This window comes from Eptatretus burgeri, chromosome 14 (assembly GCF_056783735.1).
Source record: "Eptatretus burgeri isolate ZD-2024b chromosome 14, Ebu_testis_v1, whole genome shotgun sequence".
Classification (NCBI taxonomy): Eukaryota; Metazoa; Chordata; class Myxini; order Myxiniformes; family Myxinidae; genus Eptatretus; species Eptatretus burgeri.
The window spans coordinates 62,521,800-62,645,179 of NC_140974.1; the positions used below are offsets into that span (position 1 = coordinate 62,521,800).

The window sequence follows — 123,380 nt, forward strand, 5'->3', positions numbered from 1 at the left end:
TGACGCAGCATCATATACATCACCCCATCCAACACTTTACATGAGTTATTCGTGCCTGTTGTATCATTGTTTGTGTCCTTTATGACGTCCTTAAATACAGTAAATTTTCTGTTTGGAATGATTTTCAATTTTGTTTCACCGCCAGACAGACAGAGGAAAAATATTATCTCACTCCTCTCTGAGCATGTACGATTGGGCGAATTCAGAATCAAAGTACTGTTAAACTATAGGTTTGATTTCCGATTCATGTTCAAAATAAAACATTAAATTTAAATTCAGTTGTTCCTCGATCATAAACTGATGTTTGTTGACAGACAGATACACGGATGGTCATGAACCAATTGCTTAACCCCACTTTTTGCTTTGCATGCGTGGGGTAAATATCAATTACAAATTGGTTTTAAAGCCTACCTTAAAACGAGAAGACATAAACTCCTCGAGCTATGTGTGCAGGAGCAGATCCTGATGCTCACTATAGTCCCCTACGTGAGATGTACTGGTGTGTTACATATATATATATATATATATATATATATATATATATATATATATATATATATAGAGAGAGAGAGAGAGAGAGAGGAGAGAGAGAGAGAGAGAGAGAGAGAGAGAGAGAGAGAGAGAGAGAGAGAGAGAGAGAGAGAGAGAGAGAGAGAGAGAGAGAGAGAGAGAGAGAGAGAGAGAGAGAGAGAGAGAGAGAGAGAGAGCTCTTTCTAACCACTGACTGATATTAAAGATCGGTCCCTTCCGGGTGACGAAGAAAGCTGAAATTTTGCATTCCAATGGACATCGAAGCCAATACACCAGAAAAAAAACGTACAGAATCATCGGAAGACATGCACAAATGAAAATATCAACAAATGAAAAAAAAATGAAAATAAATAAATGAAAAAAATCAAATGCTGGTGAGTGACCCGGGACAATGAGGAAGCACAGTTCATATACTTACACACACACACACACACACACACACACACACACACACACACACACACACACACACACACACACACATATATATATATAAATATATATATATATATATATATATATATATATATATATATATATATATATATATTTCCCTGTGTCGTAAGAGGCGACCAGGGTTGCGTCAGGAAGGGCATCCGGCGTAAAACATGTGCCAAATCACTATGCAGATCATGCGGATGATTCGCTGTGGCGACCCCTAAAGGAGGGAGCAGCCGAAAGAAGAAGAAGAAGATATGTATGTCGACATACATATGTGTGTGTGTGTATATATATATATATATATACACACACACATTTGTATATATACATATGTATATACACACATATACATAAATATTGTTACGAATTTCAGTCCACCCGGCATACGATCAGCCACGTAACTTGAATCGCGACCGCGTCGCCCACCGGAACGGACAATTCAGTCGTGACCCTCCTTGGAACTACCGCCAGGAACTAGTCACGGGTGGGTCTTTCGACCACACCACAATCGTGCCAATCGGCCACCCGCGCAGGATAGGGATGTTCGCCAAACTCGACCTACCTAAGTACCTGCGCGGGTAGTTAACCGGGCGATCGTACCTCACCACTGGCCGGCCTAGGACACGAACCGCTTAAGCGGTCCGTTCCGTGCTTCAGTGATAACCGAGCGGTGTTATCGCCGGCACCGACGGACGTGATTATTTACCGGGTGCTTACACCCCACCTCCCAATTCCTTCCGTGATGCAAGATGGAACTTTCAAACAAGGGAAAGGACGCAACGAAACGGGGAACAGTTCAACAAGCACATTTATTGCACACTCAGACAAGGTAAGCGTGTATTCACAGCCATACAGTAAGAATGCAATTTACAAGCAAGAGTGACAACCGAATAAAGCAATGTTTATTTACATGCACTTAAACAGTTTCTAATTTACAAGACATGGCACCACAACACGAATTCAAAGAAAAAGCAAGAAAAGACCCCCTCATAGACAAGGGAGTCAGACTGGGCCCGTGGGCCTAATGCGCGTGGAACCTGTATGAGCGGCCAGGTCCACGGGACCGAAGGGTCTTACCCGCACCCTCGTGGCGCGATGGCGGGCAAGCCGCGATGTCAGCGTAGCTGCGCCTGGCTTTGTGCCCTTGGCGTGGTCGGCGAGCTCTCTCCAGCGCTCCCCGTCTGCCTTTCCCGTCGGCTTCAAGCTCCGTCTCCCGACTCGACTGCCCCGCCGACACTGCTGCTGCCACTCCACTGCTCCCACTTTTCCGCGCTCTCCAGACCCTCCAGACTGCCACCTTCTGCGCTCTCCAGACCCTCCAGACTTGACTTTTCTGCCGCGAGCTGCACCGAGCTCACGCTTATATAGCCCGGGGGAGGGGCGTCTATGCAAATTTCTGGATCACAGCGGGTTCGGAGGCGGGGCCACACCACCCGATGCTCAGCCATTGGGCGGATGAAAAGGGGGCGTGAAGCATTCCTGATCAGCTTTTTGAGGCGAAAGGAATGCATTCACAGCCCATGGCACAATGTGTGGTAGAAAGGCGGAGGTGGTGGGAGTTTGGTTGTTGGCGGGCGTCGTTTGAGAATGGCGGTGAAGCGATGTTTGCGGGATGGAGTTGTGGAGGTAAAGAGGCAAAGGTGGTGGTGTTTGAGTTGTAGTTGTTTGGGAATAATGTTGGTGGTGGCGACTTGATTGTTGGGATATGATTGGTCCAAAATAATGACAGAGAAAATAAAAACGGCTATCTCAAAGGATCGCAGCCCTGTGAACACGGAAATTCCCTTTAAACAACGGTGGGGAAATCTAACTCCACAATTACTTATCGTCATAACTGATCTAAGGCCCCTTAATGGTGATCTGCGAATTTCCACAGCCGTAACAATATATACATATATACTGTGTGTGTGTGTGTGTGTGCATATATATATATATATATATATATATATATATATATATATATATATATATATATATATATATATATATATATATATATATATATATATATATATATATATATATATATATATATATATATATATATATATATATATATATATATATATATATATATATATATATATATATATATATATATATATATATATATATATATATATATATATATATATATATATATATATATATATATATATATATATATATATATATACATATATATATATACATATACCAGGGGACACACAAGTTATCTTTTGCCATGTGTGTGTCACACTCTTTTATTTTTTTTTTGTTATCCAATTCCATACCCCTGGGCCACTTGGCCCATTTTTTCCAGGGTGCACAACCGGGATAATTTTTACCCCGCGCACGCGAAGGAAGAAGCGGAGTTAAATAGGTTCATGTCCATCCATCTGCCGACAAACGTCAATTTATGATGAAGGAAAAACTTATTTTGACTAAATCTTATATTTTGGATTTGAATTGGAGCATGAGTAGGAAGACAAGTTTGCCGTTTTACCTTGCTTTGTTTTTTAATTTGTCCTGTCCACACATACGCAGAGAGGAATGTGATAATATTTTTCCTCTGTCTATCTGGGAGTGAAATAAAATTTAAAAAACATCCTAACAGGAAACTTACTGTTTTTAAGAACGTCATAAGGGACACAACAACAGGCACGACTAACTCCCGTACCATGTTCAGGTGGTGTTATCAACTGCATAAATGGAGGTAAGTTCCAGAATTTATTTCTACAACTTTTAAAATCTTTCTTTTATTCAAAATGAATTAAACACTTGAACACTGTGGAAGACAAATTGCCTCCTTATCACTTCCAAGAACCTCCAGTTTAACAGCACTTGGCCATATTAAATGGGATGGTGTAATAGGGTAATGTATAGGGCAGAACGGTAGTGCCAAACTTACAGAATTTTTTTAATGATCGTTAAAATCATATTTAAACACTGCATGAAGTTATCATGTTCTTCGAACTCTGTAGTTTAATACAGAGCTGGGAACCACCTTTCCTAGTCAGAGGGCTAAAACAAACTTGATGGGGGCTGGATATATGCTCGTTGATATATTGGCAATTCAACCAGAACTTTTGCGGACAAGTAATGCAACTATTGCACATATATAATTATTATAACGCAGCCTTCTCGATAGGCTAATGCTGTCAATGGCTTGTTTTATTCTCCCAAAACAGTAAAGTTTACCACTTCACTGATACATTCATTCACAAAAAAAATCACCATCTGAAAATTCCTTTCATTTGTTTGCAATCTTAAAATCTACTGCACAGCCAGCACAGGCAATGTTATTTTCCTCGATGCTATTTTTTTTTGAGAAAAAAAAGTGTTCATTGTACAAAAAAAAGAGAAAATTTTTCAACTTTATTACCTTCACATTCTGCGAAAGGTTATGTTTTGGTCGGCGTGTATTTATTTATTTATTTATTTATTTGTAATCTTGTGATTCGTATAACTCAAAAAGTATTAAACCGAATTGCATGAAATTTGGTGGGATGATTGGTTATTAGCCAGGAAGCATTCGATTAGATTTTGGGATCGTTCGGGTCAAAGGTCAAGGTCACGAAAAGGTCAAAATCGTCTTTTTACGACAACACGGTCAATTTTTATTCAATTTGCATGCAACTAACGCCAAAATGTTCAGAATTCAACGCCTCATCTTGTGATATGCAATATGACACAATGACGCCCATACTCTTGTTACCGGTTCGGGGTCAAAGGTCAGGGGGGTCACGACCTTGAAAAATATGCGGTTTTTGTCATAACGCGGTCAATTCTTGTCCGCTTTACATGAACCCAGCACCAAAATGTTCAGAATTTAATGCCCAATCTTGTGACACAATTACGTCATAACACATGTCACCGGTTGGGGTAAAATGTCGGGGGAGGGGGTCACTCCCTTGAAAAAATATGCGGTTTTCGGCATAACTCAGTCAATTCTTATTCAATTTGCATGAAACCAGCATCAAACGAGATTTCCTTCTCTTGTTGAAACGTTGTATTCACCGAGCTTGCGAGTGAAGACTCGCCAAAACGACGTGAGTTGATTGTTGTTTAGTCCATAACCCCCGATAGTCGGGGGGGGGTCATGACATTATAGATATGTGGTTTGTGTCATAAGACCATTCATATGAAACCAGTTCCCCACACTCATACCAAGAACAAAAAAAGTAGTGGCGGCGAAGGTATGCGCTCTATGAGTGCCCGTTCTAGTTCCTTCTTGTTTTGATCTCTTGCAACATTCACAGTTTGCTTGCTTTGAGGATTAATGTCTCTTCAGGATGTATTATTGAATCATTTGAACCCTGAGCTCCTTGGATCATCAGCCTCCCCCCCCCCCACCCTGGGCTCCCTGGAGAAAAATAACTGAAAAGTTGAAATTTGTTTTATTTTTGTTTTCTGCCTGTAAAAAATGTTGTTCTCGCGCTGTAATTACAATGAACAAGGAAATCCAACAGAGGTGGAGGCCATTCATCCCATCATGCCTGCGCGAACACCACACCAACCCATCTACACAGGATCCAAGGAAGAAAATGCAAAATAAAGTTTTTAATTAATGAAATAAAAATATATTTTTAAAATGTAGGTTTTTTTGGTAGTTTTTTGTTTGTTTATTTATTTATTCCTTTTCTTCCCCTTGGGGAGGGGGCATGGGCTTGGTTAAAAACCACAACATCAACCACACAACCCCCTTTACAAGACCCCCACCAACAGCACTCTGCACACAATCACCAATTAATACTCAAACTACATAAAAGTTTTATCAACATCCACATACCCCTCTATCTCAATAACTTCCAGGTACCTATCTAATTGGAATTTAAACATATCTACTTTTTCTGCTGCCACTACCTTTCCAGGGAGACCATTCCATACATTAACCACTCTGAGTGAAAGTCCCCTACCCTACTACTGTCTTAACTCTCCTCTTCTTTACTTTCAAGCTATGGCCCCTGGTTCTATCACTGTCTACTCTGCTGAATAATTCATCTGCACTTATTTTATTTCTACCTTTCATTATCTGAAACATCTCCATCATATCTCCTCGTAACCTCCTCCTTTCTAGTGTATAAAACCCTGTCTCCTTCAGCCGCTCCTCATAGCTGATTCGAGCTCGGCCCGGAATCAATCTAGTAACCCTGTGCTGAACCCTCTCTATGGCATGTATGTCCTTCCTGAGTTGTGATGACCAAAGCTGGACACAATATTCTAGATGTGGCCCTCACTAAATTCCTGTACAATGTTAACACCACCTCTTTTGATTTCTAATTGATTGATCCCCCTCCGAATACAACCTAAACCCAATTTGCTTTACCGATAGCTGACTGGTACTGTGCTGCCTGCTTACCTCCCGTATGTATTACCACCCCCAGATCCTTCTCCTGTGTGACACACTCCAAAATTACCCCTTACATCCTGTAATCTCTATTTTCATTGTTCTTTCCCATCCCCAACACTTTACACTTGCTCAGGTTAAAATCAATCTGCCAGTCTTTTGCCCAATCTATGCAAATATCAATACTTTCCTGTATCTGATCACCACCCCCTCTGCTATCCACTTCACCCCCAAGCTTTTGTCATCTGCAAATTTTAAAAGCCAACTCTTCACCGCACTATCCAAATCATTGATGTAAATAATGAATAGTATGGTCCGAGTACTGATCCCTCAGGTACCCCACTACTTACATCCTCCCAGCAAGACATCCTCCCACTCACAACCACTCTTTGCTTCCTACCACGAAGCCAGTTTGAAATCCAGTTAGCTACCTGACCAGCCACTCCACAAGCCCTCACTTTGGCTAACAACCTCCGATGTGGTCCCTTATCAAATGCCTTCTTAAAGTCTAGATATACTATGTCCACTACCTTTCCCTCATCCACCCAATCAGACACTGCTTCATGGAATTCTCAAATATTTGTTAAACAGGAACTACCTTTGGTAAACCCATGCTGACTACCTTTAATTAGCTTGCATTTATTTAAATGGTTCCTCATCTGGTCCCTAATTAACATCTCCAACACCTTCCCCACAACTGAAGTCAAACTCACAGGTCTATAGTTTCCCAATTCTTCTCTGGATCCTTTATCAAATAATGGTGTTACATTTACTACTCTCCAATCCTCTGGTACTTGTCCTGGCTCCAGTGAACCATTGAAAATATCCGTTAACATCTCACTTACCTGCTCAGCCACCTCCATCAATACTCTCGTGTGCATGTTATCTGGACGCGGAACCTTATCTTCTCTTAGATTTCCCAGCTGTTCCTTCACTTCCTCCACTCCAACCTGGATCTTCTGTAAAAGCCCTTCCTCACCTCCTCAGTAGATATTCTCAGTTATTGGAAATTCTCCTGACTATTCTTGTGTAAAAGTTGAAGAAAAATATCTGCTTAATAAGCCTGCCATCTTACTTTCATCACTAACCACTCTCCCGGTGCTATTCCTCAATGGGAACACACTGGTCCTAACCTGTTATTTTCCCCTGATATACTTAAAGAAATTCTTGCTATTATGTTTAATATTCTTCACCATATCCTTCTCATACTCTCTTTTGGCTTGCCGAGTTATTTTCTTAACTTGCCTCTGTTTACTCCGATAGTGATAGATATCTAACTCCAGTCCTGTTATTTTAAACCTAATAAATGCCTTCTGCTTCTCCTTTATAACATTCATCATCTCACGACTCAACCACCCTGGTCTCTTTCTGCTTCTACTTTTACACCTCATTGGAATGTACTTGCTCTACACTCGACACATTTGGTCCTTGAAGGTTTCCCATTTCTCTGATGCTGATTCTCCTGTTGTTGGAGTCTCCCAATCCACATCACCCAACTCTATCCTCATACCCTCAAGGTTTCCCTTTCTGAAATCTAATAGCCTTACCCTACTATCCTGAACTCTAACCCTCAACAGAATCTTTGCACACACAATGTTATGGTCACTTGCTCCTAAATGCTCCCTACCTCCACCTCGTCCACCATATTGGGATCATTACTTAAAAGGAGGTCGAACACTGCACTTCCCCTCGTTGGCTTATGTACAAACTGGGTTAAAAAGCAATCTTGGACTAAAACTAGGAAATCCTCATCTGCTCTGCCCTTTCCCTGTTCCTGGACCCAATTTATCCCTATCAAGTTAAAATTCCCCATAATCAATACTCTTCCCTTACCACATTCCTTTTTGAATTCTGGATGTACTCTTCCTTCCTCCTCTTCATTCCCACCCAGAGCCCTATAAAAGCATCCTACCAGTATCTTACTGTTTTTACAATCTCTAATCTCTACCCACACAGATTCCTCAACATTTATTCCTTTCTTAATGTCACCTCTTTCTCTTGATACAATGTTGTCCTTTACCCAGATTGCTACTCCTCCTCCTGGTCTCTCCTTCCTATCACACCGATACACCTTGTAGCCTTCTAATCCTGTCCTCCAGTTTATCTCCTCCTCAAACAATGTCTCTCACTGCAACTATATCTTACTCATCGCTATCAATTTTGGCTTCAAGCTCGTCCATCTTATTATTTAAACTTCTGCCATTGGTATAGAATATATTTAAGTTTTCCCTTCCTGTAATTCTATTTTCCTGCCTTGCCTTACTCATCCCAATTACATCATCCGTTCCTTTCTAAATACCTTCCCCACTCTCCACTGACCGAAAAAAGCCTGAATTCCTTCCTCAATTCCCACTGCAAACCTTGCTGCCCCCTTTTCCATTTAATATACGGCCATCATTTTGGAAACACTCCCTTTGTCCCTGAAATGATTCCCACTGCTTTATAAATGTAAAACCTTCCTCCCTACACCATTCTTCCAGCCAGTGGTTGATGTCTATTGCTCTGCTCATAATTTCCATATCGTTTCCTAATCGTGGGAGGATCCCAGAAAACATGACATCACAACCCTTTGCTTTCAGCTGCTTACCCAACATCCTGTATCGATTTTTTAAAACCTTCCCTACATTATTCGCACCTCTGTGTACCACAACCAACTTCTTCCTGCCGTGACCCGATACAATATCGTTTCCCGTTCCTTCAACGTCCCTAACTCAGGCCCCCCTAACAAACGGACGTCAACGTTGTCAGACGGAATGAAAACCCGTCATTCTTGTTACAAAAACAGCTAAAATTGATGGAAAAGCGGCCGAAATTGAAACCAACACAGTAATTATGGTCGCAATAGCAGATATAATGGAAACCAACACGTTTATTCTACACGCAAGAACGGTCGTGACGGACACAAGAACGGTCAATCCCAAAAAAGATTGGTGGGGAAGGGAAGCAACATCGGTTATTTCGGTCACGAAACGGCGGAGACCGAAGCGAAAGCGATTCATTCCGGTTACCAGAATGTGGAAAACATGGCGGCTTGAAAAGTTGTTGAAGTTATGGTAAGTTAACTTTGACGAAGTCTGCCTTGAATATATCATGTCTGTTAATGAAAACCCGTTTGTGGTCCGGGATATTATACAAGCAGCGATAAATGCGCCTCGACTTAATGTGTGGCTGACATTTGGTGAAATTCGTGCCCCCGTGCTGCAGCGATCAGTGACGATTGATCGTTTATATTTGCAAGAGGTAAAATTTGATAGTAATAATAAATTGTAAATTCCAATAAAATAACAAAGTTAATATGAAGTAAAAACTGTAAAAAGATCCCATACACGATCCCCTCTGTTGAACTGGGCCTACACAACTAGCGATCCTACACTCGGGGGCTCGAAATACAGGCAAACCAAACATTATCATCACAACAAAATTCCGTTTAATAAATTGTTAAAACTACATCAGATACTACCCACTATATATTATCTATATTACATTTATGTTCGAGGCACAAGCACTAAAAATTTACATCCCGTAACAGGTCGTTCTACTGCATCCGCCATCTTGTTCGCACTCCAGTAACCGGAATGAACCGCTTTTGTTTCGCTCTCGAACGTTTCACGACGGAAATAACCAACCTTGCTTCCTTTCCCCATCAATCTATTTCGGGATTGTCCGTTCTTGTGTCCGTCACGACCGTTCTTGTGTTTAGAATAAACATGTTGGTTTCCATTATATCTGCTATTGTGACCGTAATTACTGTGTTGGTTTCAATTTCGGCCGCTTTTTCGTCAATTTTAGCTGTTTTTGTAACAAGAATGACGGGTTTTCATTCCGTCTGACAACGTTGGCGTCCGTTTGTTAGGGGGGCTTGTAACTCTCGCTCCTTCAAAACTACACAGAATTCTGTGTCCACAATCCTTCCTGCAGATTGAAGAATCAACATATTTAATAATCTCATCACCCACAAAAAATTGTCTCCCTCACCTCATGTCTACCAATTTCCATTGCTGCACCTCCACCACTGCCTGCACCAGATGCACCTCTGCCAATGCCTACCCCCGCTGCACCATCACCACTACCTGCCCCCGCTGCACCGTCACCACTACCCGCCCCCGTTGCACCGTTAAATTACAAATAAATTGAATTTTGAATCAAAGACTCTCTTGCTTTCTTCTTTTTTGAGTTTATCGCCAGTACTCTACTTTGTGGAGCGAAAGCAGCAGTTATTTCCCAGCTTTCCGACACATGAGAATCATTCACAGTCCGTGCACCAGTGTGTTGTCTTGCAACGTTTTGGCAAAACCTTGTCCTTTGCTCTGGGGTTCCTTTGCTAAGCCACAAGGTACTTCTCTTTGCACATAACACAACGGTTATTGGTAGTCGCTTGTGGATCCTTTTCGACATCACGGGGTGAGCGTCCTGTTTCAGTAGTCACTCGTCCTGAATCTCTGCTGAGCGTCGACTACCAAATGCTGCTCCAGTAGGTTGAACATCTCCCCCAAGTTCCTGACAGTTTCTCGATAAACAAATGGAGAGTGACCACTGTCTTGTTCGGTGGAGCATGGGGCTTCATGAAAGCCATCAGTACGTGTGTATTGCACGCAGCCCACATGAAGAATTTCATCACCAAGCGTCTTGGCCATTTATAGTGGTGGCGGCTCTTCTGCAATTGAGTAATTTGGTCATTTTTGTCTGTCACTCCATATCAGCATTATAGGCTTTCACTGCTTTTGGCCAAGTAACATGAATCTTTCTCTTTTTTTCAATGCCATCAAAATCGCTGAACATGTTCAAGAGGGGAAGAGACATAGATTGACGTGACAAAATATATGGACCACTTTGTCCTGCCAAACTTTCAGAGCAACATTTCCATTGAAGAGAATTTCCCATTCTCCTTTTTGCATTTCATTGTTTCTCCTTATAAGAGTCTTGGGAAACTCTCTTCTGTCGGTCATAGTAGTTCCACACATCCTTATCCCTTGTTTTATGATCAAATACTCAACCAGCTGAACTGAGGTGTACAATCTGTCGGTGTAGAGGGAAAAATTCTGTCCTGAGAATTCGTCAGTCATTCGGACAACCAAGTTCCCTGTAACCTCCAAGGTTATCGATATCTTCGGCATCATTTCTCCTTCCAGTATAAACTTCAGCATTGCAAATATACCCATTTTCATGATCACGTAATGGAAAAGTCTTGATTCCCCAAAGGAATCGGCTTGTCCTTTCTGCACTGTTTTAACGACAGTTTGTTTTTATTGGGGATCATATGAGTGGGAACATTCTATCGTATTGTTGCGGTTGAGGAAATTCGCAAACCACCATTCAGGTCCCGTAGGTGAGATATCTCTGTAAGTACATGTGTAGTTAGCCCCAAACCCGTTGTTTAGAGGGAATAAATGTGATTCATTCGGGCTGCGACCCTTTAAGATAGCCGTTTTTCTGTTCTATCTTTATTTTGAACCAACCACGTCTCAACCGCCATCACACAACAACCACCAACCGCAACGCCGCTTCACAACAACAACAACAACGCCAACAGCCACGACCTTTACCTTCACAACTCGCTCCCGCAAACATCGCATCACCGCCATTCCAAACGTCGCCATGGCCATGGACCACCACTTTAAACCCTCCACCACCTTCACCTCTCCTTCTGCGGCCATTCCCGCACCGCTTTTGGGCACCGAGCGTCAGGCTGTCCTGGCCTCGTGCAGGACGTGCGCCGAGCCGCGGGTGCAAATAGCGGCCTTTCCGAGGAGAATTCGGATCAGGAATGATACACGCCCACTTCTGATCTGTCCAATCAGCAAGCGCAGGGCGGTTTGGCCCCGCCTCCAGGCGCGTCGGAGTAGAATCGATATATGCAAATTCGAGGATCAGGGGAGACTAACGCCCCTTTTTCTCCATCCAATAGGCGAGCGTGGCTCCACCCCCGAGCTCGTTCTGATCCAGAAATTTGCATATGGGTCCTCCTGCCGGACGCCGGATAAAGTGCCGAGCGCTGGGCGAATTTAGTCAGTTGGAGAAAAGGTCGAGGCAGTCAAGTCGGGTCTGGAGAGGAGCAGTCTGTGGAGCCGTGAGTCAAGTCGGGTCTGGAGAGTGGCAGTCTGTCGGGGTTCGGAGTCTGTCGGGGAGCTGCAGAGAGGGGAAGCCTGAAGCCTGGAGCACGGTCGAGGTGGTTTGCTGCAGTCGGCTGAGGAGAATTGGGGAGGAGATCGAATAGCTCGGGTCCGAGGAAAGGAAGACGGCGGTCGGTGATGAGCTTGCAGTGGAGTCGCTCGTCGCGGGACCCAAGCAAGCCAGCTATCCTCTTTCCCCAGAGCATCAACAATTCCCCCCTTTTTCCCCCCCCGCGCTGAGATAGTGCAAAAAGGGGGGCCCCGTTCCCACCCCACTCCAAGCAGTGCCAACGAAACCCGCGAAGGAGCGCGGAGTCGGGGCGCCGCGACATTTGCGGCTCATCACAAGACACGGGTAGGATCCACCCGGTCTCGCGGCCCACAGGCCCCGTCTGCCCCCTTGTCTTTGAGGGTGGCCCTTTTCTTTTGCTTTTGAGTAAATGTGTTGTCGGCACCGTCTGTAAAGTAAAACTGTGTAAGTGTTGCCGTGTGCTCGCGTAGTCGGTAGTAGATCTGCATTGTTGTGTTTCTTTTGTAACATCTGCTTTTGGTGCATAATTGTTGTAATTGTATATGTGTGCTCTCCGTGTGCCGCGGAATAAATGTGAATTATGTTGAACTGTTTTTCCCGTTTCGCTTCGTCTTTTCTTTAATTGAATCTCCATCTTGCTTCACGTAAAGGGTTGGTAGTGGGCTTAATACGCCCGACAATTAATAGGAACCGTCGAGGCCGACGATAACACCGCTCGGTTATCCCGCTAGTATGGAACGGGTCGCTTAAGTGGCCCGTGTCCGGAGTCGACCTGCGGCGAGGTGCGATTGCCCGGTCTACCCTCCGCGTGGGTACTTAGGTAGGTCGAATTTGGCGAACAACCCTATCCCACGCGGGGGGGCGATTGGCACGATCGTGGTGAGACCGAAAGGTCCACCCGTGACTAGCTCCCGGTGTTAGTCCGAGAGGGTCACGACAGAATTGTCCGTCCGGTGGGCGACGTGCCACGATTCGAGTTACGTGGCCGTTCGCACGCCGGTGGGCGCGAATTCGCAACAGTATGACAGTGAGTGCCATTTGTGGCAACACAGTGAATTTTGGTGACAAGAGACTTGGCTACGAGAGACTCATTTTCACGGCAGATGTTTGAAATTTGTTTCTTTTACATCTTTTATGGGGAACCTTCACCTATGAATGCTATAATAGGCAATTTTGGAATACGACAGGGGTCTCGTATAACTGTACTTCTGTAGTAAGTGGGAAAATAATTGTTTTTGAACATTTTAACGTCCGCATGATCCGTTGAGTGAAAAGTTTTCAACCGTAGGAACTAATATGCCTTATTGAGCAATTTTCTCAAACTCAAAAGGAGTTCACTTCGTTAATTTTGTCTCGTTTGTTTTACCAACACAAGATTCTTCATCTCATTTCATTCATTTTACATGATTCATAAAGCATGTTGGATTATAAAATTCAATTTTGCCTCTGACATTTTCCGAACTTGAATCCTTATGTTTTACATGTCGACAGACGCAAGCGAAATGTGAGTTCTTGCATTTAAGTGGACGTAAGTGAGGGCATTTTGACACATTTAAACTACAAGTAATACATATTCTGAAAATGTCTGCTTTATCAATTTAAGCAATTTATATAAACTCGCAGAGTACCCTCCCTCTGGGTGATCTTGTTCCAAGCGTGCAACACGTCCTTCTGACGCATACCTTCATTTGGGCGATGTATATGATGGTACTTGACAGATCTGTATAGGAAAAATCAATAACACTGGTTACGTGCATCAAGTAAGAAACATACCTACTGCTTATAATTCAAAACACCTCCCAACACTGGAAAACCTTGGGACAGGAATACTGTACTGGAAATGGTGGAGACTAATACCCTCCCTGACCTGGAGGTGGCGCCACACGATACACATTTACATGGAGAATTTGTTACGTGCTCTTCTCCCCATCAACAGCTGTGTAGAGGACAAGTGTAGTCCTTCGAGGGGAGTGGTGCAGTAGTCTAACAAAGCCAGATGTTTGTCCTCCGCTTTCTTCCACAATCTTTAGATCCTCGTGGAGGATCTCTCAGTCTTACTCACGTTGTTGTTCTTGTGGACTTTTTTGTTTCACAGCCTACAGTTTTCATCGAAACTTCCTGAAACTTGGCATATATATGTAAAAATACCCTGCGTAGACAGTAACCATCTCCGATTTTGAAAATTCCTTCGAGAAAAACAGTTATGACGTCAAAATATCTCCGCTAATGGAAATCGCCCAAAAAATTATCTCCGAAACTCGGCAAACTTTTTGAATTCTGTTTGCGGGAATTGAACGGGGCATTAGCAGAGATGAACTACCGCACGTATGATACATCACTATGACGTAATATCAATTTTTATGACGTCATTCCTATTTTTTGACATTTTTTGTTTCACAACCCAGAGTTTTCATCGGATCTTTGTGAAACTTGCCATGTATATGCAGAAAGCCCACGCACAGGCAGTAACGGTTCTGGAGGAAGCTTATGTTTGGTAATCTGCACATGCAGTGGGGTTTTTCATTTCCTCTTCGATCTGTTGGTTCATCGTTGGCCAATAGAGCACTTCCTGAGCATGCTGTTTGCATTTTACAATACCAAGGTGAGAGCTGTGTATGATCGAGAGCATGTGCTGACGGAGACTAGGTGGCACTACTATACGCATACCTTTCTAGATAATTCCATCAGAGACACCGAACTCACTCTTTGAATCCCAGTATAGTCTCAATGGAATGGGCACTTTGTTTCGATAGCTGAGCCATCCAACTGTGGATCACGTCCAACAGAAGTTATAACTCTTGTCGAGTCTGTTCCTGCAGCTGGACATACCTCTCCTTGATGACGGAGATGAAGTCTAACATGGAAACCTGCTCCAGATTGACTTCTTGTCCCAACAACTGGTGAGTCTGACGAGCACGAGATAGTGTATCTGATAGTTGCACGTCTTTTCCACTTTTAGACACCACCTCGAGATCGTACCACTGCAGACGTAACAGCATCCTCCGCAGACACATGGGAGCAGACAGAAGAGGTTTTTTTTAAATCTCTTGAATTGGCTTGTGATCTGTAAATACAGTCACTGTCTTGCCAAATATGTAGTAGTGGAATTTCATACAGGCATGGAGGATTGCAAGCATTTCTTTTTCAATCTGAGCATACCGTTGTTCCACCTCCGAGAGGGATTGCAAAGTGCATGCAACCGGCTTCCCCTCCTGCATTAAGACACCACCGAGCCCGCTTTGACTTGCATCCGCATGGATCTCTACTGGTGCCTTCACATCATAGTATCTCAGTACACGCTGCTGACAGCAGAGATCCAATAGTTGATGGAAAGTTTGGTCCTGCGCAGGTTGTCAGACAAAAATACTATGAGCTCTCAGTAAAGCTCAAAGTGGTGCATTGACTTTCCTCAGTTGAGGAATAAATTTAGCCAGGTAAGCAACGAATCCAAGGAAACTCCACACATCCTCTTTATTCCATGGAATAGGCATATTACGTAGGACTTCAATTCTTGAGGGGTCAGGCTTGAGTCTGTCTCCTTTTGGCGAACTTTGCATTTTTTCATGTTCAATTTGAGGTTGTGGGATGTAACCCTCTCCATGACTTGCTTTAAAATGTGTCGTGATGATTTCGATCTCGTCCTGCAATCAAAATATCGTCCATGATCGCTGTGGCTCCAATAATGCTATCCAACATTTGATCCATGATACATTGAAATATTTCTGGGGCACATTTCAATCCAAATGGTAACCTCAGCCAACGAAAACGACCCATCGGTGGATTGAAGGTCATCAGTTTTGATGACTCCACCTCCAGGAGAATCTGTAGAAACCCACTCATTGCATCCAATACTAAGAATAAGTTGGCTTTTGGTATATTGGAGACCACCACTTCAACTGTCTTCATGGGATAATGTTCACTTTTAATGATCTTGTTGAGATCTCAAGGATCCAAACATATTCTTAACTTGCCATTGCGAACTGCAGCTACCATTGAAATGACCCATTCGGTTGGCTCCTCCACCAGAGTTATGAAGCCGTTATGTACCATCCTGTTCAATTCCTCGATGATCCTAGGCATTAGCGCAGCGGGTTGCCGACATGCAGCATGTACAACCCCATTGGATGATGGGTGTATTTTGATTCGGTCGACCCCTGATAGGGTACCTGAAATACTGAAGATATCGGGAAAATCTCGTAGCTCTGGGGGGAACCGATTCATCATCCGCTGACTGAACCCCCGCCAGGGAACTCAGTCGAGAAATGAGGTAAAGGTTCTCATCGGTCTACCCGGATATCACGTTCTCCTGATCCAGATTGACCAGCTCGCATGAAGCTATTAAGGACCTCCCCTCAAATTCTAGGGAAAGATCCATGGAAGCAACTGGCCAAATGATGTGGTTGGAGTTAGTTCTCAGGGTTCTCTTGGACTTGGGAAGTTCAGTGTTAACTGGGAGTCTTTGAAAATCTCAGAGTGTAAGTATATTGCACCTTGGCCCCGTATCAATATGGAGAGTAATGTTCGCAATGCCACTGACTCTGACAGTCTGGGACCATTTGTCATCTACCAGAGTGCCGATGTTGTCAACCTTGTATATTGGAAGAACCTCCTAATTGTCCTCAGGTAGTTGTTCCTTGTTTTCTCCAGCATCTACGAGGAGTGTTTTGCCCAGCTGCTGTTGCCTATGGCAGACTAACCTCCAATGGTTCAGGCATTTGCAATAGGAACAGGCAGAGCCGACTGCAGGACATTTCTGTTGGTTCCACATCTACCACATGCTTTAAATGCTTGCAGCTGCGATGATGAGGCAGAAGGCTTGGGATGTGATTTGCTCTGAGCTATGATAGCTGACACTCCAAGTTTGTAGTCATCTTCATTCCGCACGATGCGGATTTCCTTGCAAGACAACTCAAACGGTTGTCCAATCTCCAGAGCCTTTGCTAGTGACTGTGCTTCACCTTGATTCAGTAACCTTTCCTGCACCCTGGATTCAAAAATGCCATCAATCCATCCATTGGGACCATACTCTGTGCAGAGCGTTGGTGCTACCTAAGCAGTCTCCTTGGCTATTGGGCACAATCTTGGATGGGTCACCACTCGGACATAGGATACCAGCAAGCTGGCACTCATGGATAAAATGAATGACAAAGGATGACAGGCAGCTTCAACCCCACCTGGTACTAATTCAACAGCCAAGGGGGATTTGAACTCAGGATCCTAGGATCCCAAGCCCACCACCCAAACCATTAATCCAACACCAGGCATGTCAATGATCGCATCTATTAGAATGTCCTTGGGATCGGTATACTCGCAGTCCATGAGAATAATCCTCAAGTCCTTTACAAAGTGATCAAAGGTCTCCTCACTCTTTTGTTTTTGCTGCTTGAGCCGGTGCCGGGCGATCCGCTTGTTCTTTCTCGGTCACACATACGTCTCAAAACGATTGAGTACCTTGTAGGGATCACCTTTCTCAGTCTCCTCCCATGTGAACGTTTACTAAACCTCATGACTATGAGCACCAATCCACGTGCCCAGCCATCCTGATTTTTGCTTTGGGTTTAGCTCCGATAGCGGGCCCGCGAACATGAACTAAACATGGTCTCAAAACTGAATGAATTCTCCAAATAAATCGGCTACATCCCAATCGATAGTCAGGTATTCCGAATTTGGAAGTACCATACCATACTTATGGGTGGTCGTTTGTTAAAAAGCAGCAGTTCCAGTTAACTTCTGACACCATGTAAGATAACTGGTTATATTCCAAAACCGAAGCAGCATTGCGGGTCTCACGAGATCAACGCGATCCGGATCGAGCCGCAGGAACTGCTTCTACATTACATTCTGTCTGTCTGTGTCGCCATTTTTCTCAGAGATAGCCAAACGGATCATTGTGAAACTTTCAGAAATTCATCAGTGCCGGGGGGGGGGGCTTGGGGAATGAAAGCTGAAGTTTTTAAATTTTCTTTATTAATTACTCTTTAATGCTGAAGCCTTTGGAGCGATGTGAAAGGTTATATTAAATTATCCCTGACCCCTTTCCTTTGTGGGTGTAGGGAAGTGTTTTTGGCCTCCACAAATTTTTTTAGAAAAGAAACAAAATTTGATTTCTTCAAAATGCCAATAGGAAGAGAACAGCAACAGCACCGGTGAATGCTGGGTAGCCCTACTAGGTTATAATAAGAATGAAAGAATAAAAAATGGCACTTGTCGTGTGTTCAGTTACCAAGTTTCTTGGAGAGCGCTTCAATGAGCGCGTAATTATTTTCACCGTTTCATGAATGTCTGTGACTCGACGAGAGAGATTGAAAATCGCATACCTTGTCTACCCCTCAATTTTCAGGGTCCAATGTCGAATCGCACAATTATGTAATTGTCAGGCAAACATTTGATTGTCACCCTAACCCTGTGATTAGATTAATATATTTACTTTAACCCCCCCCCTCCCCCCCGTTATGGGACACGGGTTGATAACATATAAAACGTAAAAACAAATTGATGTGAAAGAAAGAGTAATAGAACACCTTACTCCCCTGCAGTTTTGAGAAAGAAGGACATGGGTGGGGTCAACAAATTTGATTGGTCGCGATGACGAAAATACCGTAATATTTTGTCGATGTACTGCTAAACGGAAGGGTTTTGAAAGTGCTAAAAAGGTGATTTGTGTTCTGCAGTGTTCAAGTGTTTAATTCAATAGAAATAAAGTCAAGATTTTAAAGGCTGTAGAAAAAACAAAATTCCAGAAGTTTACCGCCATTGATGCAGCGTCTTAAACACCACCTTCTCTAACACATTACATTAGTCATTTGTGTCCTTTTATGACGTCCTTGAATAAAGTACGGTTCCTGTTTGGAATTATTTCCAATTTCGTTTGACTGCCAGACAGAGTAAATAAATTATCTCACGCCTCTCTGCGCATGTGCGATTAGGACGAATTCAGAGGCAAAGTAGTATGAAACTATGTGTCACTTGCCATCTCTGCAATTGATTCAGTATAAGTTGAAACAGAGATTTTTAACTTTCATGAGGAAAGTCAGGTGTCTGAATCTTGATATAAAAGTCAGATGTCTGAATCTTGATGTAAAAGTGTCAGGTGTCTGAATCTTGATATAAAAGTCAGGTGTCTGAATCTTGATGTAAAAGTGTCAGGTGTCTAAATCTTGATATAAAAGCCAGGTGTCTGAATCTTGATATAAAAGTCAGGTGTCTGAATCTTGATGTAAAAGTGTCAGGTGTCTGAATCTTGATATAAAAGTCAGGTGTCTGAATCTTGATGTAAAAGTCAGGTGTCTGAATCTTGATATAAAAGTCAGGTGTCTGAATCTTGATGTAAAAGTCAGGCGTCTGAACCTTGATGTAAAAGTCAGGTGTCTAAATCTTGATATAAAAGCCAGGTGTATGAATCTTGATATAAAAGTCAGGTGTCTGAATCTTGAGATAAAAGTCAGGTGTCTGAATCTTGAGATAAAAGTCAGGTGTCTGAATCTTGAGATAAAAGTCAGGTGTCTGAATCTTGATATAAGTCAGGTGTCTGAATCTTGATATAAAAGTCAGGTGTCTGAATCTTGATATAAAAGTCAGATGTCTGAATCTTGATGTAAAAGTGTCAGGTGTCTGAATCTTGATATAAAAGTCAGGTGTCTGAATCTTGATGTAAAAGTGTCAGGTGTCTAAATCTTGATATAAAAGCCAGGTGTCTGAATCTTGATATAAAAGTCAGGTGTCTGAATCTTGATGTAAAAGTCAGGTGTCTGAATCTTGATGTAAAAGTCAGGTGTCTGAACCTTGATGTAAAAGTCAGGTGTCTAAATCTTGACATAAAAGCCAGGTGTCTGAATCTTGATATAAAAGTCAGGTGTCTGAATCTTGAGATAAAAGTCAGGTGTCTGAATCTTGATATAAAAGTCAGGTGTCTGAATCTTGATATAAAAGTCAGGTGTCTGAACCTTGATGTAAAAGTCAGGTGTCTGAATCTTGAGATAAAAGTCAGGTGTCTGAATCTTGAGATAAAAGTCAGGTGTCTGAATCTTGATATAAAAGTCAGGTGTCTGAATCTTGATATAAAAGTCAGGTGTCTGAATCTTGATGTAAAAGTCAGGTGTCTGAATCTTGATATAAAAGTCAGGTGTCTGAATCTTGATGTAAAAGTCAGGTGTCTGAACCTTGATGTAAAAGTCAGGTGTCTAAATCTTGATATAAAAGCCAGGTGTCTGAATCTTGATATAAAAGTCAGGTGTCTGAATCTTGATATAAAAGTCAGGTGTCTGAATCTTGAGATAAAAGTCAGGTGTCTGAATCTTGAGATAAAAGTCAGGTGTCTGAATCTTGAGATAAAAGTCAGGTGTCTGAATCTTGATATAAGTCAGGTGTCTGAATCTTGATATAAAAGTCAGGTGTCTGAATCTTGATATAAAAGTGTCAGGTGTCTGAATCTTGATATAAAAGTGTCAGGTGTCTGAATCTTGATATAAAAGTGTCAGGTGTCTAAATCTTGATATAAAAGTCAGGTGTATGAATCTTGATATAATAGTCAGGTGTCTGAATCTTGATATAAAAGTCTGGTGTCTGAATCTTGATATAAAAGTCAGGTGTCTGAATCTTGATATAAAAGTCAGGTGTCTGAATCTTGATGTAAAAGTCAGGTGTCTGAATCTTGATGTAAAAGTCAGGTGTCTGAACCTTGATGTAAAAGTCAGGTGTCTAAATCTTGATATAAAAGCCAGGTGTCTGAATCTTGATATAAAAGTCAGGTGTCTGAATCTTGAGATAAAAGTCAGGTGTCTGAATCTTGAGATAAAAGTCAGGTGTCTGAATCTTGAGATAAAAGTCAGGTGTCTGAATCTTGATATAAAAGTCAGGTGTCTGAATCTTGATATAAAAGTGTCAGGTGTCTGAATCTTGATATAAGTCAGGTGTCTGAACCTTGATGTAAAAGTCAGGTGTCTAAATCTTGATATAAAAGCCAGGTGTCTGAATCTTAATATAAAAGTCAGGTGTCTGAATCTTGAGATAAAAGTCAGGTGTCTGAATCTTGAGATAAAAGTCAGGTGTCTGAATCTTGAGATAAAAGTCAGGTGTCTGAATCTTGAGATAAAAGTCAGGTGTCTGAATCTTGATATAAGTCAGCTGTCTGAATCTTGATATAAAAGTGTCAGGTGTCTGAATCTTGATATAAAAGTGTCAGGTGTCTAAATCTTGATATAAAAGTCAGGTGTCTGAATCTTGATATAAAAGTCAGGTGTCTGAATCTTGATATAAAAGTCAGGTGTCTGAATCTTGATGTAAAAGTCAGGTGTCTGAATCTTGATGTAAAAGTCAGGTGTCTGAACCTTGATGTAAAAGTCAGGTGTCTAAATCTTGATATAAAAGCCAGGTGTCTGAATCTTGAGATAAAAGTCAGGTGTCTGAATCTTGAGATAAAAGTCAGGTGTCTGAATCTTGAGATAAAAGTCAGGTGTCTGAATCGTGAGATAAAAGTCAGGTGTCTGAATCTTGAGATAAAAGTCAGGTGTCTGAATCTTGATATAAGTCAGGTGTCTGAACCTTGATGTAAAAGTCAGGTGTCTAAATCTTGATATAAAAGCCAGGTGTCTGAATCTTGATAAAAAAAAAGTCAGGTGTCTGAATCTTGAGATAAAAGTCAGGTGTCTGAATCTTGAGATAAAAGTCAGGTGTCTGAATCTTGAGATAAAAGTCAGGTGTGTGAATCTTGAGATAAAAGTCAGGTGTCTGAATCTTGATATAAGTCAGGTGTCTGAATCTTGATATAAAAGTCAGGTGTCTGAATCTTGATATAAAAGTCAGGTGTCTGAATCTTGATATAAAAGTCAGGTGTCTGAATCTTGATATAAAAGTCAGGTGTCTGAATCTTGATATTAGAGTCAGGTGTCTGAATCTTGATATAAAAGTCAGGTGTCTGAATCTTGATATAAAAGTCAGGTGTCTGAATCTTGATATAAAAGTCAGCTGTCTGAATCTTGATATAAAAGTCAGGTGTCTGAATCTTGATATAAGAGTCAGGTGTCTGAATGTTGATATAAAAGTCAGGTGTGTGAATGTTGATATCAAAGTCTGGTGTCTGAATCTTGATATAAGAGTCAGGTGTCTGAATCTTGATATAAAAGTCAGCTGTCTGAATCTTGATATAAAAGTCAGCTGTCTGAATCTTGATATAAAAGTCAGGTGTCTGAATCTTGATATAAGAGTCAGGTGTCTGAATCTTGATATAAAAGTCAGGTGTGTGAATGTTGATATCAAAGTCTGGTGTCTGAATCTTGATATAAGAGTCAGGTGTCTGAATGTTGATATAAAAGTCAGCTGTCTGAATCTTGATATAAAAGTCAGGTGTCTGAATCTTGATATAAGTGTCAGGTGTCTGAATCTTGATATAAAAGTGTCAGGTGTCTAAATCTTGATATAAAAGTCAGGTGTCTGAATCTTGATATAATAGTCAGGTGTCTGAATCTTGATATAAAAGTCAGGTGTCTGAATCTTGAGATAAAAGTCAGGTGTCTGAATCTTGAGATAAAAGTCAGGTGTCTGAATCTTGATATAAAAGTCAGGTGTCTGAATCTTGATATAAAAGTCAGGTGTCTGAATCTTGATATAAAAGTCAGGTGTCTGAATCTTGATATAAGAGTCAGGTGTCTTAAGTTGATATAAAAGTCAGGTGTCTGAATCTTGATATAAAAGTCAGGTGTTTGAATCTTATATTAGCATGGGCTGATGTTACGCAGTTTCCAATGAACATCCATTTGGGCATAATGTAGGTCATCCCAAAAGGGCCGTCACCCCACGAACACAATGGACATTGTACGATGGACAAACTTTATTCGTGTCACGTTAATCTACATAATCTCCATCCTCTGCAATGGTCACCGAACAATCTTGAGATCCCAGCAGAGAGACATACCTGTTGCAGTTCTTGCGATTCTTTCCTTAAACGTTTGGCCATGTCTTGGAGATGTTTTAAATGTGAAATTTAACAAAACAAATAATGTAACTTAATATTTTATGAGAGGAAGTACATACAGTGCATGGAATTCCACGATCACCTAGGTCCTGTAGGCCTTTCACTGAAACAGTTACAAATGGAGTGACAGATCTCCTGTGATGACCCTCGTAGAGCTGAAATCAAATTGATCAAATCATGCATTCTCAGAAGGATGAAGCTTGTATTCACAACTGGTTCATTCGAGCTGATTTCAATGGTCATTGTTTGAACATCAGACGAGTTGACACGCATTCACTCAATGTGTGAATCCATCGGCTGTGTTTGTGAACTAATCAGCAACGGTGATCAACCGGAGCTCATACAGAGAATTGGTGAAATTAAACGTGGAAGTGGATTGAGATGGCAAATCCACCATCTTAACCATTCCAGTCCCCCATTTCTGAACGTGACATTTTCTCCACTAGGCTAGCTGCGTTATCACTCCTGTAGACAATGTCTCTTGTCCTGCTTATTCCTGGTTATTTGTTCACTTCATTTTGTATTTTAAAATATTATTTATCATAATTCCAGATTCCCTCAACGATTATATGTAGTTGTTGAAAGCCAGGTGTGCCAATTGTTAGCTGCACGGCCTGAAGCACAGGGCTTATTGCACTCATCTCGACGTTTGCAACATCAAGGATCCACAGTAACAGCTCATGGTGGAGTTATAGTAAGGTGGAACAAGATGCGTCTCTGTCCCACAACCTCCTCGGTCGGTCCTGGTTACATGTTCAGCATCCTGAATGTGCGCACCACGTGAGATATCTCTGCCTGATGGTAAAGCAAACAATTCCAAAAGAAAATAAAAAAAATATTCAGTATACTGAACAATAGGATGGAGGAGGATGTACAAGAACATAACACAGAAGGGCCATCTTGCCTCACCTTTCACGACAGGTGCATCCTGCATTCCTGCCCCCACCTTACTCTACTGTACCTTCTGTTGCTGTGCTGTGGGGGCTCAAATCCCTGAGCGAGATGCCATTACAGAATCGGTCCCTGATAGAAACAGCAGCAGGAGTTGGGGAGGAAGGGGAATAAAAAGGAAAAGAGGCTTGAAGAGTTGGGGAGGGAAGAAACATATGGGATAAACAGAGGTTGGTGGGAAGGAGAGGGGGGCTGGGGGCTAGGTTTGGAGGATTCCATTTTGCTTCATATAAGTTGTGATATTTTTATATTTATTTAGTAAAGAATAAAACAACTGAAAAAAACAAAACAGAATAAAGTTGTTCCACTTTGTTTTATACAGGGTGTTTCTATAGTTAGTAAGGAAATATTTAATTCTCACTAATTATATTCAGGGTGTTTCAAAAAGATTGATACAACTTTGGCTTCCTGCCATTTCTTTGTTGTTTTGACTGATACCGTTTTCCTTTCAAAGGTTTGGTGGTGTTATCGTGGTATTTGTTCAATGTTATCGTGGTATTTGTTATCGTGGCACAAATTGTGCCATTCAACGTATTGTGAAACATTATGAGCATAAGGGTTCAGTGCACTACCAGAGCAAGGGCAACAGTAGCAGGCCAGCATCAGTAACCAAGAGCAGAGCCAACATCGACGCAGTGCGGGATTTTGCAGTGGACAGTCCCAAGAAGTCCCACACGCCGGGAGCTCGGCATCAACCCAATATCAGTCTAGCGTATCCTCACTAAGGAACTGAAGCTTTTCCCATGCATCATCTCTATTAGGTATAAACTGAGTCAAGATGACATGAGAAGGAGACTTGATATGTCTAATTGGCTCAGTGACAGAATGGATCCCAACCGCCCTGACACACTGGATGATCTGAAGCAGGAGGTGTCAGACTACTTCCAAGCAGTGCCACATGAGACCTACAGGAAAGTTGGACAGAACTTTGGAGTCAGGATCAATGCCTGTCTGAACCGCGGAGTTGCACACATCGAGAAAGTCAATTACAAGGATTTTGCGTAAATGCCAATTTCAGATCTTGGGCTCTCACTAACTCGAGTAGTGTCTTAATGCAATAGCAATCAGTGATAGAAAATAACCATGTCATAATCTTTCAAGGAAGGTTTAGTTCACGTTCCTGAAGTTTCTGTTTCTTTGTAAATAAACATTTAAAGTTGCATCACCCTTTTTGAAACACCCTGCATGTCACATATTCTGAGCATGTCGTTCTGATGACCTTTTGAATACCTCTCGTATGGTTTACCAAAATGAGTGAATGGATAAAAGAACTACACCAATTCCTCGCCACTCGAGGAACTGCTCATCTTCCTCCACTTTGCTTCTCCCACCAAAAATCACCGAAGAGCTCGAAAAAACACAGTTACCGAAATGGAAAACAATAATGGGACACGAGCATCCCTGGCGTGCTGGCAGGCAATCTGCAGTTTTATTTAAACACACAGAGAGTACAGGACAGGCAAAGCTTGGCACAAGCACATGGCACAGCAGCCTGGCACAATTCCATCCCTCTGCCAAAAAGTTCCACATACTGTGAAACTCTACTAAATGAATGATCTTTCCTGGCAATACATTCTCTCCCCCACCTCAGCAAGAAGAAACTGCAGTGCCCCTGATTCAGAAACCTACAAATCTCTGGCTTCTCTTCTTGCTACTCCTGCCACACCTGCTACAAGACGGTTAGCCGCATGTCTGGTGGACCAAGGTGGCAGAGGTATCCTCTTCGGTGGCAGATTTGACCACGACGAATGTGTAACACATCTCTTCCTCAATACTGCTCTCGGAAAAGGTGTTAGCAAGATCACTGCGAGGTGAGACACGGAAATGATCATGCGGCGCGTTTCAGTTCCACAAGTTTCCATAGCAACCTGGTCTAACACAGCTTGCGGCGGGCATCGACTCCTAACACAGCCTGCGGCCGGCATCTATGCATGGAACTTGTCAAATTCCACGGTGACTCCCTGCCCTCTTGCGGCAAGGCACGAGACGGCACCGGGCCTACCGGCAACTAGCAGCTTTGCTCAGAAACACAGTCAGCCATCTTAAAACGAGTAAACATTCTCACATTGAAAACCATTTGTATGAACACCTTGCATGTAATCCCACTACCCATCCCACGGTGCAACGCAAGCTGCCACCTCCTTGAAACGGACAGGAGTGTTCACGCTCGACCCTGCACGCTCACCGATCCAGGCCTCGTGGCAACCAAAAGGTTCAAATTCAGCAAGTTCTGAAATTCTGTTAAAGGAGGCGCAAGGCCCACGATGAATAACCTTTACAAAAAGTTCACAAACGAAACACGACTGTGTACAAAACCGGGAATCTCATAAAACGGTGAGGCTCATGGCACGCGGATGAAGGTTGAGAGAAGGACAAAGGAAGTGGGGAAGGGCTGGCGGGGTTGGAGGGGTGTCGAAGGACAGGAGTGATGTGGAGAAGCATACAAATAGGCTAAAACACAGCAAGGAGCAGCGCAGGTTAGAGGGTCATGTGATTTGGCTGTTTCGAAGAGGGTGGATCTAATTAGGATTGAGCAAGATGCCTGATGGGAAACCCTGTTGGAAAAGGCAAAATTCGCGTGATACGCTCGTTTTTATGGCAAGCTAGCACCTGTCCGATGGTTTTATTATAGCCAGTGCAGCATCCTGCTAATTACACATCCAGCCCTGCTGATTATTATGGCAGTTTTAATAGGAATACAATATTGGGTTTTGTTACGGAAACACAATCCGAAAATCGACCTTATTTGAAGATACGTTTGATAAGGTCGAGCCCCTCCATGTCCAGCACGTCACCTGGCAGTAAACATTTTCCATGTTCTGAGCTAGATACCACCTCCAATGCTTTAGAGAACCATCCGTAACACACAGAGCAAGTTCCAACTTTCTCATTTACAAATCTCATTTTACACAAAGGAGGTGAGATGCTTCCTTCCATTTGGAGCGCAAGTGATCCATATTTTCCTCCAGGACATCCGAGGGTAATGTGATATTGTTTTCACAAATGCCGAATCCTATTTAAAAACTGGTTTGTCCTGGTTAAGGGGAACTACTGAAGGATGTCACGCGAAATATCAACAGGCCAGAAGTGAGCCCAATGAAAAACAGAAAAACAGCATTCCACTGGGGGGTGCGATTGCAGACTCGGTGAAAACAAGTCTCTACAAAATGGAACTTCATGTTTCGTTTTTTTTAATGCACTGTGTGGGTTTCTACACTGAAGCAGGAGACAAGATCTGTCGAGACAGAAAAGGGTGGATGAGTTGAACACGGAAGATTTGCGGAGCAGGAATGAAAAATGTAACGGTGAAAAAGAGCAAGATGCCGTACTCGTACCTCCAAGTAAAACAGTCGTCAATGGAAGGAAATCTTGTGTAAACTTCTTGGGAATTGGAAACGAAATGAGAAGGAAGAAATTACGAGACGAGAGATGGTTGCGGGTCTGGGGTTAAAAATTGGGAAGACGAATAAGAGAGGGGACTTCCTACGGGAACGTGAGCGGAGATGATTGTGGGTCAAGGTGTCGTGCTTCCAAGAGCGCATCTGAGCACTTCAATGGAACCGAATCAGGTTGGCTTTCCATGGTTTGATTGTGATGGAAAGTTATGAAAGCGGAATCACATTTGTCATGTGCCAACTGGACGTTAATCTCCCTCTTATTTGGCACAGCGCGGCAATTTTTCAAAACACACCAATCTTTTTTTGCAAGTACATGGTTATTAACGACCAAAGAATGACTGTCATGATGCCAGAAATGTTACGCCATACATGTGCCAAGAGACAAGAGGCCCAAACGATCATTTGCATCTGTTGTGATGAGCCCCACGTGAGTGTGAAAGAAAGCTATTTGCTTCATTTGGCGAAAGTAAAACTATTTTTGGATGATGTGAAAGTGTGACCAACTTTGTGGAGTCGTCGGAAATGTCCGATGGGGGGCAAATATGAATAATTTTGCAACCTGGTGCATCTTCAATTTTCCTTTCTTAAATTTTTTTCAAGGAAACTCATTAAATCTCAAAGCACCCAAGCTTCTGACTGTTTTGACGTTCTTGTGGAGAGAAAGAAAACGTGACAAAAGGAAGGAAGACAAGCAATGAGACTGAAGGAAAGCAGTGCATGTGGAATCACAGATAAAACAGTTTCCTTTATAAGGAACGAGAGGGAGGAGGATAAGGAGGAGACAGGGAGTGTGAGAAACAAAGAGACAGAGAGGGAACGAGACTGAGACAGACAGAGGAAGAGGGAGAGGGAGACAGAAAGACGGAGAGAGAGAATGAGAGAATGAGAGAGAGACAGAGAGAGAGAGAGAGAGACAGAGACAGAGAGAGAGAGAGAGAGAGAGAGAGAGAGAGAGAGAGAGAGAGAGAGAGAGAGAGAGAGAGAGAGAGAGAGAGAGAGAGAGAGAGAGAGAGAGAGAGAGAGAGAGAGAGAGAGAGAGAGAGAGAGAGAGAGAGAGAGACAGAGACAGAGACAGAGAGAGAGACAGAGTCAGAGACAGAGAGAGAGAGAGAGAGAGAGAGAGAGAGAGAGAGAGAAAGAAAGAGAGAGAGAGAGAGAGAGAGAGAGAGACAGAGAGACAGAGAGACAGAGAGAGAGAGAGAGAGAGAGAGAGAGAGAGAGAGAGAGAGAGAGAGAGAGAGAGAAAGAGAGAGAGAGAGAGAGAGAGAGAGAGAGAGAGAGAGAGAGAGAGAGAGACAGACAGACAGACAGACAGACAGACAGACAGAGAGAATGAGAGAGAGAGACAGACAGACAGACAGACAGACAGACAGAGAGAATGAGAGAGAGAGAGAGAGAGAGAGAGAGAGAGAGAGAGAGAGAGAGAGAGAGAGAGAGAGAGAGACAGACAGACAGAGAGAGAGAGAAGGTGAGAAAGGGAAAAACTGAGGCTTGAGTTGCATGTTCATTTCAGGTCAACAGTATCTTCATCAAAAGACATGGAGAGACGAAAGGCTGTTGCTGTTGCTGTGAGAGACGGAGATGTCTGTGGCACAGTCTGTCTATCAGAATCACCATCTGAACTTGTTGAGAGTTGGTGAAAAGGCTGGCATGGAGGGTCAAAGGTCAACAAAAGGCTGTGAGGAGACAAGGTGGCAGAGACAGCGACAAGTCTTGGAATGACCTTGGAGGGCATACAAAGAGTGGGAAACCTAACAAATTTTAAGGTGAATGTTAAAAGAAGGACAATAAATATTTCCCGTCAATGGTCGGCCATTTTTACAAAAGCATACATCAACAAGCAGTCCTGAACAGTTAATTAAAGACTTGAAGGTAAATTCAGCAACATCAAACACTTCCTGCAGTCATTAATCTTGGCTCTTGAACTGACCTTAGAAGCAAGAAACAACAGGACATTAACCAGTCACATAATAACCACAAAATAAATTTGTAGAATGAAGAAAGACTTAAGTTGTGGGTTACTAGAATTGCTTATCCAATCACCGATCACTGCTGCTGGATCGAAGGGCACCCTGATGCAGACTGGAACTCCCGCTGTCCTTATCTCCGCGATACATCCTGGTCTGCGCCCGCCATGGCTTGCGAGGACTTCTGTCTGCAATGCCTGAAAATGTGAAGATAAATGGGTAATCTCCGCATGGAATATGCCAATATGGCGACATTCCTGACTCCTCTTTCATCCCTCATCTCAGAGGAAGTCCGATACTACCTGGCCCTTCCTTCCCCTCTCGTCCCAAATTCTTCAATCCCTTCTTCCCATTTCTTTATCACCTCCCAATTCCCTTCTTTTGTCCGATAAAAAATTTTTCATTCACCACATCCCCCTCATCCTTTGCATACACATTTTATGTTGATGGACTCAATGCTTCAACATGCAGGGATCAGTGACACAAATTGAAACTCGCATGTCACTGGAAAAGTTGGGCTGGCAGGATGGCCTAGAGGTCCACACACTCACCTATAAGATGTCTAACGCTGGCTTTAAATCCTGACCCAGCTACAAACAGTCATGGCGGTGTTTTACAGGCAGGGTGATTCATCTATGTGCGTGTCGTCCATCGGATAGACATTAAACGAGGTTCCATCTGCCAGCATTTGTTGTTGGATGTTAAAGATCCAAAGGTGTCCTTCACGAAGTGTATGCGAGCTATTGCCGGAACCATGAACAAATTACTAATTCTACCCTAATCAGCAGAGGGCATTGCATGCTCAGCCAATGATGCTACCCCCATAGCCTTGTGCTGCATACAAATGAATAAAAACTGGAAAAGTACATACGATTAATTGAGCCATTTATGAAATGCCACATTTTTCAATGCAGGTATTTTCATCATGATCGATTGCAACATTTTATATTATACTTGCAGAAAACACCTCAATGTACTGGAAAACGTGGCGACAGGAATACTGAACTGTAAAGGGTGGGGACTGGGGAGTTGCAATACCCTCTCCCACCAAAGTTGTATTTGTACCCCAAGTTTGGAGTTTGTAACTTAAAAGATGTGGCCGTGTATAAGGAACAAAGAAAGTCACATAGTGAGGGAGAGAGAGACAAAGACAGAGACAGAGACAGACAGAGAATGGCGTATATATATATATGTATATTATGTGGATCAGAAAATTTAAATTTGATCCATATTAAATTCGGGCTGTAATACAACAAAATGTGACAAAAGTTGAGGGATGTGAATACCTTTCTGAAGGCACTGTGTATACTGTATATGTATGTATGTATATATATATATATATATATATATATATATATATATATATATATATATATATATATATATATATATATATAAATATATACATATTCTGGTCTGCCCAGCGTGCGATCGGCCACGTACTCGAATCGTGACCGCGTCGCCCACTGGAACGGATAATTCAGTCGTGACCCTCCCAGAACAACGCCGGGAGCTAGTCACGGGTGGGTCTTTCGACCTCACCACAATCATGCCAATTGGCCACCCGTGCAGGATAGGGTTGTTCGCCAAACTCGACCGACCTAAGTACCTGCGCGAGTAGTTAACCGGGCGATCGTAACTCGCCGCAGGCCGGCCTAGGACACGAACCGTTTAAGCGGTCCGTTCCGTGCTTCAGTGATAACCGAGCGGTGTTATCGCCAGCCCCGACAGATGTGATTCTATTTACCGGGTGCTTACACCCTTCTACCAATTCCTTCCGTGATGCAAGATGGAACTTTCAAACAAGGGAAAGGACGCAACGAAACGGGAAACAGTTCAACAAGCACATTTATTTCACACTCAGACAAGGCACGTATTTACAGCAATACAGTAAATCATGCACGTAAGAACAGTAACACAGTCAAAGCAATTGAAGAGTTACAACCGAATATTTATTCACACATTTACTTAAACAGGTTTACTTTACAAGACGGCGCCACCACTTGCACTTACACAAAAGCAAAGAAAAGCCACCCTCACAGACAAGGGTGGCAGACAGGTCTGTGGACCAAATGTACGGGGAACCTGGATGAGCGGCCAGGTCCACGAGACTGAAGGGTCTTACTCGCGCCCTCATGGCGCGATGGCAGGCAAGCCACAATGTCAGCGTATCCGCGCCTGACTTCATGCCCCTGGCGTGGCCGGTGAGCTCTCTCCGGCGATGTCCGCGCAGGCACGTGTTTCACAGTCGGCACCACGGTTGGGGAGGGGAACGGACGGGGTTACCGGCGCTCTCAGCGTGGATGAGGTGGGGGGGATTGTTGATGCCCGGTATGGGGAGGGTTGTTGATGCTCTTTTAGCAATGTCGATGCCCTCCTGGCGAGACGGGGGTTATCGGCGCTCTCTCAGCGCAAAGCTCGGTTTGGGAGAGGGGAACTGCTGCTGCTCCCTTCAGCGAGTTGGCGCTCTGGACCGCACTGGCTCCGGCAAAACTCCTCCTGGCTGTGGCCTCCACAATGCCCCTTCTCCGGCGGTGGTCCCCACTCAGCCCTCTGGCTTGCCTCTGAGCCCTTCTCCGCATCCCTGCTCCATTCAGCAACTCGCCCTCCTCGCCCCTCAACTTCGACCTGAGCTTCGTTCCGAAGATGTTTCCTCTCCATCGACCGTCCCCCGTCTGCCCCCGTCTGCCGCGAGCTCCATTGTGCTCGCCTTTATATAGGCCGGGGGAGTGGAAAAATCCAATCCCCGACTTATGACCTTCGACCTCTGGAAAGCGTACCTGGTTGAAATCACCAGGGCCTTGCCCTGTCAGCGTGACCCCTGACCCCGGCAAAGCTGACGTGGTTGGAATCACCAAAGCCTCGCCCTGTCAGTTCAGCTTCATCCCACCGAACTGATGCGTGTAATGCACCAAGCTCCGTCCGCCCGCGCGGTTTTGTCCAGCCCGACCAGCCGATGTGTGTGTGCGTGTTTCGGGGCTTCGTCCCGACGAGCCGATGAGTGTAACGCAGAGTCCGTCCGCCACGCGGCCTCGTTTCGCCCGACCAGCCGATGTGTGTATGCGGGTTTCGCTGGGGCTTCTGTCCCGCCGAAGCGATGCATGTAATGCAGAGTCCGTCCGCCACGCGGCCTCATTTCGCCCGACCAGCCGATGTGTTTATGCGGGTTTCGCTGGGGCTTCTGTCCCGCCGAAGCGATGCATGTAATGCAGAATCCATCCACCACGCGGCCTCGTTTCGCCCGATCAGCCAATGTGTATGCAGGTTTCACTGGGGCTTCTGTCCCACCGAACCGATGCGTGTAATGCATCGAGTCCATCTGTGAAGGAGTTCATATGCAAATTTGAGGATCACATCAGGTTTGGAGGCGGGGCTACACCACCTGATGCTCAGCCATTGGACGGATGAAAAGTGGGCGTGTACGATTCCTGATCCGACTTCTCCTTCAAAAGGATCCCATTCACAACCAATGGCATGACGTTCGGTAACGTGTTCTATTTCTCTGTTCAAATCATGTCTGGACGTGGTAAAATCACCGAACGGGCTTTGGACAGTGCGACTTCGGTGTTGACTCTGGGACGAGGGCGACTTCTTGTTTGCGGGTGGTGTTTGCTGATGGTAGTGGAGGGAGAAAGGCGAAGGTGGTGGGGGTTTGCTGTGGTGGTTTGGGGATGGTGTTGGTGGTGGCGATCTGGTTGTTGGGGGATGATTGGTCCAAAATAATGATAGAGAAAAGAAAAACGGCTAACTCAAAGGATCACAGCCCTGTGAACACGGAAATTCCCTTTAAACAACGGTGGGGAAATCTAACTACACATATACTTAGCGTCATAACTGATCTGAGGACCTTTATGGTGTAGTGCAAATTTCCACAGCAGTAACAATATATATATATATATATATATATATATATATATATATATATATATATATATATATATATATATACATACATGCACATGCATGAAAGGGGGGCATCTTGCTCCAATGTAAATAAGATGATTTGAATTGATTTGTGTACGTTCATCAGAAAGGAAGGCAAGTGTGCGTATTGCTTGCGATCTGGCGGGCTCCGAGCAAGCGCTTCTGCGCCGAAGAACCACAATGATGCACAAATGCACACGATGCCACATAACGAATGTAGAACAGTACTGAACTGTGGTCGACGACAAACCTCTCGAGAACTCCAGCAGAAAACAAGTCGCTTTTGAAAGATGACCAAGGATCTGTGTGCCAAAGCCATACGAGGCCAGAGGCAAGTATGCAGCAGCAAAGTGTGAAATCCCATCAAATTAATTAATCCATTTACTGACACTTTTGATGAACTCACGTGTAATTTGCATCCCATGATTTATCTTATACCTCAACATAGTCATTTTCATTGAGGGGTTATGCGGCTATGTAAGCGGCCCAAAGGCCCAATCTCACAAAAAGACACCATAGGATATTTACCTCCACCACCGAAGGTAGACGGAGGTTATGTTTTCACCCTTGTCTGTCTGTTTGTTTGTTTGTTTGTTTGTTTGTTTATCCTTGAGCAGGATATTTCAAAAACTTATGGATGGATTTGTACGAAATTTAGTGGACAGGTTTGGTGTGTGAAAGGGACGGATTGATTTGATCTTCGATCTGGATCCCAAATTTTTTAAGTGATTCTTCACCATTGAGAGATACGGTCAAAAAAAAAAAAATACATATACTGTATATAGCACGACATCTAAGAAAAAGATATGGACGGACTCAGTCGAAAGCTGGTGGATAGGTTTGGTGTGTGACATGGACAAATTGATTCGATTTTGGTGTAGATCCAGATCTGGATCCGAATACTGTGATTTAAAAAAAAACATTTTAAGTGATTCTTCACCATTGAAAAATGGGGCCAAAAACGAGACATTTCATGATGTTTCAAAAAGTTGTGAACAAATGTGACAAAAGTTGGTCGATAATTTGGTTTGGTGAAAAAAAAACAAGATGATGAGATTTTGGTTCAGGTCCGGATCCAGATCTGGCCTATCGGTGAGATACAAAACGTAAACTGTTCAACTTGGCAGAGGTGCACACTCTACCAAGTGCCATTCTAGTTTATAATCTGTGTTTCAGCAAAATGGGATAGCAAACTAAACACTCCCTCCTTCGTAATTTCCAAAAACAAAACTTATTCAATCAATTATTTTAGCGTTTTACCATAAAATATAAATACTTGAATGAAGTGAACAGATTCATTGTTCATCATGAGGCAGGAAACAGCCTGAAAGTTAAATATGGATTATTTTTTTTTACCAATAGCAGCAACTTTGCAATATGTTTATCTTTACCCATCATAACATCGTCTGGTTCATTGTGTGCGATGCGAGGACAATGGAACCACGGTGGCCATGTTTCATTGTGCACCATTTTGTTTTTCTTCTTGCGAGCCATGCTGTATGCCTGATAAGCCTCGAATACAAATTGGTGATGTCAGCACAAGGCTATGTTTCCTGTCTCGGGTCTCGCAAATCATATCCTGAAATTAACCTTTATGATCCTTGCCTTGCCCGCAACTCCCGTGTGAACGGTCATCAGTAAGTCTGTCGCCTATCATGAAAGGTGAAGTGTAAAATACAGGGGTTAAAAGGTTGAAATTATTGGAATAAGAATTCAGAATAATAAAAATATTGTTTATTGAAGTCGCCGCCTTTTCATGGCACAAATTAAAAAGTCCAAAATAATAAATCACGACATTATTGCTTCCCAAAAAGAATAAGAAAAATAAAAGATAAAGGAGAATGTGCCCTGTGAGGATACAAAATGAACAATGATTAATATAATGATTAGTTATAATCACATGTTTAGATGTGATAAATAAACCAAGCACACGTACTGTTCAGATGCACGATCACGGGAATTTAATTTAAGTTAATCTACAAATTAGGTTCACAAAATGGAATATTGATTCCGTTACAAAATGTAGACGTTTTGTGCCACTGATTGTAAGAGGTATAACTCATGGACCATGTTCCGTTTCTTTAAGTTCATTTGTTCATTTACCTTAACGCTGCTTTAGTATGTGTGTCTGGCATTTCTGGTCGTGTCTTGGCTGTCTGACTGTCTTTGGTTGTCTATCTTTCACCTGGCCAACCCTTTGTGGGGAGAAGAACTGCTGCGACAGCAGATGTAATTGTGGACGAACATGCCTGTGGGCTCAATTCGTTGTTTCAACAGAGTTGTTCACATTGGGACATTTGTAAACAGAATGGCCACTCGGTAGAGTACATGCTGTACCTCCACCAGGCTGATTAGTTTACGTTTTGTATCTCAGTGATTGGCCAGATCTCGATTTGAACCTGAACTGAAATTTAATCAGCTTGTTCTCGTCACTTACCCAACTCATCCACCAAGTTTCATCTGAATCCTCCCGCATCTGAATTTTGGCCCTATCTCTCAATGGTGAAGATCACTTAAAAACTTCTAGGATCTGGATCCGGATCTTTAACAAAATCTAATCAGTTCGTCCTTGTCACACACCCAACCTGTCCACAAAATTTCATCAAAATCCGTCCAAAAATTATTGAGATATCTTGTTGACAAACAAACAAACGGACAGACAGACAGACATGGGAGAAAACATAACCTCCATCCACCTTAGCTTTGAAACAGGCTTGGCCTGGTCAAAAGCCAAAAATTATTTTTTTTTTTTTAACAAAGTTACATAATTGCATGAAAAATACGGCTCGCCTTCCAAAAAGTCTGTTTACTGTAGGCGTGGGTTGCAGGGTGTTTCACGTATCAGGAATAAATGCCCTTGACCCCGCTTCACTCACCCTCGGCCAAATTTACATGAACCTTGAAAACTCTGACCAATTCTCAGATAAGAACCCATGCTCCCCGTACCATGACAAGAACACATCAGATGAGCAAAGTCATGGAAATTTACCAAACAATGTGCAGCTTTGGTACGATCAAGACGGAAGTTTCATGGAATTGTGGTTCATGTCCACAAAATGAGAAATGTTTAAAAAAAACTTTCCAGCAAACAACAGCCTACGTTGAGTGTGGGATGACGTTGGATGTTTCGATGTACGAAATGACATGATTAGTGAAGCACCGAGTCATCATGCGATTCCGGCCTGGTTCTCCTTCCTTGATTGCAATCCGTTCTGTGTCGTGTATCGATATTAATACATATCAGGAACATGGTAAGAGCGATGCAAAGTTTGATGGTCCCCACATGGACAAGGAAGTACTGATTTGTTAAGTAAGTAATAAATCGATACCAAGCATTCCAAGCCTCCAGCCCTTCCGCAATCCCAAACTATTTTGATGTCAAAATTGCATTCATTTTGAGATCAAGAGATTGAGACAAAATTAATGATAATCCACAGTCTGGCACCTCTGATTTGTTAAATAATGTAAATAACAAGTGTTGTGATACCGTTATGCAAATAGAGTGGTTTTATGTTGAAACTTTGGTGGTATTCCATAAGAAAAGTTAAAAATTGATGGAAATCGTCGTTTTCGGTTGTTGGCATGAATATAATAGACAAAAACACCAACAAAGACATCCAGACATTATCACGACATGACAAAAAATTATCATCAATGTACCAGGTTCTTTACGGAGGATCGGTACGACCGCACCTATTTCTGCGTTGTTTTGGTTTTGCTGGATGGTTTCTAATGTACTGAATGTTTTTCATTGTGCTGGATGATTTTGGTTGTGCTGGAAGTTTTGGTTGTGCTGGAAATTTTGGTTGTGCTTGGTATTTTGGCATTGTGCTGGATGTTTTGGTTGTGCTGGATGTTTTGGTTGTGCTGGCCAGGTCATTTGGTTGTGCAGAATATTTTGGCATTGTGCTGGATGTTTTGGTTGTGCTGGCCAGGTCATTTGGTTGTGCTGGATGTTTTGTCATTGTGCTGAATATTTTGGTTGTGCTGGATTATTTGGTTGTGCTGGATTGTTTAGTTGTGCTGGCCAGGTCATTTGGTTGTGCTGGATGTTTTGGCATTGTGCAGAATGCTTTTGATTTTGCTGCGTAGTATTGATTGTGCTTGGTAGTTTTGAATTTGCTGGGTGGTTTTGGTTGTTTTGCTTGGTTTGACTGTGCTGGATAGTTTTGATTGTGCTGGGTAGTTTTCATTGTGTTGGGTTGTTTTGATTGGGCTGGGCAGTTTTGGTTGTATTGCTTGGTTTGATTGTGCTGGGTCGTTTTGATTGTGCTGGATAGTTTTGATTGTGCTGTGTGGTTTTGATTGCGCTGGGTAGTTTTGGTTGTGCTGGGTGGTTTGATTGTGCTGAGTGCTTTTGATTGTGCTGGGTGGTTTTGATTGTGCTGGATGGTTTTGGTTGTGCTGCGTGGTTTTGGTTGTGCTGGGTGGTTTGATTGTGCTGGGTGGTTTGATTGTGCTGGGTGATTTGATTGTGCTGGGTGGTTTTGGTTGAGCTGTGTGGCTTTGGTTGTGGTGGATGGTTTTGATTGTGTTGGGTGGTTTGGATTGTGCTGGGTAGTTTTGATTTCGCTGTGAAGTTTTGATTGTGCTGGGAAGTTTTGGTTGTGCTGGGTGGTTTGATTGTTCTGGGTTGTTTTGGTTGTGCTGCGTGGTTTGATTGTGCTGTGTGGTTTTGGTTGTGCTGGATGGTATTGATTGTGCTGGGTGCTTTTGATTGTGCTGGGTGGTTTTGATTGTGCTGGGTGGTTTTAAGTGTGCTGGGTGATTTTGGTTGTGCTGGGTGGTTTTGGTTGTGCTGGGTGGTTCTGGTTGTCCTGGGTAGTTTTGGTTGTGCTGGATGGTTTTGATTGTGCTGGGTGGTTTTGATTGTGCTGGGTGGTTTTGATTGTGCTGGGTAGTTTTGATTGTGCTGGGTGGTTTTGGTTGTGCTGGGTGGTTTGATTGTGGAGTGGTTTTGATTGTCTTGGTTAGTTTTGATTGTGCTGGATGGTTTTGATTGTGCTGCGTGTTTTCGGTTGTGCGAGGTGGTTTTAGTTGTGCTGGGTAATTTTGATTGTGCTGCATAGTTTTGGTTGTGCTGGGTAGTTTGATTGTGCTGGGTTGTTTTGATTTTGCTGGATAGTTTTGATCGTGCTGGGTGGTTTTGATTGTGCTGGGAGGTTTTGATTGTGCTGGATGGTTTTGGTTGTGCTGGATGGTTTTGGTTGTGCTGCATGGTTTTGGTTGTGCTGGGTGGTTTTGATTGTGCTGGGTGGTTTTGATTGTGCTGGGTGGCTTTGGTTGTGCTGGGTGGTTTTGATTGTGCTGGATGGTTTTGATTGTGCTGGGTAGTTTTGGTTGTGCTGGGTAGTTTTGATTGTGTTGGGTGGTTTTGGTTGTGCTGGCTCGTTTGATTGTGATGGGTGATTTTGGTTGTGCTGGGTGGTTTTGATTGTGCTGGGTGGTTTGATTGTGCTGGGTAGTTTTGATTGTGCTGGGCGGTTTTGGTCGTGCTCGGTGGTTTCCTTGTGGAGTCCTTTTGATTGTCTTGCTTAGTTTGGCTCGTGCTGAATGGGTTTGACTGTGCTGCGTGTTTTCGGTTGTGCGAGGTGGTTTTAGTTGTGCTGGGTAATTTTGATTGTGCTGCATAGTTTTGGTTGTGCTGGGTAGTTTGATTGTGCTGGGTTGTTTTGATTTTGCTGGATAGTTTTCATCGTGCTGGGTGGGTTTGATAGAGCTCGGAGGCTTTGATTGTGCTGGATGGCTTTGGTTGTGCTGGATGGTTTTGGTTGTGCTGCATGGTTTTGGTTGTGCTGGGTGGTTTTGATTGTGCTGGGTGGTTTTGATTGTGCTGGGTGGCTTTGGTTGTGCTGGGTGGTTTTGATTGTGCTGGATGGTTTTGATTGTGCTGGGTAGTTTTGGTTGTGCTGGATGGTTTTGATTGTGCTGGGTGGTTTTGATTGTGCTGGGTGGTTTTGATTGTGCTGGGTAGTTTTGATTGTGCTGGGTGGTTTTGGTTGTGCTGGGTGGTTTGATTGTGGAGTGGTTTTGATTGTCTTGGTTAGTTTTGATTGTGCTGGATGGTTTTGATTGTGCTGCGTGTTTTCGGTTGTGCGAGGTGGTTTTAGTTGTGCTGGGTAATTTTGGTTGTGCTGCGTAGCTTTGGGTGTGCTGGGTAGTTTGATTGTGCTGGGTTGTTTTGATTTTGCTGGATAGTTTTGATCGTGCTGGGTGGTTTTGATTGTGCTGGGAGGTTTTGATTGTGCTGGATGGTTTTGGTTGTGCTGGATGGTTTTGGTTGTGCTGCATGGTTTTGGTTGTGCTGGGTGGTTTTGATTGTGCTGGGTGGTTTTGATTGTGCTGGGTGGCTTTGGTTGTGCTGGGTGGTTTTGATTGTGCTGGATGGTTTTGATTGTGCTGGGTAGTTTTGGTTGTGCTGGGTAGTTTTGATTGTGTTGGGTGGTTTTGGTTGTGCTGGCTCGTTTGATTGTGATGGGTGATTTTGGTTGTGCTGGGTGGTTTTGATTGTGCTGGGTGGTTTTGATTGTGCTGGGTGGTTTTGATTGTGCTGGGTGGTTTTGATTGTGCTGCATGGTTTTGATTGTGGTGGGTGGTTTTGTTGTGCTGGATGGTTTTGATTGTGGTGGGTGGTTTTGATTGTACTGGGTAGTTTTGATTGTACTGGGTGGTTTTGATTTCGCTGGATAGTTTTGATTGTGCTGGATGGTTTTGGTTGTACCTGGGTGGTTTTGATTGTGCTGGGTGGTTTTGATTGTGCCGGGTGGTTTTGATTTCGCTGGGTGGTTTTGATTGTGCTGCGTGGTTTTGATTGTGCTGCGTGGTTTTGATTGTGCCGGGTGGTTTTGATTTCGCTGGGTGGTTTTGATTGTGCTGGGTGGTTTTGTTTGTGCTGGGTGGTTTTGATTGTGCCGGGTGGTTTTGATTTCGCTGGGTGGTTTTGATTGTGCTGGGTGGTTTTGATTCTGCTGGGTGGTTTTGTTTGTGCTGGGTACTTTTGATTGTGCTGGGTGGTTTTGATTGTGCCGGGTGGTTTTGATTTCGCTGGGTGATTTTGGTTGTGCTGGGTGGTTTTGATTGTGCTGGGTACTTTTGATTGTGCTGGGTGGTTTTGATTGTGCTGGGTGGTTTTTATTGTGCTGGGTGGTTTTGATTGTGCTGGGTAGTTTTGATTGTGCTGGGTGGTTTTGATTGTGCTGGGTAGTTTTGATTGTGTTGGGTAGTTTTGATTGTGTTGGCTAGTTTTGATTGTGCTGGTTCGTTTTAATTGTGCTGGATGGTTTTGATTGTGCTGGTTCGTTTTAATTGTGCTGGGTAGTTTTGATTGTGCTGGGTGGTTTTGATTGTGCTGGGTAGTTTTGATTGTGCTGGTTCGTTTTAATTGTGCTGGATAGTTTTGATTGTGCTGGGTAGTTTTGATTTCGCTGCGAAGTTTTGATTGTGCTGGGAAGTTTTGGTTGTGCTGGATAGTTTTGATTGTGTTGGGTAGTTTTGATTGTGCTGGGTAGTTTTGATTGTGCTGGGAAGTTTTGGTTGTGTTGGGTGGTTTGATTGTTCTGGGTTGTTTTGGTTGTGTTGGGTGGTTTTGATTGTGCTGGGTGATTTTGGTTGTGCTGGATAGTTTTGATTGTGTTGGGTAGTTTTGATTGTGCTGGGAAGTTTTGGTTGTGTTGGGTGGTTTGATTGTTCTGGGTTGTTTTGGTTGTGTTGGGTGGTTTTGATTGTGCTGGGTGATTTTGGTTGTGCTGGATAGTTTTGATTGTGTTGGGTAGTTTTGATTGTGCTGGGTAGTTTTGATTGTGCTGGAGGTTTTGGTTGTGCTGGTTAGTTTTGATTGTGCTAGTTAGTTTTAATTGTGCTGGAGGTTTTGGTTGTGCTGGGTAGTTTTCATTGTGTTGGGTTATTTTGATTGGGCTGGGCAGTTTTGGTTGTATTGCTTGGTTTGATTGTGCTGGGTCGTTTTGATTGTGCTGGATAGTTTTGATTGTGCTGTGTGGTTTTGATTTCGCTGTGAAGTTTTGGTTGTGTTGGGTGGTTTGGATTGTGCTGGGTAGTTTTGATTTCGCTGTGAAGTTTTGATTGTGCTGGGAAGTTTTGGTTGTGCTGGGTGGTTTGATTGTTCTGGGTTGTTTTGGTTGTGCTGGGTGGTTTGATTGTGCTGTGTGGTTTTGGTTGTGCTGGGTGGTTTTTATTGTGCTGGGTGGTTTTGATTGTGCTGGGTGGTTTTGATTGTGCTGGGTGGTTTTAAGTGTACTGGGTGATTTTGGTTGTGCTGGGTGGTTTTGGTTGTGCTGTGTGGTTTTGATTGTGCTGGGTAGTTTTGGTTGTGCTGGCTGGTTTTGATTGTGCTGGGTGGTTTTGATTGTGCTGGGTCGTTTTGATTGCGCTGGGTAGTTTTGATTGTGCTGGGTGGTTTTGGTTGTGCTGGGTAGTTTTGATTGTGTTGGGTGGTTTTGGTTGTGTTGGGTAGTTTTGATTGTGCTGGGTAGTTTTGGTTGTGCTGGGTAGTTTTGATTGTGTTGGCTAGTTTTGATTGTGCTGGTTCGTTTTAATTGTGCTGGATAGTTTTGATTGTGCTGGGTAGTTTTGATTTCGTTGCGAAGTTTTGATTGTGCTGGGAAGTTTTGGTTGTGTTGGGTGGTTTGATTGTTCTGGGTTGTTTTGGTTGTGTTGGGTGGTTTTGATTGTGCTGGGTGATTTTGGTTGTGCTGGATAGTTTTGATTGTGTTGGGTAGTTTTGATTGTGCTGGGTAGTTTTGATTGTGCTGGAGGTTTTGGTTGTGCTGGTTAGTTTTGATTGTGCTGGTTAGTTTTAATTGTGCTGGAGGTTTTGGTTGTGCTGGGTAGTTTTCATTGTGTTGGGTTATTTTGATTGGGCTGGGCAGTTTTGGTTGTATTGCTTGGTTTGATTGTGCTGGGTCGTTTTGATTGTGCTGGGTGGTTTTGATTGCGCTGGGTAGTTTTGGTTGTGCTGGGTGGTTTGATTGTGCTGAGTGGTTTTGATTGTGCTGTGTGGTTTTGATTGCGCTGGGTAGTTTTGATTTCGCTGTGAAGTTTTGGTTGTGTTGGGTGGTTTGGATTGTGCTGGGTAGTTTTGATTTCGCTGTGAAGTTTTGATTGTGCTGGGATGTTTTGGTTGTGCTGGGTGGTTTTGGTTGTGCTGGGTGGTTTTTATTGTGCTGGGTGGTTTTGATTGTGCTGGGTGGTTTTGATTGTGCTGGGTGGTTTTGATTGTGCTGGGTGGTTTTGATTGTGCTGGGTGGTTTTAAGTGTACTGGGTGATTTTGGTTGTGCTGGGTGGTTTTGGTTGTGCTGTGTGGTTTTGATTGTGCTGGGTAGTTTTGGTTGTGCTGGATGGTTTTGATTGTGCTGGGTGGTTTTGATTGTGCTGGGTGGTTTTGATTGTGCTGGGTAGTTTTGATTGTGCTGGGTGGTTTTGGTTGTGCTGGGTAGTTTTGATTGTGTTGGGTGGTTTTGGTTGTGTTGGGTAGTTTTGATTGTGCTGGGTAGTTTTGGTTGTGCTGGGTAGTTTTGATTGTGTTGGCTAGTTTTGATTGTGCTGGTTCGTTTTAATTGTGCTGGATAGTTTTGATTGTGCTGGGTAGTTTTGATTTCGCTGCGAAGTTTTGATTGTGCTGGGAAGTTTTGGTTGTGTTGGGTGGTTTGATTGTTCTGGGTTGTTTTGGTTGTGTTGGGTGGTTTTGATTGTGCTGGGTGATTTTGGTTGTGCTGGATAGTTTTGATTGGGCTGGATGGTTTTGGTTGTGCTGGGTGGTTTTGGTTGTGCTGGATGGTTTTGATTGTGCTGGATGGTTTTGATTGTGCTGGGTGGTTTTGATTGTGCTGGGTGGTTTTGATTGTGCTGGTTAGTTTTAATTGTCCTGGATAGTTTTGATTGTGCTGGATAGTTTTGATTGTGCTGGGTAGTTTTGATTGTGCTGGGTGGTTTTGATTGTGCTGCGTGTTTTCGGTTGTGCAAGGTGGTTTTAGTTGTGCTGGGTAGTTTTGATTGTGCTGGGTAGTTTTGGTTGTGCTGGGTAGTTTTGATTGTGCTGGGTGGTTTTGATTGTGCTGGGTGGTTTTGATTGTGCTGGGTGTTTTTGATTGTGCTGAGTGGTTGTGATTGTGCTGGGTGGTTTTGATTGTGCTGGGTAGTTTTGATTGTGCTGGGTGGTTTTGATTGTGCTGCGTGGTTTTGATTGCGCTGGGTAGTTTTGATTGTGCTGGGTTGTTTTGATTTCGCTGGATAGTTTTGATTGTGCTGGATGGTTTTGATTGTGCTGGATGGTTTTGATTGTGCTGGATGGTTTTGATTGTGCTGGATGGTTTTGATTGTACTGGGTCGTTTTGATTTCGCTGGATAGTTTTGATTGGGCTGGATGGTTTTGGTTGTGCTGGGTGGTTTTGGTTGTGCTGGATGGTTTTGATTGTGCTGGATGGTTTTGATTGTGCTGGATGGTTTTGATTGTGCTGGATGGTTTTGATTGTGCTGGATGGTTTTGATTGTGCTGGATGGTTTTGATTGTGCTGGATGGTTTTGATTGGGCTGGATGGTTTTGATTGTGCTGAGTGGTTGTGATTGTGCTGGGTGGTTTTGATTGTGCTGGGTAGTTTTGATTGTGCTGGGTAGTTTTGATTGTGCTGGGTGGTTTTGATTGTGCTGCGTGGTTTTGATTGCGCTGGGTAGTTTTGATTGTGCTGGGTTGTTTTGATTTCGCTGGATAGTTTTGATTGTGCTGGATGGTTTTGATTGTGCTGGATGGTTTTGATTGTGCTGGATGGTTTTGATTGTGCTGGATGGTTTTGATTGTACTGGTTCGTTTTGATTTCGCTGGATAGTTTTGATTGGGCTGGATGGTTTTGGTTGTGCTGGGTAGTTTTGGTTGTGCTGGATGGTTTTGATTGTGCTGGATGGTTTTGATTGTGCTGAATGGTTTTGATTGTGCTGGATGGTTTTGATTGTGCTGGATGGTTTTGATTGTGCTGGATGGTTTTGATTGTGCTGGATGGTTTTGATTGTGCTGGATGGTTTTGGTTGTGCTGGATGGTTTTGATTGTGCTGGATGGTTTTGATTGGGCTGGATGGTTTTGATTGTGCTGGATGGTTTTGATTGGGCTGGATGGTTTTGATTGTGCTGGATGGTTTTGATTTCGCTGGGTAGTTTTGATTGTGCTGGGTTGTTTTGATTTTGCTGGATAGTTTTGATTGTGCTGGATGGTTTTGATTGGGCTGGATGGTTTTGATTGTGCTGGATGGTTTTGATTGTGCTGGATGGTTTTGATTGTGCTGGATGGTTTTGATTGGGCTGGATGGTTTTGATTGTGCTGGATGGTTTTTATTGTGCTGGATGGTTTTGATTGTGCTGGATGGTTTTGATTGTGCTGGATGGTTTTGATTGTGCTGGATGGTTTTGATTGTGCTGGATGGTTTTGATTGTGCTGGATGGTTTTGATTGTGCTGGATGGTTTTGATTGTGCTGGATGGTTTTGATTGTGCTGGATGGTTTTGATTGTGCTGGGTGATTTGGTTGTGTTGGGTGATTTGGTTCCAACAAACGCCGTTTGATTCATTGAATCAATCTCATTGGACGTTTGTTTCAATGGGAATCCACCATGTGGACACGTTTAGCAAAGGTCTTTCCCATCCTTTTGAAACCGTATTTATTTTACACGACACAACACAAATCACAAATTATTAATGTCAAAGAGGAGCACGTCTTACCCAGGAGTTCACGCCGCGTCCTGCTTGCGATCTCACTGATTTCCATTCGTGTTGGAGGTAAGCTCACAGAGACTGAACCCCCGTGGCTCCCGGAGGTGGTTCCTCCAGATCCAACCGCCGCGCCCCCTGAGGTGGCAGCAACTTTCCTGCTGGCCTTTGGGGATCGAAGAGGTCTTTCGATGCTGCTCCCAACTAGACTGCTTAGAGGAATCTTGTAAATATGCTGTGGTCGTGATTCACCTGCATGCCGTGAACCGGAGGTTGGTCATTGCAACTGTGTACAAGTGGGCAAGGAAACTCACATCTTACATACAGAAATTAAATAAAGATAGCAATTGTGCATTGCTAAAGTACTCGTTCCATCCTCTTCCCAACATGTTAGCAACAGATCATGCAGGATAATGATTCATGCAGGAAATGGCCCCAAAATGACAGAATCCCAGTGTCACAGCTTAAGGCCCTGTCACACCTTAACTATTTAGCCAACGTATGCCCGACGTATGCAAAATTTGGCTAAAGCGCCGGCACACGTCGAATACGTTATGGGTAAGTTTGTATACGTTAAGATCACGCTGGCATACGTCGTAGTTCGCTGAGGTGTTAGACAAATTTTCCATGCTTGAAATTTTTCGACGTATGCCAGCGTATGACGCACACTTTCCGCATACGCTGGCATAAGTTGTAGGCACGTTACGCGATCGTTGACACACGTTACTTGTACGTTACTAATAAGTCGAAACACGTCGACGTAATGTATAGCGTCAGTGTTCCAGACTCCCTGTTTTTTTTCTTTCTTTTCTTCGGTATGACGGTGATGTTGACACTTCGATTTGTAGTGCGGTTATAATATAATATAATTAATAGGCTGCCACTCAACGATTTAAATCATAACCGCACTAGAAATCGAAGTGTCAACATCACCGTCATACCGAAGAAAAGAAAAAAATCCAGTGAGTCTGGAACACTGACGCTATACATTACGTCCACACATTTCGACTTATGAGTAACGTACAAGTAACCTGTGTCGACGTGTGTCAACGATCGGGTAGCGTGCCTACAACTTATGGCCAGCGTATGCGGAACGTGTGTCATACGCCGAGTACGTCGAGAAATTTTCAACATGCTGAAAATTTCTCGGCATATGACGACGTATGCCAGCGTGCTCTTAACGTATACAAAACTTACCCATAACGTGTTCGACGTGTGCCAGCTTGGTTCGGCAAATTTTTCATACGTCGGCAAACGCTGGCTAAAACGTCAAGGTGTGACAGCGGCTTGACACTTTGATGTCTCGTGCGGTTATGATTTGAATCGTCGAGCCGCAGCCTATGAATAGCCTACGCCACGTGATCGTCGGCGATATGCTGCCGCGCTATGCATAAGTTAGACTATTGTTGGGCATAGGTTGTGAACGCCGACAACACGCTCAGCATTCGTTGGTATAAGTTATCTATATGTGATTGAAACTTTCGGTGTACGTTACTAATACGCTATGCATACGTCCAACACGTTATTATACGCCCAAAACTTTTTTTAAAAAACATCAATCGTTCAGCGTATGCCAGCGTTTTACATACATTTTGATACCTTGCCATACGCTGGCTAAAACGTCAAGGTGTGACAGCCCCTTTAGCTATGCTATGAAGGAAGCAGCTCATCAGATGAAGGTCAACCTCAGGAGAGTTTACCATATCAACAACAGCGAGGAAAACTCACCCACCATCAGTCAACTATGGTCACAAAAAAGGCATCACCAAAATGGATTGCTCATTTATTAGATGCATCGATGGAAGCCATGATCCTGAAAATATGATGGTGTCCTCGTGGGTAAGCAGAATAGGCAAACCCACCGGAGGTTGTGGGTACAAATACGACTGAATTCGGATATATGAATTCAGATCGCAAACTAAGGGAGTCTTAGAATAATCAATATGTTGCCATCAGATTGTGAATGGAGAACCCAGCTGGCTGTCTTTCGAGATGACCTTCAGAGGAAGTAATCTGCTTGACCAGCTTGGTCTGGTAATAATAAGCAGTCAGACCATACGATGATTGAATCGACGCCCTCATGGCATTGGGATGGATATACTGAAGTATTTCACATGAAAAGTCAAAATCCCCCACAACAAGTACAATTATTGATAAGAAAGGGTCAACAAGCAGGACAAGTCAATACATAATGTGGCATTTTAACTTGGGCGAGGGTCACAGCATCGCGTGGCAACTGTTCTAACACCCGCCAGTTCAAATTCAATAACCTTCGTGATCGAGGGCTATGGAGACCACTCACTAATCCTAATCCTGCTCATTTGAATAGTCCTAGGTTTCTTTTTTTATAGTTTGAGCAATCGCTTTTACCAAACAACGTCCAGCGATCAAAACCCATGTCCATTCGTTCGTGATACCTTATCGTACACTTGAAGTGGCTCGCGTCAACTCGGAGCATCCAATGACTCACGATGATGATCGACGTAAAACACGAAAAGGAACAAGACAAAAAATAGAAAAAAATTATTTGAATTAAAAAAATTTTTTAGAATTACTTAAATTTGGTGCCGAGAGCATTCATTCCTGTTTTTTGTTCCTCTTTTTTTTCCGGCCTGTGGAACCAACTTCCAAGCCTGGTGTTGGCTTCGTGGTTGCGGTGGCTAGCTTGGGATCGATCCTCGGGTCCTGAGTTTGAGCCCCGTTGGCTGCTGAATTAACACCAGGTGGGGTTGACTCAGCCTGTCATCCTCCTGCGGTCGGCGAAATAAGTACCAGTGTACTGGTAAAAAGGGGCACAGCATCAATGGCACGGCTGTGCTCCAAGAAATGGTCAGAGTGGTGACCCGTCCGGGATTGTGCCAAATAGCCAAAGAAAAACTGCTTCGGCACTTCCAATGCTCTGTTCGAGAGTACAGTCCACTAGACTGGACTGGAACCAACTTCCATATTCTTTCCTCCAGGTCTTCAAGACAGCTGTTCACCACCATCTCAGATCATCCCCCACCCAAAGCCCATGATTTTGTCTACCTCCATTAATCATCCCCCAACTGACCTCTTTCCAAATTTTCAGTTTTTCCTTCTTGAGAGTTTGCTTCTGTATCCATCTTGTCTTCCCTATCCCTCTTTCTTTCCCACATCCTTTATTTTTACAAGTCTGCCTCTATTTTGGCCCTCAATGCTGCTGTTGGTGTGCTTTCCCCTCTCTCTTTCTACTATTCCTTTTGTTATTTTATGTCCTCATCCGTTCTATGTTCTAGCTGCTCCATGAACCTCGACTTTAAATACAAAAAAGAAAAAAAAACAAAAAAAAAAAACAGAAGAGATCCATCCATAGTCGTCATGGTCTGATGAAGGACGAGGCTGCGGAAGCATCATTTGCTCGTGGGAAGCTGTGCCGCTGATGCAGTTCCCCCCCTGTTAATTTTGTGCAGGAATTTGTAATTTGTTCATTGTGCCGGCGATAGCTTGCCTACTCTTGGGATCCGTAACGTCCATCAAATAATGGCAGCAGATGAGACACGAAGTTTAACGTCCATCCGAGGGACGGCGCACACATCGGTGCCTCGCCTGTGCCTGTGAAACACCAGGGTGAGAGTTTTATAGAGCTGAGTTGGGATTCAAACACAGGCTAGATAGCTCAGCGGAGGATGTGTATACCTCTGGAGGATCATACCAGCCTCTTATAACTAATGTGAAATTAAGGTAAGTTTTATCAACAAAAATCTGACCAATAGGCATTGCGAAAAAGGAAGATGACGTCACAATCAACAGATACCAGTTTCTGGTGTGGCCAATGGCGGAGTCGGTGGAGGCAAACGCTCGTCATCAGGAGTAGGAGTTTGGGGCGAGCTTGGGAGCGTTGGAGAGGGGGAAATTTGCCGAGAATTGGAGTCCGCGGCACCTAGCTCGGCCGAAACAAAGTAGATGTCTTTCTGTAGGATGAAGCAGACAATGAGCAAAAGAGGAAGACATCAGTAAGAAGAAAAGGAAGAGGATGTTCTGATGTCAAAATCCTCAAAATCAACACTCGCACTCATGTACAGGTTTCAATAGCTGCTCCACAACCACAGTTTTCATCATGATATTCTCGTTGTTATTATTATTTTTTCTGAATTACAAAGTTTAAAAAAAAACCAAGCAGATAGATTCCCGGCTGGATTATTGTCAGAGCTGCACTGTTATTTATTGTTTATCTCCGCCACCGAAGGTGGAAGGAGGTTATGTTTATCACCCCCCGTCCATCTGTTATTTTGTTTGTGTGTGGGATATCTCAAAAAGTTGTGGACGGATCCGGATGAAACTTGGTGGACATGCTGGGTGTGTGACATGGAGGAATTGGTTCGATTTTGCTGAAGATCCAAATCCGGATCCTGTTCCGAAATTTTTTTAATTTTTCAAATGAGTCTTCACCATTGAGAGATGGGGCCAAAACCGATACATCACGTGATATTTCAAAACTAATTGGGCCCGATATGTTCCACTGTATCAGGCACTGCCTGGCGGAGGTATGTGCTCTACCGAGTGTGGTGATGGTGATGGTGATGGTGGTGGTGATGGTGATGGTGATGGTGGTGGTGATGGTGGTGGTGATGGTGGTGATGGTGGTGGTGATGGTGGTGGTGATGGTGATGATGGTGGTGGTGATGGTGGTGGTGGTGGTGATGGTGGTGGTGGTGATGGTGGTGGTGATGGTGATGGTGGTGATGGTGGTGGTGATGATGGTGGTGATGGTGGTGGTGATGGTGGTGGTGATGGTGGTGATGGTGGTGATGATGGTGGTGGTGATGGTGGTGGTGGTGATGGTGGTGGTGGTGATGGTGGTGATGGTGATGGTGGTGGTGATGGTGGTGGTGATGGTGGTGGTGGTGATGGTGGTGATGGTGGTGATGGTGGTGGTGATGGTGGTGGTGATGGTGATGGTGATGGTGATGGTGATGATGGTGGTGATGATGGTGGTGGTGATGGTGATGATGGTGGTGATGGTGGTGGTGGTGATGGTGGTGGTGGTGATGGTGGTGATGGTGGTGGTGGTGGTGATGGTGATGGTGGTGATGGTGGTGGTGATGATGGTGGTGATGGTGGTGGTGATGGTGGTGGTGATGGTGGTGATGGTGGTGATGATGGTGGTGGTGATGGTGGTGGTGGTGATGGTGGTGGTGGTGATGGTGGTGGTGGTGATGGTGGTGGTGATGGTGGTGGTGATGGTGGTGGTGGTGATGGTGGTGATGGTGGTGGTGATGGTGGTGGTGATGGTGGTGGTGATGATGGTGGTGATGATGGTGGTGGTGATGGTGGTGATGGTGGTGATGGTGGTGGTGGTGATGGTGGTGGTGGTGATGGTGGTGATGGTGATGGTGGTGGTGGTGGTGGTGGTGATGGTGGTGGTGATGGTGGTGGTGATGGTGGTGATGGTGGTGATGGTGATGGTGGTGATGGTGATGGTGGTGATGGTGGTGGTGGTGATGGTGGTGATGGTGGTGGTGATGGTGGTGATGGTGATGGTGGTGATGGTGATGGTGGTGGTGGTGGTGATGATGGTGGTGATGGTGGTGGTGATGGTGGTGGTGATGGTGGTGATGGTGGTGGTGGTGATGGTGGTGATGGTGGTGATGGTGGTGATGATGGTGGTGATGGTGGTGGTGGTGGTGATGGTGATGGTGGTGATGGTGGTGATGGTGGTGGTGATGGTGGTGGTGATGGTGGTGATGGTGGTGGTGATGGTGGTGGTGATGGTGGTGGTGGTGATGGTGGTGATGGTGGTGATGGTGGTGATGGTGGTGATGATGGTGGTGATGGTGATGGTGGTGGTGATGGTGATGGTGGTGATGGTGGTGATGATGATGTTCGAGGGTTTGAGGGATTTATTGTGTTGATGGCCTGTGTTAGTTGGGTGAATAAATGTGGAAAATAGTTCACCAACCTGCGATTATTCGAGCGCATTGACCATTTTTTTTTCACAAGAAATAATTATCGCAATAGAGCGAATGCACGAAGGGGAAACCCATGAACGACAAGACCCTTCTTCCTGTACTTCAATTTTAATAAAATAATGATTTATAGATCATTGTAAAAAAAAAAATCCAGAAGTTTAGCACCACTGAAGCAATCTTATATACCAACCACCCTTAAAAACTGGAATAAGACGACGTTGAGTCGCAATTTACGAGACGGAGGCTTCATTGATCACTATTTCCCCATTGTCTGTTACATCATCCTGTCGAACGGACTCTCTGGAAAATCCTCTTTATCGCTTTGCTGATGACTCCACCCTCTGTCATCCCTCAGTCCGGCAAGCAGCAGCTTCTTCGCTCACTGCAGATCTGGGTAAAATCACAAACTGGTCCAACACGTGGAACATGTCTTTCAATCCGGACAAATCTCACACTCTCACTGTCTCTCCGAAAGGACCATTTGGAACCCCCTCCCCCCCCCCCATCCACTTTCTCAACAATCCTCTGGAAGAAATCTTTTCTTTCAAGCTTCTGGGTCTCACTATCTGCCATGACCTTTCCTGGGAAAGTCACATTACCAAACTGGCCTCCAAAACCAGTCGCCCACTGGGAATCCTCCATCGTGCAAAGTCCTTCCTCGGCCCACCTGAGCTCCTGACCACAAACAAAGATTTCATCCACAACCTGACGGATTACTGCTCTCCCCTCTGGGCTGGTACTCCTGCCTCTCACTTTTCTTGGCTTCACGCTGTGGAAACCAAGGCATTTCAGATCATTGGTATCTCCTGCGATGAGGCTCTCACTCTCACTGCAGGCAGGTCGGTGGTCTTTCTGTCCTCTACCATCTCCTCTCCAGTCTCACCCCCCTGCTCTGTCTGCGATCCTCCCCCTCTCTCCAGTCTGTCCCCCCCCCCATATTCCTACTGGGCGCTCAAGTTTCGCCAGCAATCTCCTGGTAAAACTTACAAAATCACGAATCACTGCTCACCTTCACTTGCTCATTCCTCTTTTTTTCCGCCTTTGGAATAAACTCCGACACTCTTCAATCCCATTCTTCCCTCCAGGTCTTCAAAACAGCCGTTCACCACCACCTCTTATAGTCCCCCATCCAAATCCTCGATCTTTTCGACCCCCGTTAATCCACCCCAAACCCACCTCCTTCAAATTCCTTGCTTTCCTTCCTGAAAGTCCCTGTAATGTCCGTCTTCTATTCCCCATGTTCCCCGCCCCATCCCTCTCCCTTCCACAGATCCCCTAATGTCTCTGTTCCCCACTGTTTTGTCCTTCCCTCTCCCGCCCCTTTTGTCCCATGCCCCCCTTGTTGTGCATTGTGAGTGTTAGCTCTTACACGAGCCTCAACAAGGTATACAAAAAAAAATAAAAAACACATTACATTAGTTACTAGCAGGGATGCCTGGCATTGTGGGGGGCCCATTATTGTGGGGGGATAAAACACTTCGATACACCCACAAAGGAATGGGGACCCTACACAGTTCCCTACATCCACGATAGAGCGATTAAAATTTTTTTAAAATCCCCCCAAAAATCCAAGTTTTGTTTTTTTTTTTAATTTTCAAAATATTTATTTTACCTAAAACCTAAAACACTCGTCAACATTCACTGATGAACCTGAAAATTTGACGACCGTCCTTTCAGCCATCTCCGAGAAAAACAAACGGCTCTCTTATACTACTGATTCGTAATTGTTGTTTGTGTCCTTTATAACGTCCTAAGAAAACCAGTAAGTTTCCTGTTTGGAGTGATTTTCTGGCAGTCAAACAGACTACGGCTGCCATCTCATTCCGATGTGCGCAGGTGCGTTCGGGACGAATTCTGAGCCACAGTACAATAAAACGAAAGACTTGTCTTCCTTTTCATGTTCCGATTCATGTTCAAAACAACATTCAATTCGAACAAGTTGGTCCTCGATCATAAACTGATAAGACAGACGAACTGACGGACATGAACCAATCGCTTAACCCCACTTTTCGCTTCGCGTCCGTGGAATAAATTTTTTTTTTTTTAATCTCTCGTTCATGTTCCATCCTTCATTTACCATCACGTGTTCTGCAATGAAGCAAGGCACCATCCAGGTATTATATAATGCATTTTTTGGCAATTTTAGAAACCCTCCCCCAAACACCACTCCGTAATCCTGGTCCAAAGTGCCCCCTTCTCCACTCCCACCTCCCAACAATTGTATTCCACAATGTGCACCGATGTGATTTGAGGCCTGGTTATTGGACTCAATGACATCATAGACCCTGTTCGGTGAAGAATATCCTGCAGACGTACACTTGCTGAGGCAAGAGAAAGGCCAGGCATAATGGCCCTGTGCACCAGGTTTCCATTGACGATCAGTCGCACTTCCAGGCAGTCGGCAGTGAAGGCCAGAAAGTAGGGGAAGGCACAAACTGCACACAGCATGGCGAGTTGAGCTTCAGGACATGTTGCGTCACGTGTTCACACACGGCATTACACGCCAACACAAGCAGATCATGCAAGTAGTCTCAGGTGCATGTTTACAATCTGTTTTTGAGCCATGGCATAACCAAAACCCACAAAAATTAACCTTGGACATCACGGAAGTTTTAAAATATTCTTATAATTCGTTTTCATTTCAAAACAATTACAAGCAATTGCTCACATTACAATTACAGCAACAATGGTCACAACAGGTGGGTTTTGGGAACTGACCAATATTTGTTGGGATTTGATTCCAACAGAAGTGCAAATCTGAAGGGGGAGGCTGCAACGGAGGGGGGCTCATGGCGGAGGCTGAAAGCTTCTTGTAACAGCACGTGTCTGCAATTGGAACATTCATACGGCTTACAGACAGCCAAGATGAATTCTCATGAGATCTGATGAGATCTTAAATCACATCTCATGAGAGGTTTCCATCAGGGTTACGTTACCAATTAGCTTTCCTATTTACTCAATCGTTCACCGATTGTTCGTTCACCGTCAACGTCCAGATCACAAAACCTGCGCCACGTCTAATGCTAACGACTCTCGGATCGGTATACAAATGGTCCACCAATGAAGACGACCACCAGATGTCACAACTTTACACAAGCCATGTGTATTACCACAACACAGGACCTATTATCCAGTTATATAGCAAGCTCTCCTACCTCTGAACAAAAATTTCCAAGCGGGATGGGGGTGTCGAGATGTCACCAATAACCTGCGTGCGACTCCTACGTTAATTATACACATTATTGGAAGGTCTAGTCAAATGAAATAGTTTCTTTTCACGATACGATTGGATGTGTACGCCGGCACAGACACTATACATACGTCCGTCACCACCACAGCTTGCGTTTGTTCAAAGAGCGTGAAACATATGACGCGCCGTCCATGTAGCATTTCCACTTACAGTTGTAGCACAAGAGCAAGCCTGCCTCGCCATCTTCATACAGGTCAATTGCAGTCAAGAAGCTCACCTGGGCGAGCAAAGCACCAGCACTCAACAACCATCTTGCCAAGCACAACCCTTAAACCGCGGGGCTCATGAAGGACACCTTTGAATTATTTACAACACAAACAAAGCTCTGCACACCATCTTTCAGGTACCAAGTTTTCATGGTAAGATGTCCTCGAATAAAGATTCGGGGAAACTCATGCAAAGTCACCTGTCGTGACTACCGACTCGGCAGGCCGGGTCAGCCGGGTCAACCCGGGTGCAATAGAAATGCTACTTTCCTATTGCAACAACAATGCACATAGTGACGATGTCACGTCCTGATTTTTGACACCATGCATATTATAATATAAGCTAATTAGCTTTCCTATCGAATCAATCGAATTAATTCGTAGTCCATCAACGGTATACATGTTGCAGGTAGTTTCATGTGTAGATATGTTACATTAATTACGTGCTTTCAATGCAAAGAACGGCGCTCGATAGTGAACACTCTCTCACAGCGTCCCCCTCCCACCTTGCTGGCGTCGATCTGGTGCAGGCGAAAGGCCTGACCGGTGCTCTCGCTGAGGAGAGTGAAGTGGTGTGGGCACGCCACGCAGATAAAGTTGTCATTCTCACCCGTTTTCCCATCGAGCAGCGTCAACACTGCCGGAACCTCGGGTACGCAGATCTCCTGTCACGGGGGTGACGTAAATTACGGTCACATGATGCACGGATACCGGTCTTGCATTCGTCTCAAGCTTCTCAAAAACAAATGGCAACCCTGTGCTGAGAAATGTGTTCACCTGAAAACACAGGTTTGTTCGGGATAACTGAAACATTAAGAAAGGCCCGGATTAATGTCGGTTTGAATTGGCTGGGGCCTGGCTATATCACTGGCTAGGCCTCGCTACCTTCGAAGCAATTGTGGGCCTACTGGAGAGGAATAGAGACAAACAGTATCGTGAGAATGTAACGCTCGGTCAATTGACGAGACCCTTCTTAAGCGATTAATTGCAAGAAAATGGCGGGGGACAAAATGGAAAGGAAAGCAGAGGTAAGAAGTTGCAACCTCGCACCCGGATGTACTGAAAACCATCCCCCGGAGGACCGCCGGGTGGAGAATCGGGAGGCCTGCCACGCCAGGCAGCAAGCAGCAAGCGGTTTCGAATTGCAGTCACGATGCGCAGGGTTTTGCATGTGCTGTGCGTGTTCAATGCGTACAGGTGGCAGCCTGCATTGAGAAGGAAGCAAGAATACACAAGCACGTGATGACCAAAAACATTCCCGACAAGTTGAATAGCATTTCTCCCAACACAGTTCCTGTTATCTGGGCTTGCCCCCAAGCCCCTGTGAGGTCTCTGTAGGAGTCTTTAACAAGAGTTAGCTTGTGACATTCAAGGCATTCTAGAGAATGGCAGAACATTCGATGAAATATAAACCACGGGCACGGTGATACAGTTATGGTGCAGCGTTCGACCTCTTGTCTTTTCCAACTTGAAGTCTCGGCATTCTGGCTTTCCCAGCGCAGGTGCGCCCTCACTGGGTCGAAACTTCAGTTGTGCCAAGCTGAACGCGTACAGCCGGGACTCTTTGCCTGAGGGTTCGTGGGGACCAAAGAGGTAGACGTTAAAAAGGAAGATTGGGCAGAGTGGCTAAACCAAAAAAAAAAAAAATGACCGTTTTTACAGCCATTTTTCCCTGCTGTGCAGGGGTTTGGCTTTTTCTTGAAGCAATGTTTTATGGCCGGATGCCCTTCCTGACGCCAACCCTGGTCGCCTCTTACGAAACACAGGGATATGGTACACCTATTCTAACTGGGGCATACACCGGGAGAGTGGCTAAACCAAGAGGGAATATATTTATTATGGGTGCAAATGTCGAGGGCAGGGAAGAGGGGATTTGGGTTGCCATTCCCCCAACCCCCATACATGCCTCTTCTACCCTCCTCTCTATCTCCTTTCTCTCCATACCCACTCCTCCTACACTCCCGTACCCTCCATTCCTCTTCCATTCCCTTCCTTCGCGTCAATTCCAATTTTACAAATGGATGGCCCTCAAGGCCGTTGAGATCCAGGGGATTTGGTGAAAGTGAGAAAGACGAGCAAATGGTCCACTCTTTCTCGATGCTCTCAAAGTTAGTTGTGGTCAAAATGTCTTGTAACTGGTCCCCAAGAAACCATTTCATCTTCACAAAAGCTACTGGCTTGGTTGTTGAGCAAAGTAATCACTCACCGTGAAGTGACTCTCAGGGCAAGGCTAAATAGTTGATAAACTCAAGGATTTGAACCATATTCTAGCAACTGGTGATTCATGAAGCAACTTTTAGTTGCTTTGTTATTTTATTTTATTTTTTTTTTATTTCGATTTACTGTTGCCAGATTATACAATTGGTGTGCAGCGTTGGCCGGGCAGTTGCATGATGTAGTGGGCAAAGCTTCATCATGTTGTCTTTCATGGGTGTGGGTTCGATCCATAGGCCTGCTCAAGCCGGGAATTCCCACTGGTTGTGGCGACCTGGACAGAGTAGTGACCTGGATGGGGGACTTGCAAACTTTTTCACAACTTGTGATTGCCTTGACGCGCTGTCCCAGAACATGGGCCTTCACTGCACAGTCAGCATACGTTGGTCAGTATGATGTGGGCCGCTTTGCTGCAGAAGTGAAAATACAACTCCGACATGTACGCAAGACAATGACACGAGCGGACAATCATCGACTTTTCCACAAGAGTCCAACGTAATTACATGAAATCCAAACACGACTGAGGACCTATTGATGGATATTTCGCATCAATAAGTTTAAACTTTCTGAGCCGTTTTGTAAGAGCGAAAAATCAATGCTTTGCGAGTCGATGAATGTGGCCTGTCAGGGAAGAACGTCAGAACAAGGCCCGGCTAATGTAATTGCCTCTGGATTGAAGGATTAAAAATATTCATTCAAAGCGACGTGGGAAAGGGATGAGCCGCGGGAGGGAAACTACCCCAAAAAGGTAGATTTATGAGCAATCATTAAAGCTTGCGGACAGATGTGGATGGTCAATACGTTCAAAATGCACTCATCACGAGAAAGAGCACGAGACAGACAGTAAGGAAGAGAAAGACAAAAAAAGTGACAACAATGACAGCGACGAGGTGCTTCTTGGATGTGGGGCAGCGCATGGGAGGCCGAGATAAAGAGCAGGAGGAAAATTCGAACTTAGAGGTCACGACTTGTGCCTCTTCGATCACAGCATTCTAATGGTTCGAGGCCAGCATGGCTAAGTAACCCAAGGGATTTTGAGAGAAGCTCCACCACACTATAATCATGAATGATTTATGTGCTGGAGATGCCCGGTGTATCCCAGTACCTCGATCAGAAAGCATCAGCAGCAGGTCCTGGGTCTCCAACACACTTAGCTGTTTGACGCAGAAACTTCGGTCAAATACGGCCACCGGTGACTGTCCCTCTATAAACAAAAAAAAACAAAAAAAAATCAGGGGTTACTTTCTTAATTTCTTCAAATACCTCTTTTATACATTCAGCACAGATTATACGAGGAAGTTCAGCACATTTTGAGACCAGTTAGACCATCAGGCCCCATCTGTGTTGTAACCCCATCTCAGTACATGAACACTTTATTTATCCTATTAACTCAACCTATCTGTTTACTTCACTTCACACACCCGTTTAATCAATTTGCTTCCATTACACATCCCATTTAATCCACATGGAACTATATGATTCGATCCCAAAGGCCGACGCTTAGCCACAAGTCAGCTCGTCAGCTTTTTGATCACAGAAAATGTTTTTTTTAAGTTAACAATAAGCTCTGATAGATATTGTCACAGTAGGATTATTTTTTATTATTATTATTATTCTTATAGAAACAAAGTAAAGAACAAGGAAGGAAATAGATTTTTTTTTACATTTATTTATTTATTTATTTATTTGTATGCAGCCTTTGGTGCTTGGCTGCATCATTTTCTGGGGGCACAGCTGCTGCACTGCTGATGCAATGCCTCTGTTACCAAAACACACCTGTACTCAATGCGTTGACCTTGGAAGGATGACAGGCTGAGTCAACCCTATCTGGTGTTAATTCAATGGCCTGACAAGGGCTTGAACTTAAGACCTGAGGATCTTATGCCAAGTACCTTAACCATTAAGCCAACACCAGGCCTATTTAACTTATGATCAGGTGGTTAAGCAGAGCCAGATTCCAGCACCGAGATGTCAGTCCAAATATGGGTCACGGCTGGTATTTGGAGGTCAATGACTTGTCTGAAGTTAATTTATTACAGATGGCAATTGATTACTTATTAAGTCGCCTTCAACAATATAGAGGAGGGAACCCGAGTGACTGATTGCATGAGAAGTTACGAAGCACAGACAGACGTAGGACCTGCTCGGATTTCACATCTTTTTTTGTAAACATGATTGAGGCTCGTGAAAGAGCAAGAGTGGAATGGAAGGGAGCGAATGGAAAGTGGGAAACACCAGCGGAGGAGTAGGAGTGAGAGTGAGATTAAGGGGAGGGGCAGGGGGGGAAGGACACGTGAGGGTGAACAAGCTGCACACAAACTAAATGAAATGCAAACAAGAAGAGAAAGGGGAAAGTGGTGTTGAAACAGAGAAGGAACAAACCACCTGACAAAGAACAAAAGAAAATAGGTGACGGAGAGGGAGGGGGGAAATCAAAATAACCTGGGAAATAGAAGTGCTTGGAAATGGGGTCATTTGGGGTAGAAGCGATCACGGGTATGGATGGGGTATGGCCTAAGGTAGTGGTGAACAGCTGTCTTGAAGCCCTGGAGAGAAGAATGGGACTGAGCAGACTGGGGCAGTTGGTTCCACGGGTGAGAAAAAAGAGGAACAAATGAGTGAAGGTGAGTGGTGAGCCTGGATTTTCAGAGTTTATCAAGAAGTGGGCAACTGGCAGACCATATACACCCTACAGAAACCTGTGAGGGAGAGAGCTAAGAGAGGGCAGAGGGTACAAGACCAAAAAGGAGCCGGTAGAGTACAGAGAGGCCTCTAACCTGTCTGTGATGTGAAAGTAACAGGCTTAGACACTCAGCTTCGGCGTGGGAGATCCCATTGATTTTGAGGATCTCGCTTTCCACAGCAGCAAGAAGAGCAAAGTGTGAGGCAGGTGCACCAGCCCAAAGGTGAGAGCAGTACTCCATCAACCTGTGAACGAAAGCCTTGTAGGTTGTCAAAAGTTCAGATTAGCCAAGAAAAGATCTGCATGACGAGGGATACCCAGTTGGCGGCTAGCTTTGGAAGCCATCTTGGAATTATGGTCTGCCCAAGAAAGATCATGGATGATGGCGAGGGGCAAACATTTGAGTGACTTCACCTCTTCAAGTGATTTGTTTAAGAAGTAGATGGGAGAGTTTGCCAGACAATCCTTTTGGAGAGACAGGGTGAGTGTGTGGGATTTGTCAGGGTTGAAAGACATATTGCAAGTGTTGGACCGGCTCCTGGTTCTATCAACGTCTGCAGAGAGGAAAGAGGCTGCTACCAGCCAATCTAAAGGATGAGAAATGATATTCCAAGATTAAAGCTATGTTTATGCAATGTATCAGGTCCTAATAATAAGGGCAGACAACACATGAAAATGAACATGAAGGGGAATAGTGATAACCACAATTGAGAAAGGCTTGAATATTGTGAGCAAGCGGCACAGCTTACGAGTTTACAGAGCCTGGAACCTCATATTATTTGAAATACGTCCATTGAGTACGAAGTAGAACATAGCTTATTAAAATCATCACCTACCTACGACACCGTAGGCAATCTTTACTTTCAACAAAGAAGTTGAACTCTGCTTCAAATTCAAATTATATCCCCACCCGAAGGGTAGATAAACAGGCAGTCACTGAATGAGCAAACGTTCATGTCCGTGACAGTTCCAAATTCCATGGCTTTGCTGAGAAACAACAGAAGGCTAAAGAGTCAGAAGGATCGTTCTGATCACTCAGGCTTACATTCTATAATTTCCAATAAATATGTATTGAATAACCGATGAGAAGCAGCCCTGAAAAGATGGTTTGTTAGAGACGAAAATCCGACAAATGTGTCGTCAAAAAAGGACTCCGGGGCACGAGCAGAGTACCCATCAGGCTCGAGTCTTGACGAAATGTCAGGACTTGCCTGGATAGGAAATTACAGGAAAAAAGATTTCTATATAGGAAATGGAAGTGGTGTCCAACCAATAAGATTGTCATGTCTCGGGTGATACGGGATGCTTTGACCGCAGAGGGGTCTTCAACTTGGTCTGTTGAAGATAATTCTGTGGTCGAAACATCAGTTAGGTGCCATGCTAAGTGAATGCTATCATGGAGTTTCCATTTCACAAACAATGTAACGATCATCATCATTTTATTGCACAGAGAATGCCTTAGTGCAATGTGACATTGCAAGCGGACAACATCATATCCCTGTTAAAAACAGTGTTTTGACCCCTCAATAACCTTTTAAAGTTCAACACTCAATCAGTTTGTGAGTAACGTGGCCATCGACGTATGACATCCGGGACAGTGTGGGATCTTTTATGTGACGAGGACGAACCTTTGTAACCCCAATTACATGATTACCAAGGCCATCTGCAAGTCTTTACCAATGTGTGCAAACATGTCAAGCTGTCCCACCATTGAGAAGGAATATCCCCTCATCGGTGGCAGTGAGCAGTGAGCTGCCCCACGAATCTGCACATGCCACCGCGTGTGGAAAGTTTGTGCAGAACAACTGTGGCTCCCAGGGCTGAAAAGATGTGCACGGCATTGGAAGCAGCATGATGGGTCAGATAGAAGTTGGAGCGAATCAACCGGAGTGGGGGAGGCAGTAGGTGGAGGGCACAAAGAGGATTGGGAGAGATCAATGTGAAAGGTGCAAATGCTCACTTACTCTGGAGCACACGCATCATTGGTTTCTTGTAAATCTGTCCCTCATCGCAATTCTAATCGTATATTGAAGGGCAACAGTTATTTCCAATGCAATACACGAACATTTCTTTTCCATCGCTAACCAAGAAACAGTTGTATATCTAAAATCAGAACGTCAATAATTTGTAACTGATTATTGTATTGAGTGACCGATGTATGCAGAAAGCTAAATAAAGCTAAACATATAGCTCAAGAAAGCTGCATAAAGCAACCAAAAAAGGCTACACAAGGTTTCCCTTTGCCGGCTACACAAGCCCTTTGCCGTTTCAAACCCGACCGGGTTCCTCTACAGCTGTAGACAGACATTCACAAGTACATTATCAGGCTCTCAGGATCACCAGCTTGGCTCCAGACTTCATCGAAATTCCGACCCTTTCTGCCCAAAACCTCTCCAACTCGGCACACGAAATGCACCCATGACCTTGTGACCAACTCGCAAAAATAAAGGACTCGCTTTCATACAATGTTATGATAACTCCAAACGTTTATGATTATGTATCGAACCCTTTGTTTCCTTTACGAGGTGTGTTCGGGCATTGTGTTTTCATTAAATAACAATGGAAGACGGGGACGGGTGGCCATGGATCTCAATTATTCCCCCATGTCCCCCAACATCTATCTCTCTGAAGTAGTGTACTTTGATGGGTTTCATGAGTACACATAGGACACCTAATTACAAGCTCAAAATTCAAGCACGGTGTCAAGTCAATTCCCATTTACCAAACCCAAGCTTTGGTTTGGTGGCGAAAGAACCAAAGATTTTACAATTTTTAATTGGTGATTAAGAACACCTGCTTGAACATTTCCTAATCAATCTACTTGCTGAAAACTGCAGTGCATAACCTCTTATAGCTTTTCATATTCCTTAACCCATTTAATGCACGAAACCAAAAGGTCATTTCGCAGATGTAGCAGTTCATCCTTTGCAAACAGCTTATGCTGAACTAGTAATCTGATTTTCATTGAATCGTTCATTCACACGATTTATTAATACGAGAAAAAGAACCCATCCTTACTTATGGACGGGTTAATTCCACCACTTCTATGATGTCTAGATCTGTACACAATTTGTTGATGGTTGCATAGAGGTGTGATTATATGACCTTTGGGACTCCTGTGAGTGTGCACTCAACCCGAGATTTTCAAGAACTATGGCCAAAACGGACAGATATGGTCAGGCCAACTGGGGATATGTATATATGTATATATATATATATATATATATATATATATATATATATATATATATATATATACATATATATAAATAAATAGAAACTCCCATGCTCTGCCAGCTAAGGAAAGCTGCATAAAGCAACCAAAAAAGGCTACGCAAGGTAAGCCCTTTGCCGTTTCAAACCCGACCGGGTTCCTCTACAGCTGTAGACATTCACAAGTAGTACATACATGAGAATCACAATGCTACACACCCCCATCAGCCGCCAGAATGGTTTCATCACTTGTTGGCGAGTCATCAGCGACAGCGTAGACATAAACGAGCACCATCGAGGCTTCCAAGCATGTACCACATGCAATGCCAACAACAGTTAACACATAAATAACAAGATCCAATCATGTATCTCATCTGAAATTGGAGGGGATAACCAATCAGATCTCACCTATTCAATTATCCCAGTTTGGATTGGCCAATAGGATTATACCAATTAACTCTTCTCATGTTCTTCTAGCCAAATGAAGCTGCATAAAGCAACCAGGAAAAGCTGCACAATTATCAACCAGAGATGACATATTTGTATGTTTACTTATTTTTTTAACTAATAGTATATTTTAAGAGTATTATCAACTTTGAGTTGATATATGGAGGGGATAACCAATCAGACCTCACCTATTCAATTACCCCAGACTCTCAAGATCATCGGCCTGGCTCCAAACTTCATCAAAATTCCAAAAACTTTGAGTTGATAAAATCCTTCAACGCAGCGTGACACAACCCTTGACAGAGACGACATTTCCTCCAGTACGCACGCTCATTCAGAGTTCCTCTGAGTGGCCAGATACTTGCTGGTATAAAACTGCTTTGAAGGACCAATTGAAGAGAACCCATCCACAGTGACCCATGTCGGTTGCTCATTTAAAGCAATGCGGTTTACTCTTGCGGTCAACTCACCTCCCTGCGGCTTCGCCCCGTCGAAAATGTAGGACCAGGGAAGTCTCCCTTGACAATGATCTTCAGCTTGAGTGCCTGTGGTGGCCAGGAACATCGGGTTATCATGAACTATTTAATTTCAATCTCTCGAACACCAAGCATACCATTTGGTCTATTGGAATAATAGGTCTACACTGCTGCCCCATGCTGTCAATTTGCAAAAACTCACAATCAGCTTAATATCCAAGAGCTATTAATAAAATTTTTGTAAAAAGGACAGCAAGTCATAGTTAGACAATGGACTTGAGCAACAATGAATCAACCAACAATTTAATCTTCAAATCACTGCAGTTCGTGAGAAGTCGATTCTGGTGGTTTTCTGGATAGCATTCCATTAATTCAGCCATGCGGTAATAAAGGAAGGCCTTGAGGTCCAACTTACCTCTTTCAATCTCATTTAATAGTGCCGGTTATGCCAATCGTAGGTGAATATGAAGTTTTAATGAAAAAAAAAAAATCAACAATGTTTGAGAAAGACATCACATCATTAACAAACCTTGTGGGGATCGACAATCAAAGTGCGGTTTTCCAATAAATTGCTGAATGTTTTCCCCCTTTTCCCCCTTTCCAACCACATTTCCTCTCTCAACCCCTTCCCTTTCCCTTTAAATCCCAGACCTCCTCGTCTAAGTAACCCTCCATTTTGTCTCAGACTGTTTATCTAAATCTACCCCCATCCCTACACCCGACACACTTTGCCCCACCAACCCACACACGTAATTTTCTATTTCTACAATTCAATTTGAGCCCTTTGGTTCCCCCAAACACAGCTCAACAACGTACATATGATTAATCTCACATTATATTTGTCGCATTCCTCTTTCATCGATGAGCTTGTCCATATTGCACGCATGACAATGACATATTAGAAGTCATATATGGACATTTTGAGTCAATGGACAAATGAAGACAGCAGCATGAGTTAAGTGATTGGATCGGGATGCCAAACAGGCGAAACCAAGACGAATGAATTTTAACACTGTATTTCCAACCACATGAACAATAGTCCAAACAAAGCTTTCAGATGACATCACCGGCGTTGAATAATAATCGGTCACCTTTAGTGTCACGTGATGCAACTTAGATATTGACCTGGAAAGGCTTGTGATGTTTGAATAACTACAGATAATTAATTAATCAGTACCGAGATATTAATGGGAATCGATAGATTGGTACCAGCCTTATGATAACATTTACATTTTAACAATGACATCATTGAATGAGTGGTACACACGCAGTCATGACCGTCTCATTAGATATAACTACAGCAGAGTCGATGTCGCACCATCGCAAACCCCCATGCCTCCTACGTCAAGCAAAGTTGAGAGATGGCATAAAGTTCCACCAGGATTAACCAAATATCAAACTTTGAGTTTAAATTTTTTTTTCTTTCACGTTTTGACCCCTGGTCTAAGGTGTCCATCATTGCATTTTTTGGTATATGACCTTTTGACACCACCCCAGGGGTCCCCATGGGTCTACGCTGCTCCTGCAGCTTCTTGCAATGTGGTGATCATAAAATACCAAGTTTGGTGAATTTCTGCCCAACTGTTTCGGAGGAGATAGCGAGACAGACAGACAAACAGAGCCGATTACAGTATCCCCTCGTATTTTTTTCAAAAAGCGTGCTAACTCCAAATAGTATCCATTGTCGTCGTATCACCTGCTGCCTCTCTCGTGAGTACAACACAACATTGAGTACTCATGTGGGTGGTAGTTACCTTTGCCACCGTTGGTGGACGGAGGTTATGTTTTCACCTGTCTGTCTGTCTGTCTGCCCGTCTGTGAGCAGGATATCTTAAAAGGTTCAGGACGCATTCAGATGGAATTTGGTGGACAGCTTGGGTGTGTGACAAGGACAAATTGATTAGATTTTTGGTGAATATCTGAATCCGGATGCTGGAATTCTTTAAGTGATAATTCACCGTTGAGAAACGGGGTTAAAAATGATGTCGAGCACAGCATCTCAAAGTGTTATGGATTTATTCGGACAAACTTGGTGGACAGGTTGGGTGTGTAACAAGGACAAATCGTTTCGATTTTAGTGAAGATCCAGATGAGGACCTGGATCCGAGAACGTTTCAAGCACTTCCTCACAATTAAGAAATGGGCCAAAAACCAATATACAACATAATTCAAAACGTTGTGGACCAGTTATGACAGAACTAGGTGGATGAGTTGGGTCGGAAGGTGACAAGTACAAGCCGTTTATATGTCAGTGAAGGTCCGTGTGCAGATGTGGACTATCAGTGGGATACAAAACGTGAACTACTCAGCCTGGCGGAGGTGTGCGCTCTACCGAGTGCCGTTCTCGTTAAGTTCTGTAATATATGCGTACGTAAGAAATAGCTGTGCCAATACACACTCACCATCACTCCTGGTAGTGCGGATTACACAGAAAACCAATAGCAGAGGATTTTGGCAAGGTTAATAGTCCACAATGACCTACTCTTTTCCAGAAAAACCATGGGATCCCTCTTTGTGATGCAGTTGACTGTGGGGGAATAAAAGGAATTTAAAAAGAAAGAATTGAAATGAGAGAGAGAGAGTCAAAAACACAAGAAGAAGACTTTTAAACCCATGATGCTCACGACACCCCCAATTTGATTAACATACATATCGGATGCCTTCACTGACGCCAACGACGATCGCTTCACTTGAATGTAACGTAGATTGAATACTTAATGTGTGAAAGCGTTTATGTGGCTGTAGTACCAACAACCAACATTCGGTGTACAGAACTTGTGGGATTATTTTTTGGATGTACCGGTGACTAAATTCAGGTCAGCCAGCTTAACACACCCTCAAAAAGTCACTGTGATCCATGATGCATCACCCCTCCCTCCTCCACCCGGCATCACACCAACAATGAAATTATTTCAGGTTGAAATTGACCCTGCAGGTGAGCAAGGAGAGGAGCTAACAAGAAAGCCCTCGGCTAGTTTTGGAGAGTTATCGCTCCCACTCTGCCCCATCGATTCCCAAAATGTTCAGGTATAATGGATGAACTCCAAACAGGAATGTGTCTAAATGGTGTCTACCTGTAGTGTGCGTTTGTGCTGATGCGCTGGATCAGAATGCGGATCCACTTTCGTGCAAACAAAGGCAGGAATTGGAAGACTGACAGATGCCGTGTTTAAATATTTGAGAGGGCCCCCGGTTGATGTGGAGGGGAGACTCAGGTTATAAGACTGAGGATGAGAAATGATGAGGATGGAAAATGGAACTACGTGGGGTTAGAAGAGGTCCGTTGGTCGCTTGATGCAACAGTATCAGGAAGTAGGTATTGAAAGAGAATTGTGACGATTGATATACTTTTGGAAAGAGACAGATGAAGGAGAGCAGGAAATTGAAATTTGAGAAAGGTTGCGTGGGGTCGTGGTGGATGGTGAAGAAATATCAGATTTGAAGGAAAGGCACCGAAGTCGAGAGAGAGAGAGAGAGAGAGAGAGAGAGAGAGAGAGAGAGAGAGAGAGAGAGAGAGAGAGAGACAGACAGACAGACAGACAGACAGACAGACAGACAGACAGACAGACAGACAGACAGACAGACAGAGAGAGAGAGGCCGGTGAGGTTGTTCGGGGCATGACCGACCTGCCCGATGTGCACGAACTTTTCTTGCCTTGCCTCCTCCCTGCGCCAGGCCGCACGTGGCGACTCGGGTAACACGTCGCTGAGCGAGCGACGGTTCAGCATGCTCTGTACGCTCCGCAAGGCACACGGGCGCGTGCTTCAGGTTATTCGGGCCTGCATCGGCCTTTTTTCTGGCACACAAAAAAGGATCAACTGTACCTCATGAAAATGACCAACATCACAAAAAAAAAACAAGTGTTTCACGAATGAATGTACATATGGGGACAGCGGTTTACCGGTGCACCTCTTAATGAGCATTTACCTTGTACAAGTCAGGCATATGGTCTTGGTACATAGATCGGAGGAGCATGTCCAACGTCCTTTGCCTCTTCTGGGCAAAGGTCGGCGTCTCTAGAGTTGCCTTCTCTCCATTAATAACTGGAAGAAATCGACAGCACATTGCGCGACATGGTGAATTTGACCGGCAAGGCGTAAGGATCTCACAGGCAAGAAATGGTCAAGCTCATCTTAAAAACACAAACAGTCATGTGGATCCCTCATAAAAATCAAAATCCTTTCAATACAGCCAATCATGATCAGAAAAAGATGGAGACAGAGGCAGAGCACTTACTGGAGAACATGATAGATACAACACACACACACTACTTTCATGCCCTGTTCCACTAATCGAAGAGATCAAGAGTTGCGATTCAAATTGTGCAATCATATGACCAGCTTGTCCTTCATCGAAGCTGGCAGGAAGGACACACGTTTTACAAGCAGGAAGTCTCGGAACTCCGCGTGGTCTGTGAAGATCGGTGGAGTAGGTAGCGGTGGGCCAAACAATGGGACGCTCTCTTCTGAGAAGATCCGCAATCTGGGCACAGATCAGGAATGGCGGCAAAATTACAATTGGATTTCAAACCAGATAGATTAGAAACGTCGGTTTTGGTGGCAAATCCTCGAAAGAATTGCTGATGATGAAAAGTATTTCAACATCAATGGTAAAACACAAGTACGATAAAGGAGTTTGGTTCATATGATGAGGTTGAGACTCACCGGTAGCTGTCATTTGCTCTGTTGTATCGCACCAGAGCGAAAATGTCTGTGAATGGCATTAAAGAAAGACGGATCTTTGCTGATGTGATGTCATGAGGTCACGGCGGAAAGCCATCGACGTGGTATAAATGGGGATAAAATGCAATAGCAAACAGTAAATCTTACTTAGCTAGACCACTGTGTTAGATAACCACCTACTTTAGCAACCAAAGCTACGTCTGCGAAAGGAGAGTCAATGGCCAAAAGGTTCCAGAATCCGTTACGGATCGGGTGTCTGCAAACCATAATGGCTAATGGGTGGTGTTCAAATCGAAGCAGCTGTAGAGGAGTTGCAAACACACCTGACAACATGGATAAAGTGGCTTAACACGGCTCATGGTAATGGAAGCTGTGTTGTAAGCTCTACAAGTCTACAAAAGAAGTGGCAAGGTCCCTACAAGCCCAACGTGCAATAGAATTTTTTTTTCTTTTTTTAACTTCCATCCCAACTTTACTCAAACTACAATCTGTCATTTTGATAGTGAAAACATTGCAAGAGGAACATGGCATTCTTCAAACAAATTATCAAATTATTGTCTCGTCTGTGCACTTAACTTGAAGCCATCTTCATATTATGGTTGAATGTGGTGGTCGGGTGAAATTTAAAATAAATAATAAAAGATAATTGTGAAGAGGATAGGAAAGAAAAAGGAAAACAAACATATATATATATATGATGAGAATTGCAGAGAGAATGTGAAGGAGGTTTGCAAGCGATAGGAGTGAGGGGAGAAACATGTACAAGGCACGTGGTGGAAGGAGGAGGGGGAAGGGGGAGTCATAAATCCCACCATCTTTGCATACTCTATAATAATAAATGTCAGTGTGTGTGTGTGTGTGTGTGTGTGTGTGTGTGTGTGTGTGTGTGTGTGTGTGTGTGTGTGTGTGTGTGTGTGTGTGTCTGTGTGTGTGTGTGTGTGTGTGTGTGTGTCTCCGCTGTTTCTCGACAACCACTGGTCCGATCTAATTGAAACTTGCCAGGTATGTTGCTGGGGACCTGAGTATGTGCCTTTTCAAGGTTTGATATTAATCGGACAAGTGGTTCCCAAGTTATGGCCATTTATTTACCAACCAATGACAGGACACGTTGCTGCGTAGGCGTGGCCGATGGGGAAGAGATCCTCAGCCGCATACCAACGTACAGACTTCTGGATAGTGATGACACTGTATTCTAATAATTTCTCGATTTCTTATGCGCATTTATAAATAAACACAATGCCACAATCCAGTTGTCGTTTACAAGAGCAAAGGAACGGCCTGTGCAGTTGTTTGAAAGTTTTTTTTGGCTTTTATTTTATTTTTATTTTTTGGTTTGCACGTACAGCCACGCACGTACGGCCATGCATGTACGGCCACGCGAGAGCGAAGGAACGGCCTGTGCAGTTGTTTGAAAGTTTTTTTTGGCTTTTATTTTATTTTTATTTTTTGGTTTGCACGTACAGCCACGCACGTACGGCCATGCATGTACGGCCACGCGAGAGCGAAGGAATGGCCTGTGTGGTTGTTGTTTCTGGCACACGGTGTGAAAGTTTTTTTTTTTTTTGCACGTACGGCCATGCACGTACGGGCACGTACTAGTATTATTGAATCACTGGATACATTGAAATGCTTATCAGTCTTTCATCATCAATCTGGAGAAGCCAGCACTTGTGGCTTTATTTCATTTCCGCGCATGTCATAACCTCGAGAATCTCTTAAACTAAGCCGAATTACAAAATTCAAGCTCCAGAATTGAAGTTAGCAGCAGTTCCAACGCAAAAACAAAAGTGTTCATTTGTCCAATTCGGACATATTTGATATTTTGCCATCTTTTTCATCCCGTTTCTTATGATGATGATGGGTGGTGGAGGTTTAAATTTTGAATCTCAGCAGCGTTCGAGTGATCACGTTTTCCTTTGTCCTCATGACTGTTTCCAAAGCAATTAGTTATTTTATATGAAGCAGGTGTGCTTTACAAAGGTTATGGTTTCTCTTTGTGAGTTTCAAAGCAAAATACATTTGATAACACCAGATTTCCAAGCCGTATTAAAGAGTTTTCAAAATTACAGAGCCAAATTTTTTTATACCCATCATGATAATTGGCAGCTTTGTATAAATGTTTATGCACATCTTCTTGAAACGTTTGTATTGCGTAGTTGTTTTAATAACTTGTTTATTGAAATTCCCCCAAAACAAGGATGAAAGCGGCTCAAGGTTTTTGGGTTGTATACAGTACATACTCCAGTCAGTAATCACACTGACTCTAATCCGCTGATTCCCAAAAAATTGCTGATATCGGCCAAGCACTAATATGTGTGTGTGTGTGTGTGTGTGTGTGTGTGTGTGTGTGTGTGTGTGTGTGTGTGTGTGTGTGTGTGTGTGTGTGTGTGTGTGTGTGTGTGTTTCTCTGCTAACTCCCACACATTGATAAACCAACAAGCAAATCAGAACTAGGCAGGCAATCTGGCAATCTCTCCCTCTCCCTCTCCCCCCCTCTCTCTCTCTCTCTCTCTCGTGTCCAGGCGGTGTTTATATCCAGACCTGTCCAGGTGGTTTCTGTGTCTCCAGACGTGTCCATGTTTGTCTCCGGATGTGTCTGTCTCTAGACATGTCCGGATGGTATTTATCTCTGGACGTGTCTGGGAGGTGTTTATGTCTGGGCAGTGTTCATCTCCGGATGTGTCCTGACAGTGTTTGTCTCTGGACTGTGTTTATCTCCGTGCATGTCCAAGAGGTGTTTGTCTCTGGGCGTTATTTATAGTATGACTGGTAGAAAATGGATTTTAGACATAAACGTTTTCCATCTTCATTGTTATTCTATGCAGAATCATTTTGATGAGACACTATGAATCGCAATTAACGCTCCACCACATGTCTGCCTTCCCTTCCTCTCACCTCTCGCTGCCTTCCCTTCACCCACCCCGCCTCACTCACCCCACACCTCTCTGTCTCCCCCATCTCAGTATTCCCATCAGCGGAGCGACGGGTGGTATTTTATAGTAATAAATGGATGGCCCCTTTGTGCATATCCACAACAGTAAGTTGCAGAGCTCATCCCATGAGTCCGAGTTAAAGGAAGTAGACACCGGCCAAAGAAAGAAAGACGCCAGGAACATGCAAGAAACATTGTTTTGTCAATTGCTAACCAAATAAATCAACAAAAACAAATAAAGCAATGTGAAAAATAGAGATATTCAAGTACCCATGGAGTCGAATTTGAGAGGAATTAAAAGGCTTCCATATCGGTGGTGTCATGGTTAGAGCGTCCGGCCTGAGGCTGGGAGGTCGGCGACGTGTACCTGGCAGAGTCACACCGAAGACTTCGAAAATGACAATGGACAAATACATCGTGCATGGGATTTGAACCTCGTTCCAAGCATCAAGAGCCATAAGTTCAAAGTATAATGAGTAAAAATAAATAATTCAGAATTAATAACTACGCTGTTTCAAAGTTATGGTCAAATTTGTGTGCACTCAGACCTCAGTCCTTCACGTTGCTAACTTGCCTTCATCAACATTGCCATAGGTTGAGCCCCGAGACCTTGCCATTTAATCTTGTTCTTCTGTTAGAACTTGTAAAGTGAGGTTGCAATGGGAATTGAAGGAACAAATTAATTTTCGAGTTCTAAGGTGCGAACGTGACGTCAATGAGGTGTTGGACAATGGACAGCACAGCCGATAGGTGTACGCCTGCATACCTTGGGCATTTTATTGTTGCCATCAATAAAATAAACTTTCAAGAAACACAAGTGAATATTATAAAGATAAAGACGTTCCGTTTGTTCCTGTCCACTCGATCAAAGAGCGTATATTCATGTTGATGATATAGTCAGATCCCAAGAAAGTTATTAAAGTTTACAAAGATAGTAATTTAGTGGCTTCAGGGGGGGAAAAAACAACAAAATAGCGTAAAAATGCGACGGGAGTAATCTGTGGTGCGGAGGTAGCACACCTTGCTTTCAGCAGCCTAGTCTGGGTTTAATCCCCAATCCGTCCCTCGGGTGGATGATAAAGAAACCACGGTGTCTTTCGTGAAGAGTCGGTAAGTTATCACCAACACCCTGACCAAATTACAGACTCTGTTCATATGAACGTCATGCCGGGCCCAGCTGGTTCATTAAAAGACTTGGGGCAAGAGTACACGCTCTATGAGCTCCTGACCCAAATTTAATAGGACAGGATGGGACAAGGAGAAGAGTAATCCATGAACTATAAAAAAACAATTAGGTGTTTAATCCCTCGCACAAATGCTGTGTGCATAATGTGGCCTTCAACTATGACAATGTTGTAGGCCACAATATCCTTCGTCACAAGTGCTGTAACTCACAAATGTGGATCATGTGGCCCAACAACTATGCAAATTCTGTGGAGCACAAAGTCCTTAATCACAAGTATGGGGTCGATCATGCAAACCACAACTATGCCAATGATCCCCAAGGATGAACAAATCAACTGCTTAAATCCCAACCACAGAAGCCTCAACAACATCAGCAGAACTCAAAGGACAACCAACCAGCAGGTCAGAACCAGGCAACCAAACCAACCAGCAAATTAGAACCAGGCAGGCAAACCATCCATCAAGTCAGAACCAGAGAGGTAAACCAACTAGCAAATTAGAACCAGGCAAGCATACCATCCAGCAAGTCAGAACCAGGCAGGCAAACCAACCAGCAAATCAGAACCAGGCAGGTAAACCATCCAGCAAATCAGAACCAGGCAGGCAAACCATCCAGCAATTCAGAATCAGGCAGGCAAACCATCCAGCAAGTCAGAACCAGGCAGGCAAACCAACCAGCAAATCAGAACCAGGCAGGCAAACCAACAAGCAATTCAGAATCAGGCAGGCAAACCAACCAGCAAATCAGAACCAGGCAGGCAAACCAACCAGCAAATCAGAACCAGAGAGGCAAACCAACCAGCAAGTCAGAACCAGAGAGGCAAACCATCCAGCAAATTAGAACCAGGCAGGCAAACCATCCAGCAAATCAGAACCAGGCAGGCAAACCATCCAGCAAATTAGAACCAGGCAGGCAAACCATCCAGCAAATCAGAACCAGGCAGGCAAACCAACCAGCAAATCAGAACCAGGCAGGCAAACCAACCAGCAAATCAGAACCAGGCAGGCAAACCAACCAGCAAATCAGAACCAGGCAGGCAAACCAACAAGCAATTCAGAATCAGGCAGGCAAACCATCCAGCAAGTCAGAACCAGGCAGGCAAACCAACCAGCAAGTCAGAACCAGGCAGGCAAACCAACCAGCAAGTCAGAACCAGAGAGGTAAACCAACTAGCAAATTAGAACCAGGCAAGCATACCATCCAGCAAGTCAGAACCAGGCAGGCAAACCAACCAGCAAATCAGAACCAGGCAGGTAAACCATCCAGCAAATTAGAACCAGGCAGGCAAACCATCCAGAAAGTCAGAACCAGAGAGGCAAACCAGCCAGCAAATCAGAACCAGGCAGGCAAACCAACCAGCAAGTCAGAACCAGAGAGGCAAACCAACCAGCAAGTCAGAACCAGGCAGGTAAACCATCCAGCAAATTAGAACCAGGCAGGCAAACCAACCAGCAAGTCAGAACCAGAGAGGCAAACCAACCAGCAAGTCAGAACCAGAGAGGCAAACCATCCAGCAAATTAGAACCAGGCAGGCAAACCATCCAGCAAATCAGAACCAGGCAGGCAAACCATCCAGCAAATTAGAACCAGGCAGGCAAACCATCCAGCAAATCAGAACCAGGCAGGCAAACCAACCAGCAAATCAGAACCAGGCAGGCAAACCAACCAGCAAATCAGAACCAGGCAGGCAAACCAACAAGCAATTCAGAATCAGGCAGGCAAACCATCCAGCAAGTCAGAACCAGGCAGGCAAACCAACCAGCAAGTCAGAACCAGGCAGGCAAACCAAACAGCAAATCAGAACCAGAGAGGCAAACCAACCAGCAAGTCAGAACCAGAGAGGCAAACCAACCAGCAAATCAGAACCAGGCAGGCAAACCAACCAGCAAATCAGAACCAGGTAGGCAAACCAAACAGCAAATCAGAACCAGAGAGGCAAACCAACCAGCAAATCAGAACCAGGCAGGCAAGCCAACAAGCAAGTCAGAAACAGGCAGGCAAACCAACAAGCAAATCAGAACCAGGAAGGCAACAAACCAACCAGTCAAAACCAGGAAGGCAAACAAACCAATCAAAACTAGGAAGGCAAACAAACCAATTACAACCAGCCAGGCAAACCAACCAGCAAATTAGAACCAGGCAGGCAAACCAACTAGCAAGTCAGAACCAGGCAATCAAACCAACCAGCTAGTCAGAACTAGGCAAGCAAACCGACCCACAATTGAGAACTAGGCAAGCAACAAACAATCCAGTCAAAACCAGGAAGGCAAACAAACCGATCACAACCAGACAGGCAAAAAAAACCCAAAAAAACCCTGAAAATTGGCATCCAACAGACTACATGAAGTAGCAAATGAACGAACAACCTGTAACTGTATAGGATACGAGTAAAATGAGAGCGAATCATAGAGGGCTTGAAAGATGCCGCCATCTCATCCCCCTCCTGAAAGACTATTGTCACGATGTCATTCCCAATGTGTCTCTTTCTCTCCACCTGAGGCCATGAAACAATATCATTGTTATCACATAACACAATTAAATAACTCGCACATGTGCATCCATGGACAAGACGAAGCTTGTAGGGAAAGTGAAATAAGATATAGTACATTGTACAATCTATGCTGTGTGTAACTACCCAAAACACACACACACACACACACACACACACACACACACACACACACACACACACACACACCAATAGGAGTTTTGTAAGTAGTGAAGATTATAAATGTTTTACTCGGAAGGGAGATTTATGTCAGAGTAATTGTGGATAAGTCACTAAAACAATCAATACAATGCCAGGCAGTAAGGAAAAAAAAGCCTCCCATTTTAGGATGCATTAGCAAGCAATGGCATCTTTTATGGATCAATCACAAGAAGCAGTGTTATCATGACATACATCTTGCTGAGGTTTCATCTCGAAAGCACTATGCGATCATCGAGGCTAAACGTGGACAAACCAAGCGCAAGCTCTGCTCACCTGACGAACGTGCAGGTGCTAAAATGTTCCATTATTGGGAAAGAGAAATGTTGCGCTGGATACATTCTTCGATTAAAGCCGGGGCCATTTACTTATGTGTGCACAAGGAAGGAGGATTGGGGGATTGGGTAAACTTGGAAAATTAAAATTGGGAAACGGGAGAGCAAAGAGGATAGGGAAGTGTGGCAGGAATGGGTCAGAGAAGGGAAAGACGTTTGGTATGAGATAGGACTAAGGGCACAGGGGAGGGAGAATGGTGGGGTAATCGGTGTGTCTGGAGCAGACAAATGGGGAGGGAGCAGAAATTCTGCCAGGTTTGCAGACGCAATAAATACATAGCCTATTGTGGAAAATAAATGACCAAAGTAAGTTCCATCAATCCATTCACAGTCGAACTCTGGAGAGATTTCTTGATTACCCCCACATGTAAAAAAAAAAAACAAATAATTAAACCCAATCTTGCTAACATGGCTGTGGTCGGTGTGAATTCGCCAGATGGTGTGCGAAACGTCGATACTCTTTCACATGGAACTCCGTCTCCATCGAACGTAAACTCAAGAACGGTGGACAAACCTGTTGCCGGTTCTCCTTGGAATATGGCAGCAGCGTAGATACGTGGAATATGACCTCATGCCGCTTGTACACCGTGAACACAGCTTCCGTGCCCGTCGTGTCATCTATAGGCCATGGCATCGGAAAGAACAATCCATTAAGGTCTAATCAAATACCATTCCTACACCCCCCAGAGATGTGTAATGAATGAACCTCCGGAAGCATTTAAAATGGCTCTCCAGAGGAGGTGAGTGAACACTTCACTAAAGCGCTGACCTTCGACCCCCTGTCTGTGCCATGATGAAGTGCTCGAAGGAGAATTATGCTTATTCTGTGATTGTGTGGTTTACCAGAATAGTTTCACAGGATCCATAATTTAAGGCCACGATTGCACTTGAACCGCGGGACCCTAGACTTGTCCTAGGCCGCGTTACGTAAGCCACACTCATGAGGCGGAATGTGTTTTCCAGTTGAGCTTTCAGATAAAGAGGGGGAAGAAAAACAAATCACTTAAAGTTGAAAATTGTAGACTTTTGTTTGTTTTTGCTTTTACATCCTGATCGGCTTTGCAGTCGTGAAGGCAAAATGATGCCGAGGCCTTGATTTTATGGCATACGACGCTCGCCAAATTAACGTGCTCTCGGGACAAAATGCCCCGGTATTGAATTTGCAGCCAAAGTGGTCCTTTATTTTTTTTTTATGGGAATTTCAATTTAGAAAGGGAATTGATTTGATTTTTTTGTTTTTTTTTCACAAAAAGGGTTGATAATTATGCGTTGGCGACAGACACAATGCCACAGCACGATCAATCGATTGAACTGCTTTCTCTCTGTACTGGACAATCCATACAATTCCATGTTTGTGCCACGTCCGCTGAGATCTTACTCTTTGTGTCGAGACCTCCTCTGTAGGCCGTCCACCCTTTCAGTGTGATTCGCTCTCCAAGAAGTTTCAAGAAGCGCTCAAAATCTGGGCTTCCCGTCGCTGCGGAAACAACGCACGATCATTGCAACCACCGATGCCAAAAGCCGAGGCTTCCTCGGCAGAGCTCCACATGCTCCTGAAAACATTGGTCCGTTCCATGCTTCCTTCACTTTGCTATGACGTCACACACCTATAACCTGAACCCTCAGGTGTGCTTTTACATACAAGCAAAGCATGACATCATTGACATTATACTCACAAAAGAGGTGTAAATTGAGAAAAAAAAAAAACAATGATAAAAGGCAGGGAGGAGAAGGAAGGGAAGACATGTTTAGTTAAACTTTAGTAAATGTGCGGTCACATTGCAGGATTAATAAAATAGATGGGAGAGGGATGCGAGAGGTTACAATTACACCATTTTGTGTATGTAATGTGATTTTCCCCAACCACCCTTGCCCTTCCACTCCCCCCCCCCACCCTCCCCCACCCCCAACCCCACATTGGTGCTCTTTACCATCCAAAATTAAAAATATTTCAATATATATATGCACAAATAAGGGTGAAGAAGTTTTGTGGGTATCCACATACATACGTATACTGAGAGTGCTGTGATGTATGGTGGGTGGTTCCATCTCCGACATATTTCCATTTGTTACTGGCAGTTCGTCAGGGGTGTGTATTGGCCCCCACACTCTTCAGCGCTTGTTCGGACTGGATTTTGGGGAGGATGTCGGAGAGATTAAGCTGCGGTGCATGGTTTGGGAATGTCAAGATCTCTGACCTTGATTTCGCAGATGATGCAGTCATCTTTGCGGAGACTCTAGATATCCTTTTGGGGGCCCTCGAGGTGCTGAATGGGCAGTCGGAGAGCTGCTGGGATTACGGATTTCCTGGGTCAAAACAAAGATCCAGGCTTTCAATGACGTCTTGGATGTTGCTATTTTGTGTGTACCCGTTTGTGGTGAGGATGTTGAGGTCACAGAGAGATTCACTTACCTTGTGGTGATATTCATGTCTCTGCAGGTTGTGTGCTGGAGCTAAATAGACGTCTAGGTTGGGCCTGGGTCATGGATTCACTGGATCATGGGGTGTGGCGCTGTTGGCACCTCTGCAGGAGGATGAAAGTCCGAGTCTTCAGGTCCTTGGTGCTTCCAGTCTTACTCCACGAATGTGAGCCTTTGACTCTGACAAAGGATCTGAGATGGAGACTTAACCCCTTTGGTACCAGGTCTCTTCGGAGAATCCTCGGCTATCGCTGGTCGGACTTTGTGTCCAACGAGCGGTTGCTGAGAGAGACTCAAATGAGATTTGTTACCTGCATAGTCCGTGAGCATCAGCTGCGGCTGTATGGACATGTGGTTTGTTTTCCTGATGCTGATCCTGCTCACCAGATTCTCTCAGCGAGGGAGTCTCATGAGTGAAGGCCAACGAGACGACCATGTGCCTCGTAGTTGCAGCAGGTTGATTAACATCTCAAGGAGGTGGGGATGGGCCAGGCATCTGGTTGGGGGATGGCCAGACGGAGGCTCGTGGAGCACCGATGGAATGTGGGCACTGCGACGCACTGCTCCAACACATGCTCCCATACCTAACCTGACCTGACCTAACATACATACAAATGCATTTATAGCGAGGCGGGGCAACATAACCGGAACAAGATGCACCCCCCCCCTCCCCTCTCCCAACCTGTATGTATGACACTGACACTGACTGACACACAAACACACACACATTCATAAAGCATCAAGATGATTGGTATTAGCTAAGATGAAGTTGTAGATAAGCAAAGCCACAGATGAATACAGTGGAAATGAGGGAAACACATTAACAGCAGGGTAAAGGGACACACACACACACACACACACACACACACACACACACACACACACACACACACACACAAACACACACACACACACACACACACACACACACACACAAACACACACACACACACACACACACCAGAGTGGCACTTGGAGGAAGAACAGTTGAGGGGAAGAAACACCACGAGAAAAACTTTTAGTCCAGAAACAACAGACAGATTTTGTTACAGTTTTACACCGGTAACAAAAATTTACTCTGGAGTGCAAAACAGCAATGATGGACCAAAGGGCCAAATTTCCTTGTTTCACGTCGTGCATGATCGTGCGACCACCTCGTTACACTCAGTGTCATCTCATGGAGACCGTGGACATTGAAATTTTAATTTCTGTTCTGAATACAGAAAATAAGTTTAATTGCAAGAGGTCCAATTCCTGACAAAGCCTCGACTTTCAAACATGTATGTGCAGTACGAGCTCCTCCCCTCCCACTGACGAGGGTGTCACCCGACGCATGAAGCTCGATTGCCCAAAGTACACAATTATTTCTCTTTTCTTTCTTTTTGATTAACAATTAAAAGTTGTTGTTTTCATTGTGACGCTGACCTTCAACAGCATCAGCAATTTTTGGTGCAGCAAATTTTAAGGAAATTAGCCTGAGGTTTGGAAATGTACGATGATCAGATGTGTGTGCGCGTGTGTTGTCCAGATGTGACCTGGTATCGTCACCAATCACAGTTAGAGGCGTCTCATTAACCAGTGTCCAAGCCAATTGGCTTCAGTCACAAAGTGGATGGAACAACGATGTGTTGCTCTGACGAGCCCCAATAAGGCGAACACTAGTCGGTAGCTTCGCTTTTCATCTCCTTGGTGACAGCATTTGACCTTGACATATTTGCATTGCTCGAGGCCCTTCTGAGATTGCAGTCATCACAGCATTTATTCAGGTCAGAAAACTTCAATAAATAAATAAAAAATAAAAAAAATAAAAAATATATATATATATATATATATATATATATATATATATATATATATATATATATATATATATATATATATATATATATATATATATATATATATATGTGTGTGAACTCCTGTGCTCTTCTAGCTGAAGAAGCTGCATAAAGCAACCAGGAAAGAGCGACCGAAGATAAGCCCTTTGCTCTTTCTAACCGTTCCCAGAGTTCCTCCACAGCTGTAAAGATGTTCACAAGTCGTACACACATGAGAGCATGGGAGGAATCCATTTATTTATATAATCCAAACCACCTGACTTTAATTGATTAGGTGAGAACTTATTGCTTATTCCCTCCATTCACAGGTGAGAGATGTGGGCGGGTCTTCGTTTTCATTTATTTGTTGACTTCTTTTGATGTTTACATGCGGTACATGCTTGGGAGCCTCAATGGTATGCATTTCTGTCTGCGCTGTCCCTGAGAAGTCACCAACAAGCGATGAAGCCGGTTCGGCAGCTGAGTGGGTGTGTAGCATCGTGATTCTCATGTGTGTACTACCTGTGAAAGTCTTTACAGCTGTGGAGGAACTCTGAGAAGGGTTTGAAACAGCAAAGGGTTTACCTTGGTTGCTCTTTCATGGTTGCTTTATGCAGCTTCTTCGGCTGGAAGAGCATGGGAGGAGTGGATTTATTTATACAATACTAGCCACCTGGGTTTAATTGATTAGGTGAAAGCTGATTGGTTATTCCCTCCATTCACAGGTGAGAGATATGGGTGGATCTTCGTTTTAATTTGTGTATATACATATACATATACATATACATATACATATACATATACATATACATATGCCGACCCGGCAGCACCTCACCATTCTCCGACTCCCCCATTCCACCAATACAACCTCGCATTAAACAACATCCCCACCACAACCTCACTATTCCACAACTCCCCCAATCTCCCACCTTCTTATTTCAATTTACACCTCCAAATGATCCATGGCGACATTTGGAATCTGCATTCACACCTTCAGGCAGTTTCTTAAGGAGTTCCTTCTTCTCCCTTTGCCATTCCAGAGTAATGGTCATGCTATTAATAAAGTATTGTTGCAGCACATTTTGTGGTCTCAAACAATCACCGATCTCCCCAACCCCCCCCCCCCTCATTGATTACATTACGATTAAAAAAACATTTCGTTTAGTCATCAACATGTGAGACGGCAGAAGCATTTCATCAACACGTCGTCACTAAGAAGCACAAATTGTCACAGCACAACGATGTCAACTGCTATACTGATGCAGGATCCACTCACCATTGCTGAACATCTCATCATCGGTAAGCTGCCCGGCCTTTGCGTACAAAACCCCAAACTTGAAGTTGACAGAACCCTGTAAAGTAACACACGCAGAAGGGACACTTCACCGCAAATGAGCACATCGCTGTGTCCTGGAAACACAAATCTATGCAACGTGATACATTTGGCTTTCATTTTCATCTGGAAATGTATGGAATCACAATTTTAAAAATAATTTTTAAACAAAGTCAAGGCTCGTGGAACAGCAAGAACATGGATGGTGAACAAATAACAGAAGTGGTGAACAATGAAGGTTCAGGGAGGACACACGGTGTGGACAAAATGGATAAAAAAGCAAGTTTCAACATAAATTTAACAGAATCCTTCCTCCCACAGGACGTCCCTGACTCCTTGGTGTCTCTCCCCAGCTATTGTCTCCTGCAATTTGACAGGCTTGAAGCACACCCCAGAGGTGAAGTTGCACTCTATATTAGTAACTCAATTTCTCACTGTCTGTGAACTGATTTTATACCTCCCAAGCCCCAGGAGTACCTTTCAACAAGGCTTCCCCTCCGCTCCCACCTCTTGTTTGTCTGTGTGTTGTCCCATTTTCCAAACAGTGACAACTCCATCGACTGTACATCTCTCCATCAGACAACATGGACCAACTTTTAATCACTTATCCAAACTCTCTCTTTCTCATATGTGATGATTTCAATTGTCACCATGTAAATTGGCTAGGTGTTCAACCTCTCTCACCAGCCATGGCACTTCAGCAAAGGTCTTCTGTGACTCCAGGGGACTGACTCAATCTGTGAACCTTCCGACGCAGATTTCTCCCAATGGCAAATCCTCCTTTTTGGGCTTGGTGAAGACAAACTTCCCTGCAAATGTCTCCTGTTCTTCCTCTACTCCAATGAGTTAATCTGATCATGTGCTTGTGAAAGTCAACATCTCGCTGGCAATTCTCAGAGCTGCCTCATTGCCGGCAAGTCTGGAATTTCACTCAAGCAAATTGGCAGGGTCTGCAAGCAGCCATCTGTCTTCAGGACTGGTCTCCCATATCTACTGCCCCTGATGTTAACTCAGCCTGGGAATTCTTCCACAGAATATCTCTCTGTCTCTCTGTGTCTCTGTGTCTCTGTGTCTCTGTGTCTCTGTGTCTCTGTGTCTCTGTCTCTCTCCCTCCCTCCCCCCCCGTCTCTCCCCCTCTCCGTCTCTCCCCCTCTCCGTCTCTCCCTCTCCGTCTCTCCCTCTCCGTCTCTCCCTCTCCGTCTCTCCCTCTCCGTCTCTCTCTCTCCGTCTCTCCCTCTCCGTCTCTCCCTCTCCGTCTCTCCCTCTCCGTCTCTCCCTCTCCGTCTCTCTCTCTCTCTCCGTCTCTCCCTCTCCGTCTCTCCCTCTCCGTCTCTCCCTCTCCGTCTCTCTCTCTCTCTCTCTCTCTCTCTCTCTCTCTCTCTCTCTCTCTCTCTCTCTCTCTCTCTCTCTCTCTCTCTCTCTCTCTCTCTCTCTCTCTCTCTCTCTCTCTCTCTCTCTCTCTCTCTCTCTCTCTCTCTCTCTCTCTCTCTCTCTCTCTCTCTCTCTCTCTCTCCTTTTCACCCTGTCATGTGCCCTCGGTCATCTTTTTTTCTACTTTGAAATCTGCCAATGTCACCGCATTATATAAAAAGGTGCAAAAACAAATCCTCTTAACTGCAGACCTATCACCTTACTTCCAATCATCAGCAAGGTCATGGAATCCATCATCGCAGTTGACATAAAATCATTCCTTTTCTCCAATGATCTCATCTCAGATCATCAATTCGGATTCAGACCTGATCACTCTACCTTGGACATGCTGTTCCGACTCTCCCAACAGTGGATGGAGGCCCTCAATGTTCGACAAAATCAGCAGGGCCATCTCTCATACTTTCGATACAGTCTAGCATCCTGCCTTGCAGTTCAAACTCTGCATATGGCATCCAAGGCCAACTCCACTGATTTCTTATATGAATTACTGACTTCCTCTACTCTCTTAGCCAATGTGTGGCTCTCAACGGAATCCCTTCATCTCCTCTGCCTTCAAGGCTGGAGTGCCCCAGGGCAGTGTTCTGGGCCCAGTCTTATTCCTGATTTTCATCAAAGATCTCTCTGACTCTGGAAAATCCCATCTATTTGCTGATGATTCTACTCTCTGCCGTAACAACCCTCATCCTTCAGACAGGCACGCTGCAGCCTCTTCCGTCTCTTCAGACCTTGCCAAAATCACAAGCTGGTCAAACACTTGCAATATATCAATCCTGACATATCCCACACTCTCACCGTCTACCCCAGAAAGGACCGTCTGCCCCCCCCCCAACCTCTCCATCTATGTTTTTAACAATCCTCTGGAGGAAGTTCAATCATTCAAACTCCTTGTTCACCTTTCAAAGTTGTCCTGCAAAGCCAGCTGCTGACTTGGCATCCTCCGTCGTACAAAGTCCTTCTTTGGCACACCTGAGCTCTCATCCATTTACAAGGCCAAGGCCTTCAAGATTATTGGAATGTCCTGCAATGAAGCTGGGTCTATGGGCCTCTCACTTTCCCATCACAGACACGTCGGTGGTCTCTCTGTCTTCTCTGATCTCTCTGTCTGTCTTGGACTAAACTGAGCAAACAAAATGTGACACTATCACCATCAATAAAGAGATCAAATGTCAAAAGCACAAGTGGTCGAAAACATTGTTGCCGAGTCCAGCACTTCCTGGTAAATGCCTTTGCTGAATGCACACAGCCTTTATGAGAACACATATTAAAGTTTAAATTGTTTGTGCGATCCACAGAGCACGTGCCGTGCATGCAGTGAAAGTTCACAAGGACAAGGTGAAACAACCCACCTTGGCAGCATTTTATATATTCCTAAGTATCTGTTGACTTGAAAACAACAAACCAACTGGGGATGATATGACAAGGATATCTATATATTATGTACACAAGGAAGGTGTAAATTGAGAAAATATTAAGTCAGGGGTATTGAGGAGGAGAGGAGAGGAGATAAAGGAAGCATCAGGGAAGTTAAGAAAGGGAGCAGGGCAGGTGTGAAGCATGGTGGGGGGTTGGGGGGGGGCATGAGGAGTTGGAGGGAAAGAGGCATGTTTATGTCACTGAATCAAACTAGAGAGTTCATAGAATGCGATACCCTACACAGGGTGAAAGACCTTAGGGTCCTGAGTTTGAGCCTTTGTCATCCATTGAATTAACACCGGGTGGGATTGACTCAGTTTGTCATCTTTCTGAGGTTGTTGAAATGAGTACCAGTGTACTGGGGTAATAACCACTCAGGGAAACCTGTGTAGGAGTGGTGACCTGTCCAGGACTGTACTACTTGTCAATGAAACTACCTTAGCAGTCCTATGTGGCTTTACTGCAGGAGAGGAATGGTATTATATATTATTATCTTCACCCCAATACTGTACCCTCCCTCTTACATGCCATGCCCTCTCATATTATACAATACATTGATACATCGCATCTTTTTTCTTTTTCTTTTTCTTTTTGGATACATATATAATCGAGGCGCGTGGAAAAAGTTATTTGGAGGCGATTTGTGTTCTACAGTGTTCAAGTATATTATTCGTTTTGAATAAAGTATTAAAGAGGTTTAAAGGCGTATAAATAAATTATTTTGTCTTTTACCCAGTCTATTACATCACCCAATCCAACACGTTACATTAGTTATTCGTGCCTCTTGTTTGTGTCCTTTATAACGTCCTTAAAAACAGGAAGTTTCCTGTTTGGAATGATTTTAAATTTAGTTTGACTGCCAGGTCGGCAGACGGAGTAAAAATATTATCTAACTCCTCTCTGCGCATGCATGATTGGGATGATGAATTCAAAGCCAAAGTACGGTAAAGCAAGAAATTTGTCTTCCTATTCATGTTCAAAATATAATCTTCAGTTTAAATAAGTTGTTCTTTGACCATAAACTGATGAGATGGACAGATGGATGGATGGATGTACCTGAACCAATTGTTTAACCCTGCTTTTTGCTTTGTGTGCATGGGGTAATGACAGTACAGAAACAATTTATTGAAGGTAGGGGTGGTAAAAAAAAAAAAATCATCAGTTTGCCTCTATTCTCGGGAGATGATCCCTTCCTTTACATGTGAGCAGCTGGGACTGGTAGATATACACCTTCCTTCAATTGGCAAGGTGATTATGTCCAGGATACTCCAAGACAAAGGATGATCAGATTACAATTTGTGTTAACATTAAATGGTGTCTATCAGTCAGAGTGGAACGCACTTGGATTTTGAAAGGAGTACACATGAACACAACTCAAGGTCTCATCCCAATTACACGATTTGTGCAGGTCTCTAGAGGAATAGGCGGTGAGGCGATGTGAATACTAAACTCACCTCCTGTTCCTCCAACACCAGCAGGTCCTGAAATGAGACAGACAGACAGACAGACAGATGAAGAAGGAAACTAGTGTGTTGTATGTGTATTATGTTACCTCAATGTATCGATCAACTAAACCCAGATCATACACATCCTGTGTTGACTTAACCATTGCTAACTCAACTCCAAATTTCAACTCCTATTGGAGACCCATCAAAGAATCTTGTGGGTTTTACACCAGAAAGGATTTACTTGACTCGGTCGCATAATGGTTGGAGCATCCGTTCGGAATCTGGGAGGTCAGTGGTTCGAACTCTGGCCGAGTAAGTTGTACCAAAGACTTTAAAAATGGTATGTGCTGCTTCCTTGCTAGATGTTCAGCATTTAAAAAGCATAGAGGATGGAAAAAAAAAACAACAACCATATGTTGGCAACCATTACACAGGCCTGATGGGCCTAATGACCTCCTGCATCAAAGTTCCCTGTAAATGATCCTTATGAAGGCAAGATAGTTATCCATATACTCAGATATGTAACGTTCTATCATGCCAACCCAAAGAAAGGTGGAATCTTTTGAAAATGCATTTTAATGTAACAGACAGCAAGCTCAGATCCCTCTTCTGAGGGTGGTGAACGTGCTCCGCAAACAGTGCGTGACAATGGCAGTTCAAATCGGATTTGACTCCACAACTAGACAAAGCAGAAACGAGCACAATACAAACAGAGAAAAACAAAGGGTTAGAATGATTTATTTTTTTAATCCTAATGAGTGAGTAATGTAGAAAATAACACACCAAGGTGACATGCGAAAGTACAATGCTCGCTATAAAACAGGTGTGTTTAATAAACTAAAGTGCAACATTACCCCGGCCATCGTGGAGCTCTATTAGCACACTCCACATGATATATACTCGTACAACAGTAATGGTAGGCATCGAGAAAGCGCTTTCTCATCCCACGCTCGGAATCGATGCTCTCAAGATGCAATTTAAGAAGCCCGACCTCTGATACATGTTCACGTATTCTGATGCAATACTATGAAGCCGAATGGAATCAAAATGCCAGCAACTGTACCAATATGACACCTTTAAATATTCATAAAGAGCACTGGAAATTATATGACATATATAAATATACAGTTGTTTTTCCACAAAACACCAAAATGGGCTTCGAGCCAAAATTTCATCTTAAATGTTTGAGTTTGGTTTTGGTTTTGGGAGAAAGAACAAACAAAAAAAAAACATATGAAAGAAATACAATTTGGAGATATTCCCTGAGCAGTCTCGCATAATAAATAACAAGAAAAAGAGCAATCAGAGATTGCAGACTCTCGCTAGGACTTGTTTTGTGGGGTTTTTGTGGAGTTTTGTGTGAGTGTATTTTGTGTGGTGTTTGTGTACCGGTGTGTAACGTAATTAATAAAAGATAATTAGAACTGCAACTTTATAACTACTGGCAGTAATGACCGGGTGTCAAGACGTCCCACTTTGATGCAACCCCACTTTGGTCGGCACCTGACCCTGACCCATGACGTCTTTTATTATTATTCAATTGAATTCAGAATTGGATTAAAATAAATTCAATTCAAATCATATGGAAGACCAAATAAGTATATTGCTGCATTGGAGAAATCAGAAGGAACCCGAACAAGCAAAAAGCAAAGATGAAGTCATCAGGAGGAACCTGGATAGGATTCACATTTCAGCTGCTACTCCTCTTCCCTCAAACCCATCCAGGCACAGCCAAGTTAGCCTTATTAAAATCAAACAAACAAAAAAATCAAAAAGAACCCAGATCAAAAAAATAAATAATTCTGGCTGCCAGACCATGCATCTGATCAAGTTGAAATTTAAAGCATGTATTCCTCATCACGAATAGATCATAATTGTGAAGTCTCACGTCGATTGACGAAGCGGTTCCAGAGATTGATAAAGTGGTTTGATATTTTCTTAAATCCAATATGGCTGCCAAACCATGTGACCTATCAATTATTCCTTCACAAACTTGGACACACATGCCTTGGAGAATATTTGTGTGAAGTTTCCCCTCAATTTGTCCCGCTGTTCTTGAGAAGATTTTTATGTTTTAGGGTTAATCCAATATGGCTGCCAAACCGTGTGACCTATGACATACGTGTGAACCTTTTGTTCCTCATGGACAGGCAGTCGGTCATAAGTGTAAAGTTTCACCTTGATCTGATCAGCCACTTCAGAGAAGAAACTTTTTAAAGGTTGTTTTGAAAAAAACAATATGGCTGCTGAATAACGTGACCGATGACGTCAACAATTATTTTTCTGTTTACCATTTTATCCCGAGATGACCCTCAAAATTTTTTCATACTGATCAGATGTAGTGTTCGACATATGCAATTGTGACATCATAACGAAGGTACGTATGACATCATAAAAAAAATCACACTTATTCCACATGAGGAGTACTTGCCATATGCCAAGCTTAAAATTATTTCCTTTGTGCGGTTTCAGAGACACAGAGGTCCAAAGTTTTTCCGTTTTTCCAACATGGCTGCCACACCATGTAACTTATGACGACATAATTATCAAAACAACATGCTACTTGAGTAGTCGCTCCTATGGTGAAAATTTAGTCTCGATTCAACAAGTGGTTGCAGAGAAAACACCAAAGTTCTGTGCAGACAAACAAACAAACAAATAGATAAACAATAAGGGCACTTAATGGAGTGCATACCTCCGCCACGTAAGGCCTGATCCATGAGAACATATCACGCTGTACAGTACTATATCATTTTATGGCCCTATCTCTCAATGGTGAAGAATCACTTTAAAAAAATTAAATAACCCTCGAATCCAGATCTGGATTCGGATCTTCACCAAAATCTAAACAATTAGTCCTTGTCACACACCCAACCTGTCCACAAAATTTTATCTGGATCCATTCGCAACTTTTTGAGATATCATGCACACAAACAAATAAACAAACAAACTGACAGAAATGGGTGAAAACATAACTTCCTTCACCTTCGGTGGCGGAGACAAAAAAAATAATCAGAATCACGACAATTTAACATAGGTGGAGGCCAATTAACTTGGTGTGTAAGTTTGAAGGTGATTGGTTACACCTGAGCTAATTTACAATTGCTATTATAAGGAGGGTGGACACTTATCCAAAAAAGATATTCTCGTTTTGCATTTTTAATTAATTTTCTGAAATTTGTTGAATTTGTTTTTTACTTGGAAGTTGTGGGTTACGATGTGTAAATAAAGGTGGAAAAAGCCTGATTTGATGCAATTTAATTCCAAGCTATAAGGCAACAGAAGGTGAAAATTTTGAAAGAGGGTGTAGACTTTCTTTTTTTTCATTTTTCACAAGTCTCTAATAATAAAGGTCAGTCCTTCCGTCCCTCCCTCTGTCCATCCGTCCATCTCTCCGTCAGTCAGTCTGTCCCTCCATCAGACCCTCCATCAGGCCATCCATCAGTCCATCCATCAGTCCATCAATCCATCCGCATCCTCTATAACTCCAAAACCATGAAACCTTGTCGCCCCAAACTTTGCATGCATACCAAGGGAACTCCAAGGTGGTGCATGAATGAAAATTAGGTGTTTGGGTTAATTTAAACTCCGCTTTTGAAGATAATTTAGGGGGTTCTCATCACGCAAAAAAACAAAATAAGCCTTACAAAGATGGCGTTGCACAATCTTGGTCAGCCCTCCATCAGTTCACAAGAGTCTTTTGCTGGCATTTATATTTTTTGGCCTGCTCAACAATGCCTTGATTTGGAACAGGCTGCAAAGACTTCTAATAAAGTTAGTTTTTTTCACTTCCCACACTCATATTAATTATCAAATCATCATACCTATGAATCGCTGGATACATTGCAATGGTTATAAACGCCAGGAGATGCCAGCTTTCGTGGCTCCATTTCATTTTTGAACATGCCATAAGCTCTATAATCTCTTAAACTAAGCTGAATTATAAAAGATTAAAAAAAAGATTTGAACTTAGCAGCAGCCACAACTCCAAAAATGTGTTCATTTGTCCAATTTGGACACAGCTTCACATTTCCGCCATCTCCGGGAGGTGGCTAATATGAGGAATTGGCGATCGCTAATTGCTTGCCAACCCAGCCGTTCCTTATCAACCATTTCATTGGAGTGTTTCACAGGCAGGATGATCCATCATTATGTGTGCCATCTCTTGCATGGATGTTGAACTGGGCATCACATCTGCTGGAATCCTCCCTCTCCTCTCCCCACCCCTCTTCCAACCCTCTCCCACTCTCTCTCCCTCTCACCCCTCTCCCTCTCTCTCTCCCCTCTCCCTCTCTCTCTCCCCTCTCCCTCTCTCTCTCATCCCTCTCCCCCTCTCTCTCCCCTCTCCCTCTCTTTCTCATCCCTCTCCGCCTCTCTCTCATCCCTCTCCCCCTCTCTCTCTCTCCCACCCCTCTCCCTCTATCTCTCCCACCCCTCTCCCTCTATCTCTCCCACCCCTCTCCCTCTATCTCACCCACCCCTCTCCCTCTATCTCTCCCACCCCTCTCCCTCTATCTCTCCTACCCCTCTCCCTCTCTCTCTCTCCCACCCCTCTCCCTCTCTCTCCCACCCCTCTCCCTCTCTCTCTCCCCTCTCCCCCACCCCTCTCCCTGTCTCTCTCCCACCCTTCTCCCTGCCTCTCTCCCACCCCTCTCCCTGCCTCTCTCCCACCCCTCCCGCTCTCTCACCCACCCCTCCCGCTCTCTCACCCATCCCTCCCGCTCTCTCACCTCTCTCTTCTCTCCCTACCCCTCTCCCTCTCTCTCTGACCCTTCTCCCACTCTCTCTCTCCCACCCCTCTCCCTCTCTCTCACCCCTCTCCCCCTCTCTTCCTCATGCCACCTCCCCTTTCCCACATGCCGCCTCCCCTTTTCCTCACGCCACCTTCCTTTTCCCTCATGCTGCCTCCCCTTCCCCTCACGCTGCCTTCCCCTTCCCCTCAAGCCACCTCCCTTTTCCCTCACGATGCCTTCCCTTTTCCCTCACGATGCCTCCCCTTCCCCTCACCCTGCCTTCCCTCCACCTCCCCTTACGCTTACTTCCTCCAAAACCCCCTGTCCTCTCTACCCCCATGGACATCTCACAGCAGTCTCGTCTCCGCGTGCTGTCTTAATGTACTCCATTTCGTGCAATCCTGCACTACCCCCCCCCTCACCTCTCTACAAGTCCCACAATCGTACAGATGTTGAGAACCCATCCCCTCATGCTCCTCCCACCATCCCCTCCCCCTTCCCGGAGTGTATAGTGACGTGTGGTGAGGTGTTACTCTCCCCACCTCACCTTTCTCACTCTCCCCCCCCCCTTCCTAGCTACTCCACCCCTCCACCTTCCTCGCTCACCCCTTGTCCCACTCCCCCTCCCTCCTTCCCTCTCTCCCTCTCCCTCCCCTCTGTCATCTCTCCCTCCTCTATCCCTGCCCTCCCTCCTCTATCCCTCCCCTCCCTCCTCTATCCCTCCCCTCCCTCCTCTATCCCTCACCTCCCTCCTCTATCCATCCCCTCCCCTCTCTCTCTATTCCTCCCCTCTGTCATCTCTCCCTCCTCTATCCCTCTCTCTCGCTCCCTCCCCTCCATTGTCTCTCCCTCCTCTATCCCTCCCCCTCCCTCCTCTATCCCTCCCCTATCCCTCCCCTCCCTCCTCTATCCCTCCCCTCCCTCCATCATCCCTCCCCTCCCTCCATCATCCCTCCCCTCCATACTCTCTCCATCCCTCCCCTCTCTCTCTTCCTCCCCTCCGTCATCTCTCCCTCCTCTATCCCTCCGCTTCCTCATCTCCCTCCTCTATCCCTCTCTCTCTCGCTCCGTCCCTCCGTCATCTCTCACTCCTCTATCCATCCCTTCCTTCCTCTCCCTCCTCTATCCCTCTCCTTCCTCCTTTCCCTCCACTCCCTCCTCTATCCTTCACCTCCCTCTATTCCTCCCTTCCCTCCTCTATCCCTTCCCTCCTTCCTTTATGGTTCTGGTTGCGGTTCTTACAGCTTTGAGAGTTTTGCGACAGTTTGTGTCAGTTAGCGAGAGTGGAGTTGTGACAGCTGGGTGCCGGCTATTTTCAGCTCCAGTCAGACGGTGGGTGAGCTGGCGAAAGTTGAGTTTGTGACAGTTGGTGACTGCCTTGCAGCCTTGCAGCTCTGATTATTGGTGACAGTCTCACAGCGCTTCAGCACCTTACAGCTTCTCACAACACCACAGCACTTTACAGCTTCTCACAGCGCTTCACAGTGTCTCAGCGCCTCACAGCTCCTGACAGCTGACCATTGGTTGTGGCTCTTAGTGGCTCCTGACAGTGGGTGACGCTTGGACCGTTAACGTTGGTTCTGCTCGAGACCTGTTGCTGGCGTCCCTGGTTCCTGGCGGTGACGACATGACATCAATTGGTGTTCAAGCCTGTTTACGAGTGGGTACATAGCAAGGCTGGGTGCTGGCAGCGGACCCAGGCACGCTCACACATTTCAGGACATTTTATTTGATGCACGACGACTTCTACTTGGTGAGTGAGAATGGATTTCTCTCCCCCCCCCCCCGAATAATCTGCTGGGTACCCTTGTCTCGTGCTTAATCGTTAAGTAAGGTATAATGATAAGCATCTGCTCTTTGTCTGCTTTTCTATCAATACCTGATTAATTCTTTATTTGCTTGAGATTATTTTGAATGATTTGAATTTACTTATTTTCACCACAAGCAAATAAAAAGTTATTTTTATTTATTTTTTCCTGATTAATAAATTCCTTGTTAACGTTCCAACCTGGCCGTGCTTGTCCTTTCCTTCCATTGATCCCGCATTGTCCGAACCTAGATAGACTGAGAGGTAATTACCAAACTAATTGACCTGTCATAATCGGCACACACCAGCGGTTAAACGCTATGCCGCCCGAATTAAGATCTAATGAAGATAAGATTGGTGCTTTGCCGAGGGCACGCTCCCAGTTTCAGGAAGCCATGTGACCTCGAGTTTAACGGCAAAATTAGACGGCGAACACTGGAACTCGTGGTTAACTGGGTGGCATTCGTGGTTCTAAAGCAACCCACCGTACCACAAAGTTAATTGTGAGCGGTGCCCCCAGGTCCGGATCTTCTGAAGACAAACGGTGATTAAACACCCTCATAATACACTCGGTACCCATGGCCGTAACAATATATTTATTTATTTATTTTACAAACTTAAATTAATCAATTTTAATTCACCATATTCTCCAAAATTAAAGGAGAATTTTAAAAAAATTCCAGGATTCGGATCTGCATCCGTATCCTGATCAAAAATTAAGCGTTGCCGTCCTTTTCCGGTCACCGACATGCACAAAAATTTTCAGAACGATTTCTTCAAAACTGGACAAAAATCGTGTGACAAACAGACGATACAGACAAACATATTCGGTGAAATATTGTGCTTCACAATGGGAGATGATCTTCTCCACAGCTCGAAAGGCCTCGCATTTGCACATCAATTGTGAAGAACCTAAAGATTATTTTTTTAAGTAACAAATTTGGTGTGCTCGCTTCGGTGTGGTCGTATTTTACCAATCACCTTTGATCAGGAGCTTTATCCACTGTCTAACACACACAATGTCTAACAATGTCTAACACACACAACGTATTGTTCACGATTCTCAAAACATCCGATTTGTCGGAATATGAAATATCATACAACTTTCAATCAAGCCATGTCAACAGTAATCAGGTTTATTTAATGCACTTTAAACATTTACAAAGGACACTAAACATCACCCCTATGTTGGAAAGCTTGAATTTGTACAGGAATGCAGTTGGATGTTGAGTTTATTTTTTAATTTTTGTAGTTCAAGGGATCTTTGGGCTTCAATGCCCATTTAGGAAGACATTTCAAGTTTCCCTTGAGGGCAATAAAGGTCATCTAGGAAGTGTGCACTTGCGGAATTTAAATACAGTACCACATCAATCCTCCCATCCATCCATCCATGGGAGACATACTCTGTGCAGAGCGTTGGTGCTGCCTAAGCAGTCTCCTTGGCTTGTGGGTACAATCCTGGATGGGTCGCCACTCCATCAATCCTCCCGAAAGATATTTAAGTGACAGGATGAATGAATGAATCTCCTATATTTTTACAAACTCTCAGAAGCATGACGCTTTGAAAACTGAAATGTTTAAGCTCCTGTAAAATGGGTTTGATCTGCAAATTCTCAGTTTGAGTAGTTTTAATATCAATAAACGAGGCTCATAGTAGAGCAAGATGACCAAGGATGGCGGGGTATCGTACTGCTACTGGTGCAGTGGGGAGCAGATGGACACACAGACTGCAGATAAGAGGATCCGATAGAAGAGGGAGTGCGGAGGAAGGTGAAAAGGGTGGCCTAGTGAAGGGTGAGGATAGAAGACGACACAAGTTGGTCATGTGCCATCAACCTGAAACTTTGGCAAGAAGAGCGAGATTGGACAGTCACAGTAAGGCAATTGGACAATCGCAGACGATGACCCAGACGGGGAAAAAGAGGTGTACAGACAGATTTGACTTGGGAAGAGAACACAAGTACGGGGTTATAGATTGAATGTGTCCATGGTGAAAGGAGAGGAGAGCCAGAAGGACGGAAGAGCCAGGGGTGCGAGACCGTTTGAGAGACTGTGGGAGACCGAAGTCGTCATTGTGTGTCCGCCATTCGAGAGCAACAGAACATAAGCCTCAACTTGGAAAACTGTAAGTAACTCAGAGGAAGAGGAAGGATTTCGCTCGGTGGAGGATACCCTGTCAGTGGCTCGCTTTGGAGGCCAATCAATGATATCTATTGAGCTTATCATCTCCCCATGAAAACCTCGGTTTTACCAGCAGTGAAAAGCTGGGGAAACATCATTCAGAAAAGAAGAACTCCAAGCACGAAGTCGAAAGTGCCAACAGGGAACAAATCTTGGTGACAACAGAGAATCTATAATTTTGCATTTAAAACTCAATTATTGTATGCTGATTGAACTCAGAGATTTGACCTCATTTTATGCTTTGAACAACATAAGAAAACAAGTTGTCGTGCAAAGCACGATACTTGCAAACTCCATGAAACAACTTTGATCTTAAAAAAAATAATTGGTGGTTGAATTCAACAACCAAATATGCAAATGTTCTACAAATTTCAAGCCAATCGGATGAAAATTGGGAATTTTAGAAAATCGGCCCATGTTGACATTTTGGCCGATGATAACCTAAAAAACAATTGGCAATTCAATTCAGTAAACCAAATATGAAAATCCTTTTTAAAATTTGAAGTCAATCGAATGAAAATTGATGATTTTAGAAAATCGACCGATGTTGACCTTGAAGCCTATGTTGGCCTTTTGACATTTTGACCTCAGAATCAATCGGCTTTTTGCTTATGATCAACGCTACCATTTGGTGAAGTTTCATGAAGATCAGTTTAAAATTGTGACCTGTAGGTGATTGATATACAAACAGACAAACAGACAAACATAGAGACAGACAGAATCACAAAGCAGACCAACCAGCGAATCTTCGCTTTCGCAAGTAATAATAAAAAATATACAAATATATTTTATAGCATTGAATGGATCAGAGTTGAGGATAATAAAGATGCAATGCACATTTACAATGTTCACTACAAAATGATTTCATAATAAAACTAGAACAGCATTCGGTAGAGCTCATACCTCCACTTGGCTGAACAGTTTACGTTTTGTATCCCACTGATAGGCTGGATCCGGACCTGAATCGGCTTGTTCTTGTCACCTCACCAACTCATCCACCAAGTTTCGTTTGAATCCATCCATAACTTTTTGAGAAAATCATGCTATACTGTATATTTTTTTGGCCCTATCACTCAATGGTGAAGAATTGCTTCAAAAATTCTCAGATCTGGATCCGGATTTTCACCAAGATCTAATCAATTCATCCTCGTCACACGTCCAACCCAGCCACCAAGTTTACTCTGAATCCGTCTTTAACTTTTTAAGATATCCTGCTCACAGACCAGACAGTCAGACCAAAAGACAGGGGTGAAAACATAACCTCCATCCACCTGAGATGGACATGAAGAGCCTTAAAAATCGATGAACAAGGAGTCATAAAGTTAATTCATACTGTGGGTGTCAGAACAAGTTGAGTTTGCAATTTTAACAGGTGACATCAAGTGACAAAGACATAAGGAAATTTAATATGTGGACTGTACAAGGAAACAGAGGGAGGAGGAGGCCGTTTGGCCCATCAGGCCTGTGTTATATACTCACCCCATTATCCAATTAGTTGACTTATCTTGGATGTATCAACCAAATATTTACTGTTACCTTCATCGAACTCGATATCGACATATGTTTAAAGTCGTTGATTAATCTCGAGGCAGGGAATTTCAGCAGGCCGGTGTACCAGCACACAATGGCCGGCTCTTATCGGGAGATAACAAAATTAAGTACACAAGGACACCGACATTCGCTGGGGGTACGTTCCAGGAAAACCCCACGAATGTTGAAACCGCGAATGTGGGGGCATTGTTTCAATGGGAAATGGGGGGATAGGTTATGGGGATTTCCCGACCCATGAAAAATCTGTGAATGTCGGGGAAAATGTCGCGAAAATGCAGGAAAACGCTGTGGAAATAGACGTAAATCCGTGAATGTCAGGGTAAAATACGCGGGGCAATTCCCCACAAATGTAGTTGCATGTCGCAAATTATCAACCACGAATATGTGGAACCACGAATGTCAGGGTCCGGGTATATATATATATATATATATATATATATATATATATATATATATATATATATATATATATATATATATATATATATATATATATATATATATATTTGAAGGTTTAATATTCATAAGCTAAATGTAGAATGACAGCAGGTTTTGTGTCTCCACCCAATTAACAGAATGCTTCAAGATGCGCCACCCCTTCCTATGCTGGCACTGCACCAAGATTAGACTCTAGAAGGGAATAAATCGATGATAAGAAAACTTAGAGGTGAGCATGCTACCAACTGGGCTATCATATAGACTGTTCAATGAAGAGCAATCCTAACCGGAACCGCTGGCCTATAGCACATGGCCTCGTCCCTGGAGATCTCACATCCAAATACGAACCGGACTCGATTCCACCCAGATTGCGAGAACTGATGGGATTTGAGGCAATAAGTAATCAGCAAATAGAAAGACGAAGGGAAATATAAATTAAATAGCAGAGCGGAATAAAATGTACCATTCCATACACGCGCCGTGCCTCGAATAGTCACCATGAAAGCCAAAAATAGAAGGATAATTTGACATGGAGAAGAAAAGAGATTGGAAAAACAACACTATGGAAGCACACACCTTCTGAATCTCAGCGTTTAACACTTCCCTCGGACTTTTCTCGAACTTCTCAAGGCACAGGGCACTGCGTTCGGTACAACACACGCACGGGGGAAAGGGAGCAAGGAGCAATGTAATCAATCATTTCCATTTTGTATACTAATGCGAGACTCACGATTGCACAACACCAGAAACAAGAGCAAAGGACTTGGGGACATTCAAGCAGATTTGGTGGTAAACAGTCAGAATGTTTTAGGTAGCACCACAATGACCTGCTATTTTCAGAAGGCATAGGAATAGTGGACTGTTCAACATCTACAATCGGTGCTAGCAAATAGGACGGCTACTGCAACGTTCCCTTTGAAAGGGCAGTGTGCTTTGTAATGGAACACCCTACTTGCTGAGCAAGGGATTACAGTTTGTTTTTGGATTCCATTTCCTGTGGAAAGGCCACACCAGCCCCAGCTGAGACTACTCAGGCCGAATTGGAACCATCAATAGATGACAATCTCATGCACAACCATAAATCACCTGAGGATCGGTTTCAAGGAGAGAGTCTTGTTCGGCCCGTACGGTAAGCAAATCCTCACACAGCCCTGGCCAGGTGAGAGTTTCGGGTTGGAGAAATAAAAACCACCAGAGAGGTGGCGTTTAAGTTCGGCGTACAGAGTAAACAAAACAAAACAAGCAAACGGTATCATTTGGACCATGTAATTGAATCCTTATAGTAAAACACACAACCGCAGTGTATGTGGATTATTAAAATGGCCTCATACATCAGTTTTCTGACAACCTGCCACATGCACAGACCAAAATTAATTTCCTTTTCCAAGCCTGGTGCGAATAATGTGAAGTTGTGGAAAAAAAAATCAACGTGAACATTTCATGTGACCCCGTTCGGGTGGTGGTTCATGGTCATTCCCTGTGAACATCTCTCCTCATTCACAATGGAAGGGAGGGAGGAGGGACAAGAGGGAGGGGCAAAAATGAGAAAAATTTCAATCGAGTGAAGAGGACAAAAAACCAGAGTGGTGTCAAAGCCACCCAATGCTCGCCTGTTTATACATTTATCATTTTTCGTTTTTAGCTCGCCTGTTCGAAGAACAGAAAGCTATAGTGATACCCCTGGGCGTGAGAGTCAGCGTGAAAATATTAAAGTTTTTGGTGCAAGTTATTTCCTTTCTAATGTTTTTATCCACCACACTATTTTTTACTGATTACAATATACAAATACATATATTGCTTTAAAATTATTTGGATCAGACTTCACTGCAATGCTTTATAAAAAATATTATTTGACTAGTTTACTGATTACAATATACAAATAAATATATTGCTTTAAAATTATTTGGATCAGACTTCACTGCAATGCTTTATAAAAAAATATTATTAGACTAGTATTTTAAAAACGATAAATGTATAAACAGGCGAGCATTGGGTGGCTTTGACACCAACTCTCTGGTTAAAAGACTAATCTAATAATATTTTTTATAAAGCATTGCAGTGAAGTCTGATCCAAATAATTTTAAAGCAATATATTTATTTGTATATTGTAATCATTAAACCAGTCTAATAATATTTTTTATAAAGCATTGCAGTGAAATTTGATCCAAATAATTTTAAAGCAATATATGTATTTGTATATTGTAATCATTAAACCAGTCTAATAATATTTTTTATAAAGCATTGCAGTGAAATTTGATCCAAATAATTTTAAAGCAATATATTTATTTGTATATTGTAATCATTAAACCAGTCTAATAATATTTTTTATAAAGCATTGCAGTGAAGTCTGATCCAAATAATTTTAAAGCAATATATGTATTTGTATATTGTAATCATTAAACCAGTCTAATAATATTTTTTATAAAGCATTGCAGTGAAATTTGATCTAAATAATTTTAAAGCAATATATGTATTTGTATATTGTAATCATTAAACCAGTTTAATAATATTTTTTATAAAGCATTGCAGTGAAATTTGATCCAAATAATTTTAAAGCAATATATTTATTTGTATATTGTAATCATTAAACCAGTCTAATAATATTTTTTATAAAGCATTGCAGTGAAATTTGATCCAAATAATTTTAAAGCAATATATGTATTTGTATATTGTAATCAGTAAAAAATAGTGTGGTGGATAAAAACATTAGAAAGGAAATAACTTGCACCAAAAACTTTAACATTTTCACGCTCACGCTCACGCTGACGTTCACGCTGACGCTCACGCTCACGCCGGGGGTATTGCTATAGCTCTCTGTTCTTCGAACAGGCGAGCTAAAAACGAGGGTTGGGGAGGGTGGGGCATGCACGTAAAGAGGTGGGGGGAGGTTTCAATACCCACCTTAAAATATGTGCATAAGGAGTAAACACATTGCACCAAAGAAGGCAAGAGCAGAAGAACAATGCCGATAGAAAGAAAAGGCTATTAAAGGAAGAGAAAAATAAAACAGGTAGAAAGGAGGAGGAAACAGCAGAGGCTACAAGATAAAGTGTAAACGAAGGTAACGAAAGGAGAAATAATCAAATATGTTTCTGACCATCTTGCGCCAAAGCATCGTTTTGTAGTGAGGAACGTGCTGAGGATTCTCGTTTGAGAGGACCACAGACAGGAAGAAAGGGTTCCGTTCGGCATCCAGGCCCACGTAGATCTGATGCACTGCAGAGAAACACACAACATAAAATTACAAGGAAATAAATACAAGGAAACACAAGGAAGTAAATGCGAGGATAATAAACAGTGAAATAAAGGCAAAGAAATAAATACAAGGATCTTGTCATGTCAAACTTTTCCTCAACTTTGTCCTGCTATTCCTCAGCACCTCCTGGATCTTCCGACCACGTGTTGGTAAAGGTGGGCATCACTTTGTGAGTTATTTGAGAACCTCTAAGGTGCAGACTTGTTTGGAGATTTGGTAAAGCTGATTGGTCTGGCATAAAATCTGTGATCTCCACTCCAGGCTGGTCCATCGACGCATCAGATCCGAACATTGGCTGATTATGGAATTTATTCTCCAACAGACAAATTTCTCTTTTTCACACATTCATCCCATACCGCATTCAAGTTTTTGGTCTATCATCTCAACCCGGTGAGGCCATCGCAAGAAAACAACTCATATTCTCTGGGAAGGCAAACCTTACTGAGGGCAACCAGTAGTCTCTTTGCACAGGTCAAAACAATGGTGTACCTGTCCTACAAAGAGTACTCATGCCATCAAGACCAGTTATAGAAGAGGTGTCAAGCTGGGGAAGAAACTTCTCCACTATGGTAGGGTAGAACTCCACATGCAGTTGGGAACATTCTGCAATGGGTGGGTACGTACGGGAAGGGACAGATTTTGGACCTTGGAGTTTTGAGTGCCGATGGAGTTCAAGAACTGCTTTTTCTCAAGCAGTGGCTGGCATCACTCCATCCTTTAGGAGAGAAGGAATGGAAGAGGAATATATATCAGACAGACCTGACCAAGTCCCACCGGGAATTGGACGATGATGAGAGGCTGCAAAAATTTGGATCATAGGTGGGCCTGATGTTGAGCCCTTGGTCTCTAATCATCAGGAACTCTGCTTCAGTCCTAACAGATTATCTCTTTAACATGTCCTTCTTGGATAGGCAATTTCCTCCATGTTGGAAAGTTTCAAACATTGTTCCAATCCATAATATAGGTTCCAAAACAGATCCCCACAATTACAGACCTAAGCGTCTTCTCCACATCATAAGCAAAGATATCAAATGCATCACTGCATCTGACCTTCTGCATGTTCTATTCTCTAACTCATTAATCTCTGACAATCAGTTTGACTTTCCACTTGGCCGTTCCTTCTTTGATATGCTAATTCTTCTGACACAGTTGTGGATGGATGAGCAAGAGATTAGGGAAATCTGTCAAGCCTGTGACACTGTCTGGCATCTACTCTTGATTTCTAAATTGTCTTCCTTTGGTAGTCAGGGCTCTCTGCTCAAGTGATCAAGATATTTGTCTGATTTTCTGTATGTGTGGAATCAGAGGGGGACTCTCGATGATGAACTTTCGCAAGATCCCTCCTGGAATCCCAGTCGATGTCTGGGTATTCTCTGGAGAGCAATGGCATTCCTTAGCAGCATCAAGCTCATCGCAGTGTACAAGGCTTTTATACGGAGCTCCATGGAGTATTGCTCCCCACTCTGGGCTGATGCTCCTGCTTCCAACCTTGCTCCTCTCAAGGTGGTTGACAACAAGGCCTTTTGCACCATTGGAATCTCAACACAGAAAGCTGATGCCCAAGGACTATCACTATTCCACCAGTGGCAAATTAATAGCCATTCTATTTCATAAAAGCCTACACCTCGCCTTCCTCCTCCTGCCCTTCCCAAGCCACCCCACGTCACACACGTTCCTCGAGAAACCTTCACCTGCTCACCCTCCCAAGGTCCAGACTGGTGGCCCACCTGGATCCATTCATCCCCTTATTCTCCCAATTGTGGAAGCACTCCCTGTGTCGATTGTCTCATCCTCCTGACTTCAGTCTTTAAAATGCACTGCCCATCACCAACTCATGTGCTCACCCATGCACATCATGATCTCTTCCACACTCACTCATTCTTTCCCATTCAGTTCCTCTCCAGCCATCACTCAAACTTGATGTTTTTTTTTTAATTGTTAGGTTGACTTCAAAAGAAATTATTTCTAAATACAATTTAATTTGTTGTTTACTTTTATCAAACACAAACAAAAGGCCTGTCATTCACTGGCCAATTATCATCTTACTCACCACAGTAAGCATGAATGTGCTTCATGGAATTCCAGGCATAAACAGCTGTTTTGCGAGGCATTTAAAGCTTTATTTACTATTTACAGGGTAGAAGGCTCATGGAAAACCCGTCGCACAAATCTCACAAGTCGCACACATCCAGGAGACAACGCAGGACTTGACTCGAGACAACCGCAGGATATGACTTTGGGGGAAGCGATGCAACTTCCCCAGGAACTTTGGGTATTGGCAATGGCATCTTGCAACATTGCTTTTCTCTCCACACTCAGCAGGGCAATTCAGGAGAGATTTCCCTCCACATGAGATGCTAACCCACAAGGTTTGGCTGTGCTCTATCCTCTAAATGCTGAATGTCAAGCAAGGAAGCAGCACGTGCCATTTAAAAAAGTGGTACGAGTCGTACGGGGTGTGAACCGTTGACCTCTTAGACTCAGAACAGACAATGACTATACAAGGCCGCTGAGTCTGGTTAAGTGAACATGCCATTTGTCCATAGGCTTGACTCTTCCCTACAGGATTTAACACTCACTGCCAACTGCCACCTCACGTTTTCTACCATTTCCACTACCAAGCTACACAACACCTGTCTAGACCCTGTTCCCAAACTTTTCACAATTCCCTTCACTGTGCCCGAGAACATGCATTTGTTTTCATTGTCCCATGGTTTTCCCATTTGTCCCTATATAATCTTTCACTCCATTGCCCTCTGTAATTCTACTCTTCCATGAGCCTCAATACTTGTATAAAAATAACAAAATGAAAAAAAGAAGTTGCATTTGATCTTTCAAAAGATTGCAACCATGGAACTGTGAAGAGCACATTACATCAAGGTCAGCTCAGGTATGGGAGCATGCGCTGGAGCAGCGCGTCGCTGCGTCCACTTTCCAATGGTACTCCAGGGACCTCCATCTGGCCATCCCCCAGGCAGATGCCTGGTCCAGCCCCATCAATTGAGATGCCGATCAACCTGCTACAACCTGCACGTGGTCAGCCCATTGGCCTCCTCCACTCATAAGGCCCACCTGCTGAGAAAAATCTGGTGAGCAGGATCAGCATCAGGAAAACGAGCCATGTGTCCATAAAGCCACAGCTGATGCTCACAGACGATGCAGGAAACAAATCTCATCTGAGTCACAATCAGTAAATTCTTGTTGGACACAAAGTCTGATCAGCGAGAGCTGATCAACGGAGGTGGTTCACAGTTGATTGGAGGGTCAGCAGTAGGGCTAGTAATGCCTCTCACATCCAACGCAAGAGCTGGTCAGCCTGGTACAGCCACTCAAAGTAACTGCCCCAGCGGAACTTCACTTCAGACTCCTCTGTCAAGAGCTCACCACCCTCTACCCAAGCTACAGTACACCGAAGGATGGGCTTTGACGAACGCAATGCACAAATTCTTCTGCAAGCAGGACGAGAATCATTTGACCACTGGTGATGCTCTACCCCTTCACAGATTCCTCACACATAGGCCTCCTTATCCGCTCTCAGCACATGTACAGTTTTATGTCTCAGCTCCCTGAGCAGCTCTGTCAGGGTCACCGTCCATGCTCCGTCAGGGTCACCGTCCATGCTCCGTCAGGGTCACTGTCCGTGCTCCTTCAGGGTCACCGCCCGTGCTCCGTCAGGGTCACTGTCGGTGCTCCGTCAGGGTCACCGCCTGCGCTCAGTCAGGGTCACCACCCGTGCTCTGTCAGGGTCACCGTCCGTGCTCCGTCAGGGTCACCGTCCGTGCTCCGTCAGGGTCACCGTCCGTGCTCCGTCAGGGTCACCGTCCGTGCTCCATCAGGGTCACCGCACGTGCTCCGTCAGGGTCACCGCCCGTGCTCCGTCAGGGTCACCGCCCGTGCTCCGTCAGGGTCACCGCCCGTGCACTGCCAGGGTCACTGCCCGTGCTCCATCAGGGTCACCGCCCGTGCTCCGTCAGGGTCACCGTCCGTGCTCCGTCAGGATCACCGTCCGTGCTCCGTCAAGATCACCGTCTGTGCTCCATTAGGGTCACCACACGTGCTCCGTCAGGGTCACCGCCCGTGCTCCGTCAGGGTCACCGCCCGTGCTCCGTCAGGGTCACCGCCCGTGCACTGCCAGGGTCACTGTCCATGCTCCATCAGGGTCACCACACGTGCTCCGTCAGGGTCACCATTTGGCAGTCAATGAGAGAAAAAGATGAGACAATTGCTTTCTTTCTGGTTATGATTCTGCGACAATTTAAGATGTGCGAGTCATCCAGTTCTTGAACATCAAAAAAACCTTCAAGCAAGAAGTGCAACTCTCCCTCTCCCCCCTCCCCCCACACCTATGTTTGGTGAATTCAACATTAAATAACAATCCTGTATGAATCAAAAGAAAGAAGTTGACTTTATAATCGAGCTTTGTCATTTATATTTTAACAAAACATTCAAATTGCCTCACTCAAACAGCGTGCATTTGACCTTATTAACCATGGAGAACTTCTCAAAACGATGGTGTTGTTATACAGTCTCAAATCACTCACTGTTATAAAGATGATTATGTGTTAAAATAAATAAATAAATAACCACAACATGTAAAAAAAACTACAAAAAGGGACAAAGTTCGTCCCCACATAAAGCATCTGTGAAAATCTAAATCACAGCAACACAAGAACCATCCGAGCCGCTCGACATCAAGCTTAATTGGAACTCTTCAAAGTCTCGCCATCACCCCTAAAGGAATTGCTCAAAGCAAACAGGACATGGACCAGACACAATCAGCTCATTTACAGTGAACCTGATTAATGTACAGGTGGCAAGAACATATACCTGTTGCGGACGAATGCTTTTGTCATGTACGTGCATGTCATTTCATCGAGCCAACTTGGTGCCCCTTCCCCCCCCGCGCCCCTACCAACTACCAAGATGTGAGGTGTTGCTTCCAAACCAGAGATAGGTTTCGGTCTTCATGATGCCGATAGTCTTGGTGGAATATTCTGGATTTGATCAAATATCTTGAATTACCTTGCTTGGTTAGCCACAACCCTTGTTGGTCACGTCTCTCACCCTCTCACCCCTGAGCCCCAAGTCATCACTCCCCCACCCACCCACCCAGTCTCCGTACGTTTTGTGGTCCAACTATCCTGGTAATGAGAATTGTATTGAGGAAGCGAAAGCTGTGGCATAATTAAAGACTTCGCTGTGACGTGGCATTTTGGCCAAATTAGCGAAGCTGTCATCGTGACAGCAACGCACACACTTCCACATCCAGGCGCTGCGACAGGTACCTCGGGAAGCTTGTCACAAATTGCAATTTATCCCAACCTCAGGTTAATTAAATCGAGAGACAGAAAATTAGGCGGGTTTATAAAGGCCTTGGGATTCAGGCAGACGGCAAAAAAAACAATAGAAAAAAAAAAAACTAGAGTAATTTGACTGCGCGCAGTTGAAGGGTATGCTTCCGCTCTCCCGCACAAACACTTGAGTATTGACATATTTGACCCTTGACCTTTATCATATCTGGCCCAAAATCTAATCAGTTAATTGCCCTCTCTAACTTTACCTTTGTACCAAGTTTGATGAAATTCTGTCCAATATTTCTTGAGTTAAGGCATAAACAGTAAAATTTCAGAGTTTGACCTTGACCTTTGACCCTTGACCTTTATCACATCTGGCCCAAAATCTAATCACTTAATTGCCCTGTCTTACTTTACCTTTTTACCAAGTTTGATGAAATTCTACAATTTGCTTCTTGAGTTATTGCGTAAACGAAAATCAGGACGGGCGGACGGACGGACAACCCGGAAACATAATGCCTCCGGCACCCTTGGTGCGGAGACATCAAAACAATGCAACCTTAAATTCAATAATATAAATATATAAATATATAAATAAACAAGGGTACGATTGCTGCGTTAAAGGTGCCGTGCGGTCACCAGGTGTTTACGTTTGCAACCAGTGTGACCACTCCTTGGCTTTTTTTTCACAAGATCTTGGCTATTCGTTGTTCACCTTGGCGTCTTGGTTTTCTATAGGTTTTCTTGGCGTATAGGTTTTCTATTATCATCGCTTTTCTGAAACCTTGTGAATTCTTGGCTTTTTTCATTGGCTCACCTTGGCATTTATGAAAATGAGGAGTGGTCACACTGTTTGCAACAGGTGTTTACCATGCACCGCAAAGGAATCGTGTCTGCGAAAAGGATCAAAATGACAAATGTGCCCAAAAATGTTTTCACAAACAAGTCGGGGTGATGGACATGGGCCCGGCGATGGAGAGAACAAATTACAAACACCCGATGTTATTGAACGGTGACCGTTGATGAATTATTGAGGGATATCCATCAGAGTCACGTTTCTAATTTAACAGCCATGTCGTTTTTTTTTTAATATCTCCAGTGAATAAGTAATATCAGAGAGAGAGAGAGAGAGAGAGAGAGGGGCAGAGACAGACAGAAAAGGAGGGGGCAGAAAGGAGATGGAGTATGGAAGGGGGTTCAAGGTGTGGGTCAAACAGGAACAATGGCAGGACTGGAGCCGCTAGGACTAGGTGGCCTTTGACCCATCACAGCCCAACGCCCATGATGTCCTCCTTTGGTAAACGGGTTGGAGTGATATGGGGAACAGTGTTTGAGAGGAGCGATTCCAAAGCAGAAAATCAATTTGAACAACAGAAGCAGATTAGTTTCAAATATTTTAACTGAACCCAAAGAACTGCAAGAATAATGGTGTAAAATTGTTTCCTCCTCGAAACAATCGGACCGAGATGCGAATGAATAATAATAATAATAATAATAATAATAATAATAATAATAATAATAATAAATGTGGACAATGTCATCTCACCATTCCCTAAGAAGTACTTGAAGTACCAGCGGGTGTGGCATTCCGGGTTTTCCAGGTGCACGTCCGTGCGTTGCCAAGTTGGCGGAGCTTCTGCTTCCTTCAAAGCACCGTCACCATGTGGGAAACAAACGAAGGCATCATCCCGAGTCAAACGGTATCAATTGTGTCACCGATGGGTCGGTTTCCCGGTCGTGCTGGCGTGCTAGCATAAAAAACAAAGCATCGGTCCATTCGTGGCGAGCGAGTGCCGGAGCACCATCGATGGAGTTGGACATTGTGGAGCTGCTCAGGACAGCAAGTTGGGATTTGTCCGGGGTGTCTGCGATGAGTCGCTTACTCTTTGACAAAAGACACCGTGCGACCTTCATAGTCCACAGACTAATGACAGCGAATGGGACACCGATGTGATTGTCCCATTCGAGTAACGACGCACTGGTTGTTGCAATGTCTCTGCCTGTGAAGCACCAATCAGAGAGTTTATCGTCACAATGCTTGGTGTGTGAGGTATGTAGATATGAGTGTTTTTGATTGGTTGTGTTTTCTGAGCCGACTTGGACTCTAACCTGGACCCGAACCCTAACACTGGAATGCTGGCGGTAGAGACAAATAAGGTTTTGTTTCACTTTCTTTTCAGCATTTGGAATATGTCTTTCAATCGTGACAAATCTCACACTCTCGCTCACCGAAAGGACCGTATCGACTTTCTCAACAATCCTCTTGAGGAAGTTCAGACACTCAAACTCCTGGGTCTCACTATCAGCTATGATCTTTCGGGGGCAAACCGCCTTTGAGACTTGGCCTCCAAAGCCAGCCTCCGACTGGGTATCCTCCGTCGTACAAAGTCCTTCCTTGGAACACCTGAACTCCTATCAACCTACACGATCTTCATCTGCAGATTGACAGAGTGTCTCTGTCTCTGTCTCTGTCTGTCTCTGTCTGTCTCTGTCTGTCTCTGTCTCTGTCTCTGTCTCTCTCGAAACCAAGACCTTCAAGATCATTGGAATAATATACGATGACGCTGAATCTATGGGCCTATTACTGTACACTACCAACACAAACAGGTCGGTGGTCTCTCTCCCTTCGACTGGATCCTTTCTCGTCTTGCACCCTCCGTTCTTTCCATGCTTCCCCCCCCCCCGAAATTTACAGGGAGCACGCGGTAAACCGGCAACCTCCTTCTGATGAACTCTCAAAATTCGTGATCACTGCTCACCTCCATTCATTTGTTCCTCTTTTTCTCACCTGTGGAACCAACTTCCACATTCTCTTCAAGAAAGCTCTTTGTCAGCGTATCAGATCCTCCCCCCCCCACCTCCTCCCTATTCAAACCCACAATCTTTTCTACCCCCATAAACCCCCCTTCCCGACCCCAAGCCCACCTCCTCACAAATTTTCCGTTTTTCTTTCCTGAGAGTTTGCTTCTGTATCCATCTTGTCCACCCCATGCATCCTCCCCTCCCCCTCCCCCCCCCCCATTCTTACCCACATCCCTTATTTGTCCAATTCTCCCTCGATTTTGTCCTTCAAATCTGCCATTTGGTGTCCCCTGCCCGCCCCCCCCCCCACCATACTGCCCCTTTTGGTGTGTTACATGCTGATCTATTCAGTGTTGTAACTCTTCTATGAGCCTTGACATTGTATACAAAAAAGAAGCGGTTGCTGTAAAGTTTAAGACGTTGCAGGTTGCTCAAGTCGTTTGAAAACGAGTGACAGTGAGACCACGATTGCTGTCACGCTTTCTTCAGGATTCACGCAGTGACCCGGGTTGGCAGGGACCGGTGGCTTCACCACTTTGGATCCTCCTTTCTCGACAGAGGGTGGCCTGGCTGTAAGCCCCAACGTCGGGAGATTGTTCTGAAGAAAGCGTCTCTTTAACCCACACAAGTGCACGATTCAAGATCCATTCGTGATCACAGCCCTAACCTGGCTGGGAGGGTGGATGGGGGGGAGGGGTGTAGGGGGTAAAGTGCCTGATGCAGTGGGGTGGCTCGGGTTCAGTCCCACTCAGTTTCACCATCCTCATCATTGCACCATGATGTTTCTGACATGGTTTTACGGTGAGTCGTCCTTCATCGACGGACACTCTCAGGCAAACATTTCCCAGGTTGTTCAGCCATTACCTTCTGATCAGGGAATACAGGTTGCATTTCACCTGTTGGTTCTTTCATCCCAATGTACTCTTTCATTCCATGATCCCAGATTTGCATATTTCACTCATTTGCATATTCCAAGATTTTCATATGAAGTATAAACACAATTACATTGGAAAAAAAAAAACAGAACTCTCAGAATGTTTTACTCAACATCCTTTACACTCCATGGAAGTCGGTGCTAACAGCAATGTTCTCTCGACCTGTTCGAGGACATAAGGAACTTTAAAACACAAGACATAATTATGTCATGTTTCTCTATGGAGGGGAGGGGGAGGGGAGGAGATGATTGGGGGGGGGGAGAGTGTTTGAGTCGTGGGGGTAATTGGAGTGGTGTGTGGGGATATGGTTGGAATGGTGGGAGGAGGGTTGGATTTGAAGGATTGGAATGGTGAGGGGAGAGAGAGCTTGAGTGGTACAGGAGGGTGTCACAATGGTGGGGGGGTGGGTGGAGGGTTGGGGTGGTGGGGGGAGTGTTGGAGTGGTATGGGAGGTGTTGGAGTGGTGGGGGGATGTTGGAGTGGTGGGGGGAGTGTTTGAGTGGTGGGGGAGTATTGGAGTGGTATGGGAGGTGTTGGAGTGGTGGGGGGATGTTGGAGTGGTGGGGGGATGTTGGAGTGGTGGGGGAGTGTTTGAGTGGTGGGGGAGTATTGGAGTGGTGGGGGGAGTATTGGAGTGGTGGGGGGAGTGTTGGAGTTGTGGGGGAGAGTGTTGGAGTGGTACAGGAGGCGTTGGAGTGGTGGGGGGATGTTGGAGTGGTTGGGGGGCAGTGTTTGAGTGGTGGGGGGAGTATTGGAGTGGTGGGTGGGTGTTGGAGTGGTGGGGAGGAGTGTTTGAGTGGTGGGGGAGTATTGGAGTGGTGGGGGAGTATTGGAGTGGTGGGGGGAGTGTTGGAGTTGTGGGGAGAGTGTTGGAGTGGTACGGGAGGCGTTGGAGTGGTGGGGGGATGTTGGAGTGGTTGGGGGGCAGTGTTTGAGTGGTGGGGGGAGTATTGGAGTGGTGGGGGGTGTTGGAGTTGTGGGGGAGAGTGTTGGAGTGGTACGGGAGGCGTTGGAGTGGTGGGGGTGTGTTTGGGGGCGGAGAGTTTTGGAGTGGAGTGGGTGGAGGAGGAGAGTGTCAGAGTGGAGTGGGGAGGATGATTAGAGTGGTGAAGGGGAGGGTTTGGAGTGGTGTGGTGGGGGAGAGTTTTGGAGTGGAGTGGGGGGAGGAGAGTGTTGGAGCGGAGTGGGGAGGAAGATTAGAGTGGTGAAGGGGAGGGGTTGGAGTGGGGGGAGACTGGTGGATCAGTTTGGAGGGAGAGTTTTGGAGAGGGGTGGAGGGAAGGATTAGAGTGTTGAGGGGGAGTGTTGGAGTTGTGGGGGAGAGTGTTTGAGTGGTACAGGAGGGTGTCAGAATGGTGGGGGGTGGAGTGTTGGAGTGGTGGGGGAAGTGTTGGAGTGGTATGGGAGGTGTTGGAATGGTGGGGGGTGTTGGAGTTGTGGGGGAGAGTGTTGGAGTGGAGTGGGGGGAGGAGAGTGTTGGAGAGGTGTGGGGAGGATGATTAGAGTGGTGAAGGAGATGGGTTGGAGTGGGGGGGAGACTGGTGGATCAGTGGGGAGGGAGAGTTTTGGAGAGAGGTGGAGGGAAGGATTAGAGCATTGGGGGGAGTGTTGGAGTTGTGGGGGAGAGTGTTGGAGTGGAGGGAGGGAGAGTGTTGGAGTGGAGGGAGGGAGAGTGTTGGAGTGGAGGGAGGGAGGGTGTGGGAGGGGGGGGAGGGAGAGGGTTGGAGTGGAGGGAGGGAGAGTGTTGGAGTGGAGTGGGGGGGGAGAGTGCTGGAGTGGAGTGGGGAGGATGATTAGAGTGGTGGAGGGAAGTGGTTGGAGTGGGGGGAGACTGGTGGAGTAGTTGGGGGGAGAGTGTTGGAGTGGGGTGGAGGGAAGGATTGGAGTTGTGGGGGAAGACTGGTGGAGTAGTTGGGGGAGAGTGTTGGAGTGGGGTGGAGGGAGAGGGTTGGAGTGGTGGGGGGAGTGTTTGAGTGGAGTGGGGAGCATGATTAGAGTGGTGGAGGGAAGGGGTTGGAGTGGGGGGGGAGACTGGTGGAGTAGTTGGGGGGAGAGTTGGAGTGGGGTGGAGGGAAGGATTGGAGTGGTGGAGGGAGAGGGTTGGAGTAGGGAGGACATGTGGTTGGTTGATAACACCAAAATAGTTCTTGGAAGGAAATCCTTATAAAGCAAGAATATCTGATTGAGATTCCAACAGAACAACACTTGAAATGATCATAACATGGTTTATGAGTTAAACCCTTGAAATGGACACAGGTAGAGTTTTGTTTCCAGAGCCTGTGATCCTCTTCTGTTCCTATTGTCCATGTTACCATAAATTAGACAGAATGAGGTTTCGTTTCCAACAATGGCTTGGTAGTTTGTACCGATGACGTCATGTGCTCTGTGACATCTGATACAGGAAGCACCTGCTTGCAGTTCAAGGGTCAAGGCCAGCTCTTCCATGAGCCTTGATCTTTGTGTAAAAAGTACCTTCGAGGAGGTCCACCTGAACAGGAAAACAGTCGGAGTCATGCGGCCTAGCTCGGATGCCATCACTCCAGCACAATGGCTCATTAAATGAAATGGCGGCACAGTGGAAATGACCTACAAGGTGTTAGGGAAGGCCTCATTCGTTCTTCCTTTAGACGTCCAACAAAGATATGGAGCACAGTAAAGAATGTGGAGGTTGCTTGACCGAGACACTTACCGCATCGTCCGCCCCATTCTCCACGCGAAAACGACCCGCTCGCTGGATCGCACCATCGGCCGCGCTGGAGATGAGCTGGAAACGACACGACAGGAAATTGTTCAGTCTGTGTGTGGTTTTTATCACAAAAGTTGAACACGACATCACTCCGCAGGAGTAAAAAAAAAACTCACCAACTCCACGGAACCATAATGCTTGCGACTGAACACTCCGCGCCGGCAGCCCAAGTCTTCCGAAGCAGACCTGAGGAGATAAAAATAATGGGGGGTTTTTTCAAACATCTTCTCCTTTACAATGCAAAATGTCCTGGGAGATACTCGTGCAGAAATTGTGGCCAGGACAAGTAGGTCTGTTTTCTCTCATCTCAATCCATCTATTCCCCCAATAACCAATTTCCCACCGGCCCGGTTAATTGCGGAAATCTAGCGCGGGTCTTCGAAATCTAGCGCGGGTCTTCGAAATCTAGCGCGGGTCTTCGAAGAGCCACTCTTCAGACAGAGGACGGGTGTGCATCGTTGCTTTGCCACTTCAAGTATGGAAACAATTACCAATTACAGGGAACTCACTCCTCATTTTCATAAATGCCAAGGTGAGCCAATGAAAAAAAAAGAGCCAAGGAGTGGTCACACTGGTCCGACTGCCTGTTGGAGTGGGCAAGTGCAAAACGACGATGGAAAAAAAGATGAAAAAATTGAAGTCGACTCATTGACTCCTGGTAGTACTGGTACTGCTGAGCACTTGCCAACTCCACGTCCTCGGTGTCTCAGGCTCAAAGACCATCAATATCACCTTAAATTCATGGGAGAAGAACTAAAATACTCATAGGGGGTGGAGAGCAACAGAAGTGCAATTGGCATAGATAAGTGCAGGTCTGAATGAAGAAAAAAACTGCAATTGAAACAGATTGCTGAGTCACCAACGGTGGAACAACTGCTCGTCTGCAGCTCGTGCCAGTCCGATCGATGATGTTCCATTTAGTTTGTGCCAATTTGATTTGGTAAAGAGCTATTAAGCACAGTGTAATAACAGACGAGGCACCGTATTCTCACTGCACTCGACTCAACCCTCTCCGCAACCCCTCCCAACTCCCGCCAATCAGACCAAACCCTCATAATGTCTTTTTGGTTGATTTAATGCCCCCCTGTCATATGGTCCTCCGCACTTAATTAACGACTCTCCGAACTCTTTTCCTTCTCTCCTCTCATGACATAATAGTAGTTCAAGTGTCATCATCAAAGATCGAGTAACGACATCCCCCTTGTAGATCCCATAAATTGAGGGCAAAAAATTAAATATTTAACAAAAAAAAAAAAAACAGGGATGTGTATCGTACAGACGTACATCATACATACCTGGCAGGATAGTATACAGGTATGCATACTCGCCTCTGATCTGTCTCGCCTGGGTTTGAGTCCTGACTGTGCTGTAAACTGTCATGCTGGTGTGTCACGGGCATGGCGAGGCATCAATGTGCATGTCATCCATCAGATGGACGTTAAATGGAAGGTCCCGTCTGCTAGCATGAGTGAATGGATGTTAAAGATCTCACAATGTTGGTCACATAGAGAGGGAGGGCAATCACCAGGACCCCGACACAGATTCCTGCCAGGAGTGTGAGTCGCAGGTTGCCCATGCCTGTACGAGATTCTAAACGGAGTATGGATGAAGGCGGAAAAAATGCAAATGGCACCTTCTGTCATCGAGTTGTTAAGCCGGGAGCAACAATTCCAATTTATTGCCACATCTCATGCAATTTAAATGCTCTAATGGTGGCGAGATGCTCCGTTTGAAACTATTTGCTCGATATATGGAAGTTTTTGATGCCGAGGGTCTGTAATCAAGAATTGTATCGGTGTCAAAAGCCAGTGACCAATATTGTAAATTAATAGTGAGATGTAGCAGAAATAGCACCACCTTTGGTGATAGCCAGTATTACAAATCATCTTCCTTTATCTAATCTTATCTCAAAAATAAATGTCATTTTTCTGTCTGTCTGTCCGTCTGTCTGTCTGTGTGTAACACCAATCACGCCAAAACTACTGGGCCAATTGCCACCAAACTTGACACGTGGACCAAGTTCGACCTTGTGGTGAACATGGGCTACTTGGTTTCATCTGGAGTCATGGGGATGCAGGAGGGAAGGTCAACAAAAATTCTCTATGTAAATGTGTATGGTGGACTGCCACCCGGTTGTGGTGGCAGAGGGTATTACAAATCAGCTGTGGAGATAACTTACATTTTTGCATTGTACACGTCCCCAGAGAGTGGGAAGCCCCAAAGCCAACCTCCACTAATCAGGGGAGGCAGGGGAATTGGGGGGGGTGGGGGTGGAGTGGGAAAAGACAGGGGAGAGGTGGGATGGGGAGGGGAAGGCATGGGAGGATTGAGGGGAAGGGGTGGGTGGTGGGACCTGGTGTTGCCTGGTAGTGCCAGGCAACCCTGCAAGTTCATAATATAATGGAACCTTCTGGAAATTATGATATGGAGTATGATATGTTGTGATCAATAAAATATCTTCAAAAAATTACCAAAATTACAAAATGCATTTCCCAGACTGTGTCACAGCACCAAAGGTGGGCCGAGAAGGGCACTCGTGGTCATCTATTGCTTTTGCCCTGATAAAACTATCTATCTATAATGGAGCAGTGGAGATACTGCAATATAAAGGGAGTGTACGCGTGTGTGTGGGGGGGGAAGGGGTGGGGGGTTGGGGGGTCCACACAAAGGATTGGTCAAGATCGTTATTCTTTCCATTGTATGTAATTTGACTTCAATCGTTATTTGTTTTTTTTTGCAAATATATATATATATATATATATATATATATATATATATATATATATATATATATATATATATATATATATATATATATATATATATATAGGCAATGTTTCGATATGCCTGGTGTTGGCTTAATGGTTAAGGTAGTGGGCTTGGGATCCTAGGGTCCTGAGTTCAAATCCCGCTCAGCTGTTGAATTAACACCAGGTGGGGTTGACTCTGCCTGTCATCCTTCCGAGGTTGGCAAAATGAGTGCCAGCATGCTGGTATACTGTGTCGGAGTGGCGACCCGTCCAGGATTGTTCCCAATAGCCAAGGAGACTGCTTCGGCGGCACCAACGCTCTGCACAGAGTATGGTCCTAATGGATGGAATGTTTCGATTAGGACTGTGTCCAATGACGATCGGTGGAGTGCTTATCACACTCCTTATGTTTCGATTTTACTGCCGATCACATCACGTGCCTTCTGGTTGAATGGTTTGCATTCGCAGAACAATTGTCTGAGTGGCAGACAGATGGTTGTTCTGTGCGGATTATGCGGTTTTACCGAATGAGACGTAATCCGCGGCGATGCTCACCATAACAGTCAGGAGGTGCATCTGATATATACACGTATATATAAACAGTGTATGTTGTTGTTTTTTTTTTCAATGCTATTTGGTTCTTTCTTTTTTTCATTTCATGTGACTTGACTCAACTCGACTTTGATTTTCATATGTTTTTTTTCCCCCTTGTTCAGCAATCTGAGGTTTCTTGGTATTTAAAAAGCAGTAACAAAATATAATGTACTGTCATCATTATTATTATCCCCCCCCCCCCGGAGGGAGGGAGTGGGATATTGTAATCGTCCGGTTTGTTTGTTTGTCTGTCTGTTAGCAACTTTACGGCAAAACGGCTTTAGCAAACATGATCAAATTTAATCCACAGGTGGGCAATGAACCTTGGACGACCCCATTAACTTTTGGCTCCAATTGGATCAAAGGTCAAGGTCAAGGTCACGAAAAGATCAAAATCGTTTTTCGCTCATAACTTCGTCAAAAATGATCTGATTTACTTCAAACTAAGCTTATAGTGAACCTTATTGTATTTGTCACTTATAATCCTACCCATTCCTACAGTGAAAATGCATATTTGTGAAGATCCGTAGGGTCCGAAGACTTTATGCCTTAAATGGGCGGGATTTGTTGTGCCTGGCACCACTTATTATTATTATTATTATTATTATTATTATTATTATTATTATTATTATTATTATTATTACTCCCTCAGGCGGTGGGCAGGAATGCCACTCGTACAATACTTGTAATTGTTGTGTTCAGTTCAATCAGCATTATACTAACACCTGAGGATAAACCAGAACAGATTTCACACAACATGGGCAGTTCGCGACGATGTGTAAATTCCGTGACTAATTAAACAATATTGGTTTGATAGATGAGCGGTGTGTCTCCATCCAATAAGTGGGAGGTCATTTATGACGTACTAAGTAAAATGGCTGATTCTTTAACCCACCTCCCCCCCCCATCCCCCTTTCATTTTTCCGACAAATCATGGAATCCTCCTCTCCTCCCTCCCCTTCTATCACATCTTCCTTTCTCACTTTCTCACATCACCCCACCCCACATTTCCTTCTCAGTTAACCATCGCTCCTTCTGCCCATCGGTATGCAATGACTAGATTGCCACAAGTACCCCATGTTCCCCCCAATATGTAATATTACAACATTCCAAAAAACGATTACTAAGCACATCACAGAACATGAGGTCATCTCCAGTATCCTGAACCATTAAGAGGTGCAGCTCTTCTTAAGATCCACCTCCTTTCATGCGGTAAACAGAATGAAACCACCTGATCTCGAGACCGGAACTCAGGGGGTCAATGGACCGGAATGTTGTAATCATTCCTCGCTCGAGCTCGATGTGCAGATATTATTCCATTTTGCTCAAAACGTTTTTGACATGACATTGTATCTACATCGTTGCATGGCCTGTGCACGTCACGACGATCCCTAGAATCAATCATCATGGTTTATTCATATACAGCCTGTGGCTGCTTGGTTGCATCATTTTCTGAGGGCGCAGCTGCGCTGCTGATACAGTGCCCCCCGTTAGCAGCAAGTTGGTAGTCGTTTTGCTGACCTCGGAAGGATGACGGGCTGAGTCAACCCACCTGGTGTTCATTCAATGAAACGACAGGACCTTGACATCAAGACCGTAGGATCTTAAGCCAGCTCCCTTTTAAACCGTTAAGCCAACACCGGGCTTAATCACCATGGTGATGCTGCGTCTATATTCACCATTGTCTATATTCACGATTGTCTCCGTTTCCATGCCAACAGGACCGTTTGAATCATATTCACGGGGTCTGTGGATACCGACCACACCGATTGATTATTGTGGAACGGATAGGCACGGGGAGAGGCACTGCCATTCCCTTTGCGAAGTGACAGAAACCCAAGTGTTTATCTCTGACAAGTTATTACAAGGCAATCTCTCAGGGTGGGGTTTGACTGGAGATGGTGGGGCGGACGTGGGGTCGGGTCACGTGACCGTGCTAAACTAGTTGCCAAAAATTATGCTCTCGGCTCGACTCCGCTGACAGTGAAGTTCTTCCTTTCACGAGAAGCGCAGCACGGATCCTGGAACCTGCTCCTATTATGATCACGTGATTGGCATTTCTAAAGAGTTCACCTGTTCTCATCAGATGTGATGGAACCACAAGCAGCTTAACCCGTCTCGCCCGTAGCGAGTCGGGCAGCGATGTGTCGCACCTTGAATGGAGACCCCACGTTGCTGTAAAATCTTCCAGTGAGGTGGGAATGTTTACATCGTCAGGTAAGAAACATAACACGTAAACATCACGTGGGTAACACTAAAAATATATATATTAAAAATCCCAATATTCGTGCACCATCCACGGTGGGGGTGCTTCGCATTGGCCAGGATGGGAGGGGGTGGGTGGTAGGTAGTGGGGGGGGAAGGGGGGTTACGATACACAAATGGGTGATGTATGATCTCCAAAGGGACCACCAGGAGACGCCGAGATGCGCTCTCGATGCGGCAACGCCGCGAAAATCGACTTTTTGTCCGAATGAAGCAGCAATGGAGCAAAAACAATCGCAGGCAATGGGTTATTAAGGGAGGTTCGACAGAGGAGGAGGAGGAAGAGGAGGAGGAGGAAGAGGAGGAGGAGGGAGCATGAGGATGAATGGGAGAGCCGGTGCAGGGGTGGTTTTGGGTCGTGGGAATCGAGTGCGACGGGACGATCGCATCGGGGTTGCATGCAATCATGGGAATAGAGTGCGACGGGACGATCGCATCGGGGTTGCATGCAATCATGGGAATAGAGTGCGACGGGACGATCGCATCGGGGTTGCATGCAATCGTGGGAATCGAGTGCGACGGGAGGATCGCATCGGGGTTGCATGCAATCGTGGGAATCGCAAAAGGCGCTGCCAGGAAGAGAGATCATGGTGGCGACGGAGGACCAGATGGGAGCAGGGAGGGGTAGATCTCAGATCAAGGTATACATTTATATATTGAGAGAAGAGCAAGCCTGTCCTTACCGTTGGGAGAGGGTGCAACATTTGCTCTCGCTCGAGCTCATGTCTCGTGCTCCTCACGTGCCCCCTCCGGCTCTGCGAGTCGGTTAAATAGCAGGCTGGGGTGGGGATTGGATGGGAGGGGCGAGTTTGGAGGTGGGGATCATGGGTGTGCGTGATGTTTGGGCCCGAGATAAATGCTGGACGTGTATCCACCATACCACCACACCCATCGGAACCCTTCCCTCGCTGAAAATGGACCCCCCCCCAATCAACCGATACCTCTTTGGTTGCCCAAGTGGTATTGTGGTGCAACGCAATAATAAATAAATAAATAAATATGTGATCACAGGAGGGTTTGACCTTTCATCCTGACACATCAGCCTTCTGGTGCAGTTCCTGGAGCTTATTGCAATTCTGATCACTGGGTTCGAACCTGACCGCTTCATCGTTCAACTCCAACAACCACATCGCAGATGGTCCTGTAGGATTTCTCCTGAATGTACAAATATTCCCATGGAACTCTGAAAACGCCACTGAGCAATCCTTATCAAACAGTTTCTTTCCTTCTGTCGTTTCCTTCCCTTTTTTTTGGGGGGGGGGGGTAGAGGGGTTGGGGGTGGGAAGAGGAATTAAAAACAGCACGTGCAAACCCAAGTTGTCCTTTCAAGGCGTCCAGTATTGATCACTTTAAAAAGCCAATTACCCTCAATATAAGGTCAAAGTGCATGGTACAGGCTGACCTGCTCTAGCGGGAAGAGGAGGGAGGAAGAGGGGAAGGAGGAGAGGGAGGAGGTCACACAAAGATGGTTTAATATTCTCGCTGGAATTATTGGTTGAAAAATTTGTAAAATAACATCGCCCTCTAGTGACGAAGATTTCGGTCCACGTCATCCTGATCGATTTACCTACAAATCTTGGGTTTGAGCGTTGCTTGGACACGCCATGTCCGTGCAAGCGAAAACACCTGTAAATGGGGGGGGGGGGTGCAGTCACGTGATGCCATGTCATCCATTGCCTAATGTCCCGAGGTGTGGTCAAAAAGTTTCTCCCCCAACAGGGAACAAATGGTCTCACGCCAGAGGAACTCGGTATCCAGACCATTCGTCCTTCTCCACAGTGACCAGTCAATTACATCCCACCAAAGGTGGGTCACCTGTGCGTGCACCTGATATTGTCGCATTTTGCTCTGAAACGTCTTGATAAGGGAATCGTTGTTGATCTTCTTTATACAAAAGACTGGAGTTTGACTTGAGGGGTTAAGGAGGTTGCCTTAAGATGTTAGGGGTCTTGAGGGGTCTCGAGTTCGAGCACAGGTGAGCTTGACTCAGCCTGTCATGTTTCTGAGGTCGGTGAAATGAGTACCAGTGTACGTATTGGTCATCGAGGACATCAGCGGAACAGCCACGTCCCCAGAAAATGATGCAACCAGAAGCCACAGGCAGCACATGGTGGCTCGCTTCTTCATGGTTGGTGGAAGTCTCTGCCGAATTGGAGTCAGAGATCTGAACACAAAACCAACAGGTAACATTTTAACCTGTGTTGACCAATCCCCTCCTCTTTGTCCAAGATGAGAAGTTTTGATAACATTTCAAAACTTCCTGCGGAATTCCCACAAGACAGTGCAGGCAGACGTACGACACGTATATTTGAGCTGCACAGTCCAGGTTCGATTCCCAACCAAGCTGTACACCGTCGGATTCTCCTCTGCAATGGCATCAAAATCCGCAGTCTCCATGATGCCCGTTAAGCCGGGTGTCCCGGGTGCTGGAATTAGTTTGTGCACATGAAACACCCCACGGTGTCTTTCGACGGAAGAAGAGGCAAGTTATCACCGGCACTCCAAACAAAGTACAATTTCCTACCATAACAAACAAGAGTACTGCATCATGTTGTTGGGATAATCAACACTCACGTGATCGAGTAGTGGCATTGTAACTCCAACCCTTCCAGGGTCGAGGGGTGGGATCAACACCTCATGATACACACCTTCCATAATCCCTGATGAAGGCCAAGTGGCTGAAACATTGTACTATGAGTGCTCATCTTCTATAATAATAAATGTGTGTGTGTGTGTGTGTGTGTGTGTGTGTGTGTGTGTGTGTGTGTGTGTGTGTGTGTGTATGTGTGTGTGTGTGTGTGTGTGTCCTCCATAACTCCAAAACCATAAAACCTAGCAGCCTGAAACTTTGCATGCAATCAAAGAAAGCTCCAAGGAAGTGCAAGAATGAAAATTGGGTGTTTGAGTTAATTAAAACACTCCTTTTAAAGATAATTAACGGCCTTATTTAATTATATCCTTCATCGGGTGAATCCTCAGACACCTCGGTGTCCCTCGATGGTGTCTTAATGCATCATTATTTTGGCCTGCTCGACAATGCCTTGACTTGGAACTGGCCGCAACAATTTCTTCACGATAAAGTTGTTGTTTTCACCTTCCTCACTCATATTATCGAATGCCTGTTCATCATAGCTAAGAATCGCTGGGTACATTGCAATGCTTATACACACCCAGAGATGTCAGCGTTTATGGCTTTATTTAATTTCCGTACATGCCATAACCTCGAGAATCTCTTAAACTAAGCCGAATTACAAAATTTAAACTCCAGAATTGAAGTTAGCAGCAGTTTCTCATTTCCCATTTCATTGAAGTGCTTCCATAAGTGCTTAAGTCACTTGGCGAGCATTCTACAACACTTGCACTGTCACTGAATACTGTATATCGATCGACTTGAACAAAGTTCAGGGGCCACTCGCCTGCATTTGGCCCCACATCGTTCTGCGGTGAATCGGGCGTTGGCTGGCTCACTGAAAATGTGCAATTTCATTTCAGACCACGTTTCACCTTTTTGTAAGATACACGTTCATTAGATGACCCGTCCCTTCGGCATCGATAGATACATATAAAACAAAAAAAAGTTTCTTTAAACGTTTTGTGGAGTGCTTGGTGACGCCACTTGGCACGCGCTCTTCAGGCTTCGATAGCAATCCTGCGGTTTGATACTGGAGTTAAGAAGGAAAAATAAATTCGATGATTACAATGAGTAAATTAGAAAGTCACTCGGTAGAGCGCATACCTCCGCCAGGCTGATTAGTTTACGTTTTGTATCCCACTTAGAAGTCAGATCTGGATTCAGACCTGAACCAAAATCTAATCAGCTTGTGCTTGTTACCTAACCAACTGTTCACAGACAGACAGACAGAGGTGAAAACATAACCTCTGTCTACCTTCTGTGGGCGGATGTAAAAATTGTTCAGTTACAAAGCAATGAATCGCCCCATCGTGGAATAATAGCCGAGAGGTAAGTATGCTCGCTCTAAGCTCTCCAGCCACGGTTTGAATCCCGACCCAGCTATAAACTGTCTTCCTGGTGTTTCACAGACAGGGCGATTCATCAATGTGTGTGCCGTCTCTCGTATGGACACTAAACTGAGCGTCACCTCTGCAAGAATCCATCCCCCCCTCCTCTCTTTCTGTCTCTCTCTCACATTCCCCCTCATACACCACCCCTCCCCCTGATAAGGACTGACGGTTTAATTTTGAATTTAAAATGGCTTCCACAGAGTGCAGTAAACAGGAATCAGAATCGGAGTGCAAAGGTCGCTGCACGTGTGAGCATACATGCAGACAGGCCTTTGCCAAGTAGATCGTGTGGGTCTTAAATGCTCCCGCCTGGTTTTATATTGAACATGGTGGTTAAAAAGAAAATGTTGCCGTTTGGGCATGTTTTATTTCCTTTCCCTCTCCTTCTCCTCACACTTACCTCCTCCCAAACCCCCTCCCCTCTTCACCCCCATGGACACGATCCCTGGGCGGTCTCCGCCCGCTGCATTAACATACCCCATTTTGTTCAATCTTGTACCAACCAAAATCGAAGCTATTTTTCCTTGTGACACACCCTGTTTCATCAGAATCTGTCCATAACTTCTTGAGATATCCTGCGATATGTCGCAGGCCCCGTCTTGGCCCCGTCTCTCAATGGTGAAAAATCACTTCAAAAATTCTGGCATCCAGATCCGGATTCGGATCTTCACCAAAATCGTATCATTTCGTTGGTGTTACATACCCAAGCTCTCAACCAAATTTGGTTCAAATCAGTCAACAACCTTCTGAGATATTTTGTTCACAAACAAACAAACAAAGTAACAAAGACAGACAGACGGGGCAAAAACATCACCTCCATCCATCTTCGGTAGCGAAAGTAATAATTGCAACATGGGGAATTCAGGTCAGATCAGGTATGGGAGCATGCACCAGAGAAGTGCATCACTTCGTACACTTTCCGCCGGTACTCCAGGGGTCTCCACCTGGCCATCCCCCAGGCAGATAGATGCCTGGCCCATCCCAATCTCCTTGAGATGCTGATCAACCTGCTGCTACCACGAGGCACATGGTCGGCCCATTGGCCTCCTCCACTCACAAGGCTCCCTCGCTGAGAAAATCTGGTGAGTAGGATCAGCGTCAGGAAAACGAGCCACATGTCCATACAGCTGCAGCTGACGCTCAGGGACGATGTAGTTAACAAATCTCATTTGAGTCTCTCTCAGCAACCGTCCGTTGGACACAAAGTCTGACCAGTGATAGCCAAGGATTCTCCAAAGAGACCTGGTACCAAAGGAATTAAAGCACCATCTCAGATCCTTGGTTAGAGTCCAAGTCTCATATCCATAGAGCAAGACTGGAAGCACCAAGGACCAGAAGACTCGGACTTTCTTCCTCCAGCACAACTAAAGGCAGCACCACACCCCATGATCCAGTGAATCCATGACTCCCCAGACTCGACCCAGACGTCTGTTGACTTCTGGCACACAGCCAGCAGAGACATGAATATCACTGCCAAGGTAAGTCAATATCTCCGTGACCTCAACATCCTCGCTACAAACAGGTACAGACAGGACAGCAGCATCCAAGATGTCATTGAAAGCCTGGATCTTAGTTTTGACCCAAGAAACCCGTAATCCCAGTGGCTGCGACTCCTCATTCAGCACCTCAAGGGCCCCCAAAAGAATATCCAGTGTCTCCGTTAAGATCACTGCATCATCTGCGAAATCGAGGTCAGAGATCATGACATTCCCAAATGATGCACCACAGCTCGATCCCTCTGACATCCTCCCCATAATCCAGTCCATACAAGTTCTGAAAAGTGTGGGGGCCAGTACACACCCCTGACGAACTCCAGTAACAACTGGAAATAAGTCAGAGATGGTACCACCACATCTCACAGCACTCTCAATACCAGAGTATAGTTCAGACAACAAATTGATCAGTTTTGGTGGCACCCCACGAAGACCAAGAATCCTCCAGAGGGCATCCCCATTCACTGAATTGAACACTTTACAGAAATCAACATAGGCTGGAGGTGGCCCCTGCCAAAACTCCCATTTACGTTCAGTGAGGACCCGAAGAGCAAGGATACGGTCAATCGTTGACCTCTTTGGTGTAAAGCCTGACTACTCTGGACGCTGGTGCTCAAGCAGGCGGTGGCGAACCCCATCAATAATTATCCGAACAAAGACCTTGCCTGGCACTGAAAATAGTCACCCCTTGGTAGTTGTTGCAGTCTTGGCGATCACCCTTATTTTCCAGAGAGGGACAACAAGGCCCCTTTTCCAGTCAGTTGGAATGATGCCTGTGTTCCAGGCAGAGCACAAAACTGCATGCAACGACACGAGTGCAGCATTTCCACCAGCCTTGAGAAGTTCAGCATGGATGCCATAGATCCCTGGAGCTTTACCCCATTTCAACCGGTTCACCGCAGCCTGTGTTTCCACAAGCGAAGGTGGACCACAATTGATTGGAGGGTCAGCAACAGGGATTGTAACACCCCTGACATCCAATTCGACAGTGGGTGGAGGATAAATACAGGAACACAAGGTTATCTT

The 123,380-nt window shown here is 44.4% G+C and overlaps 1 protein-coding gene and 1 pseudogene across 1 annotated transcript; both read right to left on the reverse strand.

The window, feature by feature from the left end:
- Positions 1–17,149: 17,149 nt before the first annotated feature.
- LOC147013381 (uncharacterized) lies at positions 17,150–18,121 on the reverse strand (annotated as a pseudogene).
- A 10,949-nt stretch (positions 18,122–29,070) lies between these two features.
- On the reverse strand, positions 29,071–117,639 carry GARNL3 (GTPase activating Rap/RanGAP domain like 3). Its single transcript, XM_085855156.1, has 29 exons — positions 117,522–117,639; positions 111,346–111,415; positions 111,173–111,247; positions 106,293–106,389; positions 99,294–99,412; positions 97,283–97,347; positions 96,773–96,836; positions 85,493–85,519; positions 81,138–81,213; positions 77,002–77,100; positions 76,138–76,241; positions 74,967–75,075; positions 68,446–68,491; positions 68,157–68,263; positions 67,709–67,824; positions 67,408–67,512; positions 63,775–63,849; positions 61,353–61,464; positions 58,067–58,165; positions 56,199–56,315; positions 55,798–55,952; positions 55,254–55,412; positions 54,692–54,758; positions 54,010–54,117; positions 53,608–53,726; positions 49,137–49,293; positions 45,374–45,613; positions 29,804–29,924; positions 29,071–29,436 (listed from the first exon to the last, which is right to left on the reverse strand). The coding sequence occupies exons 1-29, from the start codon at positions 117,560–117,562 to the stop codon at positions 29,265–29,267; spliced, it is 3,021 nt and encodes a 1,006-aa protein (XP_085711282.1). The 5' UTR covers positions 117,563–117,639; the 3' UTR covers positions 29,071–29,264.
- Positions 117,640–123,380: the final 5,741 nt, after the last annotated feature.

Coding starts and splice junctions, on each gene's coding strand:
- GARNL3 (XM_085855156.1), bottom strand. CDS start 117,562: ATGAGCTCGAGCGAGAGCAAATGTTGCACCCTCTCCCAACG. Junction 111,416..117,521: donor TGTTGCACCCTCTCCCAACG/GTAAGGACAGGC, acceptor TTATCTCCTCAG/GTCTGCTTCGGAAGACTTGG. Junction 55,413..55,797: donor ATGGTTTTCAGTACATCCGG/GTGCGAGGTTGC, acceptor CCCCCGTGACAG/GAGATCTGCGTACCCGAGGT.